This window comes from Poromitra crassiceps (assembly GCF_964638095.1).
Source record: "Poromitra crassiceps genome assembly, chromosome: 4".
Taxonomy (NCBI): domain Eukaryota; kingdom Metazoa; phylum Chordata; class Actinopteri; order Beryciformes; family Melamphaidae; genus Poromitra; species Poromitra crassiceps.
The window spans coordinates 70,082,529-70,226,707 of NC_139626.1; the positions used below are offsets into that span (position 1 = coordinate 70,082,529).

The window sequence follows — 144,179 nt, forward strand, 5'->3', positions numbered from 1 at the left end:
TGTGCCAAGGACCGGTAGATACATGGGAAAAAAAGTCGCGGTCCGGTTGTCAATTTTAATGGTTTTAGTTACATATATATTTACTCACCAGGTGGCGACAAAGGGTAAATAACAGGCTTTTGTGTTGTACTGTAATGTAGCCTATACAGTATTTATGGTTTTGTTTTAACTACAAACATAAATAAATGTCAACTTGAAACTATGTTTCAACTACCATACACAGCCTATAATATTATAGCCTATGTTTATAAAAAAAGAAAAGAAAATTGGACCGGCTCGAGGCCCGGCACCAAATACGTTGCGGCCCGGTACCAACACCACTGCACCTCTAGAGTATATTACGACCAGCAGGGGGCCCCCAACACCACTGCACCTCTAGAGTATATTACGACCAGCAGGGGGCCCCCCAACACCACTGCACCTCTAGAGTATATTACAACCAGCAGGGGCCCCCCAACACCACTGCACCTCTAGAGTATATTACGACCAGCAGGTGGACCAGTGGAAGATGCACCTGCTGAAAACGTTTACTGTGATACCTCCTGATCCAACACGGACTTGGAACATAAGCAGAGTCTCCTGGAGCATCGGAGCGTGACAGAGGGGAAGTTCTGCGATAACAGACCTCTTTTAACCTGGCGTGCGTCACTTGACCTGGGGCTGTTTTCATCCGTCATCATCTCCGTAGAGCCGGACAGGCCCCTGGTGAGGAAGGTCGTGCCGCTGCCGGTCGCAGGCCAGCCAGTAGAACCGAGACGGTTCTTTCTGTCTGTGGTCCTGTGTTTGGTTTGTAGTCTGATGTGGCTCCCAGCTGCTCCACGCCAGCAGGAGAGACACACAACCATGGATTCGGGGGGAAGGATAAGGGTCCCTTCCAGTAGCGGCTGGTGCCTTTTTGTCCAGGGAGGGCTATACCAAATATAGGCCTGGACAATGGGGTTGAAATCAATATGATAATCATAAGGATTATTCTCAATATCAATATCATATGTTTCACGTATGCAAAATCAGTGTTCATCTCATTGAAATGAATGGTGATGTCAAACAAACCTTACATTTTCAAATAATAGTCCTGCCATACCTCATTTGATCAGTTTTTAAGTAACATTTGCTTGTCATCATCAATTTAGACAGCAGAAATGTCACTATTAAAATAACTTCATATCATCACGATGATTCTACTGAAACAAACAATAATAGGCTATTGAATTATCATCCACTCCAGCCCTAAATCAAGCAAGTAGTAACAAACGTTGGCCTACTAGTAGCCTACCTTCTGAATCATATGGGCAACAGATTAGTAGGCATATCAATCACGGAGCAGATTACAGAAATAGACAGTAACCTGGTCAGCAGCCCTCTGATCTCTACATCAAACTTCCCTTTAGCATCCATATTTACTTGAAAAGCACATGACATAAACACTTTGGAAGAAGGACTTGCCACAACATGTGAATGAGTTACATTACATTACCCTATGAGGAAAGCACGTTCGTGCATGCAAATAGAGTCCGTCAAGAATGCATTGCCGTCGCTCTACCTGGCCCCACCTCCACCTGGTCGCTAGATACCAGCGCCCCGAATCCCTTTGTTTTGAGAGCGAACAGCGCATGTGCAATTTACACAGATCCTGGCTTAGCACTGGTGGAAGCCGGAAGTCCCCGGACGGTGTCCGTGGCAGAAAGTAGTTGACCTAAAACAGTACACATGTAGATCATTATGAATCTACATATTTATTGCAGATTATATAGGCTACTCACTATCTAATATTCACCTCGCTCATAAAAAAAAATATATATATATATATATACGTTTTATTTCCCCCTCCTTCATGTGCGTGAGGTGGGGCGGCGCCCTGGTGCCCTCTAGTGGCCCGCCGCCACTGGTCCCTTCTAGAAACCATGTGCAGCAGCAGAATTCCACTGAGGACACTATTCGGCCTGCTTTGAGGTGAGATGAGCAGGGCCGACCCATATGTAGGAAGTGCGGTGTTTGCTAGAGAATGACCACAACAGGATTTAAACTATTCAACCGAGTGAGCAGGTGACTGGTAGCCCTAGAAACGCACAGAGCAAGGTTACCAGAGAAGCTGTAGCTGGGTCTTGTCCAAAACCCCCAGTAATGTTCAAGGGTCAAATGTCATGTGAATTGTAATCAGTGGTGTATAAAGTACTTGAAAGCCATACTTGAGTAAAAGTAAAGATATCTTCCCAGAAAAAGACTTAGGTAAAAGTAAAAGTCACTCATTAGAATATTACTTGAGTAGAAGGCTTAAAGTAGCTGATATTTTCTGTACTTAAGTATCAAAAGTAATTTTCTGATATTAAATGTACTGAAAGTAAAAGTACAAGTAAATGCTGCTGAAAAAAATCAAGCAAAAGACATGCCTGGGCTTGAGTGGAAGTCTATTTCTTCTTCTTGAGTCTTATAGCGGTTGACAAACAACGTTATGTTGCATTACAGTGTGGATCGTGATTAACGTAACTTGCAAACTAGGAGCACTGATTTTCCAAACCTGATTGCTTGCGGGCTACCCAATTTCTTCTGATTTTACTTTGTAACTAAGATGCTTGGGGGAAATGTAGTGGAGTAAAAGTATCCATTTTATTTGGGAAATGTAGTGGAAAAGTGGTAAAAGTGAAAGTTGACAGAAATAAAAATACGCAAGTAAAGTACAGATACTCAGAAAAAATACTTAAGTACTGTACTTAAGTATTAATACTTCGTTACATTACACCACTGATTGTAATGGATAAAGACAGGCTCTGAAAGCTGTTTTCATGTGGCTGAGGCTGAGAGCAGCAAACAAGACCAGGATCCTATGTGGATCCTATGTGAAAAAATGGCTCAGTGGGGGACATTAGTTATAGGCTGGGGTCTGTTTTAAGGTAGTTGTATTGTTTTTGATTGATTGATTGATTGATTGATTTGGTGAAATGTCGACACATAACAGACAGATTCACCGAGGATAAAAACACAATAAAGCCTGGCTATTTCAAGCACTGGCTTGTTTCCATTGCGGTCCTCAACGTACAACATAGAGAACAAACTAGGGGGGGGAGGGAGTAGGGTTTGCAGGGAATGGGGGTTTAGCAGTGGGAGGGGGGGGGGGGAAGCTCGCTCACGCAAGACTGAAGGCTATGCATCCACTAGGGCTCCAATGTGTGTGACCGAGAGAAAGGGGGCGGGGGGGGGGGGGGGGGGGTCGTTATGTTTAACATAACATAAGTTTAATGTATGTTATGTGTTGCTAGTGAATTGTGTTGAACTTATGTTGTCTGAGTACATCTCCCTCCTCCCCTTTCCCCTTTACCAACAAGGACCATAATTGAAATAAGCGTAAGCTTTTTTATGTAATCCTTGACTGTTTTTTTATTACACCTTACTTTTGTAAAGTTTTTTATGAAAATGTGTCAAATAAATCAAATCAAATCAAAAAATCCTATGTGGATCCTATGTGGATGCTATGTGGATCCTTTGTGGGTCCTATGTGGATCCTATGTGGGTCCTATGTGGGCTATGCAATGGGAGGATTGGGAGGATGGGGACCTGGGTGAATTTCCACTATTGGGGATGAACATTATCCAATGCAGTTGGATCTGCCCCCACAGGTACCACACAACTTTGCTTCTGCTGCTTCTGCTTCTGCCCCAACCCGAGTGAAAAGGCTTCTGCTTCTGCCCCAACCCAAGTGAAAAGGCTTCTGCCCCAACCTGAGTGAAAAGGCCTTGGAAATAGGCTTTGAGGTTTGCATTAAGTGTCATTTGATACTTCCTCCTGGAGCCCTACGACCGGCCGACGGATACCCTGTTCATGTTCCAGGACAGAGCCAGATCATACCCTGTTCATGTTCCAGGACAGAGCCAGATCATACCCTGAGCGAGAATGCCCTCTAGTGTGCAAGACCATGATAGTGTGTTGGTGGAGTTCTTGGAGGAGCCTGGGCTTATCTCTGCCGTAAGGACACTGGCTACCACAACCCGTGTGTGGATACGACTCAAGCGCTACCAGTCTAGTGCCACCTGACCTTCTCTGCCTGCCCTTCTGACATGAGGGGAATGGAAGACCTTCTCTGCCTGCCCTTCTGACATGAGGGGAATGGAAGACCGTGTCCTCAAAGAAGTCGTCATGGCGCATTGTGGAAGTGGGAGTAGGACCGATGAACACTGATTGTGAGGAAGAGTTAGTGCAAAAGCTAAGCTTTCCAGGGCGATGGTTTGACTAACACCCAGCAGGAGAGATTTCTGATGTCACTGAATGTGGCGATTAATTTCCTCTCATCAACACTTGGTTAAACGGTTACATGTGATGAAATGGACAGTTACATGTTATGAAATGGACAGTTACATGTGATGAAATGGACAGTTACATGTGATGAAATGGACAGTTACATGTTATGAAATGGACAGTTACATGTAGGGGTGAAACGTCACGATATGTATCGTTGAGATGAAATCTCATATCGCAAAAAAAAAAAAAAAAAAAAAAAAATCTTCAAAAAATAGACTAAGAAACGTCTTTGTTTGTTGAAGTTCAATGTGTGGAAAGTAGTTCAGTTGAACAAGTCTCTGAAGAGACACATGAGAAGTTATACAGGAGAGAAACCATTCAATTGAGTTTCTGGCAAAACTGTTTACTTGACAGGAAAAACTGAAGATGCATAAAAAATAGATTAAGAAAAGTCTTGTTGTTTGAGTTTGAAGAAAAACTGAAGATGCATAATGAGAATTTATACTGCTGAGAAACCTTTTAGTTCAAAGTAAATCTAAGTGACGGTGTAACTCATTCTATTTCAAGATAAGCCTTATCTCCAATCTCATGTTTTTTCTAGTTGTTATTGTAATAACAATTTCCCACAACAGCATGTTTTGTATTTGTGCATTTCAAATAAAATACTACTTTTCCAGTCATATATTGTCATTATTCAAGTTTTAAAAAATATTGTTAAAATCGTATCGTATCGTATCGTTATCGTGAACCCAGTATCGTGATACGTATCGTATCGTGAACTGAGTGTATCGTGACACCCCTAGTTACATGTTATGAAATGAACAGTTACATGTGATGAAATGGACAGTTACATGTGATGAAATGGACAGTTACATGTGATGAAATGGACAGTTACATGTTATGAAATGGACAGTTACATGTTATGAAATGGACAGTTACATGTGATGAAATGAACAGTTACATGTGATGAAATGGACAGTTACATGTTATGAAATGGACAGTTACATGTGATGAAATGGACAGTTACATGTTATGAAATGGACAGTTACATGTGAAATGGACAGTTACATGTTATGAAATGGACAGTTACATGTGATGAAATGGACAGTTACATGTTATGAAATGGACAGTTACATGTGAAATGGACAGTTACATGTTATGAAATGGACAGTTACATGTGATGAAATGGACAGTTACATGTGATGAAATGGACAGAGTCTAGGCAGCGTGGAACAAACTATTTCATGTGTGAATACCGTAAGTGGATTCTTATCTTAACTGAATGCGTGAAGATTGTATAGTGGCACATCTGAAAGGCATGAGTGAGTAATGAGTGTGATGATGTAGATAAGTTGTGTTTTACTGTAACTTGCTCCCTCTAGAGGGCACAAGTGGGGAGCGGGTTTTGCTCGCTCCGAGTGGGGAGCGGGTGTTGGTGCCATTCGGCCGCTGCCGATTTTTTTTTCAACGTTTTTTGGACGTTTGGATGCTTTTTAGCCATATTTAACATTAGGATTATACTGTTGTGATGTCATTATTCAGTATCTTATCCTTTTCTCACTCACTTTCATGTCACCATCTGCTCTCCCTTTTGGTTATTTTACACTACAATGGACAGCAACACAGGCAGAAACACTGAACTTATTATAATATTATCTTATTATTATTATAAACCAAACATCAAAAATAACATCTCCACCCTCTTTGCTTTGCTCATAGTCTTCAACTAAACCATAAATATAGCAGTATAAAGCATATAAAAACAGCAGAGGGTGGTGGAGCCCCCTAAGCACCCCCACTTCCCGCATCCCTGGTTGGTGCAAACAACAACCCACCGCTATGAATGAATGAATGAAAGAATGAATGAATGCATTTTATTATGGATAATGCAGACAAACATCCAAGGGATAACATGAAAAGTGGTGTACACTAATTTCCATCATGGCCCCTGATCTTAAGAACATGACACACAGTAATACAGTAGCATCAGATCAAACAATACAAATCAGACAAAGGATAAAAGGAACTTGAGATTAAAAACAAACATACCATAAAACACCGGGGCACTCGACTCACATTTAGTTTGCTCATCAATAATTTTTTCAGAAGGTTTTTAAAACCATTCAGTGAATTTGCCAGCCTGATTTCGTTGGGGATTTTGTTCCACTCTTCCCTCCCAGAATAGAGGAACGTGCTTCTTCCTACTTTGCTCTTCAGATTAGGCAATTTCAGATCTGCTACACTGGCTCTTGTGTTCCGGCTATGGATGTCCAAGACATATTGGAAGTACTTGTTGAAATAGTCGGGGCAACGGTCATGTAATATTTTATAAACCATGACAAGTTTCAACTGTTGGACTCTGCTATCAACTGGGAGCCAATTCAACTCTTTGAAGTGGGATGGGCCAATGTCATCAAATCAACATCAAATCTGTTACCAAGGCTGCCTTCTTCCACCTCAAAAACATTTCCCGTCTTCGGCCGTCACTCTCAGACTCTGTGGCTGAGACCCTCATCCATTCATTCATCACCTCCCGGTTAGATTATTGCAATGGAGTCCTGTTCGGGGCACCCAGCAAAGCCCTGGACAGGCTTCAGTATGTGCAGAACTTGGCTGCTAGGGTTCTTACCCACACCAAGCCCTGGCAGCACATCACCCCCACCCTCATCCTGCCTCCACTGGCTCCCAGTCAAGTCCCGCATCTCCTTCAAACTCCTCCTCCTCACATACAAGTCCCTCCATGCCCTCGCCCCCCAATATTTGTCTGACCTCCTCCACCAGCACACTCCATCCCGGGCCCTAAGATCTGCTGATGTGGGTCTCCTCTCCATCCCCCGCACCAGGTTGCGGACCTTCGGCGACAGAGCCTTTAGTGTGGCGTCTCCAACCCTCTGGAACTCTCTCCCCTCCGAGATCCGCAACGCTCCAACACTGGCCGTTTTCAAAACAGCTCTCAAGACACATCTTTTCAGCCAGGCTTTTCCCCATTAGTTAGATATTTTTCCCTCTACCTATGGTCCTCCCCCCCTCCCTACTGCCCCTTTTCCCTACCCCCCCTTTCCTGACTTGTAAAGCGACCTTGGGTTTCTAGAAAGGCGCTATATAAATTTGATTTATTATTATTATTATTATTATTATTAATGTGCATTCTTGGACTGAGGCCAAGGATGACCCTCATGAGTTTGTTTTGGGCTTTTTGGAGTCTGTCTTTCAATGACCAAGGTCAGCTTGCTGACAGGTGGGAATCAGGTATACAAGGGGTGTAGATAAGCTGTGTTTTAGAGCTGACTGGGGAGAGAGCTGTGGCACCGGGAGACACCATACTGCTGTGCTGCTTGCGTCCCTGTTGAAGCTTTGTTTTTTTCTCGCTCTGGGATGACAAATGATTTTCTCGTGAGATGGATTCATTTTAACTACTTTATTAGTGTTTTCTAACTGAGCTACACTTTGTCACTGGTGTTTGTATTTTTCCTCTTGAGTGGCCAATAATGTGAGTGTTATGTGATGTGAAATGAAGACTGTGACTTAGTGGAACACAACACAAAAACAGATTGCCTTTTTTGATGATGCTTTTAATCAGAATGCTACAGAACAAAGGCCAGTCATTTATCATAATTTATTAAGACCACTAATGATTCAGGGGCGTTTCTACGGGTGGGCCCGGGTAGGCACAGGCCCACTGCAGAACCAGAGGAGAGGACTGTAGTTCAGAGGAGAGGAGTGTAGTTTGTTATAGCGTCAGCAGAACCAGAGGAGAGGACTGTAGTTTGTTATAGCGTCAGCAGAACCAGAGGAGAGGACTGTAGTTTGTTATAGCGTCAGCAGAACCAGAGGAGAGGACTGTAGTTTGTTATAGCGTCAGCAGAACCAGAGGAGAGGACTGTAGTTTGTTATAGCGTCAGCAGAACCAGAGGAGAGGACTGTAGTTTGTTATAGCGTCAGCAGAACCAGAGGAGAGGACTGTAGTTTGTTATAGCGTCATCAGAACCAGAGGAGAGGACTGTAGTTTGTTATAGCGTCAGCAGAACCAGAGGAGAGGACTGTAGTTTGTTATAGCGTCAGCAGAACCAGAGGAGAGGACTGTAGTTTGTTATAGCATCAGCAGAACCAGAGGAGAGGACTGTAGTTTGTTATAGCGTCAGCAGAACCAGAGGAGAGGACTGTAGTTTGTTATACCGTCAACAGAACCAGAGGAGAGGACTGTAGTTTGTTATAGCGTCAGCAGAACCAGAGGAGAGGACTGTAGTTTGTTATAGCGTCAGCAGAACCAGAGGAGAGGACTGTAGTTTGTTATAGCGTGGTGTTCCTCACAGTCAGTCGATCCACACACCATAGCTCCCGTTTGAAGTTTTTTTAAGGTATTTTTTGATCCAGCACCGAGCCTAGTGTGCTCTTTGGATGGGCTTGTCTTTTTAAACTATGTTCTTCACAGTCAGACCACAGCAGCTCACTGCTGACCACTGTTTCGTTGTCATGCAGAGTTCAACAGCAGGCTAGTCTGACTAGTGTCGCATTCACCGAATATTTTCCCTCTTTTACCGTTTTTTTTTTTACAATGACAGAAAACTCTGAAGGCTGCCAGGCATTTTAACACAGGCATAGATTATGACAGGATATTTACGACCCCGTCTGTCAACAAGAAAGTCGGACGCCATCTCCGAGTCTGACAGAATCAAAGCAGGCATGCATGCAATCCCACAACTGCTGCTGAACCAGCTCGGTGACTCAACGTGCAGAGAGCCACTTAAAGTCGAGCTGAACTCATAAATGACTTTTCTTTTCTTTTAGTTCAAATACCTGGGTATGCAGTGCACCTATTTAATAATGTATGCAAACAAAATCACAAAAGTCTAATTTCTTTAGTTTTTCACACTTTTTCACATCAAAAGTTCATTTTTCAAGATTTCATTGATAACAGTAATGTACAGTTTGCTGACGTCACCTAGTACTATCAAATTTCTACCCCATTTCAACCAATCATATCACGACATGCAGCTGTCAATCAAATCTTCATTTCAGGATAATTTTCTCTTCCAAATGAAGTAGAAAATGGTGCCTAGTGCCTGTCATCTGGCAGAATTCCTATCCCATAAACTAACTACTAACTTGGCCAATTGTTAGAAACATGAACAAAAAACAAAAACTATAATCTCTAAGAATGCAAAGAAATGTAACTGGCTCGTTAAAACGCGTATTCCAGGGATATCGTATTTACAGAAATAGCGTAAAAGGCGCGCGCTTGAGAGCGTTTGAGAGCGTGGTTGTCAGGGGTCTGCCCTCAGAGATTCCAGGCGGGCGGGCAGCACCCATTCATCGGATTGTCCGCTCCCTCCGCACGAAGCAGCTGGCTGCCTGGTACTCGGCGGATCCCACTCGCGTAGCACGACAACACGCTGAATCCCACTCGATTTGGGGGTGGAACACTCCATGATTGACCAATGCCAAAGCCAGTCGACAGAATTGTCAAATCAAATCATCGACATGATACTATGACCCGCCTCTCAATTTGTCATCTCAGACAAATTATGTTTTCAGTCTGAAACGGACTGCGACGCACGTGACGATACGGGTTCAGTTCGACTTTAACATATATATTCCAATACTGCAAACTGACAACTGATGACATCTCCTATAGAGACACTGCGGAGCACGTCATCATTCAGAAACCACGCCCAAAACGGGGGGAAACATAAACTCCCCCCCAATCCTGGCGTTCTCCTATGCATGGTCGCGTGTTGCACACAAAGATCATATACTGTATACGGAAGATGAACACTCCAACTTACTTCACCGACAGCTAGATCCACATTTTTCTTCTCGCCAATTCTCAATGGCTTCCTTGTTTTGCTCGGGAGTACAAAAAAACTTTAATAGACCTTATTCGATTGACGTCACTCACATACGGGCACGCCCACCACCGCCATGTTCTCGACATAACGCTGCAGCTCTTAACACGTTCACTGCCGTGGACGAGTTAACTCGTCAAAAAAACAACAACGGTTGACAGCCGTGGACGAGTTAACTCGTCAACGGTGGGACGTTGATCAAAGCCCCATACATCTCCTATAAAAATATGGGAGCCACCGAACGTGTACAAGTTACAACCCATTCCACCGACCCACTAAGTGGCGACAGTGCTCTCCAGACTAGAGAAAGACGAGCGAAAACAGCAGGAAAAAGCGTGAGGAAACCATTCTCATGAGGAAACCATTCCCATTCACCGTTGTGCGCTGGGAGCTGGCGCACAACGGTGGGGGATTCCAAAAATAGACTCTGGGTGCAACACACTTTGAAACACGCAGCAGAAAGCCCAGAATCGCACGCAGCTTCATCCCAGCTCACAACCGAAAAACCAGAAACGAACGAGCCCGATCCAGACTCGCCCGACGAGCGGCCGCCAGGCAGCACAGACAGGCAGCAGAGACTCGCCTGTGACACACGCTGCACAGCCACCAGAGACACACCCACGGAGGGAGGAGTTTGCGTGGTGCTGTGGGGGTGCTGTTATATTGGAGGAAATTACTGTTCAGAACTATTGTTTAGATGTCTGATGTCTCACTGATGCCAAAAATAAATGGTTAAAGTGACTGTTCTGCCTGTTCTATCGAATTTCACAAAAAGGCATTTATCTCAGCTTTCCTTTTCAGACGCTGAAACCATGCTGTATTCAACTGCTAATGCCTACATAACTACTAACTCTACAAACTAACTCTTTTAGACAGAGAAAGCACACATTCTATTAGTTCTTTTGAGATATTTTGTGTTCACAAAGTCCTAGCAGAAAATAATCCTTGGCTCTTGAAAGATGAGCCAGAATCCTCAAAAAAAACCTTGGCAGAAGCTACCTACTGTATTGGAAAAACTGTTGGCAGTGAATGTGTTAAGTGACAATCCTATGTGAGAGCAGCGTTTATAGGAAGCTAGCCGCCGTTAGCGTTACCTGTATCGTTCCAATTGTGTTTGGATGGTGACCTGCGTTAGGCATGGCTGTAGTAATGACAATAATAAAGTCCCCGTGGTTTGTTTCTATCTCTACCGTCCACAGACGTGAAGCGAGCGAGACTGAGGATACGTCAGCAGCACAGGAGAGGTGTGTGGATAGTTGGGAGAGACAGGTGAAACTTTCTGACAGCTCCTCACAGCAAAGTCTGTTCACCTCGTTTTTTATTTTGTTTATTTATTACAGGCATTAACGGCAGCATACAAACAACAACTCTGGGGTTTTTAATGCCGTCATCACTATCGCTATTTTGTAATGGAACAGAAACGACAATAAGGCCGTTACTATAGTTGTCAGCTGCAGGACGGTATGTCAACAATATGGCGCTGTCCGGGGTTATCGAATAAGGTCTATTGGCGATTGTTTACATTTGTTGTCTGCGCAGCCCACCACACAACAGCTTTTAGCTGTGTTTAATTCAAGGGAAATGACTGGTGTATGGGAGTGAATGGAGAGCTTTCCCCCGTGATGGGCGTGGCCTATTTCATGCAGTGTCTCCATAGAGCTCAACAGTGAGCACCCACTTTTTCTCAACTCCCGTTCCGGAAGAGAATTCCCAGTCCATTTTCTCTATCCACCTTATTTTTGAATGCCCCACTGTAAAAAATAATTGTGCGTACAAGGTCTGGTTTAACGTGACTTATTGTTGCAGCTTGCCATCTAAATGGTATTCTACTTGATTTGAAAAGATGGCCACCTACACTCAGTCTCTTGTAGCCTACCCTGGCTGAATTGAACATAACTTGGTCAATAAGTATGTAACATACAAAATAAAACAACCCGTAATATCTTAATTTTATGTAGAATGCAGAGGACATGTAACTGTTTAGTTAAACTTGCATTCCAGGAATATTGTGCTCTAACGATGACGTTAGTGGCTCGTGTCTGTTTCGTCCTAAAACCCACATAGGTTGCGCCAGGCGTAACCTATGTGCGATTCGAAATAACGCATCCGAGATAGAAAACGTTATGAATATAGCCACGTTATAAACAACAAACTAACGCTAACATAACTAACTAGCGGCTAATATTAGCCACAGCAGGCGATTACCCATGAATGCACTGCGCTCTTAAAGGGATATTTATCGACGAGATTTTTGCCAAGCTGGACCTGATTAGTGATTTGCTCCGTTCGCCCAGACGGGTGTCAAGCTGTCAGCAACAAGGCTGGGAGGATCACACCGGAAGAAGCACCCATCAGGCAGATCAGGCAAAAATGGCCGCCAAAAATAAGGTGGATAGACATTTCCAAAAATCTAGTTTTATTGGTGGAACCAAGCCAACCAGCGGCGCACTGAATCATGAGTGACCATAAAATATTTCACTTGGAGCAAAAACAACAAATAAAGAGCTTGGGGATCTAAAATTTGCGCTTTTTATAGTTTGTTTTTGCTCCAAGTGAAACGTTTTATGGTCACTCATGATTCAGTGGGCCACTGGTTGCCTTGGTTCCAGGCTTAAAACTTGTTAGATAAGGATATATTTCAAAATGTCTATCGAGAAAATGAATCGGAGAATTCTCTTCCGGACCGGGAGAAGCCACAGAACATCATGTGACTGTTGAGCTCTATAGCTGCCATGCTGACACAGCACTGACAGAAAACCAGCCAGCCAACAAGTCAGCCAGCAAGCTAACCTCACTACAGCAGCAGCTAGCTGAGGGGAGCTCACCTGCCTGAACACGGTGCTTGGCTGGCTCACAGTCTGGGGAGATTAGCTGCTAGCTTCATAATGCTAAGCTTTTTTGTAAGCAGGGGGGTGGGGTGGTTACAGGTAGATCTTGTGCTGTTGGAAAAATGTAAAAGTACATCTGAAGTATAAAAGCCTTGAGCACCCCGGCACTAATACTATTGGTACAGACATGGATTATATAGTTTACTTTGGTAGCATTTTAGGTGTATTTTGTTGATATGAAATCCAAAGCCTAGTCAGGATCACCTGTTTGTCTTTATAGGGCAGTGCTGCGTGTGTGGCACAATAACAGCCGGTCCTGCCATCCTCTCGTATGGAGACACACATGATCACACCAAACTCCATTCAGAAATGTGTCTGTTTAATGCAGCCGTGCTTCATGGAAAGACATACCACCAAAATACATGATGAGGACTTTTCTGCATTGCACCCACTATTCAATTCTGCATAATGTCCAACACACCAAGTAGCCTGCCATATAGTACAATGAACAAAGTATGAGTTTCAGACATGGTCTGCCTGTTATTCCCAGGCTTCTTCCAACAAAATACACAGTGGTGAGTGGCAGCCAGCAATTCAAGTTGAGATTTAATTAGGAAACTTTATCCACAAAGGGAAATTACATTACTAAACTGTACAATTAAACCAACTTTATAGGCTATAGGCCTACTAGCCTACACAAGTACCATAAACTACACTACAACTAAATGTAAACGTGCATTGCCACTCAGAGCCCAATGCACTTTTTAGCCTACTACTGGCGGGTTACATGAATGCCGAATTGAAACTATGTTTTGGGGAAACTTACTGTACTGAGTCATTGTTTACGAGATATATAATGTTACAGGAAGCACTGACACATTCAAATTACATATTTTTTAAGGTACTTTTGTGTCACCTTCCCTCTGAGAAAATGTTATTGGTGATGGTGATGCCTCATAGACAGATTTGCTATCCTATCTGACATTTATGATTTATAACGGGAATTGGCTATTATAGCCACATACTAGCGAATGGCTGCAAACTGCCAGCGTTTTGTGTTCACCATGATGATCGCGTTTCACAAATAATGACAATAGCACAGGACAATGAAGAATGAGCTGGAAGTGGCTATAGCTGCTAGCTAATAACAGAGACACCCACACACACACACACACACACAGACAGCTGGGCGGCTAACGTCCTTGTTCCTGTTCAGATGGTTAAATAAATCCGTGTCCTTCCAAAATCCAAACACACAAGCAACGTTATGACGTCATGACACTGTGGCTCTCGCCTCCCAGCGGGACGGAACGTAAAGCATAACGAATAGGCTGTGAGAAGATGCGAGTGCGACAGTGTCATTTCATGAACGTGATCATCTAACGTTCCGCGATGCTCTCAGGTGCGACTCACGTTAACCGTCTGACCGTTGGTGACCGTTGACCGGACACAGGTGTGCTCACCTTCTCTCCAGATGCTGTTGGTGTGATTCCGCTGCTTCAGCCTGCTCTCCTCCGCCGCCATCTTCACCTGCTCATAGCGGACTGAGCTGACGTCACACACAGAGCCCACAGAGGGTGGCGGCGTCCGCGGGGTCCTAAACACCATCGGATAGTCACGTGACGTCATCTTGGGTTCCGGAAGAAAATTTCACCATTCATTTTTCTTTTTCTCCATCACTTTCAGAAAAATCCTCATCTGTTATTTATTTGTATTTAACCAGATAAAACAATTGAGATATAAAATCTTTTTTTTTCTGTTTTTTACAATTGTGACCTGGCCAGAAGGCAGGAATATCTAATTTTAAATTAACATTAGGATTAGACGGTTGTGATGTCAGTATTCAGTCTTAACAGTCATATATTTGCTCCTTTTCTCACTCACTCCTATGTCACCACCTGCTCTCCCTGCAGGGTTTGAGATTCAACTTTTTTTTTAATCACCAGCCAATATGGCTGCTAGATTTTAAAGTTACGAGCCAATTAATTTCAACTAGCCAAAATGTTTTTCTTGAAATAAACCAGAATATGAGTGCCACTGGGTTAATATAAGCATACGTATCAGTACAAATAAGTTAGAGCATAATGAATCTATAAATTACAGCAGGGCTATTCAACTAAATTGTTCAGGGGGCCACATTGTCAGAAACCTAAGGGACCGGGGGCCGGACCATTCTCCGAGCCAGTACACTTGACACAATGTGCGCCACCACATTTTCGCAGCCGTGATGGAACTATTATTAAGTAGGGGGTGCTGTAAGGAGTGGAATGAAACATAAAAGTGGTTATTTGCATAAAAACACACTTTGATTATGAAATGATTGTATCTTTATTTAAATATGTGCTTTGATTTTTTTTTTTTATTAACTCAATTTGTAACTTGAGTTACTTGACAAGTAGCCTAACTGGTATAATATTACCGAAATAAAAGTAATAAGTTATATTACTGAGTTACTGCTAAAAGTAATATATTACATGTAATATGTTACTTTTGCAATGGGTTACCCCCAAAACTGATTATAATAAGCAGACTTGAACTTGAACTGGTGAAGGAGCAGTTGTGACTCGGTGGATCTAATCGCTCCAAGCATCAGACTGAGACAGAGAGAGATACTTGTTTCTGAGTCCTGTGACCTTTCTGTTGAAAATGGATTGAGATCAGCTGATTTGCTCCTGTCTCACTGCAAAGAGCCTGCGTCTGTCTCTGCTGTGCTGTCTGTCTGTCTCTACTCAGTCCAGTGAGACTCTGCTGTTCTGTCTGTCTCTATTCATTCCAGTGAGACTGTCTCTGTCTGAATCTGATTGCTATAGACAGTCTTTCATTTAGCTGTATTTATTTGCATATATTAAAATAAAAAACAGATGAAAGGAAACAAGTGAATAAGAAAAGATCGTGCCGTAGAGACAGGAAATTATATTAGGCTTATAGGACGAATCAGTGTGACGTCACAACAACAAATCCACCAGAAATGCGGAAGCCCGCAGCATTTAACTAGTATGAGTTGTGCCAAACAAAGTTAATATCTCAAAAATTATACATGACATCCAGTGGTGTAGTCTACGTGATACGCAGGTATACGGCGTATACACACTGCCAAATGACTCAGATTTGCGTATGCGCACTGGGAAATGCGCTATGATAGGTATCGTTTTCACTTTCCATTCATAAAATTCACCCTGTGTCGTTCACACACAGCACCCAAGCCTTGCCTACGCCTTGCCTACGCCTTGCCTTTACCCACACTTTTAAATAGGCGTCCTTTTTAGTCAATGAGACTGTGTACACAGTTCGCCTCAACATGAACCTTGCGTGTACCCACGCCTCGCCTGAGCTGCGCCGATTTTATCGTTTAGGCGTGAGTTCTATTTTCAAGCCAACTAGGCGCGTGAATCTGCCAAGCCATGAAGGAAAAACGCAACAATATCCGTGGGAAATGGCAGTCAACTGAATTTCAAAATAAAATGGTGTTACAGCGTTGAGCAGAGAGAGAGAGAGAGAGAGAGATTGACGGGTGGCTATCACATGGGGCTTTCTCCCCGTCGGTAAACAAATCTTCAGGAGAGAGAATAGCGACCGAAGAAGCAAGATGAAGATGATAGCTGAAGCTATTCTGTAAATTTGGGGAGGAACAACAACAACAAAAAATGGGTCGAATCTCCGCCAACTTCGGGTTAACCCTACCCTCCCCCCACGGTCAGAGTCAGAGTCAGTATACCCTCTGAAAAAAGGCAGACTACACCACTGATGACATCGCTTATATTTTGACATTCTGAGTGAGAGCAGAAGTAGCTCAGGAATTTGATGTATAATATAATACATGTCATGTTAAACTTGTGTGAACTGCAGGGTGTGAATTACACGGAGGCCATCAGGTCATGGCCTATGTTGCCCCTCCCTCTGCCCGTGATGCCCTGAGATCCCTAAGGTCACCTTGGCAGTGCCCTGCTACCAGCCTGTCAGGCAGTTGCTTTAAAAGCATCAGTGGTCTCAGTTTAATGTAGCTGCTCTCTCTATGCAAAGGATGTGTCATTAGCTCATTTTAACACACATTTCAGAAAAATCGCTCTTCATGATGTCAATAGAGCAATGGCCTTTGTGCCCTGGCATGTGGCCTTGTGCCCTAAAATGTTTTAATGCCGAAGGCCAGATGGCCTTGCCCCTAAAATGACGAAATCCCCACCCTGGTGAACTGTCGCCACTGTACACCGCACAGCCGGGGCTAGAGTGAGCACTCAAAGCTGGCTCTATAGGGTCCCATTGCAGTTTCCCGCGGAAACGCGGTTTGTTTACCAAAATGCTGCTCGGCTGACCTCGTATTCTGGGTCTACCAAACTAAACCATATACAGTTGACATGTCACTTCAGCAGCAGAGGATAAAGTCCTCAAGTCCTTTACGCAAATAAATGCATCACCAGCATCATAGAAAAATACTCAAGCAAAAGTTCTCCAAAAGATAGGATTCAGTTAAAGTAGAGAAGCAACAGCAGTAAAATGTGCTATGAAAAGTATTTTTTCAGTGGCCAGAAGTCAGGGCCGGCCCTATCCATCTGGGGGCCATAAACAGGATATAGATTAGGGGCCCCCTCCCAGGGGCGGGGGTTTGGGGGCATCCGCGCTGGAAGTACTTTTAAGTAGGGGGTGCTGTAAGGAGGGGACTCTCGGTGCTGCCCGCTAGGACATTTTTTGGACTTTTAGCCATATTTAGAGGAATATTTAAAACAAACAAACGTGACGATGATGACGCTCGTTTGTAGCCATATCAGTGTCAAGCAAGCGTGTAGAACCCAGCAGCCATAGGGGTTGCCAGGGCAGTTAAACCAGGGGTTCCCAACCTTTTTGGTGCCAAGGACCGGTAGATACATGCAGGACCGGTTGTCAATTTTAATGGTTTTAGTTACATATATATTTACTCAGCAGGTGGCGACAAAGGGTAAATAACAGCCTTTTGTGTTGTACTGTATGTAGCCTACAGTATTTATGTTTTTGTTTAAACTACAAACATAAATAAACGTCATCCAATGTTTTAACTACCACACACAGCCTATAATATTATAGCCTATGTTTATTAAAAAATATATATATATATTTGAGGGGGCCCCTGGCAACTCCCGGGGCTCTAGGCAGCAGCTTAGTTCGCATATAGGGCGGGCCGGCCCTGCCAGAAGGATTTTGGTAACACTTTACAATGAGGGTACATTAATTAAGAATGATACTTTATTGATGTGTCTAGTAATCATTTCCTAATGGTGTTCATGTTAACTATATAGGTATTGTGGTTAGGTTGAGGTATGAAGTCACTGAGGTTAAGGTTACAGCAGTCATTACTGTTTTTTCCCCAAACATTCAAACACATTTCGTGAAACTGTGACTCAATTTCTCAAAACTCTACACACAAAACTGAGAAGAGTCAACAAATGTGTCAAAACTCCACAAATCTCTTACAAAATGACACACCCACAGTATTCAAAACCATCTTATTGTTCTCCCTTCTCAAAATGGATTCTTTCCACCAAGACAATACACACAAGCATGTAGAAATTGCTACATGCTTGGCCAATAAAGCTGATTCTTTTCTTTTATATATTTTATTTTCATTTTTTTATAGAACAATATACAAGACAAACAGGTTCAGACAGAGGAAATGAAAAAACAAAACAAAAAAACAAACATACATGTGCTACCAGCCGCACAGTGTCCATATGTTTACAATAGATGAAATAAATGAAATACCAGCCGCCATCCGTCGCCCCTAGCTTAAGTCACTTATCATTCTTGACCTCATCAAAGTTCATCAAAGGGCAAAAACAGGTCCCAGATCGTAGAAAACCTCTTAAGTGAGTTGGTTCTCAGGGACCTGAGTCTCTCCATCTGTACAACAGAGATCATGTCCATCAGCCACACCTGAAAAGAAGGTGAAGAGGAGGACTTCCATTCCTTTAAAATTAGTTTTTTGGCGACAGTTGTCCCCAGTGTCAGAGACTGTTGCACAGCTATAGGGAAGTTCAGTGAGGACTCCGAGCAGCCGAAGATGGCGAGTTCTGCCTCCGGCTGTAGGGTTATTTTGTAGGCTTTAGAGTACCAGTCAAATATTTTAGCCTAGAATCCTGTTAATGAAGGGCAGGAGAAGGCATGAGATAGTGTGCCCTCTGACACCTGACACCTGTCACACAGTGGAGAGACAGAAGGGAAGATCCTGTGCAATTTATGCTTGGAGTAGTGAAGACGGTGAGTGACTTTAAATTGGATCAGCTGGTGCCTGCTATTAACCAATAAAGCTGATTCTGATTCAGCTATCGCTTATGTCTTATAGAGCATCAGTTACACACTGCTGTGATCAATTTAAAACACTACTGTGAGAATGCGAGCGGTACCAGATGGAAGCAAGGCAGAGGCAGAGTTCAAATCATCCTTAGTTGATTTATTTTCTTTGATGCACCAGGTGTTTTTACAGAATTTGATAAGTGAAAACTCAAAAATACAAAAATGTTCTGAGACATAAAAATAAAGAAAATAGATAATTATTCTAACTGGACAAAACAGAACTAAACTCTAAACAAACACATAGGCTAAAGCCCAAATGTGGGCCCTATGCTAGGCAGCCAGCAGTCCTGGTCCCATTCCCTGCCTGAAGCAGGGCAGAGTGAGCTCGATCTCCAAGATGCTGGCCCCTTATATACACCCAGACTCTCCTATGTGGAGACAAACATAATTAGTTATCAATTAACCACACCAAACATCAAGAGTTCCATTCAACACAACTATTATTAACATTGACTTTCCCTCTTGTCAACATAATACTTTGTAACTCTATGAGTAGTTAAATACATTAGAAATTCAATCTATACTTTAACCAATTTAAACCCCCCTCTACTCAACCACACTTGGCATGTCCCACTGCTCCCCCGTCTACAATTGGGCTGGACTGCTCTGCCTCGGTAACGCCCACTGAGTCCAGACCCGGACACTGCCTAGTCTCTTAAAACAGACTGTCTTATCTACATCCGGCAGATGCAGCTATATACAGTCTGTACTTCGTGGGGGAGAATCATGCACCAAACGGAAGAGGAAGTTGAAAGGCGGGACTTCCGCTCATTCGTCCAATCAGAATTTAACATTAGCTAACTAGCTGTATACTGCTGTAGCTATCGTTAGCTAACGCTGATTAGTAAGACGAACGATAAGCTCAGTAACGTTAGCAACTTACCTCATCACTTTCGTTTAACTCTGGAATAAGTGCACGTCTTGCACGAGGTTCCTCCAAGCCGCGGATACATCGTTTACGTCGTCGGCGTAGCTTCCATGGTAATTCTAAAGCACTGCTAGCATTAGCAACCTGCATCGGTTTAAGTTTCCGGGGGGAACATTTTTTTCGTGGACACGCGTGTCGTGATTGGTCAGATTCCGTCGAACTTCCTTCCGGTCTGAAGGTTTTTTTCACTACTTCCTTGTGCATGTTCTGGGGGTCTAACGTACAGACGGTATGGCGAGAGCATTTGAAAATTGCGGAAGCCAACTCGTCTGTTCTAAGAGACTAGACACTGCCAAGTGCAGGAGAGAAGAGTTGAGAAACACACGGGGTAAGAATGTTTGTGCAACATTTTCCAATAAATCTGCTACGTCATAAACTGTCTCTGCTTCATTATTTAACTGTCGTATGTATTATACAATGTGTGTAAATTGCAGGATGATTATCTGGATAATGCCCACGGATATATTACTATCATCAACGCAGGAAGACCTGGCAGCATGGCTGAAACGCTGCAGTGAAACAGAAGACAGACTTCAATGAAAAGTCGCACACATCCAAACAGTTCAATTTAACCCCAGCGCCCAGGTGTAACCTATATACAAGGAAATGTTATTATCATGCATGTAATGTTACTGTCTGGCCATGTATATTAACATAGGGCATGGGGCTTCCCCGTGACAACTACCATCAAAATAGTGTCCATGTATGTTTTGGCCTCATGGCTTCAATAGTGTATTTGTTATAATTTTTGTTAAATTGTATATTTATATTTAAATTGTATATGTATTTATTTGTTTTATTTATTTATTGGGGGGGGGTAGCATTTACTATGCAACACAAATGTTAGCTATTTTAGCTCAATTTAGTACAATGAGAAACACAAAGAAAATGTTTAGACTGTCTTTCTGGGGATGTATAAATCAGTGCACAGATACAAAAAGGAAATAATTATTTGTAACTGCAATACAAAATGTTCATCTGACTGTATACGTCACCTGAGGCCTCTTTATACTCTGACACATGACTGAAGTGTTTTTCCAGGTGAGTTTGACCAGTTCGTAATCAGGGTGTTGCATTTTGAAGGCCAGTGTGTTTTCCAGCTGACCATTGTGTTTTGAGTTTTGCAAAGGTGATTTATGTTTGACGGAGAACAATGGAATTGTGCTCAGAGTTGAGCAGTTTTGAGTCATGTTGAGCTTCACGTTTTTGGAATTGTGTGCATATAGTTCCATTCTTTGTGTTTGGGAAAAAACATAATTCATTTAGCAACAGCCCCACGAGGCAGTGTTTTGCAGATTGAACACAGCCCAGGGTTTTTCCTGGCTCAGACTTGGCCTTTGGGGGTTGACTAGCACACAGTCACACAGTAAGCATGAGCAGACTGATCGCTTATGTGTATATTGTGTGTATATTTGACTTTTGGTTTAGTGCACTTCGACGTTCCAAAAATCTAGGAACCCCAGACATTCACATTTCAGTACATCGGTAATATCATCAATGATGTCACATGTAACAGTATGCCGACTGTTTCCCTCAGAATTCTAACTTTAATCTGATAATTCTGACATTAAAATCAAAACGCTGATTCTTTTCTCAGATTTCTGATTTTAATACGATAATTCTGACTTTAATTATCCTGAACACAAATATACCAGTCATAGACCCTTTCACAGCAGCCATTTTGTGTCTCAAGGCAGGGTATGGTTAAAAAGGTAGAGCACAAACACAGCCCGGGACTTGAGACACAAAATGGCTGCTGTGAAAACGGTCTATATCAGACATTATGGAGCAATGTGTTTTCACAGCACCTCAAGTTTCAGACATGTCATTTCAATGTACAAATGTGAGACTTCAAATGTGAAGTTCTCTAAATTGATAGTAACAAAAAAAAGTTTGATCTTGAGTTGGTGTGTAGTCAGAGCTGTCCTGAAGGGGACTTGGACTTGAGTCGCACTTAAGTCACACACACAGTGACTTGAGACTCATCCTCAATGACTTGAGACTTGACTTGGACTTGAGGTTTGGGACTTGTGAACAATCTTAATGTTAAATGCTGATACTGTATGCTAATAGATAAAGGAGTGATGATAACAGTACATGCTTTGAATTCCTTAGTTTGAGCTATGCAGTGTTCTAAGCAGACTGGATGGCATGCAGCAGATGATAGAACGCTCATTCATAAGAGACTTGAATTGGACTTCTGATGAAAGACTTGAGACTTGACTTGGACTTAATTACCCCTCAAAGACTTGACTTGCAAAAAATGACTTGTGAGCATCTCTGTCCTGAACTCAAATATATGAGTCATTGTCAGAACATAATGGAGCAACACGTCTGACATGCTCACCAAATGAGAGACAACATACGACAAAGCCTGTATGTAGCCTGTTGCACACCGTTTCGAGGAAACAGAACATTCAACCCGGAAACCGGAGCACACCTTTTTGCAGGGGGGGTACGGTGGTGCAGTGGTAAGCGCTGTCGCCTCACAGCTCGCTGTGGGCGCTGGAGTTGTGGCCTGCCCCCTGGAGGAAAGGACAAGCCTGGATGGGTCAAATGCAGAAAACATATTTCCACATGGCCGCATGCATGTGTATAGTCTGTTCGTGTGACAATAAAGACGGGCTGCCGTCTGAAATCGTGTTTTTTTTTTTTTTGTAGATTGAACACACCCCAGGGTTTTTCCTGCCTCAGAATTGGCCTTTGGGGGTTGACTACGCACAGACACAGTAAAGCATGAGCAGACTGATGGCTTACTGTTGTGCGTATTTATATCATCAATGATGTCACATGTAACAGTACAGACTTTCCCCCTCACAATTCTGACTTTAACCTGAGAATTCTGACATTAAAATCAAATGTTGATTTCCCCCCTCAGATTTCTGACTTATCTGAGAATTCTGACTTTAACTATCCGGAACACAAATATACTGTACCAGACCCTTTTCACAGCAGCCATTTTGTGTCTCAAGGCAGGGTATGGTTAAAAAGGTAGAGCGCAAACAGACCCTGCATTGAGATACAAAATGGCTGATGTGAAAAGAGTCTATTGTCAGAAATGATGGCGCAATGTGTTTTCACAGCACCTCAAGTTTCAGACATCAGTCATTTCAATGTACAAATGTGAGACGTTAAATGTGAAGTTCTCTAAATTGATAGTTAAAAATGACTGGTTTTGAGTTAGTGTGCAGTTTGATTTGTCCTGATCTCAAATATATCATTAATTTTCAGACCTTATGAAACAATGTTTTTTTTTTTTACTTTACTGCACCCCAATTTTTTAGGAAGGAAACCATTTGAAGCTACACATGTGGGACGTAAACATGCTTGATTTGGACTTAGTATGCAGTCAGGGTTATCCTGAACTCAAATATATCAGGCCTGCCTTTGGGGCTAAAACCTCTGGGGGCAGCAAACATTCCTCTATGCAGGAAAAACCCTGCTGCCAGGTGTCAAGTCAAAAATAAAAAATAGAGACAAAGTCATCTTTTATACAACATTTATTGATGATGCTTTCAGAGACGGATCAGTGCAACATGCCCGTGTGAGTGAATGTCTCCTCCGCTACAATAGTGCCCCGCAAGAATAAGTTCTAAAATCACGAAATGCATTAGCTCATCTAAGTCAATGGGATTTTTGAATAGGTTTTTGGTTCGATGTCTGAAATAAGCTCTGAAATAAGTCTCAAAAGACAAGACTTCTGATCAAGTCAAACTATTGTGTTGTAACGGTTTATAAGTGAAATCAATAGCCTACCTCTATCCAAAATATCGCATGTTACCTTGAAAGGAAAATCTGTACTCTGCACTGCAGTCTGAAGCAAGCTTGTCTGCGTTCTTCTTCTACTTGTTAAATTTGAGCCGCCGAGGCAAATAAGACCTCTAAAGTGTGTTGCTGCCCTCCACTGGTGGGACATAAAGTACACTGATATTGTAAACTAAAGCCTTTCTCTACTAAACTGGTATGACCTCCAGTCTGATCACCATGAAGCAAACAGCCAATCAATAGAAACACAAATCCTGTCTGCCTGCTACTATTTTCCGCGCAACTGCAACACACTTAGGCTACGTCATAAATGTTGTTTATCACCCGTAGGGGGCAGCAGTAGCGCCAAAGAACTTTTATGGAAAGAACTGACAGCTCCATATTGCCCCATTGCAACATCAGCGCCCAGCAGCCTCCGCCATTTTTTATTTTTGGAAGCGTGACAGCGCCAAAAGAACCTCGCACAGGCTCGCAGTGGTCAGCTGCGGTAGCGCGGGCCCCTATAATCAGCCTCTCTAAACAGTAACTCAATGGGAGAACACTCTAAATTTCGTGGATTCACATCTTTTCTGGGCGTACTGCAAATCTTGATTGAAGTGGTGTAGTGCAGGGATGTAAAACAACAACCATATTGTGGAAACTAAGCAAATTTTTTCGTTTTCTTTGTTTAGTTTTTTCAAGATAAATAGCTAATGCGGCTGTCGTCCACTCCGTCAGAAGTGTGTTGCCGTGGTTTTAACCTCGGGTCCTTTGCATTTACTATTTATCTTGAAAAAACTAAAAGAAAAAAACGAAAAATTTTGCTTAGTTTCCACAATATGGTTGTTGTTTTACATCCCTGCACTACACCACTTCAATCAAGATTTCCAGAAAAGATGTTAATTTCACGAAATTTAGAGTGTTCTCCCGTTGAGTTACTGTTTAGAGAGGCTGATTATAGGGGCCCGCGCTACCGCAGCTGACCACTGCGAGGCGCATTCTGTTTCCAAAAATGGCCGGAGTGTCCTCTCTTTCCTTCCATGCTCTTTGGTAGCGCTGTAACTGCAAACGGCTTCAAATCTCACGAAGGAGAAGAAGAGGCACCAGGAAGCAAAGAAGGAGAAGGAGAAGAAGAAGAAGAAGAAGGAGAAGAAGAAGAAGAAGAAGAAGAAGAAGAAGAAGAAGAAGCAGCAACAGGAATTGTCATCACGTGATTTCCGCTGGATCGAGACTAATAATGCACGCCTAAAAGAGGAGAGAGATCAGAGTGAGAGGAGGGTTTTGACAGTGTTGTGTCAGTGAAGTGAGCCGAGCTGGTGATGTCGCAGAGCTCTGCAGACTGGCCTCTGTTAGGTCCGCTGGCCTGGATCCACTACGTCAATAAGAAGGTGGAGGTGAAGGCGCGAGAGGAGCAGCTGCATCGCGGCTGGCTGCTCACCGTGGACCCGGTGTCCGCCAGGTAAACTGACTCCATCATAGGCCTACTGTAAACATAGGCTAGTGGCTACTGTCCTCTAGTAAGAGAGTGGCGTCAGCGGAGGACCAAAATGCGAGACTCATTAGCCAATGAACAGCCAGGAATGGGTCTCGCGCTACTTTTGCATGCTAAAATAAAGCTGATAATGTACAATTTGATTCAAGGGGGAAAAAACCCTTTCAGAGTACAACACAAACTGTCTATTTTGCTGCAACTGGACAGTGCTGCTTATTTTACTCAAGTTCCACGTTCTACTTCCTGGAAAAAAACTGGTCCATTGGACTGATTTGGAGAACTCTTCTATTATACGGCTCTGGTGGCTACTACAGTCAGTCAACAGTGGTTGGTTGTGGTTCCCACACGTTTTCACCTCGAGGAGCCCTAAACGTACACACATTATTAGACCCTCATCTGAGATTGTGTCCCTGGGTAAAGTAAGGGGGCCAGATTTCTGAAAGTAAAATCGGGGACATTTCCAGTTCTGCAGTGACAGTCAATATCTCGTTAAAATATCCAATCTAGGACAATGCTGCTTTTATGTATTTTGATCATGATACTGTAATAAAATGGTGCAGGCCAACTGATATCTCTCCAAAATACCGCATTTTAGACACTGAGACCTTGACGCGCACCATGGGGGAAAAAATCATGCTGTGATCTGATATCAAAAACTTCTGACATTTGGAGATTGCAGATTGCACTAAATGAATAACATCTGTAGCATGACATGGTTGGGACCAATGGATGCCTTAGGTCTTCTACTTTCATATGATATATATCTTCACTATAGCTTTAAAAATGAACCTGCTAGCCTCTGAACAACAGTCATGTCGGCCAGCCTGGGGCAGGTCACCAAAATCTGGGATGTCTGGTCACCTTCCAGCGTCCCCATCTGATAAAGACTTTTGCTTTTAGATGTTTCATTTAGGGCTGCTCGATTATGGCAAAAATCATAATCACGATTATTTTGATTGATATTGAGATCACGATTATTTAACACGATTACTCATTGACATTGAGAACATCATGAATTTATTGAACATTGACACTGGCTTTTCTTTTTAACATTGGATGTCTTTGGATTTTAGATATAATTGAAAATAAACAAATACTATTAATCTACATTCAATATGTTGGTAAACATCTGAACTAGTAGTCCTTAAACCTCACACTAGCCAAAATAGTGTAGCAGAAAATGACGTGTACACAGTAGGCCTATCTGTGATCAATCAGTGAAAACGGTATTTATTTACCGTTGTTTAATTAAGTGGAATGAATACAGTCGGGACTCGGGACATGTTACCGACAGCAAATTAGTGTTCCTATTTCATCAAAACTAACCAAATGAGAACGCTATTGAGTAACGTTCGTTTAAATTACATTAAATTACTCATTTGGCAGATGCTTTTATCCAAAGTGACTTACGTTTAGGTTCATAATAGGCTATTGTTAATGTTTATCTGTGAGCTCGTTAGCTGTTGAATATGCGTTCGCATTGTAAAGAGTGTCCTGAATCGATGACTGTGTTGCGGTGGCAGGAGTAACTAGATGGGGCTTTGTCTTTTTGTTCATTTCTTGGTCATAGACCACTTTGTGAGTGGATTTCAAGTGATTAAACAAAGAGGGAGAGGTCGTGTTGCGGAGTGCTGCCACGACCCCGCATATCTAGTGTTTGTTCCAAGTCTGTGGCTGTGATCGACCAGCGGCTCTCTTTCTGTGACTTCTGTCATCTTATTCTTGTGCTACCAAGGAAATAAGCAGGGAGGAGAAACGTGCAGTGGCTCTTCACATGACAGGCATTCACAACTCGAGCTGAAACGAAACGGTGTGCTTTGGGCTTTGGGGGAGGGGCCGAGCAAAGGAAGGGGTGCGCTTGATTTACAACACAAGACAGAACGAGAGTGACAAGAGCCGCAAAATCGTTTGATGTCGATTATCTTGTTTTCATAATCGTGGACAGGCCAAATCGTAATCATGATTAAAATTCGATTAATCGCCCAGCCCTAGTTTCATTACAGAAAGTGTATGAAACCCTGGGTTATTGGTCACAGAATACAAAATGTCCTTTTATGGATTTAAAATGCATGTAGGCCTTCCTCAGTGACAACACTGAGGAAGGCCTTCCTCAGTGACAACACTGAGGAAGGCCTGCATGCCGAAACGTTTGTTGTTGCTGTGCTGCTACCCTACCTAGACTAAGGTATAACACGTTCACTGCCAATGACGAGTTGAGTCGTCAAAAAAAATCCAACGGTTGACTGCCAATGACGAGTTGAGTCGTCAAAAAAAAAAAAAAAAAATTTTGACGGTGGGACGTGGATCAACGCCCCCCACGTCCCCTATAAAATTATTGGAGCCACCGACCGTGTACAACCCATTCCACCGACCCACTAAGTGGCGACAGTGCCCTCCAAAGCAGAGCCAAAACTGCAGGGGAACGCGCGATGAAACCATTCTCATACTGTAGAATGGATTGGCGAAAACGCTTTCGCTTTCGCGCTGATTGCTGGCGGTGAGGGATTGCAAATTTGCATAATAGATTACGGGTGGAACACACTTTGAAACACGCAGCATAAATAAGACCAGAATCGCAAAAGCTTCATCAAAGCTCTCAACCGAAACCGCAAGAAACGAGCGAGCCCATCCAGACTTCCTCAAAGAGCGGCCGCCAGCAGACAGGAGCAGCAGCAAAGCAGTGAGACTGGTGACGCGAGGTTACAGCAGCAGCAGAAACGAGCTTGTGACATGCCCGCTGCAGCCAAGAAGACACACACGGAGGGAGGAGTTTGAAGGAGAGGGGTGTTTCCTGCTGTTATGGAGGAAATTAGGTACTGTTCAAAACTATTGTTTAGATGTCTGACGTCTTACTGATGCCAAAAATGAATGGTTAAAGTGACTGTTCTATCGAATTTCACAAAAAGCCATTTATCTCAGAATAAATTTTCAGACGCTGAAACCATGCTCTATTCAACTGCTAATGCTTACATAACTACTAACTCTACAAACTAACTCTTTTAGACAGAGAAAGGCAAGCACACATTCTATTAGTTCTTTTGAGATATTGTGTGTTCACAAAATCCTAACAGAAAATAATCCTCAGCTCTTGAAAGATGAGCCAGAATCCTCAAAAAAAAACCTTGGCAGAAGCTAACCACAGTATTGAAAAACGGCTGGCAGTGAATGTGTTAAGTGTGCTCGCTGTTCACTTTTTCCATTTTTCTATTGGTCACGGAACCCATGGGCCATGACCAAAATAATCATACACTCTAGCATTTAGAGGCCATTTACACCTGGCGTTAACATGCGTTTTGGGTGATTAGATTGCAATCCGATTGGAATCTGATCACCCAAAACGGGTGTCCTCTCAACCTGCATACAGTTGCTCTATGCGGATTGAGAGGACACATTGCATTTACACTTGTGTTCAATGTGGTCCCTGACCACCTTGGGAGGTGGTTTGGCCGATCAGATCGCAATCCGTCCTCAATGTGTCTTGGGGGTGTTTACACCTGTACTTAGTTTCAAGTTGTCACGCAGTATCCGATTGCAATCTGATCACAGAAATGCATGTTAAAGTGCCATGTGTAAATGGCCTCTTAGGTCGCTTTCACATATAAGCTGGTGGACTTGGTGCGATTCGGGGGGTGAAGTTGCAACATTGTTGCGATTTTCATTTGGTCCAGTTCACTTTCTGAACAATGTCACATCGTCGAAACAGTCACTCGTCTATTGGACAGAATAGAGAAGGGAAATCTCTCCTCTTCAGCAGGCTTCTTGCCTGGCTGAGGCTGAGGGCTGACTGATTACTGACTGAATAACACAAGTGAATCTGCAAAACACAAACCATGGAGCAACACCTGCGATATTGGGATTTCTGGTTTTACTTTGGTTAGGGTTGTGCGATATACCCGAAATACCCATCGTGATTGTTTCACAGTCAAACATCGTGATTGACGACGGCATCGTCATTTATGCCATCCGCCGCTGCAATGCACGTTAAAAGCAGGACAGCTGAGCTCTTCATGAGACCGATAGGCAGGCTACTAGCTACTGCACAGAGCCAGGCCACTCAAGCAGTAGCAGCAGCTACTGCTGTAACAGCTAGCAGTAGCTGCTGCTGCTGCTGCTGCTGCTGTATTTCTCTCTCAACTCTCTCCAGTCTCCTCAACTCTCTCTCATTAGGTTCAAAAGCCCACGCAAATCTAACGTTATATCCACCAGTAATTCTGTCAGTTTTCTGCCAGCTAGTTAAATTCAACACACACACACACACCCATTGTTGGTCAGGATCTGTAACGTTAACGTTAGCCTATTTGTTTTGCGTCGTTCAATATTGCTAGTGCTGTATCAACTTCAACTTTCACTTTGGAAACAGGCAAGTTAAATTCACAGTTGAATCCAAAGGTAGAAGGGAGATACGCACATCCCAGCCTAGTAGGGCAGGTGCAGAACTTACAGTGATAAATGCAAAGAAAATTGTAAAAAGTTTGCACACTGCAAAGGGCTCCAATTAGTTTTTTATTGCAACACCGTGTGGTAACGTTTCGGGCAGCACCCTGCCCTTCTTCAGACGAAGAAGGTCTGAGGGAGGCCTGGCTCACCCCAACATAAAGGGCGTTACAGTAATCGAGTCTGCTTGAGATAAAAGCATGTATACGTTTTTCAAGGTCATAAAAGGTTAAAAAAGGCTTGACCTTAGATAAAAGCCTCAGCTAATATAAATAGATGATTAGATATTGCATGCACTGGCCTATCTGCAAATGAAACGGTTTACTGCATATTCAAACCAGTGTATCATATTAGAAAGACACAACTAATTATCTTCTTAATTAAAATTGGAAAAGTGGGTGGCAGTGTGTGTGTGGCGGCAGGGTGGGTCATGATTGTGATGTCATCAGTGATGTCACTCGAGCAACTGATTGCTAAACTATGATGTCACTCAGGCAGTTGTGATGTCATCAGTGATGTCACTCGAGCAACTCTGATGTAGTATGAGCCGATGGCGCACATTTGCATGATGGCACCAAGGTGGGTGGGCGGTGTCTGTCTGTCAGTCATGATTTTGGGACCCCGTGGAGCCGGCGATTTCCATAACTGCAGCCATGGCACATCATCTCCAGGGATACTGGTATGATGTCAGATAGCTAGGGCTAACATGGTCATAGTTCCAAAACTTGAGGTTAAAATGTAGAAATGCTGCCTGTAAATCAAAAGCCCTCACAGAAGGGAGAAATTAGCTGTGCTGAAAAACAGCTAAAACTGAAATGAAAGAACTGTAATGTGTTAGAGGGTACACAAAGGAGAATACTGTCACAGGGCACAGGACTAATGGCTCATTTCCACCGCAGGTAGTAGCGCGATCCCGCTCCGCTCGACTCGATAAATTGTCTCATCCCACCGGTTTAAACTGTCCCAGCCCGGGTTGTATTGGGGTCGAGTCGTGCTACTTTTCGTACCTGCTTCGTCGAGGTTCTATTCTGTGAACCCGGGTTCATACGGTGACGTGAAAACATTGTAGACGACTGATTGGTCAGGCAGAATCGTGTTTACTCTGTCTACTGACTGTCAATGCGCTGTATACCAGTTTAGTGGGCTTACCTTCTCTTCTGTTGTGTTATTTCCATCAGTCTTTGTGTTGCTGCCTTCGCCTCTGGTGAAATAAAGTCGTGGCAGTGGTTTCAATTGTTTTCAGAGTGAAAAAAGTCTGCTGCTCAGCAAGCTCCTGTAGTTAGTTGAGCTGCAGCGCTCCACTAGGCCGCAGCGGGTGTTTGGTGAAGCCGCGGTCTTGCCTGGTGAGAGGCCGCGGGGTACAGGGCAGGCTTCACTCTGTTGCGCCTCTTCCGTCCGCGCGCATGCCTGAGTTTGACTAACTACAAAGTGATATCCATTCTCCTGGCCGATTGTCACATTCGCCCATGTACACTGTAGGTCATTTAGAGGCACCAGTATTTCATAAACAGTTTAAAAGTTCTGTGGATGGATTTAATTGTAACGTTATGTTATAGCCTACTTCGGCTATAAGCGAAGGACAGATATGCGGGGGCGGGGGTGGGTGGGGACAGATGATCCGCGGTGGAAGCAAAACGTCCATCGAGCCGAAACGACTAGAGCCGAGTGGGGACGAGCTGTGCAGGGCTGTTAAATGTGGTGGAATTGAGCCATAAGAGATGATTTACCATCTAAGGAAACCAGAAAATTTCACATTTGAGAAGCTGGAATCAGAGAATTAGGACATGGCTCAAAATGATGAATAGATGATCAAAATAGGCAATGAATGTCATATTTGGCAATGAATTGATGGATTGACTAATTGTTGCAACTCTTTATCAGTTTTTATAAAATTTATTTTTATGTATTTTCAAAATACAAAATACGTATTTGTATCTCAAATACATTTTTCAGACCAGTATTTTGTATTTGTATTGTGATACAAGTATTTGTATCAAAATACTTTATGATGTATTATCGCCCATCTCTGTTAGCATTGTAGCTACCTGCTGAACATGCTGAATGCTGAATATCACACAGAGCGAAACACAGATGACACAAACACATTAAACGTTAACATTACATAATTAAGACATCAAATTGTGTTAAAACGTCAACAAACGTGTTTATAATAATTCTGTGATTTCCATTAACGATACAAGTCGCCATTTTGATGTGGCCGTGACGTCAAACTTGGACAAAGCGGAGCTCTGGATGATACCAGAATTTGCAAGCTGTAATTCCGGCCTGAACCAATTTCTTCCTGCGGTCCGAGTTGTCTTGAACGGGGTATTATTACATAATAAGGTCCGTGAACCAATCAGGCTGAAGTGCCTCTACCCTGCAAATTAAAAAAAATGCATCAGAAAGAATGTAAGTAGTGCAGCACTGTGGGGGGAGGGGAGCAAGCAAACACGCCTCCACAGTTTTTCATGATTTTGAAACCTCAAATTGGGCTGGGTGGTTGATGAATGCATTTTTCTGTGGTGTGACAAACTCAAAACATTTATTTTTGGTTGAAATCCTTGCTAACTTGTCTCCCTGTCTCTGGGCAGCTTGGTGCTGGTGAGTTTCGGCGAGGCGGGCGGAGCCTCTGTTGCCGTGGTGATGGGTCACGCCGTGCAGGCGGTGGAGGTGCTGCAAGAGGCGGACCGGCCCACCACAGAGCGGCTCCAGGCCGTGCTGCAGCCAGCCCAAAGCCCGGCCCGGATTCCCCCGGAGGAGGCTGCCCGCCGCAAGGAGAGCACGCGCCGCTGGTTGGAGAGGAACCGCGTGCCCGTGGAGCAGGTAGGGCTGGTAATCACCAAAGTCCCCCCCCCATACCATTACCATATTATCACGATACTTAAAGGAACACAGTGACATCACTGGTCCACACTAACTCAAATTAATAACTCATTAACTCAAATCAACTCTCAATAACTGTCAAACTAGATGAATGACTTCAAAACCGTTTACAGTTTGAGAGTTGATTTGAGTTAATGAGTTATTAATTTGATTTAGTGTGGACCAGTGATGTCACTGGTCCACACTTTAACACTCAATAACTGTCAAATTAAATGACAGACTTCAAAACCGTTTACAGTTTTCTGATATACTACTGATGTTCTAATGATACAAAGCTGGTTGAAAATGGGCAGAGTGTTCCTTTAAGTCACAATATTGCGATAAATTAAAAAAATGTCAACTGCAAATGATGTGCCAAAAGGAAACAACTTTCTCAGCATCTATTTTATCAAGTTTCCAGTCTGTTCATTTCACTTCAATCACTTTTATTGCAGCAAAGCAGACAGACTAGACTGACCAACACTTTCATAAAAACCTGTCATAAATGTTACATGCACCTGACAAGTTATATCATCAAATATCACCATACTTGGGCATTCGTGCGATACGATATATTGCTACACAATATTGCACCCCCCAAGAGATGGGAAGTAAGTAACTAAGTACAAATACTTTGTTGCTGTACTAGGATTTTCAGTTATCTGTACTTTACTGAGTATTTATTTTTCTGACATCATTTTTACTTTTACTCCCTACATTTTAACGCAACACCATCAGTACTTTCGACTCCGTGCTTTTTCAAAACATTCTAGCTACTTTAGTTTTAATGTACGAAAGACAAAAACCCTGTAAGGATGTGTGTCTATCTCCTCTCGTGCTCTCCCAGCTTTCACACATTGTGTCAGAGATGGACTTGGACTTGAGTCACACACAGACACACAGTGACTTCAAGATTCAATAGTTTATTGCCATACAGAACAGAACAAACACAGAACAAACCATGATAAATAATGACAATCATTAATCAATATTTTTGTTATAGTTACCTTTTGTCCAGCCCCTGTACGTTTTTTGGATGTGCGCATAATTGTCTTTTCAAAATGACAATTGCACATCCTGTCATCCACAGAGCAATATAACTACATTTCTGTAAAAGTGCAAGTCCGGCTGGTTATTCCGAATGAGTAGAGTAGTTCATGCCTGTCATACTTGAACAGGCAGAAAGAGTTGTCCACTAGACACAAAAAGACGAGACAAACACAAGCACAGAGCAACACCGTGTCGCTGTAGGACGGCGCCATCTTTTTTTTTCTTTCTTTTTTTTTTCACCAGCGTAAAAATAATGTGTGTACTTTTTTCCATCTCTGCCCACCCCACCCCTAGGAGCAGGAGGGCGCGGCGCTGAGCGTGGCCGGGGGGGTGCTGACGGTGGAGCCCCCGTACGGAGCGGAGGACTGCCGCAGCTCCAACCAGATCATCCTGGCACGGGTCCAGAAGCTCCTGGAGGAAAACCCGGAGCGCCACGGACCGGGAGACGCCTGGCAGACCGGACACTTTCTTTAGGACTGCAGCTGAAGGCTGGTCACCATGGAGACCAGACCAGCAGCTGATGACCAAAACGGACCAGAAAATAACGCGCAAAAAAAGACATAAAACCTGGAAAAAGATACCTGCGCCAACCTTTCTACAAAGTTTCATGTTGTTACATGAATCCATTTGGAAGTTAAGTGCCTTTTTTGTGATTGGCCACGCCCATTGCCGCGCCCGCTTTTGGCCAGTAGGCGTGGCCAGTTACTCACTTCTAAGTTGGCCCATGACCTGCTTTTCTACAAGTTTTGTGCAAATCTGTTCATACGTTTTTGAGATATCCTGCTGACGAACCGACAAACGAGGTGGAAGCATGACTTCCTGATCAGCTCTGGTTGGTGGAGGTGAATTACCCCGAAAACGACCAACACTGAAGGGGGGGGGGGGGGGGGGTTTGACAGACTGAAAACTTTCTTGAGGACTCCACATGAAGGCTGATTACCATTAGGGGTGGGAATCACCAGATGGTTCACGATACGATATTATCACGATATTTAAGTGACGATGCGATAGTATTGCGGTATGCTAGTATTGTGATATTGCGATTTATTACCTTTTTTCCATTGCAAATGATGTCCCCAAAGGAAAAAACTTTGTCAACACATGTTTTATCTAATGAGATAAATTGTCCAGTCTGTTCATCTCTTGAATCATTTTTATTGCAGCAAAATTGGGTTGTCAAGCGGACACCGACCATAAATGTTGCGTGCGCTTGAGAATTCATATAATAAAATATCGTGATATTTGGCATTCCTGCGATACGATATATTGCGATACTATGCTGTATCTATTTTCCCTCCCAGACTAGTTACCATGGAGACCAGACCGGATTCAGTATCTCCCAGTATGAGACTGGACAGTTGCTTTGTTCCTGTGGATTATAAAATTCACCAGTTTGTATTTGGAAACCGCTCACATGTGAAAGTGTCTCTGATTGGAGGAACAGGGAGCAGAAAAACTGTCCTGCTCTGACCATTAACAACAGTGCAGCAGCAGGATGACTGACAGCTAGTTCCTGTAGCTTTTGCGTTATGGACCCCACTTTCTTGACAAGACCCGCCCTACTCTGCCTCTGATTGGCTTGCCCTGATATTCTTACCCTAACCCGAACCATTCTCGCTCCTCATAGAAACGCTGCGTGAAATAGGCCACGCCCATCACGGGGAAAAGCGCTCCATTCACTTCCACACACCAGCATCATTTTCCTTGAATTAAACATAGCTAAAAGCTGTTGTGTGGTGGGGCTGCGCAGACAACAAATGTAAAAAAAAAAAAAAAAAATTTTTTTTTTTTGTACTGTTGAGCAAAACAAGTAAGCCATTGAGAATTGGCGAGAAGAAAAATGTGGATCTATCTGTCAAGGAAGTAAGTTGGAGTGTTCATCTTCCGTATATACGATCTTTGTGTGCAACACACGACCATGCACGCGACATAGGAGAACGCTAGGATTGGCCGGGGGGGGGTTGTTTTCCCCCGTTTTGGGCATGGTTTCTGAATGATGACAAGCTCCGCAGTGTCTCTGTGCCTAAACCTTGTAGTGCTTGCCTGCTCTGTGGGGTGGGGGCGGGTCTTGCTGGGAGAAGTAGTGGGATCCATAATAAGACGTAGCTTTAGGGTCCTGACGGAGTTGAGATGTTTTCAGATGTTAGCGTGGTTTGAAGTTTCTGAGCCATTTGTTTTTCTGCAGCACTTTGTCTAATAAACAGCAGTGAGTGAAGCTGGTCCTGCTCCTTGCTTCTGACATTTCAAAGGAGACCTGAAGCATGAAGAGACCTGAACTATGCTTACAGGCCTGAAGCTGCCTGCTCTTCTCTCACCGCCAGGGAGAGTGGAGACTAGAGCAGCTGTGTTGCTAGGCAACATTGTTGATTGTTTGCTTCATGTTTATGGAGATATTATGTTGATACTTTTTGTGGTTTTTATGCTTGATCAGTTCGAGATAAATAAAGATCAAATCAAAATCTAATAGAGAGCCAAAGTGGAACGTCACTTCCTGCTTCAGCACTGTACCAGAGATTTTTATCCGCCATTTATTTTCCCATAGACATTTCGTAAAACGCTTCTAAAAATAGTTTTACTTCGTCAAGCCAAACTGTTCAGCGATATTTAGAATCGGGAGAGACCATAGAACATTTCACCCAGACCAAAACTTTAAAAAACTACACCGAGAAAATATTTTCTTTAAATCTGCATTTTTTTTTAAACATTTTGGTCTGAGTGAAATGTTATGTGGTCCTGTTTCTAAATATATCTGAACCGTTTGGTTTAAACAAGTAAAACTATTTTATAAGCATTTTACAAAATGTCTATGGGAAAATAAATGGCGGATGAAAATTAAGTAAGTAAGTAGGGGGTCACTTTGCCTCTATTGGTCGTGCTCATGAAAGGTCAGCTGTGGTGCTGGCTAATTTGGCACCCCTCCCCATAACAAAACAAATGGCACAGTGGTAGCAGAACGGTTTTTACCACAGATCATGTGGAGTGGAGGGGGGGGGGTCCTTTATGGTTGAGGAGCTTTTCGTGATTCATTTTGGGTATGTTACTTTATACCCCCCCCCCCCCTTTTTTTTCCTAGGCCAGTGCTTAACAGGCATTACTTTGAGCTGCATTCTGTGTGTGAAAAGTGCTATAACTAAAGTTAATTCATGCGACACGTGAGAATGTTTACTGTGGAAGTTTTATATTGTCTAGAATATCAGCAAACTGATTCCTAAGAAGCTGCAGCAGCTGAACGCTGTGAACTGTGACCGACTCAAATCATTTCCCCAGTCTGATCTCCAAACACAATGCCTTACATTTCACTTCATTTTGAAGTTCCCTGGCAATAATGTAAATTAAAGACAGACTGTCGACAGTAGGCTAGCCTGATGCTTAACAAAATGAACACTGAGAACAAAGAACAGATTAAAAACCTGTTACCAATAAAGAGATCTGTAACAGTAAGAAAGTTCACAAACATAACAAAGGCTATCTTTAGTGTCAGTCGGAACTACATAAAAGCGAGGAAACTAGATGAAAAAACTAAACACTGACCCGAAAGTCTCCAAACCAACTGAGCCGCAAGTAAAGCTCTTCTGCCATCTAGTGGAGAAAATGCTACTCCTTGCCTGTTTCCTCAGTCCACTGAACACGGTCTCACTGTTCACTTACGATTTTGAATTAAATGTTTGTCTTCAAAACTGGAATTCTAATAATGGCTCAGGAGCAGCCTAATAACGTTATGATTTACACTGAGGTCATTTGTTTCTGCCCAAAGCAACATTAAGATAATTTTATGTATTTATGATCAAGTAGCCTATAAGTGAAGGATCTGGGGAAAGCAGATGAATGACATCCATTAATATCATGAAAACATTGAAAAATGACCCGGGTTCAGACTTAATAACATCGATCTAACCATGTGACTTCCAAGATAGTCTGGCAAGCAAGACTATGGAACATGAAAACATCTCCATAGTTAAAGTATAAAGCAGGACTTGACACTTAAAGTAGAACCAGTAACTTCAGACAAGACTCTATTCTGAGCAGAGAGAGGAGAACAGTCGTTGGCAGGGTGAGTGTTATTACATTATTATTTTACAGTAGAAGTCTCTGAGTTAGTTGTCTACTGACCATCTAACGTTACTTCATTCAACTGGAAGAAGACTGTTTTTCCAAAGAATAAGATAATTATCTAATTTTGAGATGATGATCTGATCAAAGAGAAGGCCAGCATGACAGTTAAAAAAATGATTTTAATGATATATATATACTGTATATTGTATGCATATATATATATATATATGCTGTATATATATATATACTGTATATATTATGCATATATATATCAGTTTCTTTCTCGCTCTGTCTCACACTCACGACGGGTAGAAAACACTACATTTTGCAGTTAGTTATTCACAATGGCTAAGACATTTCTGGGGGTGAAGAGTGGGAGAGCATGCGTGTGATTGGGAGGAAGGGGAATGGGTAGATGTATCGTGGGTAGATGTATGGGGGGGGGGGGTGAATGGGGAGCAACACATTTTAAATGTTCTGTGGTGTTTTATGGCAGTTGGCATCCTTTATGTTGCATTACCGCCTCCGTCTTGATTTATCCAGCCACTGTTTCCCTACATTCTCCTCATCACTTCCCCAAATTATTTTAAAAGTTGATATGCAGAATCTCAGTAAAGGATGGGTGGGCGGTGTCTGTCTATCAGTCACAATTTGTGTCACAAAAGTGACGGAAGTAATGCCACTTGAGCAGTTATGATGTCATCAGTGAGGTCACTTGAGCAATTGTGATCTCATCAGTGATGTAGGGTAAAAGTTGGCACGGCACACAGTGTGATGTCACTCAGATAGCTAAGTGGGTGTGCCTCATTAATATCAGTGATGTCACTCAAGCAATTGCAATGTCATTAATTTAGTGATGTCACGTGAGCAATTGTGATGTCATTAATTTAGTGATGTCACGTGAGCAATTGTGACATCATCAGTGATGTACGACAAAAGTTGGCGTGGTGCACAATTGCTCAACTGTGATGTCAATCAGACGTGATGGTTCAGTGGGTGGGCCTCAAGAGTTCCACCATAGGAATCTTGCACGTGCAAGATTTCTAGTTATTAATAATAATAATACTATTACTACTATATTACTATTATTAATAACAATATAATAACAACAACAACCACAACAATAATAATAATAAATAGCCTACTCAGAATAACTGTAAATAGATCAAATTCAGAGTTGGTGCACAATCTGCACATAGATAGGTAGGCTACTACTACTCACACAACGCCAGTCTAAACAGATGTGTCTTTAGCTGCCTTGCATTTATAGATTGAACAATAATCCCAGGTTATTACAAAGAATGTAGGCTACTACTGTCCCATATGCACATGCTATTTAAATAGTCACAGTGGGGTCTGTGCCGTCTAATTTGTGCCAGTTTAGGGGTCATTGACATGAAAAAGCTTGAGAGCCAAGATAAGTGGTGTTTCATATCACATGCACTTTCTTGTTTTCAGCAGTTTTCAGATAGGCTATATTTCTTATTTTATAGGCTTATTATAGTTTAATTGTAACCTCGTTTAGGTTTGCCTTGACATTTATTGTAGTTTTTTTTACGTATTCTTTTATTTTTTGTTTCTGCAGGCGGAGGGATCTGCGGCCACAGGAGTCGCACTGTAGTCTCGCTTGCCATACTCTCCCTGTCGCCCCATGGTGCGTAAAAAGTCTTCCGCCGCACTAATTAGGCCCACGTCACGGCTTCATTTTGCGCAAAATCTCAAGCAAACAAAACACACACAAAAAAAAAACATAAAACACGGAAGAGACACGGGCCAGTGTTTTCCATCGCGTTAACAGCGTAACAGATCGCCAGAACCTGGCGAAAGGACACCCAGAGAGAGCAGGCAGTGTACAGCTAGACAAGGAACCTATAAAAAAAAAGGAAGAGACGTCACAGCGTTTGCATTTTGTCCCACTTTGAACCACCATATCTGTCATTTCACCTTTGATTGAAAAATGCTTCCACCAGATTAATTAATTAGCTAATAAAGCTCTATTTTGGACCAAACAGGGACTTGAGTTGAGCTATATGCAGCTGCGCTGGATATGAAGCCATGATGATCTGTTTGGAGACCAAATAATTAAACAAATGCGCACATTTGCATTAAAAAAAAACATCAGTCAACATCACCTAATGTGTTTTCTTTAATCTGGTGGAAGCATTTCTCAATGAAAGGTGAAACGACGCAGATATGATGGATTAAACAGTGGGACTTTCTTCAAAACACGCTGTGACGTGAGTGATGTCTCTTCCTTCTTAATAGATTCCTCGCAGCTAGCTACAGCAGCGACAGCGAGCTGCAGGCAGGCAGGCAGGCAGGCAGAGAAAGCAGCTGCTGACATTGTTTAGCGTGGAGCAGCAGCAGAGTAGGCAGACACCAGGCCGCCGTGGACACACCGCACAAGATGCCGGGCATGATGGACCGAGGCTCGGAGTACCTGGGGGGGAAAGGCCGCTCCAACGGCACCAAGAGCCCGTCCACCGCGGGCTCCAACCCGGGTCACTTCTCTGACGACAGCGGCAGCGACGACGACCACGGTAACGGTATAGCCTCGAACACTCTGTCCCACTCTGTAACGTTACATCACATCAACACATGATATGACACAGCTAACCTCTGCACAATAACCTGCGTGTGTTTTCAGATGTGGGCATGCGGGTCGGCTCCGACTATCAGGCCAATATCCCCGAGTTCGAGCCCGGTGAGAATGAGATGTACTGCTGACTGACTGACTGACTGACTGACTGGCTGACTGGTGGTAGCCTCGGTCACTGCCTGGCCTCCGGACCGTGGCTACTGCTGCCTGGCTGTCAGGACTCGGTATTTATTCACCGTGTTTACAGAAGCAAATTGCTGTGCTTGATTATAACGTTAACTAGCCTATTGAGTAAATACATAGGCGAAGAAGCAATTCCTGACATCAAACTGTCTGGGTAACGTTAGGTTTAGGGTTTGTGAACCGAGGCTATACCCACAACTTCTCAGTCACAAGTTATAACATGCAATGCATTTCAAATTACATAAAGGTTAATGGTTACATAAATACATTAATTACATAACTACATAAGGTTAATGGAGCTTCTTCATTTTTATTATCTCTGAATTTACTTTCCCTTTCCACTCAACACATGTTGTTTTATTTTTGCATGTCCAGACTGAGGCACTATTGCACTGGCCTGACTGTCAGGAGGACTCCCAATGTTGTGTTTATCCAGCCTGTTTACAGAAGCAAAGACATGCTTGTAACGAGTGTTTAAAATACATCAGTGGAGGAGAAGTCGTTAAGGTGGAGGGTTAGTGCAGGGGCTCTGAACCGAGGCTACCCACACGTTCTCAGTCACAAGATATAACATGCATCCATTTCAAATTGAGTTAGCGTATTTATTTTATTATCCCATATGAATTTAGCATATTTTTTTCATTTTCACTCAAACATATAATTATTATAATTATATAATTCAATTATACCCCCCCCCCCCCTTCTTCTTATTCTTCTTTTTTAATCAAGGACCCCACATTTAGCATACATTAGTACCATGCTGAAATTTTCTCTCTTGGACCCAAATCTGAGAAGAACTTTTATTGTTAAATATGATTTTTAATGCATTGTAGGTAGAGAGATAACAGATCAAAATAGTCATGCCTCTGCTTCTTCTGCAAACATGATCCATTCAGTTCAATGTGATGGACATTAATTTCTTGATTATTTAACATGATTTTGGTATACATGATATAGTATAATACTGATATGGAGGGAGAGAAAATCTTTATTATTAACGTGATATTGATTTCAACCATATCTCCCAGCCCTATTACTTGATATTAGAAACAATAATGACAGGATAATAACATCAGTAACATTATTAGTATTAGGCTATTAATAATACAATCATAGAATAATCATCATCTTCCTCAAAACTTTTCCAGCTCATAACAACTATAATTAGGAGAATAAGCAGGATAATGTTTATAATTCTGTGTTCAGGGTCGACTAAATACACAGAGAAAGACAGCGGGGGGATGCTGGTCTGGTCTCCGTATCACGCAATCGCTGATCCCAAACGTAAGTCTGTCTGTATGTGGTCCTCTGTCAGGTCCTCATATAAGTCTGTCTGTCTGTGGTCCTCTGTCAGGTCCTCATATCAGCCTGTCCGTTTGTCTGTGGTCCTCTGTCAGGTCCTCATATCAGTCTGTCTGTGTCTGTGGTCCTCTGTCATGTCCTCATATCAGCCTGTCTTTCTGTGTCTGTGGTCCTCTGTCAGGTCCTCATATCAGCCTGTCGGTCTGTGGTCCTCTGTCAGGTCCTTATATCAGCCTGTCGGTCTGTGGTCCTCTGTCAGGTCCTCATATCAGCCTGTCGGTCTGTGGTCCTCTGCCAGGTCCTCATATCAGCCTGTCTGTAAGGCTGGTCTGAGACAAGTACTGTAGCAGAGAAATGTACTTTCCCCACTGGACAAGTTAAAAGTCCAGTGTTTCCCACACAGACGTGACTTTGGTATATTAACCCAGGTATATTTGGACGCCCATTTGAGCATGTTGTTATTCTGCTTAGTGCTTTGTGAAACACGACGCCAAATATATCAGAAGAACTGAGCGAATTGTGAAAAGTCTATTTGAGAAGTTAATTTACATTTTAAATGACGGACGACAAGGCAAATAAAGTTGTTTCCTACTGTCGGAGAAAAACCTCGTTTGCAAACAAAATGAAAAAACTAAATGATTGTAAAATGACATAAGTGACTTTTGTGCCTGGACAAGTGAAAGGTAATTTCCTGTCTGAAGGACAAGTGCCTCAAACAGTGAATGTGGAGACCTCACCTGAGTCCTCATCAGACTGAAGCTAAATGTTTCTCTTTCCTCCTCAGTGGACGAATACATCGCCATCGCCAAGGAGAAGCACGGATATAACGTGGAGCAGGTACTGATCAGTGGGCAAGGCACGAGGTTTTCCCATGAGGACCAGGAAGTAACCCTGAAAGCTGTAATTCCCCGAATGGCCACTTGAGGCAGGGCTCAGAAGTAGATGTCTTCACGGGTCTACTCGGAACCGGGACCCGACCCGAGATCCGTATGGGGCCGGGTCCATATTTATTATGGTCAATTAGGGTCCGGGTCTGATTCTATCACCACGGGTCCCGGGTCTGTTTATCCTTATGTGTAATACCCGAGTGGATCTGAGGAGACCTGTGATCAGCACTGATCACCAGAGAAACGCATGAAAACACAAGCGTGCGCCGCACGTGAGACTTGTTGACAAACTGCAAGTAAATCCATAGAGAAAATAACTAGCAGAGTTCCCTCTGCAACGAAAATTACTTCCTCGTTTACCTGAGGCGCATGTGTGCGCATGCGAACATGTGCCCCTAAGGCAAACGAGGAAGTGATTTTCGTTGCAGAGGGCACCCTCTTGCTACTTCTTCACGCTATGGATTTACTTCGAAAATGACCGTTCCCCATAACTTTGGATTATTATTTCATCGCGTGTTGAGAACACGAGTCACAACATGTACATGTGAGTGTTTCTAGCGCTGTTGGAATGTGTCTTTTGGGCGACTGAACGGCGGTAGCGGCAGTAATGGAGACATATGGACAGTTTTCAACATTTTTATCATAACATGTGTGTGTGTGTGTGTGTGTGTGCAGGCGCTCGGCATGTTGTTCTGGCACAAACACAACATTGAGAAGTCTCTGGCCGACCTGCCGAACTTCACGCCGTTCCCGGACGAGTGGACGGTGGAGGACAAGGTGCTGTTTGAACAGGCCTTCAGCTTCCACGGCAAGAGCTTCCACCGCATCCAGCAGATGGTGAGCACCAAGTTTGTTTCAGCTTCACACGGTTCAGACATCCAGCAGATGGTGAGCACCAAGTTTATTTCAGCTTCACACGGTTCAGACAAGGTGCTTAGAGGGATAGTTGTGTGATGATTTTCTTCTTTTTAACACATTCACTGCCAGCCGTTTTTTTTTTACTGTAGGTAGCTTCTGCCAAGGTTTTTTTTTGAGGATTCTGTACAACATTGATGTTCTTTGAAAACGTACATTGATCATTTGCGCCAAAGATCGTATACTGATAAGAACCGAAGGCTTATACCTTGTTCCACTGCAACATCATGGCTGTAGCACTGTTGTAAAAATGCTAAGAGCCTCGCTCCTGCCTTCAATATACAATCTTTGTCTCCCTTCCAGGCGGTAGACCGGAAACAGTATGGCTGCCTCTACCTCCGCAAAATGTTCGTCCAGAACAGAAGCCACAATATTGTTATAAATATCAACAACAACCAGCCAACAGATCTCAAAGCTGCCGCGCTTTGGAAAGAGCGTGACTCAAACTGCTTGACAGTTATGTCAAACTGGTCATTCAGAGGCATTTTGTCACCACATAACTAACGTAGCTCACAGAGCTAACAGCTAGCTAATGCCAGAGGCTAACACCAGCTATCTAAATGTAACTCCATACTGTAATGTATTATCTGAATATCATACGTCAGTCGTTAGACAACCATAATATCTGATGTCATCACCAGATGCCATATTCATTTCAGAATTTTTGGGGAGCAACATTTTTTGTGGACCAACCAACAAAGTGACTTATAGAGCTGGATCATGACTGGTCACAGCTAAAAACAACTAGATACAAGTAAAGCAGTAAAGGATGATGGAAGATGTGAATTATGATTCTATGAATTCTATGAATTATGATTCATTATTATTTGAGCTTGCTGTATTTCAGGCTGCAGCAGAGAGGCTGAAAGCAGAGTGTAACAGGTTTCTTCTGTCTGGCTCTCAGTTACCGGACAAGTCCATCTCCAGCCTGGTGAAGTATTATTACTCCTGGAAGAAGACACGCTCCAGAACCAGCCTGATGGACCGCCAGGCCCGCAAGCTGGCCAGCAGGAGCACCCAGGACGACAGGTGGGCTCCGAGGTAGAGCCGCACCCATTACACCATTCATCCATTAGTCTATTAGTCCATCCACTGAAAATCAATCAGCAACTTCTTATGCCTCTTATACCTCTGCCGGCGATAACCAGGCAGCTGTTGTAGTGTTTCTGACTTGGATTGTGGTTGTTTTGATTCATCAAAACATTCAAAATACTTACTACTACAGTCAACCTAGGGACATCATCTAGCAGCGCCCTAGTTGGTGAAAAGCTAAAATGCCGTTCATCTTTCTAGCAAATCTAGGTAAATTTCAGACTTGAAAGCAGTGTCCTGTCTGTTCTGAGGTGAAATGCAAATTAACTAGAGTCATATGATCAAATCTTCCATGTCCTCTTTAAATGTGAATATTTTCTGGTTTCTTTAGTCTTCTATGACCGTAAACTGATCATTACATTGCATCATTTAGCAGATGCTTTTATCCAAAGTGACTTACAACAGCACATTTTGTCAACAGTAGTGCAACACAGTCTGCATCAGCTAAGACCTTTTAAAAGGAATAAGTAGCATTTTGTTAATAGTTGAAGATTATTTTCTTCTTCTTTTCTTTTTTTTGATTGTCTTTGGGTTGTGGACTGTTGGTCAGGACAAAAAAAGACATTTGAGGACGTCATCTTGGGCTTTGGGGAAAAAGTGAGCGACACTTTTCACCATTTTGTGACGTTTTATAAACCAAACGACTAATTGATCAGTGGAGAAAATAATCCACAGACTAATCGATAATGAAAATAATGATTAGCTGCAGTCCTATTCTGAGGGGAACAGCGGTTCCTCTGGGATTTCACACGTGTGGAGTGGAGATCCAGTCTTGAGCTCATCAGTCTGGATCTCATCGCTGTGGGATCAAAACCTTGGCTCATTTTATTTGGATGGTCTCTCCTTCAGAGAGTCTACAGAGTATTTTTGTAACATTTCAACAGTTCACATTTAACAATTCAACTGTTTTGTTTGTCTGTAGATGTTGAGCCAATCGTCTATTATGTGACAATTCACGAACACACCTACATATTACACTAGGTGACTATTATGTATGTACATGCAGCTCTGACATTGAACACAGGGGGGAGCAGAAGAGCATCTAGCTAAGCTCCAGGTGATGAGAATCCGGTGTGTGTAACGGGAAGCAAACAGAATAGGCCTTTTTCACAGCCTGCCATTTTGTGTCTAAAAGGCAGGGTAAACACAGGTGCAACCAAATAATTAATTAGAGCCCCAGCACTGGAGCACCTAGTTAGTTAGTTAGTTATACTTTATTTGTCCCCAGGGGGAAATTTGTCATGGGCAGGTACACCGTTGCTTCGTATAAAACAATTACACAATAATCAACAATCAATAATCAACAATCATCAATAATCTACAATAATAATAATACAATAACAATAATCTAAATACACCTAAATCGAGTGCAAGTTGGAAACCTGAATTAATGTTTGATTGCACCTGTGTTGCTGCCTGCCTTTTAGACACAAAATGGCTGCTGTGAAAAAGGCCCATATCGTCGCTGTCGTTCCAGGACCTCGAATCTCCAAAACAGCAACTTTTCAGGAAGTAAAAAAACCTGTTTGCTCTTAACTCATTGAGTGCCAGCCACTTTTGGAGAACGGACCCTCCCAGTGCCAGAGTTTCAGAGCGTTTTCAGTGATTTCTCGAGGCCCACAGAATATTGTGTGATATTACTATGTAAACACCGAACACGCACAAAGAACGAGCTGACTCTATTGTATCATCAGCAAAAAAAAAGTTTATTGATACCATTTTCCGTTCTTTAGTTATGAGCCGGAGAAGATAGGTTGTTTTGAGCAAAAACATGCGTTTCAAATTAGAAGCTGAGTTATTCCGCCTTTTGTGAAATTAAGCATTTCAAGCACATTCACTGACTCTGAAGATAATATTTTCTGATGTAGTGACGTGGTATAGTTGTGTGGTGCCCTGCGTGCCCCACCCCCCTCTCCCCCCCCTCAGCTGCAAACTCCTCCCCACACTAACACACAGCCTAACACGCACCCACTCTATTTTCGGAGTGCTCCGTTTTTGTGCGCCGGCTCCCAGCGCGACACGGAAAAGCCACACCGGACTACTGAGAATGGTTTGGCCCTTCGGTGTCGGGTGCTGCTTTTCTGGCGGCTAATCGTGTGGAGAAACTATGCAGACAGACAGACAGAGGCAGAGGGGCTCAGTTGTGGGCGCGGATTGACTGCTGTTCGCAGCAAACGTCAGCTCCAGACAGAGCAATCTATATGGCTCTGGCTGCAGCATGAGCGGTTTCTCTTTCATCACGGGGATTTTTCCTGCTGTTTTCCGGACCTTTCTCTAATCTGGAGAGCACTGTCGCCACCTAATGGGTCCGTAAAATAGGTTATACACCTTCAATAGCTACAATATTTGTACAGGAGATGCCTGAGGCTTTGATCCACGTCCCACCGTCAAAAAACGCAATTGACGAACATACTCGTCCTTGGCACTCTACGTTAGTATCTGAATTGACGAACATACTCGTCCTTGGCACTCAATGAGTTAAAATACTGAACCAAACGTCGTCAAAGTTGGCACATGTCTTAATTGTAGTTAGTTTCCTGCTGAATGTCTCATTACTTTATTAATATCTTACCTGGATAAGCTCAAATGATGTTGTTTATATTATCAGTCCGACTTGGAAGCACTTTCTCCCGGCCAGTCAAGCGGGAGAGAGTTGCATGCTCATGCACGAGCCCCAAGCTCCGGGCCGCGGGGTGCGCGCAGCAGCAGCAGCAGTGCTCCTCAGCCTCTCATGGCCGAGGCGGGGGCTTTGCCATGGGGATGAGAACAGTCTGACATAACGTAGCGTTAACGTTACTTTATTCTCGTCAGAAAACACTCCGATTTGCAGCCTAGGAATAACTGGAAAACATTTGATTGATCTATTCACGTCAGAGGAAGCCAGGATAAGTCAAAACGATATGAGAAATACACAGCACGTCCGCCGTGTGACTTTTCCGGGTTTATTGTCCTGCGTGGGGGGGTACAGATGGGGGTAGGGGACGAATTTCGAGGTTTGACTGACAGATTGAGGGCGAATGGCGTTACGAGATTTACTCACAAGCTCGTTTTAATGCTTTTCCATTGGTTGCATTTGTTAAAAACCACCCAGAGACGTGAAGGGTGACCAATGGCACTGATTTATGACAAAAAGTAAAAAGGTGAAAAAAGGGACATTCGAGGTCCTGGAACGACAGCGACAAGTGGAGCTGGGACTGGTTTCCACAGACAAGAGAAATAATTGAGAGGTGGGTCCGCTTACCGCAAGTTGTTGTTGATTAGCGGTTATCAGATCCCTCAGTCTGACAGTCTGGCTGTGAGTTGTATCTAGCATTAGATCGTTTAATTAATTGGCGCGGCAACGTTATGCGCAAGCGGGCATTGTGTATTTTTAGCAACTCGTTAACAAACGCTGATGTCATGATAGTTTGTTGAATGTAAATGCGATTCACTTTGTGCCATTAAGGCTATATTGATAGGCTAGTCAATGCTCAACTATTGTCTTCCACGCATGAAGTGGAGCTGTCTCATCCGTTTTGACAAGAATGACGTTCTGTTGCAGCAGTGAGCAATAAACTCTGATCTGCAAAGCTAGCGTTAGATGTTCAATTAATTAGTGTTAACGTTGTATGCAAGCGGGCAGTTATCGCCCATTATGTATTTTTAGCAACTCGTTAACAAACGCTGATGTCATGATAGTTTGTTGAATATAAATGGGATTCACTTTGTGCCATTATTGATAGGCTAGTCAATGCTCAACTATTGTCTTCCATGCATGAAGTGGAGCCATCTCATCAGTTTGGACAAGAATAGCGTTCTGTTGCATCAGTGAATATTAAACACTCATTTGCAACTCTCCGTTTTGCACTGAAAACTATTGCACTGATTTATTTGTTTTACATTTATTTCCTTTGTAGTACTCCAATATTTTTTTGTAGGGACAGCAATAAGTTTAGACAACTTAAAGTTATGTTAAATACAGTAGTTTTTTTTTCTGCTGTAAAACTTGAAAAAAACTAAAGATTTGTATCATAATTCTCAATGTGTAATGCAGTTTTATTTTTGTTAAAATGGATTTTTCTAAAAATTGGTATCGAAAAAGGTATCGTTCAGGAACCGGTATCGAAATCAAAGTATCGAAACGGTATCGATATCGAAAAACTTTGAACGATACCCAGCCCTAGCTATATTCCCAAACCTTGCCTTGTTTTTAGCTTGATGACAATGGCCCTCATCAGCCCAACAGGAAATAGTTTTCTCAACCATAAAAGTAACAAGTAACTAGGGCTGTCACTTTTTCCCAAAATAAAGTTCGAACGAACTTTAATTGCCCGCAAAATGTTCGAATATATTCGAAGTTTTTTGGTTAATTAAAAAAAATAAGAAAATTGCTGGCCAGGCCACCGGGCATCGGCCCGACGTGTTAGCTTGGACGCTCACAGTCACAACACTGCCTCACAAACTTGGCTGCATCCAACTCGAGACAACTTTTCAGACCCTGGAGACAATCTTTCTCAGAAGAGACTAGCGCTACAAATCTGGAGACTTTTTCTGACATGGGATTAACATTACTGGTAAATGGTAAATGGCCTGCATTTATATAGCGCTTTTATCCAAAGCGCTTTACAATCAGTAGGTACATTCACCCATTCAAACACCGATGGCGGCAGGTTACCACGCAGGGTGCTGGCACACCAACGGGAGCAATTTGGGGTTCAGTGTCTTGCCCAAGGACACTTCGACATGCAGACTGGAGGAGCCGGGAATCGAACCACCGACCTCTTTTATCCAAAGTGATTAGTGGACGACCCACTCTACCTCCTGAGCTACAGCCGCAGCAAGCAGCAGTTGGTTAATTTTGGTTAATTAAAAAAAAAATCGAACAGGTCAATTATACATTCGAACATGCCCTCCTCCCCCACATTCGAAGTTAAATTCGAATTTCGAATAAAAAGTGACAGCCCTACAAGTAACCCTTCCTGTAGGACATCGATTCTCATAAAAACTTGTGAAATAAGCACAAGCGCCTCGCTCGGTGCGCCTCATGCCTGGCAGCTTCATGCGTCACGCTTGGAAAATAGGACTGAATCCTGAAAGGTCATTTGAGCGCGGCCTGAGCGTGCCTAGAGCATGGCACGCGCGCAGCTGGTGTGTACGGCTTCGCCTGTTAACAAGGACGCCTAAAAGGGGGGGCACGGTGGCGCAGTGGTAAGCGCTGTCGCCTCACAGCTAGAAGGTCCTGGGTTCGATTCCCACCTGGAACGCTGTGAGCGCTGAAGGAGAGCGTGCCCGGGGTCGTCAAAAGGGCCTTTCTGTGTGGAGTTTGCATGTTCTCCCCGTACCTCCCGGGGGTTTCCTTCATATAGGAACCCCTCACCAAAACATGCAATATCCTGGTCGCTGAAGTGGTGCCTCCTCTGGTCGTTAGGAGCGCCTGTTCGGAGGGAGGGGAACTCGTTGGAATAGCGTGAACCTCCCACGTGCTATGTCCTACCGGTGAAGCTTCCCCTGTCAGGTGAAAAGAAGCGGCTGGCTAACTGACCATGTCTCGGAGGAAGCATGGAGCCAGTTTCAGCTCCCCCCACATCGGCAGAGTGTGGAGCAGCAACCAGGATACATAAATTAAAATTAGCACTAATGGGGGATAAAAATGGGATAAAAAATCTGGGGGGGGGCCTAAAAGAAACTTGTGGGTTCAGCGTAGGTTGAGCGTTGCTTCGGCCTGTGGTGTGAATGTGCCGTAATGGCTCAGTTTAGGAAACTAAAACAACTTGGTCCAGGTCAGTGAAAGGCTTTGGTTGGTTAAAAAAACTTTTGCTAAAATTCAAACTGAACTCACAACAGCCTCACTCACTCACTCACTCACTCACTCACTCACTCTCTCTCTCTCTGTCTCTCTCTCTCTCACACACACATACACAGTCTATACCAGGGATACTCAAACTTGCTTTGCCCAGGGGCCACTTTCATGAAATGATAGGAGGCCAGGGGCCAGTTAACTCATTGAGTGCCAGCCACAGTGCCAGAGTTTCAGAGCGTTTTCAGTGATTTCTCGAGGCCCACAGAATATTGTGTGATATTACTATGTAAACACCGAACACGCACAAAGAACGATGAGACTCAAGATTCAAGATTCAAGATTTTTATTGTCACTCCATGGTACAAGTATCACGTGTGAAATTCTTGTGCTGTGGACTCCGTTTACAACATAGTGCAAATAGTACAAATATAACAAATATAACAGGGCATATGGGTGCAAAAACAACAAGAGACACAACAAGCATAAGGCAGTATAGTGATAAGACAAGTCAGAGACAGTGGCATATTCACTGTACATAGGTGCACGTGTCGGGTGCATACTTTAGACGTGCTTAAACATTTTAAATTCTGCGTATTTGACATACAGGTGCAAATAACATATTCCTTATTAAACATACAATTAAACTCGGCATTTTAAATTCGGCGTATTTGACATACAGGTGCAAATAGCATATTCCTTATTAAACATACAATTAAACGTTAGACATACGTAGTGGTAGCAGCTACAGTACGGTACAGTGCGGCTACTACACTATTTGTGTATGTTAAGGAGTCTCGTGGCCTGCGGGAAGAAACTGTTCCTCAAGCGATTTGTGCGTGCTTTCGGAACCCTGTATCTTCTCCCTGAGGGTAGCAGGGAGAACAGGCTGTTGTGGGGATGGTTTGTGTCTTTGATGATCTTCAGGGACCTCCTGAGGCACCGCTGTTTATACAGTTCATGCAGATCTGGCAACTCACATTCTGTTACGTGCTGTGCCGCGCGTCTCACTCTCCGTAGCGCCCTGCGGTCCATGGTGGTACAGTTCCCGTACCAGGTGGTGAAGCCGCCAGTCAGCAGGCTTTCAATGGTGCCTCTGTAGAAGTCCCTGAGGATTTCTTTCCTTAGCCCGAATTTCTTCAGGCGCTTGAGTCCGTGTATTCGCTGTTGGGCCTTTTTGACGACAGTGGCGGTGTGGCCGGCCCATGTCAGGTCCTGGTGGATATTGACTCCCAGGTACTTGAAGCTGTCCACCCTTTCCACCACTGTGCCGTTGATGGTGATTGGGGGGTGTGCGCCCCCCCCCCTCCTGTAGTCTACAATGATCTCCTTGGTCTTGGAGACGTTCAGAGAGAGGTGGTTGTCCTGGCACCATTGTTCCAGGGCCCCCACCTCCTCTCTGTAGGCCGTCTCGTCGCTCCCCGAGATCAGCCCCACGACTGCTGTGTCGTCTGCAAACTTCACGATGGTGTTAGAGGTTTGAGTCGCCACGCAGTCGTGGGTGTAGAGGTCATACCAGAAGGGGCTGGAGACGCACCCCTGGGGCGCTCCTATGCTGATGGTCAGTGGGGAGGAGGTGAGGTTGCCCACCCTCACCACCTGGCGGCGGTCTGTCAGGAAATCCAGGATCCAGTCGCACATTGCTGTGTTAAGTCCCAGGTCCTTGAGTCCTTGGTCCCATACCAGCCTGGAGGGTACTATGGTGTTGAATGCTGAGCTGTAGTCCACGAACAGCATTCTTACGTAAGTGTCCTTCCCCTCCAGGTGGGACAGGGCGGTGTGGAGCACGTGTGCTACTGCATCCGCTGTGCTCCTGTTGGGCCGGTATGCGAATTGTAGCGGGTCGTGGTCCGGGGGGAGTGTGGGGCGGATCTTTGATATGACCAGCTTTTCAAAGCACTTGCTGGCTATTGGTGTGAGGGCTATTGGGCGCCAGTCGTTGAGGCTGGTCGCTTTCTGCTGCTTGGGAATGGGGATGATTGTCGCTGCTTTGAAGCAGGAGGGAACTCGTCGGAGGGAGAGAGACTGGTTGAAAATGTCTGTGTATACGCCTGCCAGCTGGTGGGCGCAGGCCTTGAGGACCCGCCCGGGGATGCCGTCCGGGCCGGCCGCCTTGCGAGGGTTGATACGCAGGAACGACCGGCGCACCTCCTCCTCAGTGATGGTGAGAGGGCGGTCTGGGTCTGTGGGGGGGGGGAGGTGGGGGGGGTTGGTGGTTAGGTGGGGATGGGAGGGGGTGCTGAGGGGTGGGGGGGAGGGGGGGGGGAGGGGAGGTGGGGGGGAGAGGGGTGGTGGGGGGGCGGAGGGGGGGAGTGGTGGTGGTGGTGGGGGGGTGGGAGAGGAGGGGAGGGGTGGTGGGGGGAGAGAGGAGGGGAGGGGTGGTGGGGGGAGAGAGGTGGCAGGGGGGGGAGGAGAGGAGGTGGCAGGGGGGGGAGGAGAGGAGGGGGGGAGGGTTGGGAGGAGAGGAGGGAGGGGGGGGGTGGTGGGGGGGAGGAGAGGAGGAGAGGGGTGGGAGAGGAGGGGGGGAGGAGGGGAGGCGCTCTGGCAGAGGGGTCGAACCTGGCGTAGAACGCGTTGAGTTCGTCTGGCAGGGTGGGTGACTCGTTGTTTTGCTGTTTTGCCCCTTTGAAGTCAGTGGCAGCGTGGAGTCCTCTCCACAGGTGTTTGGGGTTGTTTGAGTCCAGTTTTGCTTCCAGCTGTCTGCCATATTCTCTCCGTGCTCTTTTTAAAGTGCTTCGGAGGGCATATCTTGTCTGTTTGTATTCCTCTGGTGTTCCGGAGTTGAAGGCGGTGGTCCTGGCGTGGAGGGCTGCCCGGACGTCACTATTGATCCAGGGCTTCTGGTTTGGCATTATTTTGATTATTTTTTGGGGGATTATGTCCTCTGTGCATTTTTGAATGAAGCCTGTTACTGTGTCTGCATACTCGTCCAGGTCTCCTGCAGCCTTGAACTCTTCCCATGCTGTTTGGTCGAAGCAGTCTCTCAGAATGTCCTCTGATTGGTCTGACCAGCAGTGGGTGGTTCGGAAGGCCGGGGGGTGTCGCTTGAGCTGTTGTTGATACCTGGGAACGAGCAGGATGGAGGCGTGGTCCGATCTGCCAAAGGGGGGGCGGGGGGTCGCCTTGTAGCAGTGTTTGATGTTCGTGTAACACTGGTCTAGTGTGCGTTCTCCCCTTGTGTGGAAGTTGATGTGCTGATGGAGTGAAGGCATGCGCTTCCTCAGGTTGACTCTGTTGAAGTCGCCTGCCAGTATCATTGCTGTTTCCGGTTGTTTCAGCTCCTGTGCGCTGATCGCGCGGTGGAGTTCTTTGGCTGCGTTTATCGCGCTGGCCTGGGGGGGAATATATACTGCAGCAAGAGTGACTGACGTGAATTCACGAGGACTATAATGCGGGACACATTGGAGCATAATGTATTCCAGGTCCGCTGTGCAGTGCGTTTCGATGTTAGTGGTATTCGTGCACCAGTTATTGTTTACCATCAGACAGACGCCGCCTCCTCTCGCTTTCCCGGTGCGCTCTTGGTCTCTATCCGCTCTGTGTATACTGAAGCCTGGGATAGCGATGGCCTGATCCGTAGTGTCGGCTGAAAGCCAGGTCTCAGTCAAACATATAACGTTGCATCTCGCTATGTCCTTTTGAAACTGTGCCCGTGCTCTCAGTTCACATAACTTATTTTCCAGTGATTGGACATTAGCCAGCAGAATGCTGGGCAGTGGTGGCTTATGCGCTCTCCTTCTCTGTCGTGCAAGAAGACCCCCTCTATTTCCTCTCTTTTGCCGTTTAAGTTCAGGGTATTCAGAGAGGTCGGGAGCCGTCCAGTTTTGTTTGGGGTGTTTTTGCGCATTTCTGATGTCTAGCAGCGCTCCCCTGTTGTACCTACGTACGGTGGTACTGCTGGTGCCGTCGTTGTTGTTGAAGCTGCTGTTGTCGTTGTTGTCGTTGTCCTCCATTGCTGGTGGTCCCTTTGGGGGGGGGGGGGGGGGGCGCAGTGGGAACAATAGCGCGATCGCCCGGCGGTAATCCACGCTGTAATCCAAGCTGTTGTTGTTTTCCCTTTGCTAAAAAAGTGCACTTACGCTACTATGTACACTGTATAAAAGACACTGATATATACACTAGATATTTACAAAGCGAATAGAAGTAACGAAATTATAAACAAAACGAAATTACTCTAAAAAAATACCTATTTCTCTACGAAGTTCACGGAGCTCCACAGCCGGTCGCCTCTCTCTCTAGGCGACTCTCTTCTATCATCTGCAAAAAAAAGTTTATTGATCCCATTTTCCGTTCTTTAGTTATGAGCCGGAGAAGATAGGTTGTTTTGAGCAAAAAGACACTTTTCAAATTAGAAGCTGAGTTATTCCGCCTTTTGTGAAATGCAGCATTTCAAGCACATTCACTGAGTCTGAAGATAATATTTTCTGATGTAGTGACGTGGTGTAGTTGTGTGGTGCCTGCGTGCCCCACCCCCCTCTCCCCCCCTCAGCTGCAAACTCCTCCCCACACTAACACACAGCCTAACACGCACCCAGTCTATTTTCGGAGCGCTCCGTTTTTTTTCGCCGGCTCCCAGCGCGACAAGGAAATGCCAAACCGGACTGCAGGGAAAGGTTTGGCCCTTCGGCGTCAGGTGCTTTCTGGCGGCTAATCGTGTGAAGAAACTATGCAGACAGACAGACAGAGGCAGAGGGGCTCAGTTGTGTGCGCGGATTGACTGCTGTCCGCAGCCAACATCAGCTGCTGCAGCATGAGCGGTTTCTCTTTGATCACGGGCGTTTTTCCTGCTGTTTTCGGACCTTCCTCTAATCTGGAGAGCACTGTCGCCACCTAATGGGTCGGTAAAATAGGTTATACACATTCAACATGCCCCAAAATTTTACAGGAGATATATTAGGCTTTGATCCACGTCCCACCGTCAAAAAACGCAATTGACGACAATCGTCGTCATTGGCACTCTACGTCACTAAAGCAATTGACGACGATTGTCGTCATTGGCACTCAATGAGTTAATAAACAAACAATATAAATTTTTCTGTAGTGGATTGTAGGTTTTTGGGGTGTCAGCTGGAGTTTAGTCTGACAATGTTGTGCACACCGAATAGTGAGTTAAGTTAAGTTAGTTAGGTTAAGTACATACATACTGTAAGTACCTGGGTAAATGGTAAATGGTAAATGGTCTGCATTTATATAGCACTTTTATCCAAAGCGCTTTACAATCAGTAGGTAGTCTACATTCACCCATTCATACACCGATGGCGGCAGGCTGCCACGCAGGGTGTCTACACACCATCGGGAGCAATTTGGGGTTAAGTGTCTTGCCCAAGGACACAACGACAGCAGCTGGGAGGGAGCGGGGATCGAAGCGCCAAGTTCGAGCAGACAGCGGTATTTGACAATTTAGCTGGAGCTCAGTCAAACTTGATTTCATGCTAGTTTTTATTGTGAATTAGATTCTAATTCAAAATGAAAACTAACATGAAATTATTAGAAAATGGTCGGGGGGGGCCACTCTGCACCCTGTCACGGGCCGCATTTGGCCCCCGGGCCGCAAGTTGAGTATCACTGGTCTGTACTCAACAGCCTGTGACTGCTTCACTGAGACTCTGTCTGTTCATAGTCATGTCTCCTTCAGAGAACGCTTTCATTCTGGAAAACAACTCACATGCCACTGAACACGCAACACAAATCAACTCGTTCATTTCTCGTATTTGTGTGACATCAGGTTGAATGACCAAAATAGGAGATGGATTCAGCGTACAGTAAAAATCATATCGCAATTATATAAACAGATGGGTAAATGGCCTGCATTTTATAGCGCTTTTATCCAAAGCGCTTTACAATTCACCTATTCACTAGGGATGGGCATTTCTAGCAAAAACACTATTCGAAATTCGCTGGCCAAAGTCGACTTTTAATCGAAATTCGAAAATAAAATAAAAAATGTGAGTGGTGATCGAAATGTTGCATTGTCTCCCCTGATTCTAAGTATAGTCGAATCGCTTGGTTTGAGCAAGTAAAACAATTTTTATAAGCATTTTAAGCAAGGTTTATGGAAAAATGAATGGCGGATGAAATCCCATGAAGAGGGAGAGGTTGCTTATAAAAATTGTTTTACTTGCGCAAACCAAGCGATTCGACTATACTTAGAATCAGGGGAGACAATGCAACATTTCACTGACAAAAAAAAATTTAATTTAATTTTTTTTTTTTTTCAATACACGAATTTCGACTTTCAATAATAAAAGTCGACCTTGATAATAACAACGATTATTCGAAAATTCGAAATTCGATGCCCATCCCTACTATTCACATGCACATTCGTACACCGATGGGGGCCTCTACCATGCGGGGTGCTGGCACAGCCATCGGGAGCGATTTGGGCTTCAGTATCTTGCCTAAGGACACTTCGACATGCGGATTGGAGGAGGCGGGGATCGAACCACCGACCTCTTTTATCCAAAGAGATTAGTGGATGACCCATTCCACCTCTTGAGCTATAGCCACCGATATTGCGAGTAAGGATGGTCCGATTCGATACTCAGTATCGGTATCGGCTGGATCGGATCGATATCTGCAGAGAAAAAGAAGTCCAATCCGATCCATTAGCCTGCCCTAAACGATCACGTTGTCACTTTGAGCAACGTGCTGTCGCGGTGAAGAACGCAGCACTGCAGCATGTGAACAGTTAGTGAGACCTGCTGCATGCTGTGTTGTCATGTCAGCTGTGTTGATCCAGCCAGAGAAACAGCAGAGTGTTTTTAAGCGTTGGAAACCTCAACACCGCAGATCGCCTGATACAAGGTCGCTGCATCACACAAACAACCCGACAGCAGCATCGGTGAGAGCCACAAAACACACTGCGAGCATAAACACACCACAGTATCACGATCAATACGTGACCGTTCCCATCTAGAAGTGAAGTCAAATCTACACACTTTCTGCATAGCAAAGCGGCAGATTAACGCTAGGCAAAATAAATCCTATGAATGAACACTCACACCAACTTGCCTCAGCAGCGATCATAAAGTCCTCTCCTCCTGCCCATGTTTTAGCCCTTATAATTAATCTGCATCTTCCTTAACGCCAAATAAAACTAGATTATTAGACCATGTGTCCCTGTTTACAAACACCATGATGCCTACATTCCCCTCCCCCCTTGTTTCATGCAACACTAAAGTAGGGGAGACCAGGGACAGTTGTAACAGGCATGTGTGTGTGTGTGTGTGTGTGTGTGCGTGCGTGCGTGTGAGAGAGAGAGAGAGAGAGAGAGAGAGAAGGCTTAAAAAGAAGCAGCATTAGTGCATTACTGAGTCTATGTTCTGGGCTATATAGCATATTTCATAATTTAGGGAATAAATATTGTTCCACAGATTGAACATGATGTTTAGATGGTTTAGATCAGGGGTGTCAGACTCATATTAGGTAGAGGGCCGGATTTGTTCAACTGAGACCTCATGGGGGCCGGATTTTTATTTTTTACTAAAATCAATTTGACTCATTTATCCATTTACTTCACAAAAGAAATACTGCTCTTTCCATTTTTCTTGAAACTGCCTGCATTCCTTGTCAACCTTTCTCTTTTTCGACAGCATCTTGTTGATTCCTTTGTTTTTTGGTAGGTAGCTGAATGCGCGATTCAATTCCAGCGTGGCATCATGGCGGCTTTGTTTACACCTGATGACCTACTGACATACTTCCTTGTAGTGCAGGTTAATTAACTTATGAATGAACTCTTAGCTTGCTTATTAGCCACACGTAGTTCATGATAATGGGGTGCGAATTTAATAATAATAATAATTAAAAAAAAAATAATAATAATAATAATATTCCAAAACATCTCGGATGAAACCTACCCGCGGGCCGGATCCGGCCCACGGGCCGTATCTCTGACATCCCTGGTTTAGATGGATTCACCTTATGTCTCGTCCCTGGCACCGCAATGGTGGAATGAGTTCCCCCCTATGGTCAGGACAGCCGCTTCACTGCCAATCTTTTGGCAAAAACTTAAAACGCACCTTTTCAGGCTCCACCTGGCCCCTTCTTGAACTAACATCTCTCTCTCTCTCTCTCTCTCTCTCTCTCAAAAAAAAGTAAAAACTTTACCACTATTTCTTCAGAAGTTGTAGTTGTCATAGACTGTTTAGATGATTGCTCTATTGCTGACAAAAATGTGTTATTGTAAGTCGCTTTGGATAAAAGCATCTGCCAAATGACGTAATGTAATGTATTGTTGCCACGCCCACTTTTTCTCTTCCGTGTAAGACACAATTGTATTTGTTCTTCCGCTTCAGCGTTAGCCGGCCGGTAAACATCGATAAACTGTAAACTATGAATGAAGATTGGCAACATTCAGAAGTTACACTGTGGCCAACTTCAGTTACATGTTCATAGCGTTATTGCTGCGAGGAGCCGATGGCTGTACCCGGTCGGCATTTAACCTTAGTTACAAAAGCACGTCGACAGTGTTTTCTCACTGCCAGTAGCCTAACTACAGTAGGGTTTGACAGATACTAGCTAGTCCGACCGGTCACACAGCCAGCGCTCTCAGTCCTCGCTGCTCGTTCAAAATGTCCAAATAGGCGTTATTCTGATAAACTGGTCACATATTTGGAATGTTATTTCTTACTTTATAACAGTTTTTTTTTCTTCTTCAAAACAGCTTTTTGTCTAAAAAGTCAAAAAATGATAAAAGTGGGAGTAATCTACTTCCGGGTCTAAAACAGAAAGACGATTACAAAATGACGTTATGCTGAAGCGTCCTTATATGGGCAAATAATAAGGTGAATAATAAGCGAGGAAAAAAGATTGGATCGGATTGGTATCGGTATGGGCAGATACTCAAGGTTGGGGTATCGGTATCGGATCGGGTATGAAAAAGTGGTATTGTGTCATCTCTAAATATGAGTCACGATTTTTAGTGGGATTGGTAATTTTTGCATTTAATTTTCACTGGGAAAAAAGATGGTGTGATTTCTACTGGGGTCATGTTCCCTTACGTCTGGAGAATATGATCTGTCTCTGTATCAACACAATGCTTCATTTAATGTTATGTTGTGTGACACATTTGACCTCGAATAAATTGCAGCAGCCCCTGCGATTTGGATATTGCACGTGACCATATTGTAATTTTGATCATATTTTCATTAATTGCGCAGCCCGGCTAGTATGAATGAATATTTAGTGGCTGTTATTAGTTTTGGTGTTTTCTGCGGTGTCGTGTGACAACTGATGACTGAATACCGGTTTGTTGTTGTTGCCGTACTAGCGACGAGGAGATGGAGGAGGCCAATCCGATCGAAGCCAATGACAGCGACTACGACCCCAACAAGGAAGCCAAGAAAGAGGTACAGGACACGCCCACACTGCTGTTAGCATGACGTAGGGCCAGACGATAAGTCAGTATTACCATTTATCGTCTTTCAGTGGGATTAGATCGTGATGATTTTGGAATTATATTTGTGATGATATGGTGATTTGGGGATTGTATTGTGATGTTATGGTGATTTTGGGATATCAAGAGGCACAAACTGCTGTCTGACCTGATGAGAACAAGTACATTTTATTTAAAAACCTTGGCACGAGGTATGTTAGAAATTTGACATCACACTTAACATTACCAATCGGTTCAATATGATGAACATTCATTTGATTATTTAGCGTGATTTCGCTTATGTGAGCCATAACGTCATACAGTATATATCGATATCGGGGGGGGGGGGCATCCTTATCATTATCATGATTAGGGCTGGGTGATAATTCAATATTATCGTTGATTGTCTTTCAATGGAATCATATCGTGATGATATGGTGATCAGTTTCATGTGTCATATGGTGTGGTGCGGCACCGGTGTGTGTTACTCAAACTATTTCCCCCGAGATTGGCAGGTCTGCATATGTGAGTAGTCAGTTTGTTCGGCCATACTAACCACCCGTAATGCTAGCAGAGACCGGAAAAGGTATCTTGTTATCCTACTTCACACAAGAGTTGTCGGGAACCTACAGTAACCTATAGAGCAGTGTTTCTCAAACTTTTTCAGACGAAGGATCACTTAACCAATAAAAAGAAACTCGGGGACCACCTAACTCCCAAAACATCCCCAAAAACAATAGGCCTACTACTTCAACTGTAAATTACAAATTACAGGCTAATTAAATGACAAATAGCATTAAGGCTGTAAAATTAATCACGTTTGGCTTCCCACAATTATGAAAACAAGATAACCGATATATATATATGTATATATATTTATACTGTATATACATATATACATATATATATAATTTATTTTAGTTAGTCCATTGACTTTTTTTTTTACATTTATTTTTCTTTTTCAGTTCAAAGAAAGTTTTTTCAACTTCAATAAATGCACAAGTAAAATAGGCTATCTGTTGCCATCTTAAAGTAGCATTCCGTTTTTGTGTTCAAATAAGTGTTAAATGGCTCTATATTCTGACAGCAATCACTGAAATAGTGTGTTTGGTCAGTAACTTGGAACTCCCAGCCCCCACTGTAGGCCTACTCTGTCTCTCTCCTGTAGCCCTGCAGGCAGAGTGGATGTATCTACGCAAGCGTAAGTCGTAGAGACTCAAGGGTGGCGGCATTGGATTCGGGGTGAAAAAATACATACAGTATAGTGCATATAGTCATTGTGATCGATTCGGACCTTCCATTTCCCATAAAATTTCTCTGATTGATAGTGGGAGGTGTAAAAAAAGGAAAAAAATATAAACCTACTCGCGGACCACTAGGGGGCGCCCGCAGACCACTGTTTGAGAAACACTGCTATAGTGAGTCTATTATGTTAGCTCCGCCCACCCTGTGTCTCCACAGACACCAAGTTCATAAATGCTGCAATACTGAAAACGCAAAGGCTTCCATCGGCTCAGTCACCATTGTAGTAACTTGCTATCAGATAGATAGCGACTTAACCAATATTTACATCTTTTAGATGATCACTTTTAAGTGATGCTAGCGTATAAAAGCTGTGCTGTAATACTAAATACCGGTATATAGGCTATGAAAAATCCCAAAGGAAGGTCAAAGGAGGCATCAATGCAGCTGTTGAATTATCTCCTGAGTCTGAACTCTGAACACAGTGTAGAATGTCTGCATCATCACATTTGAACATGTTCAAATAAATGACAATGCTCCTTTTCTTAAAAAGATATAACATGATATAACTCATGAGTCATGACACATGAGTTTTTGCAATGTGCAACTGTCAGAAAAAGGTTAGACATCATCGATAACAAGAAGTGATAACTTTGGAGGCATCATCGATAAAAGGAAGTGATAACTTTGGAGGCAAGGAAAGTGTATCTGTACAGCACATTTCATCCACAGAGACAATGCAAAGTGCCTTACATAAAATGGATAAAAAGGAAAGAGCAGAGAGAGTTACAAGGTAAAATATAAGATCCAAAATTTCACAGTGCAAAATTATTAGCATTTTTTGTGCGTGAGTGAATTCATATGCCTAATCGAATCTTATAGCAACTACGAGCAACATTTCCGCTTGTTATGAAACGGTCTAGATTTAATAGTGATGCCTCACATCTTAACTATAACAAAAGATGAGACCAAAGCCGAGTGAATCGGCGAGTGCTCTCGTGGTTTATACAGTCCGTTCTTCTTGTTTAGGGTCTGTTGCTAGGCAGAGCAAAACGGTTTACGGCAGCTGCCGTAAACCTTTCGTTTCACTTCCTTCCTTCACTTTCCGTCCCGGAGAGAGACTCTATAACCAACAAGAGAGCACCCGCCGATTCACTTGGCTTTGGTCTCATCTGCTGTTATAGGTAGGATGTGAGGCATCACTATTACATTTAGACTGTTTCATAAGAAGCGAAAATGTTGCTCGTAGTTGCTTTAAATTTCACACTATTGTGAATGAATTTTGTAAGTGCGGTTTTACCGGTTTATATTAAATCTCTCTCTCTTTTTCCTCAATCTACTTTGACCCAATCTAAGTCACAGAATACTTTCTCTTGGTTATCTTACCCAGTTCAAACCTCACTGCTGCAGGCATGTACAATTCTGAGTAACTGGGCAGTTTGGAACCGGTTCTAAACGGTTCTGGTTCTCGATTCCCCATCCCTCTGTGTCAGCAGCCCCAGGCAGAGGCTCCGGCGCCGGGCTGTAAGGTGGCTCTGGGCCGGCGGGAGCACCAGACGCTGCAGCACCGGCACCACCAGCGCTCGCGGTGCCGCCCGCCCAGAGGCATGTACCTGACCCAGGACGACGTGCTCGCCGTGTCCCTCAGCGCAGGCGCCGCCAACACGCTACTCAGACAGCTGGACATGGAGCTGGTCTCCCTCAAGAGACAGGTAGGAGCACGGGTCCTGTCCTCAAAAAAGGCTTCACCTTTAGTGTAAACAACAATTTAAAAATGTCATCACAAAGTGACAGGAATATCATTTGGATGGAGAGCTTGTGAAACTGTCAAGTGTCTCATTAGTGATTACTAAATCAGAATAACATGCAGCTGATATCACCATTCATGTTCCTGACAGCAGAATAACATGGATTATTTTTTCAAATATTTTTCAATTCCCCAAAGATGCTGACAGTATGAGTACAACAGAAAACAAGATAACAACGGGCAGCAGGCAACAGATATAAATAACATTAACAAGATAACAACAAGGTAACACTTAACGCCTCAATCAAGGATATATGGAAACAGAGGGGAGGGAGGGAGGGAGTGAGTGGGGTCAGGGGCCAGACAGAAGAGAGGGAAGTGGAAAAAGTGGAGGGGGCGAGGTTGGAGGAGGTGGTTAGGGCGGGGTAGGGGAGGTTGGAGGAGGTGGTTAGGGTAGGGGAGGTTGGAGGAGGTGGTTAGGGTGGGGTAGAGGAGGTTGGAGGAGGTGGTTAGGGCGGGGTAGGCGAGGTTGGAGGAGGTGGTAGGGCGGGGTAGGGGAGGTTGGAGGAGGTAGTCTCGACGCCAGACCCATGAGAGTTCTTATGCTGATACACTACATTACTGCATGCTGCAGAGCTCTCTCTGAGTCTGGGACACTTTACCTCAGAGGGCTGGTTATGGGAGGGAACCATTCACTTGGCCAGTCATATGCCAGTGATGGCTTCAGTCCTCTCCAATCAGTAAGGATTTTGCGATCAGACAACACGGGAGGCGCAGCCCATTTGCGCTCTCATCGGTGCTACGACCTGTCACTCATTCAATTTCAACCCGCCTCCAAAACCAGCAGTGGCTGTTAACTGGCACAGACTCACTTATGTAGTATGCGGAGCGCAGCGATTCAATGTAATATTTGAGTCTGGGGAGAGACTATGGAGGAGGTGGTTAGGGCGGGGTAGGCGAGGTTGGAGGAGGTGGTTAGGGCGGGGTAGGCGAGGTTGGAGGAGGTGGTTATGGCGGGGTAGGCGAGGTTGGAGGAGGTGGTTAGGGCGGGGTAGGGGAGGTTGTCAGCTTGGGAGATTCAGGTACGTTTTGAGTCGGGATTTAAAAGTGGGGAGTGAAGGAGAGACTCTGACAGGCTGGGGGAGGGAGTTTCAAAGTCGGGGTGCAGCTCTTGAGAATGCTCGATCTCCAAAGCTCTTGAGTTTGGATGGTGGAACGGTGAGGGGAACAGTGGATGAGGATCGGAGGGTTCGGTTAGGGCGATGGGGGAGAAGGAGGTCAGTCAGATAAGGGGGTCCAGGCCTATGGATGGCTTTGAAGGTGAGGAGGAGTAGTTTGAAGTTCATGTGTTCTTTGATGGGGCACCAGTGGAGAGAGTGGAGGACAGGAGTGATGTGATCCCAGGTCCGGGTGTTTGTGAGCAGGCGGGCGGCTGAGTTCTGAACCATCTGGAGTCTATGGAGGGAGCGGGAGGTGATGCCGGTGAGGAGGGAGTTGCAATAGTCCAGACGGGAGGAGATGAAGGCGTGGATGAGGGATTCAGCAGCAGGGGGAGAGACAGTGTCTGATTTTGGCGATATAGGTTGAGGCGATGTCTCATAAACGCTGGGTTAGCTGGCTCAGCCTGGCTGGGGCGTGGTCAGGGTGGGATAAATCCCCCGTTCTAACCATTCAGCAAAGTTAGAATTTAGCTCATAGCCCAGCCCAGGCAGACACGATCAGGGATTCAACCACCGCAGTAAACGCACATCTGAGCAGACGTCTTGTGTTCTGCTCTAGAACCCCCAAACCTGTAGTTAGAGCCGCAGCACCTTATTTTGGTGAGTCAGCCCATTGAGATATATGGGCAGTTTTACCACACTCGCGCGCCAGCCGTATAACATTTTGTGGGCGTTACCACACATGCCGACTGTCTCTATTGCGGAGGTGAAAGTATGAAGTCTTAATGATGGAGCTGACATGGGGATCAAATGAGAGGGTGGGTCCAGGATGAAGCCAAGGTTGCGAGCCAGGGACGGTTGTGTCGTCAATGGGGAGTGAGCTGGGTCCAGTTTTGTTGAGTGTAGATTTGGTGCGATGAGAAGAAGTTCAGTGTTGTCACTGTTGAGTTTGAGGAAGTTGTGAGTCAGCCAGGTTTTTATTGCAGATATGCAGGTTTCGATGTGGGTGAGGGGTGGGTTCTGAGTGGATTTTGTGCTGATGTAGATCTGGGTCTCATCGGCGTAGCAGTGGAAGTCCAGGTTGAATTTGCGGATGATGTGACCGTAGGGGAGTATGTAAGAGATGAAGAGCAGGGGGCCAAGGACTGAGCCTTGGGGGACCCCCTGCATGACAGAGGAGGTGGTGGAGGTGTGACCAGAGAGGGAGATGAACTGTTGTCTGTCAGTGAGGTAGGAGGTGAGCCAGTCCAGTGCGGTGCAGCCTTTGGAGGAGGATGGAATGACACTGTATCAAAGGCTGTGCTGAGGTCTAGTAGTATCAGGATGTTGAGGGCACCTGAGTCTGCAGAGATGAGAAGATCGTTGATGACTTTGACCAGGGCACTTTCGGTGCTGTGAAAGGAACAGAAGCTGGACTAAAAGGGTTCGTAGAGGTTATTGGATTGGAGATGGGAGTGGAGTTGGGTGGCGACAATGTGTTCGAGGGTTTTGGAAAGGAAAGGTAGGTTGGAGATGGGGCTGTAGTTGGAGAGGTTGGCTGGGTCAAGAGTGGGCTTTTTAAGAATAGGGGTGACGGCGGTGATTTTGTAGACAGAGGGAATGTGACCTTGGGATAGTGACTGATTGAAGAGGGTGGTGAGGTGGGGGATGATGACAGGGAGGCAGGTCTCGGTCAGAGTGGTGGGGAGGGGGTCAAGGGAGCAGGTGGTTGTCTTAGAGGCAATGATGATGTCAGTAAGGAGGGAGGAGTCAGCGGGGGAGAAAGCAGTGAGGGAACATGGGGGGTGTAGTCAGGCGTAGGGGTGGGCATCACCAGATGTCCACGATACGATACTAAAACGATACTTGAGTCACGATACGATAGTATTGCGATATCGCCGATATTGCGATATATTGAATATTGTGATATTTCGATATATTGTCTAACTCCTTTTCCTACCTTTTCCTTGACCTCACCGGAAGTAAAACATGCAGTGTTTTTTTGTTTTGTTTTGTTTTGTTTTTGCCCAAAATGTAGGCTACATTATTAAGCTTCTCTGGACTCAATACGCCACTGCAGGCGCGGACTGCAACATCGGGCGCTTCGGGCAGATGCCCGGTGGTCTGGCCTGGCATGGCCTGCAATTTTTTTTTTTTTTTTATATTGATACTTGCGTCCAAATATCGATACAATATCGTCAGGCAAAATATCGCGATACTATGGTGTATCGAGTTTTTTCCCCCACCCCTAGTCAGGCGGGGGAAAGGTGATAGTGGGGGGGGCGGGGGTGGAGGAGTTGGTGATGGAGGCAGTCAGTGAACTGTTGATTTGGGAGAATTTGTTATTGAAGGAGTGGAGAAAGGAGTTGCAGAGATCAGGGGAGGAGAGTGTGTTATTGTCCAGGGGTGGAGTAGTTTCTTGACAGTAGAGAAGAGGGTGCGGGGTTTCTGTTGGTGCTGTTGATGAGGGTGGAGAAGTGGGCAGATTTGGCAGCTTGGAGTGCATCACGGTAGGTTTGTAGGCTTCTGGACGGTGATTTTTTTAATTATTTTTTTAAAGTCTTTCCAGTTGATGGCCAGTCTGCTTCATAGTGGAGTTCAGGAGTGTACCAGGGGGAGGAGGAGGTGAATGAGACTGTGGTGGTTTTCAAGGGGGCCAGGGAGTCAAGGGAGTCAGAGAGAATGGAGTTGAGCGTGATGGCGTAGTCGTCAGCAGAGGAGGGGGCGGAGTCAGGGGGGAGGGCAGAGGATATGGACTGAGAGAGAGTGAGTGGGTCGACAGATTTAATGTTACGGAAGGAGATGGGGCAGGGGGGCAGTGAAGAGGATGCAGTGGTGGTCAGAGAGTGGAAATGAGAGAGGTGAAGGTTGGATGGGTAGGGAGGCAGAGCAGCCTAAATCAAGTTCAAGATTCAAGATTTTTTTTTATTTTTTTTATTATTGTCACTCCATGGTACAAGTATCACGTGTGAAATTCTTGTGCTGTGGACTCCGTTTACAACATAGTACAAATGTAGGGCATATGAGTGCAAAAACAACAAGAGACACAACAAGCAATAAGGCAGTATAGTGATAAGACAGAAGTCAGAGACAGTGGCATATTCACTGCACATAGGTGCACATGTCCTGTGCATACTTTAGCCGTGCTTAAACATTTTAAATTCGGCGTATTTGACATATATGTGCAAATAGCATATTCCTTATTAAACATACAATTAAACTCGGCGTTTTAAATTCGGCGTATTTGACATACGGGTGCAAATAGCATATTCCTTATTAAACATACAGTTAAACATTAGACATACGTAATGGTAGCAGCTACAGTACGGTACAGTACGGCTACTACACTATTTGTGTATGTTAAGGAGTCTCGTGGCCTGCGGGAAGAAACTGTTCCTCAAGCGATTTGTGCGTGCTTTTGGAACCCTGTATCTTCTCCCTGAGGGTAGCAGGGAGAACAGGCTGTTGTGGGGATGGTTTGTGTCTTTGATGATCTTCAGGGACCTCCTGAGGCACCGCTGTTTATACAGTTCATGCAGATCTGGCAACTCACATCCTGTTACGTGCTGGGCCGCGCGTCTCACTCTCCGTATCGCCCTGCGGTCCATGGTGGTACAGTTCCCGTACCAGGTGGTGAAGCAGCCAGTCAGCAGGCTTTCAATGGTGCCTCTGTAGAAGTCCGTAAGGATTTCTGGCCTTAGCCCAAATTTCTTCAGGCGCCTGAGTCCATGTATTCGTTGTTGGGCCTTTTTGACAACAGTGGCGGTGTGGCCGGCCCAAGTCAGGTCCTGGTGGATGTTGACTCCCAGGTACTTGAAGCTGTCCACCCTTTCCACCACTGTGCCGTTGATGGTGATTGGGGGGTGTGTGCTCCCCCCCCTCCTGTAGTCTACAATGATCTCCTTGGTCTTGGAGACGTTCAGAGAGAGGTGGTTGTCCTGGCACCATTGTTCCAGGGCCCCCACCTCCTCTCTGTAGGCCGTCTCGTCGGCCCCCGAGATCAGCCCCACGACCGCTGTGTCGTCTGCGAACTTCACGATGGTGTTCGAAGTTTGAGTCGCCACGCAGTGGTGGGTGTAGAGGTCGTACCAGAAGGGGCTGGAGACGCACCCCTGGGGCGCTCCTATGCTGATGGTCAGTGGTGAGGAGGTGAGGTTGCCCACCCTCACCACCTGGCGGCGGTCTGTCAGGAAATCCAGGATCCAGTCGCACATTGCTGTGTTTAGTCCCAGATCCTTGAGCTTGCGTACCAGCCTGGAGGGTACTATGGTGTTGAATGCTGAGCTGTAGTCCATGAACAGCATTCTTACATAGGTGTCCTTCCCCTCCAGGTGGGACAGGGCGGTGTGGAGCACGTGTGCTACTGCATCCGCTGTGCTCCTGTTGGGACGGTATGCAAATTGTAGCGGGTCGTGGTCCGGGGGGAGTGTGGGGCGGATCTTTGATATGACCAGCTTCTCAAAGCACTTGCTGGCTATTGGCGTGAGGGCTATTGGGCGCCAGTCATTGAGGCTGGTCACTTTTTGCTGCTTGGGAATGGGGATGATTGTCGCTGCTTTGAAGCAGGAGGGAACTTGTCGGAGGGAGAGAGACTGGTTGAAAATGTCTGTGAATACGCCTGCCAGCTGGTGGGCGCAGGCCTTGAGCACCCGCCCGGGGATGCCGTCCGGGCCGGCCGCCTTGCGTGGGTTGATACGCAGGAACGACCGGCACACTTCATCCTCAGTGATGGTGAGGGGGCGGTCTGGGTCTGTGGGGGGGGGGTTGGTGGTTAGGTGGGAATGGGGGGTGGGGGTGCTGGGAGGAGGGGGGGAGGGGAGGTGGTCGGGGGGGGGAGAGGAGGAGGGGTGGTGGGGGGGCGGAGAGGGGGAGGGGTGATGTGGTGAAGTATGTGGCCTTTAACATGGGTGGGGAAGTTGATGTGCTTGGTGAGGTGAAAACAGTCAAAGAGAGAGAGGAAGTCAGATGTGAGGTTGGTCGGCATGAATGTTAAAGTCGACGTGAACCGGAACGGAATGCACTAGCGTGAGCCTCGGACACTGAAAACGAATTGAGAGGCGAACCATATACGTGTCGATGATTTGATTTGACAATTCTGAGGACTGGCTTTGGCATTGGCCAATCCTGGCGTGTTCCACCCCCAAATCGAGTGGGATTCAGCCTGTTGTCATGCTACGCGAGTGGGATCCGCAGAGTACCAGGGAGCCAGCTGCTTCGTGCGGAGCGAGCGGACAATCCGATGCATAGGTGCTGCCCGCCCGCCTGGAATCTCCGAGGGGCAACCCCTGACTACCACGCTCTCATGCGCGCGCCATTCACGCTATTTCTGTAAATACGATATTCCTGGAATGCGCGTTTTAACGAGCCAGTTACATTTCTTTGCATTCTTGGAGATTATAGTTTTTGTTTTTTGTTCATGTTTCATGCAATTGGCCAAGTTAGTAGTTAGTTTATGGGATAGGAATTCTGCCAGATGACAGGCACTAGGCGCCATTTTCTACTTCATTTGGAAGAGAAAATTATCCTGAAATGAAGATTTGATTGACAGCTGCATGTCGTGATATGATTGGTTGAAATGGGGTAGAAATTTGATAGTACTAGGTGACGTCAGCAAACTGTAGATTACTGTTATCAATGAAATCTGAAAAATGAACTTTTGATGTGAAAAAGTGTGAAAAACGAAAGAAATTATATTTTTGTCTTTTTTTTTTGCATACATTATTAAATAGGTGCACTGCATACCCAGGTATTTGAACTAAAAGAAAAGAAGTAGGAGGTGGGTGGAAAGAGAGGAAGCGATGGTGAGGAGTTCAGAAAGTTCAGACAGAAAAGAGGGGTGTGACTGGCTTGGGGGGGCGGTAGAGGAGAAGAGCAGTTATGGAATTGGTGAAAAGGCAAGGTATTCAAAGGATGACATGGGAGGGAGATTGAGGTCCAGTTCAGTGGATAACGGCAAGACCCCGCCTTGCCCAGAGAGGCGGGGTTTAGCAATGTAACTGTAATTAGGGGGGGGGGGGGGGGGGGGTGGCCTGGTTGAGTGAGTAGTAGTCCGAGGCTTGTTGCCAGGTTTCAGTGAGGAGGAGCAGATCAATGTTATTGTCCAGGATGAGTTCAGATATGACAGGTGATTTGTTGGAGAGAGAGCTGGTGTTCAGCAGTGCAAGGGAGATGGATGGAGGAGCAGGTGGGAGAGAGCGGAGGTTATTGAGATTAGCAGTGCGGTACGTGATGTTGACGGGGGAGCGGGAGTTAGTCCAGAATGAGGGAATGTTTGTGCCTTCAGGGTCAGGGTTAGAGTGTAGAGTCCGGTTGCGATTGTGTCGGGGGCCTCGGTGGATATAGCGGCGTCGGCGGAGAATATTGGCTTTGCTGGCAGCAGTGGCAGCAGGAGCGGTGAGGCGATAGTTGTTGTTGAGTGAGTGAAGGTCCGTAGCAGTCTAGATGATTCGGGGGAGGGTTAGTGGAAGTTGGGGGGTAGATGGAAAAAATGAGAGTCCAGACAGAGGAAAAAGTTAAGAGTAGCGGGAGGGTGAGTCCGAGTTGGAGATGAGACATGAGTACAGATGAGAGTAATCCAGGGAGCATGTTGACAGTGGCTAGTAGCTGATAGGTGATGAGTTGTGTGGAAGTGGTGATGGACCGGAGCGGCGGTGTGTTGTTGTTGCTGTTATTGTTGTGATTGTTGCAGCTAGCCCGAGACAGAGCCCGCGCGGCAGGGCAGCCTAACCCTGCCAAGGCGTGCCATGCCAACAACCTAAACCAGCAGCAGTGAGAGAGAACTGGAAAGAACTGTCACTCACCTGCGGAGATGGCAACCCACGGACTGGCGAGGGAGTGGTGACTACCTCCCAGGACGTGGGTTGGGTCGCACGGCATGGCTAGGCTAACGTTGTTTGGAGGCGGCACACAGCGGGTCAGTCATGGAGGGGCACAACAGTCAGAGAGCCAGGAGTGCGTAGTCCAACATGTAGAGCAGAGATTGAATCAGGTAAATCCAGAAAGGTAAATCCAGCGGAGATAGTAATCCAGTGATGGGAAGGCAGGCTGAGCAGCGAAGAAATGCGGATGGTGACGTGTCAAGCCGGCGGAGTGGAAGCAGTGATGATCGTTAAGGTTAGGCGGAGATTAAACAAGTAGACTAGGACTAAGACGGGCAGACAAAACAAAATACACGTGAAAAGCAAGTAAGGTTAAATGCACGGGTAAAAGCGGCAGTCAAAACACAGACGCCAGCGGTTCTCTAACCCGGAAGAGACAGCTACGCTACGGCAAACGCAACAGGACAAAACATGCAAGATGGATCATCAAATTTTGTAGTGTGATATATTGAATTTGGATATATTGTTCTGTCCCTAGCGTGATGCATCTGCTCTCACCTGGGGTCAGTTTTGGAACGTCAACACCAAAATAGCTGTTTCCCCCCGCAGTGAGGAGGGGGGGAGTGATCATACCTATTTTTAATCAGATTATTCTTGTTCTTGTCAACAGATAAAGGAATGAACAAGAGTATAATATTAGAACCGGTATCGATTCTACATGACATTACGTAATTTAGCAGACGCTTTTTTACAATATGTACAATAGTAGATTTTGTCAACAGTAGTGAAATCAACTGTGCATCACAGTCTGTAAACTTTAAAGGAATTACCGTAAATTCCGGACTATAAGACGCACCGGTGTATAAGCCGCGGGACCAAAATTGACTATTTTTTTCTTCTATAAGCCGCACCGGACTATAAGCCGCGGGTGTTTTGATGTTTAATTACCATATGAAAGGGTTCGTGCACAGAGAGGAATGTCGGGAAAGAGATCGCTGTTTGGGGAAGCTCCCATTTATTAACATTTCAACAAAACAAAACAAAAGTCAGGTCACTAATCCCCAGACAAAATCACACAACAATAGGCTACCGTATATGTGCAGCAAACCTGTAACCAGAGAAGTCAAGTCACTAATCCTCGTCTTCCTCTTCTTCCTGCGTACTGAAACCACCAAAGTCCTCATCTTCAGTGTCGGAAACGAACAGGTTCAGGGTGGCTTCGTCAACCACTCTCCTCTCTCCTTCAGGTGCCATGGCACGAGTCCGATACCTCACGAGTCCGACACCTCACGAGTCCGAAAAAAGAGGCTAACTTCCCCCAGACCCTAACCCAAAACCTAACCTCTCCCACCCCCACGCCTAAACCTAACATCCCCCAGACCCTAACCCAAAACCTAACCTCTCCCACCCCCACGCCTAAACCTAACCTCCCCCAGACCCTAACCCAAAACCATGAGGTGTCGGACTCGTGAGGTATCGGACTCGTGAGGTATCGGACTAGGGGGCAGTCCCCGTGGCGTCATCCTCTTCATCCCGCAGCAGTCCAGCGTTTTGGAACCCGTTGGTAATTGTGGATGTTTTCACACTCCTATAATATTCCGTGATCTTCCTTTGTGTGAATTCGCCGAAGTTTGTGATTTTCTCCTGATAGTCGGGAGGGAGTTGTTCAGTAGTTCTCCCCCGGACGGACAGTCCCTTTTGCCCAGGTTACGCGCGGCTGCTCTGTTTGATCGGCGGCTGCTCTCTTTTAATGCGAGATTGACTGCTTTCAACTTGAAAGCTGCCTCGTGTGAATTTCTGCGTACCTTCCCCATGGTAAGTGAGAGTGTTGCTTCTACTGCTCGTCTTGTTGTGAATATTCCTTGATCTTCCTTTGTGTGAATTCGCCGAAGTTTGTGATTTTCTCCTGGTAGTCGGGGGAGGGAGTTGTTGCCCGAGTGGCCGTTTGCTTACCGTAATTACCATATGTAAGTGGTCACGCACAGAGGGGATTGTCGGGAAGAGATGGCTGTTTGAGGAAGCTCCCATTTACCGTATTACAACATTTCAACAAAACAACATAACACAACACCACCGTTGTTTATTTTTACAGTGCACACAGTGTCCGCGGTGTGGTGAAAAGAGGGCAAGAGAGGAAATTAAAACAGAAGTGGATTTATAGTTAGAAAGAGTGCTAAAAAAGAGAGATTTTTTTTTTTTTTTTTTTTTTTTTCTGAAAAAATCCATAGATAAGACGCACCGTTATATAAGCCGCAGGGGCCAAAAAACGGGAAAAAAGCCGCGGCTTATAGTCCGGAATTTACGGTAGGTGCATTTGTTGAGAGTTGTTTCTCTTTTTGTTTGTATTGATATTTTTGGTATTGGTATTAAATTGGTATTGAAACGTTGCCAGTGGTTTTGACCATGTTCTTTTTTAGCTGTGACAATGTGTTTTTGTATCCGTGACAATGTGTTTCGTAGTTTTTGACCATGTTTTTGTAGTTTTGACCATGTGTTTTTGTAGTTTTTGACCATGTGTTTTTGTAGTTTTGACCATGTGTTTTTGTAGTTTTTGACCATGTGTTTTTGTAGTTTTGACCATGTGTTTTTGTAGTTTTTGACCATATGTTTTTGTAGTTTTGACCATGTGTTTTTGTAGTTTTTGACCATGTGTTTTTGTAGTTTTTGACCATGTGTTTTTGTAGTTTTGACCATGTGTTTTTGTAGTTTTGACCATGTGTTTTTGTAGTTTTTGACCATGTGTTTTTGTAGTTTTGACCATGTGTTTTTGACCATGTTTTTCAGGTCCAGAACGCCAAGCAGATGAACAGTGGCCTGAAACACATGATGGAGTCGGGGATCGAGGAGTTCAAGCTGCCTGAGGTGCGTCGCTGACTCACCACACGGGGTCCGGTCAATCCTCGCTTGAACCGGAAGGTTGTCCCAAACCTCAGATTTGTGCTCCGAGGAGCGAGGAGGGATCCCTGAGTCGCTATGAGCGAATTTCCTTTCATTTAGTTTATTGCTTTATTTGACAGCGACAATATGCTAGTTAACCAAAAAGGCACATTTTCTTGTGTAGTCCCCGCGGACCAGTGTTGGGGGTGACGCGTTACAAAGTAACGGAAGGCAACGTGCTAACAAAACACAAAGCTAGCAGAGTCGCTGAGTCGACCTATAGCAGCAGGTAATGTGAAAAGCAGATATAAACTGTTTGCGTGTGCCTTAAAGCAGGGAAGATTGCAGTCCGCTGTCCAGGTGTTATGCCGAGTTTTGCACAACGGCCAGGCAGCAGCAAAACTCATCCCCACCTCACAGGAACATATTGTAATGATTTATACAGAAACATAACTGTTTAAAAATGATATAATTGTTTGACGTGACCTCCCTGTTTTTAAGTTAAAACAGCCCCAAAATATGGTGGCGATGCATGGGTGGTGCCGGGAACCATAACTCGTCACAACAACGGGCGCAAACGCAGATTAGAGGCGTGCCAAATCATTTATGCACGGCGCAAACGGGATTTGGGCCAGAATTATTCACAGGTGTGGCCTGGCAATGCCTGGGCGTTAGATCAATCAAACCAGATTCCCATCTTGCTGTCCATCTAATACAGTTTGCGTGAGGCATGCTGTAATTCTTCCCATGCGTAATTTGGATAGGTGTAGGCCTATTGACTGTATATATTATCCCTATCTCATAACGACACCATCACATCATATACCTGTTAAAAACATCTGAGTTTTGATGCAATTCGGGTTATTTTGTTGACTGGGGTGGGACAATAGAAACGTGTTTGCAGCGGGTAAACGGCGGAGACAAAAGAAAAGATTTGAGGATTTACAGTGGACTCAATTAAAACTCGACTCGTGCCGAGGCTTGTGCCAGATCGGCTGTGATGCCAACGACCCTCCAGGTTCTAGCAGATGAAGGTAAATAGCCTATTGCAAGTAGGCTACAATGTACAAGTTTTCTCAATTAATTTACCATAACCCCTCCTTGCTATGTGATAAAAGTTTCTCAGTGAATTATAGTTGATTGCCTCACCGAATAATCTGCTGGTTACCCAATTTTAGCAGCAGAATTAAATGTACTGGGGTGGCACGTCCGTGCGTAATGACGTTTCTGCACTGGTGTGCTCCAGCGCAGCGAGGTATTTAGCGCGTAAGAGGTCCTTTTCAAAGCTCTTAGCGCAAAGTAATTGCGCGCTGCTGACGATAGGATAAGGCCATCTATCCCCACATTTTAGTGCTGAAACGCCTGCTTTGGCATGTGGCACACCTATGCCCAGTACAATTATAACAGGCATGCGCTTGTGCCCACCCCCAATTTGCAATGCTAAATTAGCACTTTTGGGAAGATAGGACCCCATGACATTAGGTCAAACACGCCTTTGTGCCCTAATGACACATTCACACTCGCAAACTATGACAAATGACTCAATAACAATGTCAGTTATTACAGACACTTACAGTCACAATGTCAGTTATTACAGACACAGTCACAATGTCAGTTACAATAACAATGTCAGTTATTACAGACACTTACAGTCACAATGTCAGTTATTACAGACACAGTCACAATGTCAGTTACAATAACAATGTCAGTTATTACAGACACTTACAGTAACAATTAGGGGTGCACCGATCGATCGGCACGCAATCTGTATTGGCCGATTTTGACCTCAAATATGTGATCTGCTGCTGCAGATATTTCTTTATTGTCGCCGATCGCATAGCCGATCATGCTGCACGTGAGAAACATGAGGCAGCCCATTTTCATGTCTTCAATGTCCATCGTTTAACTTTAATATTGTGCTCTAAAGTTTATATCATTGTGTTGCAAAGCACACGCTTTGCTTTCGTCAGCCGTACTTTCCTTACTATAAGGCGCAGCAGCTAAATTGAATGATTGTTACAAGCCGCACTGGACTAAGCCGCAGGTGTTTTAATGTTTAAAACTGGTCAGGAGGAGGCGTAGCGCCTGCCTGTAACAGAGATCTCCGTGTCTTATCAGCGGAGACCGTTTTGAGTCCGATGAACAAATCAATCAAAAACACTTCACTACGTCCAACATAGGCTACAAGATTCGTTTCATTCCATTGAATTTGGCAGCACGGACGAAACATGGGTGGAACGAAACATGCAAATTACATGTTTTGCATCCTCATCGTCGTAACACAGCCAGTTCTCCATCTTTTGAAGCATGATGTTAGATTACAACGAGCTAGTTGTGTGGCTTAGCCTTCCAAAATGTTGCCGTTAAGTTTTTAGAATGTAATACATAGAATTGGGAACGTTACATTCAATTTCATTCAGACTGTGTTTCTGGCTCAATCGCCGACTTTTTTCCCCCGGAGCGAGGGAGGGTGAGAGGAGGGAGGGTGTTTTACAGTAGTGGCTGATAGAGCGTAGTGGCACAGTGCTCCAATCAGGTCGCGAGGCACATTTTTTGCAACATCATCCAATCAGGGTCTCGCTCTCGTAATGTCTGTCTTACTCTCGTTCTGTCTCTCGTACCAAAATCCATAGATTTAGGAGGTCCCCTAGTGGCCGTTAGCTGTAAAAATTCATAGATAAGCCGCACCGTTATATAAGCCGCATTTTATATGTAAAATGGAAACTGTTCTATAATAGACTGCTTATAAACAAAATAAATAAAAATATATATATATATATATATATATATATATATATATATATATATATATATATATATATATATATATATATCGGTGATCGGTGATCGGTCGATGATCGGTTGGGCAGATATTTCTCATAGGTGATCGGCAATCGGTGATCGGTGGCAAAAAACGTGATCGGTGCACCCCTAGTAACAATGTCAGTTACAATAACAATGTCAGTTATTACAGACACAGTCACAATGTCAGTTACAATAACAATGTCAGTTATTACAGACACACAGTCACAATGTCAGTTACAATAACAATGTCAATACTGTACAAGTAAATGTGTCTAAATGGAGTCATGAAGGTGTGGGTGGGGGCGTAATGGTAAGGACAGACGCTGGCAGCAGGTCAGCTGTCCACATCGCCGTAAACAGAATCGGACATCGCTTCACGTGACGCCTCAGAGGCAGCTTCTCTAGCCTACTTAACCCTCTGCGGGACCGTCTGGCCTGCATCCCGGGGCGGGCGTTTTCAGAAATGACAAAGTCCAGGGGCCAATCAGGGACCTGCCTCATAATTGACATCGTAACCGGCCAATCGCTGGCAAAATAGATGATAGATAGCTGATCCCGAAGCAACGAGCAGTAACGTTAACGTTCGCTGAGTTTACACTGCTGTAAGTGCCATTATAGCAGAAATAGATCCAATAACAACAATTAAACAAGAACAGGAGTATGCACCAGCGGAGTTTCTCGGCGGAAATCTTTTTTCCGCTGTTGTTCAGACTGGATTTGGATTTGACTGTATCCAACGTTGATTGGCTGAAGGACTGGATTTGTCTACGCTGATTGGCTGAAGGAGTTGTCTGTCAAGGCAACCCACTGAAATGGTGGGCCCTTTGCTGTGTGTTATTTAGAACGTTTCTGTGTCTGTCGCCGTCGTTACAGTCAGAAAATTTTAGCTTATTGAAATTTTAAACCTGAACCCTGATCTTTGATCTTCTAGTGCAACCAGAAGGTCAACGCCCGCTGGACCACCGACGAGCAGCTTCTGGCCGTTCAAGGTAAAATTCGCACTAACAGGTCTCCTTGGCATCAAGAAACCCCAGGGTTACACTCTTGATGGACGCCTGTAGGCTGAAACATTAGCGTTAAAGTTTGTTGGCATGGCCAGCATAAATTGGTAGGAGATAGGAACTAACACACTGATTACAGTAAAGGCTCCATACACAGTGAGGAAAATTGTACAAAGACATAAAAACGAGCTTGTAAAAATATTATTATAATTTATTTATTTTTGCTTTATTTTTCTCGCTATTGAGCACTTTGTTTGTATCTTTCCTCTGTATGACTTCCATCATTTAATCAGTGTGTGAATTCCCATATCTCGTACCTGCTTTGCTCTTCTTGGAACGTACTCACATGAGCTACAAGAACACTCATGAGGACTTGTTAGAGATAGGGATGCACAATATATCGGCAATCATATCGGTATCGGCCGATGTTTGTCATTTTTTAATATATCGTATCGGTCCGATGAACAAAATAACAGCAATGTTAATATCGTATCGGCCAGAACTTTCTTATTGAGAGGAAACACTGTGCTGCAGCCTGTCTGTCTCCTCTCCCCTCCTCTAGGCGTCAGGAAGTACGGCAAAGACTTCCAGGCCATTGCCGACGTGATCGGCAACAAGACGTTAGGCCAGGTGAAAAACTTCTTCGTCAACTACCGCCGGAGGTTCAACCTGGAGGAGGTGCTGCAGGAGTGGGAGGCGGAGCAGGGAACCCGAGCTCCCAACGGAGACAGCGCCACCTCTGGAGAGGAGGGCAAGAACAGCTCCACCACGCCCTCAGGCAAGAGCACAGACGAAGAGGATGAAGAGGTGGGGAGAGCGATTTGATACAATTCGATGCTTCAAACTGCACAGTACACTACCACTCAGAAGTTTGGACACATGCATTTTTCTTTCTTTCTTTCTTTCCTTCTTTCTTTCTTTCTTTCTTTTACTATTTTTCACATTTTAGAATAAAAGTAATAACTCAAAACTATGAAATAACACAAATGGAATTATGCAGCGACCAAAACAGTGTTAAACAAATACAAACGCTCTTATATGTTTGATTCTTTGCCTTGATGGAGAGGCAAAGGCTTGACTATGGGGTGACCCTGAATAGTCGATTATTCCTTCTAAGGAGCCTGTGGTTATGAAACAGGGACCAGTCTATTCTAGTTATGGGGGTGCCAGATGTCTGATTTGACATAGAATTGCTTGGTTTCTCCCAATAAATTCTGATGTATAGCCCATTTTGCTATATACATATATATATATATCAGCCTATTAATACCAAAGTCCCAATTAAACAGCGTTAACTCGGGTGTGGCTACATATTTTGACAAATAAATGCCGGTCTCAATTTAGAAGACTTCAGCGTTCATCCTTTCTAAGGTAGGCTACAGGTGTTTTGATAGTGTCTCTCTGGTTTCCACCTGTCCTCTGGAAAAGTGTTGTTAGGCATGGAGAGAGGAAGAGACAGCGCAGTGCTGTCTGCACTGGGCAGTGGGGGCCCGGCCCCTGCATTTCGGGTTGTGGCCTGGTGATAGAAGTGTGTTTGGCACAAGCAATTGGCGATAGGGTTTTGCAGATTGCAGGGAAATTTGAATGACAGAAATCAGTTTAGAATTGTGAATTGCAGAGGAGTTTGAATGACGGAGGTCTGTTCAGTACGCAGTCGGGTTTTCGCTGCTGCGCTCTCTGTGTATGAAAGAAAGATTATTCCAATGCCAATTCAAGAACATACATACATACATACATACATACATACATGATTCCATATTGTGTTATTAATATGGACGCCAAAGCGACAAATTGAGTCAAACCTGATTTTGATATTTCCATTTCTGTTTTACAAGGCAAACTGGATGTGAACAATGCAGGCCTGAACTGAAGTAACCTTAGCCCCGCCCTCTCTTCTCGTCTCTCCTGCAGGGTCAAGTGACCTCGTCGGGGGCGTCTCCGGCGGCGTCCTCCTCGTCGTCCTCCTCGGCACCGCCCCCCGTGACGTCCGGCCCCTCCTCCCTGCACCAGCCCCCCCCTCTGCTCCGCCCCTCGCTCCCGGCCACGCCTTCGCTCCACCGCCAGCCCCCGCCCCTCCAGCAGCAGGCTCGCTTCCTGCAGCCGCGCCCTGCGCTGCACCAGCCACCCCCCCTCATCCGGCCCTCCAACCCCCCCCAGCCCCCCCGCCTCAATCCCCGGCCCCCCGCCCCCCTCACCGCCAACAGCCCGGGGGGGTCAGGTCCAGGCTCCGCCCAGCAGCCCTCCGGCCTGGCCGTCCACCAATCGGAAACGGCCTCCTCTTCCGCCCTCCACTAATAATGAACCCTCGAGACTTGTGTTTCTGTTGATGAGATGAGGGAGAAATGTTCTTAGTGGAATCCAGAGCCATTGAGATAGTAAGAGTTGCCTCATCTCCATTCATTCAATTCATTAAATTTTACTTTTACCTCACGATAGTTCTCGGAAGTTAGATTCTAGATTAAAGCCGCCCTCCAGTGTATTTTGTCATTTTTACACAATTTCATGTGTTGCTGAGTCCTGCCCTGGCCTGTTGATTAGCCACACTGTTCGCCAGTATTTTTTTTATTTTTACAAATAACCTAATTTTGTACTCAAAGTTTAAAAAAAAATAAGCTGTTGCTAAAAAACAGGTGATGACGTCAGACACAATAAACGTCTACGTCATGTCATGACTGATATAATTAATAAATAATGCTGTCTGATATAAATAGCCAGGCTGGCCAACCCATTAGCTAGCTGTTAGCTTCGTTCATTAGCGAAGTGTTCGTCAGGCTCAAAACGCCGATAATAACTGTTAACCAGTTTGAGTCACGCTCTTTGTTGCTGGATGTTGATATTTGTAACAATATTGTGGCTTCAGGATGAACATTTTGGCGGAGGAAGAGGCCGCCATATTGTTCCGGTCTACCGCCTGGAAGGGAGACAAAGATCGTATATTGAAGGCAGGAGCAAGGCTCTTCTCCTTTTTTGACAACAGTGCTGCAGCCATGATGTTGCAGTGGAACAAGGTTTATACCTTCGGTTCTTATCAATATATGATCTTTGGCGCAAATCAGATATATTTGTACATAATCTGATGAAATTATAGATCACCAATGGTTATACAAAACTGACTGGAGGAGGCCTTTAAGCAGCGCTGTTAGGCTGCAGCAGAATGAACCGTTTATGATGTACTTTGAAAGAGTAAAACATTTAAAGAATCAAATTGTATATTATCAGCATGCATTCAAATGGCCCACCAACGTACATCCTGGAACTAGCTAGACTGGAGGTCGTTGCTACGTGAGTCACATTACGATCAAGCATTTGGGACTTTAGTTGGCGTGACTCTCTCTTCAAAGCTCTGGTGGAATCTATCTGTAATGCTGCATTCAGGTCCTGTAGGAATAGACTTTGTTGGTTCCTGATCAGCTTTTTCTCACTTAAACACACATTAACTTAGTGATGGAACATTTGACTTCATGTTTTGCAGCAAACTAAACAAATGTATAAATTTGCCTACCAATCAAAAATTCAGTCAGTGGTTTTGTCCTGCCTTGCCAGTTTAAAGGCTGTGATCACAAGACACAAGGTGGTTTGAGGTATTTTCTAAGGGCTGAAAGTGAAGCGAACAGTATTTCTGTATTTCTTGCTTCTATCTTTCCCATAGGACATAAATGCAGCATAACTGATGGTCGATTGGCACCTGGTTTCCAAATCACATTATTTTTCAGATGAGTTATGGCGTTACTAAAAGTCACGAGTGTAACAGAGACCGGTTGCATGATGCGTGCGGACTGGTAACCGGGAGTTACGAGGCCAGTGCCACCATGTTGGAGAAGAAACAAGAAAAAATATTATAAATGTATGGCTTTTTCCTCTGTGACCAAAGAATAATAGAGGATAATCCATTTTCTGTGCGGTGTGGCACGTGGTATTCTATAGCATTATCTTCTCTTCCGTTTTACAACATGAGTTGTCCTGCCTCTCTAACCAACCGAACCTTTTCACTCACCAAGCTGATTGCATACTCAGCAGACAGAACATGTGGCGTCTTGCAGGGTTCAATCCTGGGCCCCATCTAATTCTCCATTCATATGCCATCCATTCAAATGACTCATAGCTGTACCTGCCATTAAGAGCAGAAATCTAGTCACACAAACTGCCTTGTAGATATAAAATGCTGGATGTAGCATAATTTTCTACAACTAAATCCAAATCAGAAACGATGTCTTTCGGCACACCCGACTACTGGATTGATTCAGAATCCATCTGCCAATGTAAAGCAAGAATCTTGAAACTGTTATCTTTAAATTGCTTCTTAAAACTAATTTTTATAGTTGTGATTTTTGTTAATTGTGTTCAAACCTCTGCTTTATGGTTGTTTCTTCCCTTGCTTATGTCTTAATGTTTCATTGCTTTTTGATGTACAGTACTTTGTGTTTTGCAAAATTCTGTATAAATAAAAACTATTATAAATTATTTTAAGTCAGAAACCATACCACCGCACAGAAATGACATATTTGTAAAAGAGGACCGTTTATCAGTTGAGATCAAACGTTTTGTTGTAGCTCTTCCAACATGGCGGCGCGTCCTCGGTGACCCACGGTAACCTCTCCAAACCCTCTGACAGATGTAGCTCTATCGGATGGAGAGGAGCTGAAGGGGTCGGTGTTGTGCACAGTAGCTTAGATGGGAGTTATTCCTATGTTCGCATCGCAGGGTCCTATGTTCCTTATCAAATGGTTGGAGTCGTGGAATCACCAAAAGTCATAGCTTCCTTAGGTGAAAACTAGTATAGACGGTTTTAACTTGACAACATAAACATTCTAAATGGACCCTAGCTTACTTCCTGTTGCAGTGACAGGAAATAAGATAGGTTTCAAATGAAGCAATAAGTTGTAATATCACTAAACCAGACCCTCACACAATTCCGTGAAAACAGTCTATGCTTCTGATTGAAGACATAAGTATCTAATTTAATCCAGTTTGTTTTTGCCTCCAAGTTAATTTTTAAGGGACACTACAAATAACATGGCTATCCATTGGTGGCGTTGTGTTTATATAGCTGTTTTGAAGCCTTGTTCCGCAAAAGAGACAATATTTATGAAGTATTTTAACTTGAAACGGGTAGAATTTGACCCGAACACAATAGGAGGGTTAATGTGTGTTAACAGAATACTGAACTGGGGAACCTAAGACCCTGGGAACATAGGTACTTGGGAAGATAGGACCTTTGTAACATAGGACCCTGGGAACATAGATGCACTCCCGCTTAGATGTTACCGTTACAGTTTGGTTTGGTATCGACTCGAATCATTTGAAACGTGCTAATCTGTCAGATCGGCCTCATTAACCAGACTGTGGTCTGATCGCTAAGAGAATACTCTTAAGTTCACCACAAAGTATGTTGGTTTGATGCTTTTCCTAAACACTACGGATTCATTCTGTCAGATGAGAAATCTTCCCTCCAGGCCTTTAAAAGTTCCATGTTCTCCATCGTGTCAAGACTGTCTCCACCCTACATATTCCATTTGTGCGGGGACTGACCCCCATGAGATGGGAGACTCCGACCAATTTGGGATTTGAGAGGGCTCGACAAGTTTTTTGAGACCCCTACAATGCAAGATGTTGACTGTGCCGAGGTTTGACAGGCCGTCCGTTCAAGGCGACTGGTTTGCCACGATTGACCGAGAGGGTGGCTATTTTCAGATCCCAATATGGGAGGGACACAGACGTTACCTCACGTTTGCCTTCGACGGTAGAACATTCGAGTTCTGTGTCCTCCCATTCAGCATATCTCTAGCTAAGCGGAGAGGCCATGCACGCACACACCTTGCTTATATAGCAAGATGTGTGTCTTAAGGAGTAATCCAGGTCAGTCCTGCCCTCATTGGGGGTCAGTCCTGCCCTCGTTGGGGGTCAGTCCCCGTACATATGGAATATGTAGGGTGGAGAGATAGTCTCTCACCTCGGACAACCTGGGTTACAACGCAAGCAACCAGTTGGATTGATTTTGTCAAAGTTGGTGTCCCTTCCTTTGGTTTCCTTCTGGACTTGAACCTTCACATGTGGACGTGTCGTCTTGTCTTCTCTGTTATTTATTCTTCTACTGGGTGCTACAGTTTGGACTTGGTGTATAAATATTGTGGAAGTGCTCTTAATGCCTTTAGGACAAACGCGTGTGACAGCGCATCATGGAATTCAATGTAACTGGAAGAGTCACACTGTAGATAGAACCCGTTGATTTTCAGTAGAACATGTAAAGTGTCGATGTGAGATGAGATGAAGCTGCTGAGTCATCACTAATGTGTCAGCTGTTGTTGTCAAAAACATTGTTACTGTCTGACTGTTTTAAAACATTGTTCCTGTCTGACTGTTTTCCTTCTTCAGTGGAAGAGATGGCAGATTACAGTTTTACAGTAAATCGTCTGTCAAGCCTCTTTTTGTCTCTTTCCCAAACAGAAAAAACACCAATGAATATTCAATGTCTTTTATTATTATTATTATTATTATTAATATTAATATTATTATTATTTTATGGTTTTCTTGTCAGGGTGGAAAAGGTTTTTGCATAGAGGATAATGAAATTAATCAGATATTCAAGAGCGCCATCATCTGGATTATCATAGTAACAGATACTATTCATAAGATTAAAAGAGTAGACAGAGTTAGCAACTTCAACAAAGTGAGATTCTAGAGCTGTCCAAAATGTTCTGTAGCCTATATTTTACAATCAAAAAATCTGTGAGAAATTGTTTGGCCTTTAGCCTACAGTATTATGTTTGCAGAAGTTACAAGAAATAGGCTATGTAATGTTTGTAAACTGGAAAAAGATCAGTATCAGGGTATATCTTAGGTAACATGATGAAATGTTCTTCCTTAGCCATGTGTGAAACACAGTAGGCCTAATAAGGGTTGATTTGTGTGAGCAGCAGCAGGCTCACCACTTCCTGGAGGGACTTTCCTCTGCTGCTGTATTTCTGCCTGCCTGTCTTCGCATGACTGCGCATGATCGATAGCCTACATACCGGATCATCTGTCTGTGTGACAGACTGTGTGCTGTCAGAGGATCATCTGTCTGTGTGACAGACTGTGTGCTGTCAGAGGGGAACCGACGGTTTCAATCTGGAAAAGGTAAGACAATTTCACTGTGTGTTACATCTCAATTAACATGATTTATCTGTGTGCAAACCCAAAGTAAAGTGTCAAATGATGTGGTAACATTGTTATTATTATTGTTGTTAAAATTATTACAAACTAGGCCGCTGCATGGCCTCGCCCGTAGCACCTGCCCTATTGGGGCGTGCGTGTGTGTGTTGCTCACTAAATGTTATTGCATCAGTGGTGTCACAATGCCTCCTTGTGTGTGTGTGTGCCCCATTATGATATCACTGATGACATCATCAGTGTGTGTGTGTGCCCCCTATGACATCACTGATCAGTCTTGTCACAATGCCTCCTTGTGTGTGTGTGTGTGTGTGTGCGCGCGCGCCCTTATGACATCACTGATGACATCACATCATTAGCTAATTAGCCTAATTAAAAAATCCAGCTCCGTCAGGTCATCCGCACGGATGCACTTTACACACCGTGAAGGTTTCAGCCTGATCGCACGTAAAACGGCATAGCTGTGGCCGAACACAGAACTTGAGACAAACATGCCCACATACTAAATTGTATATAGATATTAGTAGTAGTAGTAATAGGCTAGTAGTAGTATTATAATAGCCTAGTAGTAGGCTAGTTGTAGTAGTAGGCTACTAGTAGAAGTAGGCCTAGTAGTAGTAGTAGTAGTAGCAGCGGCCTATAGTAGTAGCCGAGTAATAGCAGCCTAGTAGTAGTAGTAGTAGTAGTAGTAGCAGCCTAGTAGTAGTAGTAGTAGTAGCCTAGTAGTAGTAGCAGCAACCTATAGTAGTAGTAGCTGAGTAATAGCAGCCTAGTAGTGGTAGTAGTAGCTGAGTAATAGTAGTAGAAGTAGCAGCCTAGTAGTAGTAGCAGCAGCCTATAGTAGTAGCAGATGCCTATAGTAGTAGTAGCGGGTAATAATAGCAGCCTAGTAGTAGTAGTACTAGCCTAGTAATAGTAGTAGTAGTAAGAGTAATACACATGGGCTAAGGAGCAAGTGCTCCTAGTAGCAGTAGTAGTAGTAGTAGTAGCCTGTTGTATTATTGATTGATTTGATTTTCAAAGTAGGGAGCTGATCAGGCCAGTTCCTGAGTTTTGGTGACAGAAGCAACAGAGGGGATTCCCTGTCTGACAGGAAGCAGCTCAGTACTTTAAAGGCAGTGCAGGGGCACGGTGATGCAGTGGTAGTGTTCTTGCCTCGCACTCTAGCCTCACAGCAAGAAGGTCCTGGGTTCGCTGTTGGCACTGGGGGTATGTCTCCCCATGCCTTCGGTGCCTGGTGCGCAGGTGGTCGTCGAAAGGGCCTTTCTGTGTGGAGTTTGCATGTTCTCCCCGTGCTCCCCTGGGGTTTCCTCCATATAACATCAATATGGACTCCCACTAAAAACATGCAGAAGTTCATCGTCTGACCAGTGGCGGTTGGAAGTAGTTGGTCCCCGGGCGCTTCACTGCAGCTACCCACCGCTCCTGGCATGACCATTGAGGAGGACGAGCCAGGATGGGTCAAATGCGGACGACAAAATTCATGGTCCCTCCAATTGCATGTGTGTGTGTGTGTGTCTGTGTGTGTGTGTGTGTGTGTGTGTGTGTGTGTGTGTGTGTGTGTGTGTGTGTGTGTGTGTGTGTGTGTGTGTGTGTGTGTACTGGCTGCCATGCACGTGTGTGTGTGCATGCATGGTGTGTCATCTGTGACGAAATAAAGACCGGGTTTGTCCATCCAGTTCATTCAGTCATTATCTCTGCCAGGCGAAGCTGGCAGGAGATTATATTTTTGGTAGTGTCACGTGTGTGTGTGTGTGTGTGTGTGTGTGTGTGTGTGTGTGTGTGTGTGTGTGTGTGTGTGTGTGTGTGTGTGTGTGTGTGTGTGTGTGTGTGCGTGCGTGCGTGCGTGCGTGTGTGTGTGTGTAGCTATATACACTTCAGTGGAATCGATGTGGACAACACTCGCTGGTGCCGGGCCGGCTGCTTGAAACACACGCGATCTGTTAAAACCATGGTTAAAACACTGAAACGAAGTGAAAGTAAAAAGTGCAGTTTCACACCCTACAGCCTGCACACGAGTTAAGAGTTAAGAGAGGGAACGGTATATAGCGTCATAAGTGAAAGTAAAAGGAGAAAGGATCAAAGGATCAACATGTGCTTTTTTCCAGCATGCATTAAAAACCCACGCTGCCGATTAATCTGCACGTCGGGTTATAATGCACACCTCTGTTGTGTAGTAAAAAAGACGATGCAGAAAGCCTTGTAAATTAATTGCAGGCTAAGGATCATTTATAACAGGTGAGGAACACTTAATTTACTAAAGGTCTATAGATGACTAACGCATTTGTGATATGTTAACATAGCACTTATTAACCATCTACAAATGTATATTCATGTTTTGTAAGTGATTAGTTAATCATTAACTAAAGGCTTAGGTTATAGCCTAAATGACTTAGGACTGAACCTTATTATAAAGTGTTACCAATGTGCCTATTTGGAGCGTTATTGCACCCCCCTTGCCGACAATCTAGCATGATGCAGCTGGGGCAGAACATACAACTGCGGGGGCTAAAGCTTCTGGCTTAAGCTTGTGGCATACTCTTCGCGCCCAGCCAAGCGCATAGGGCGCGTGGCGATTATGACGTCATCGCACGGGGCATGTCGGGGGGCGAGGCCTGAGCGCCCCGCGGCACGTCCATGGAGATTTTTCTATCAGCGCGTCGGGTTTTGCTGCCTGTGCCTGTGAGATCTCCGTGGTAGGCTATCAGTGGATATCTGCTGTGATTGAGTCCTCACCGTCCTCATCGCCGTAAAGTCGCCTTTGAAGCATGATGTTCGATTATAACAAACTAGTTGTGTGGCTTAGCCTTCCCAAATGTTGAGGGTCGTTTTTTAGAATTTAATACATAGAATTGGGAACGTTACATTCAATTTCATTCAGACTGCCTGCACTAATCGCCGCCATTTTCCCCTGGAGCTTCCACAGGAGGAGGGGGGTGGGAGGAACGAGCTGCGCACTGAGTATGTTCTGTTTTGGCCCGTGCAGAGTGCGCGCGCCCTCCTCGGAGCCCCGCCTCCAGTGCATGCATGAAGAGTATGCCAGAAGTTATACTCTTCGCACACGCGCTGGAGGTGGGGCTCCACGGAGGGCGCACGCACTCTGCGCGGGCCAAAACAGAACATAGTGAGTGCGCAGCTTGCTAGGAGCTCTGCTCGAACCCAGGCCTGGTCTGACGGGGCCTGTTTATATAATTGGGGTAATATTTGGTGTGATAACTAGAATGTTATGACATTGTAAACCTATGTATTCAGAAAACTGAACAGACAACAGTGTTATAGTTTAGAATTAGATAAACAGCCAACTTACTAAGAAAAATTCGGGCTCGGGCCCATAAATGCAGCCAATGGGACGAGACGGGACGGGCCCAGACAGAACGGGCTTGGGTCGGGTCGGGCTTGTGTTTTTGGGCCCGATCTAAGCTCTATAGATCCTAGATTTCGCTTCCAAGTAAATTTCTTATATATATATATATATATATATATATATATATATATATATATATATATATATATATATATATATATATATATATATAATATATATATACACACATACACACACACATACATACACACACACACACACACACACACACACATAGACACACACACACACACACACACACACACACACACACACACACACACACACACACACACACACACACACACACATATATATATAATCCACTGTATGATGTGTTGGGTCTCACCTCCTGCACTAGGCTCATGGCCACAGCAGCTATGAAGGTGGGAGGGTCCTCCTGGGAGGCGGAGCTGGTCTCCATCCAGCACTCGTTGAAGTTTGTGTTGAAGCTGAAGGAGGAGTTCATGTGTCCGATCTGCAGAGGAGTCGTGCTCAACCCCCAGCAGAACTCTTGTGGACACATCTACTGCCTCCACTGTCTGCAGGGCCTGCTGTAGGAGCCAGTCCACCTTAAGACACGGCCCACCTTATTAAGACACACTCACACTAATGCAGTCCACCTTAAAACCTCCCGATTTGGAAATTGTCACCCCATTCACTCAGGCATGTCATCAGCCCCATTCCTATTGGCCAGTAGGGACCTACAGGCCTAGCTGGGGAAGGCTTGTTATCAAACAACTTTATATTTAGGCAAATAAAACAACTTGGATAAGTTTAGGTTTAGGGTTAGAGTTAGTGTTAGTGTTAGGATTAAATAACAAAAAACATTAAAATATGATTTACAGGTGAAATGCAGTGTTGGGGGTAACTCATTACAAAAGTAATATATTACATGTAATATATTATTTTTTAGCAGTAACTCAGTAATATAACTTATTACCAATAGGATTTCAGTAATATTATACCAGTTACTTTGTCAAGAAACACAAGTTACAAATAGAGTATTTTTTTTTAAATTAAAGCACATATTTAAATAAAGATACAATAATTTGCTAATCAGATTGTGTGTTTTTATGCAAATAACCACTATAGATGACAATAACAAAGGAAAAGGATAACATTTAGAATTTTGGACGGTTTACACTGACTTCAAGACGGTTGAAATTATTTTCCGGGATGGTTCTGGGGTAGCAATGTCATTCTGCTACTGCAGCTATTTTGGTGAAAGTAATACAAAAGGAGTGTAATAAGTAACAAGTTACTCTGATGCATGTTAAAGTAGTGACAGTTGACAGAATGTAAATGGAACATTGATGGAGCTGCTCTCTGTCTCAGGGAGGAGGTGTCTCCGTCCAGCTTGCTCTGTCCCGTCGATGGAGCGCTGATCACACCGGCCGAGGTCAGACACCCAGAGAGATGCACACACACACGCACACATCTTTAAAACTCAATAGCGATACTGTAAATCATACAGAAATGTACTGTGTAGAGTCTACACAGACAGTAATATTGTAAAGTAACTTATTACTTTCAAATGAAAGTAAGTAGTTATTATGGAGTATATTACATTTTGACAGTAACTTGCCCAACACTGGTGAAATGTAGAAACATGGCTGATCACAAATTATAAGGAAGTAGGGCCCTCCTGGCCGATATGAATGGGGTGATAAGACGCTGATAACGGCGATTGAATGGGGTGACAATTTCCAAATCGGGTGTTAAAACACACTTGCACTAATGCAGCCCACCTTAAGACAAAGTCCACCTTAAGGTGGACTCTTAGCCATTCCACCTTAGAACCCACACATACCATGTCCACCTTAAAGCACATCTAAATCTAGAGTTAAGGTCTATTGACATTGAGAACGATAACTATAAAGATAACTAAAAGATTTAAATCATTAAGTAAATAGAACATATACTGCAACTCTAACTATAAAACATTCAAAATGACAACTATAACGATATTATGTGTTCCATCTCAGATACTGTAAATAGTTATAGTTATCGTTATAGTTATGGTTCTAAGTGTGAATGGGCCTTTAGACTGATGAGGACTCTTACATGGGACAGACAGCACTGTGGAGAGCAGGGGGTGGTTTAGACTAATGAGGACTCTTACATGGGACAGACAGCACTGTGGAGAGCAGGGGGTGGTTTAGACTGATGAGGACTCTTACATGGGACAGACAGCACTGTGGACAGCAGGGGGTGGTTTAGACTGATGAGGACTCTTACATGGGACAGACAGCACTGTGGAGAGCAGGGAGCTGGTTTAGACTGATGAGGACTCTTACATGGGACAGACAGCACTGTGGAGAGCAGGGAGCTGGTTTAGACTGATGATGACTCTTACATGGGACAGACAGCACCGTGGAGAGCAGGGGGGTGGTTTAGACTGATGATGACTCTTACATGGGACAGACAGCACTGTGGAGAGCAGGGGGGTGGTTTAGACTGATGATGACTCTTACATGGGACAGACAGCACTGTGGAGAGCAGGGGGGTGGTTTAGACTGATGATGACTCTTACATGGGACAGACAGCACTGTGGAGAGCAGGGGGGTGGTTTAGACTGATGATGACTCTTACATGGGACAGACAGCACTGTGGAGAGCAGGGGGGTGGTTTAGACTGATGATGACTCTTACATGGGACAGACAGCACTGTGGAGAGCAGGGGGCTGGTTTAGACTGATGATGACTCTTACATGGGACAGACAGCACTGTGGAGAGCAGGGGGCTGGTTTAGACTGATAAGGACTCTTACATGGGACAGACAGCACTGTGGAGAGCAGGGGGTGGTTTAGACTTATGAGGACTCTTACATGGGACAGACAGCACTGTGGACAGCAGGGGGGTGGTTTAGACTGATGAGGACTCTTACATGGGACAGACAGCACTGTGGAGAGCAGGGGGGGCGGGTTCTGATGCATGTTAAAGTAGTGACAGTTGACAGAATGTAAATGGAACATTGATGGAGCTGCTCTCTGTCTCAGGGAGGAGGTGTCTCCGTCCAGCTTGCTCTGTCCCGTCGATGGAGCGCTGATCACACCGGCCGAGGTCAGACACCCAGAGAGATGCACACACACACGCACACATCTTTAAAACTCAATAGCGATACTGTAAATCATACAGAAATGTACTGTACCTAGGAAGTTTAATATACTGTATTATTATATTACACTTTTATATTATATTAAATGTTATTATATTATAATATATTTTTATATTATTATATATACACACACACACACACACACACACACACACACACACCAATTTCTGCATACACACACCCCTCCGACATCCATATCAACACATACAATTTTAGTTGCATACATTTGCTATATTGGTGTGCACGATGTGCAGTGCACCTGATTAGCTACACTATGACATTTGATTCAAGAAGTGACAGTTAACTAATAGTTAGTTCCTCAGTCGTTCCATAGTAACTACTCTAAATGTTGTGCACCTTATTGTGAAGTGTTACTGTGAAAACGGACTTCACTGAGAGTATTGATTGTTTCCCTGCAGGTTTTCCAGGACAATTGTTGCAAGCGAGAAATATCCAGTTTAGAAGTGCACTGCAGCAACTATCCAGCCTGCGCCTCTGTCGTGACACTACACTGTCTACAGGTAGACCTAGCCACGCCCACACCCACAGCTTTTACACTGTCTACAGGTAGACCTAGCCACGCCCACAGCTTTTACATTGTCTACAGGTAGACCTGGCCACGCCCACAGCTTTTACACTGTCTACAGGTAGACCCGGCCACACCCACAGCCTTTACACTGTCTACAGGTAGACCTGGCCATAACCACAGCTTTTACCCTGTTTACAGGTAGACCTGGCCACGCCCACACCCACAGCTTTTACACTGTTTACAGGTAGACCTGGCCACGCCCACACCCACAGCTTTTACACTGTCTACAGGTAGACCTGGCCACGCCCACACCCACAGCTTTTACACTGTCTACAGGTAGACCTAGCCACACCCACAGCTTTTACACTGTCTACAGGTAGACCTAGCCACGCCCACACCCACAGCTTTTACACTGTCTACAGGTAGACCCGGCCACGCCCACAGCTTTTACACTGTCTACAGGTAGACCTGGCCACGCCCACAGCTTTTACACTGTCTACAGGTAGACCTGGCCACGCCCACACCCACAGCTTTTACACTGTCTACAGGTAGACCCGGCCACGCCCACAGCTTTTACACTGTCTACAGGTAGACCTGGCCACGCCCACGCCCACAGCTTTTACACTGTCTACAGGTAGACCTGGCCACGCCCACACCCACAGCTTTTACACTGTCTACAGGTAGACCTGGCCACGCCCACAGCTTTTACACTGTCTACAGGTAGACCTGGCCACGCCCACACCCACAGCTTTTACACTGTCTACAGGTAGACCTGGCCACGCCCACAGCTTTTACACTGTCTACAGGTAGACCTGGCCACACCCACAGCTTTTACACTGTCTACAGGTAGACCTGGCCACGCCCACAGCTTTTACACTGTCTACAGGTAGACCTGGCCATGCTCACACCCACAGCTTTTACACTGTCTACAGGTAGACCCAGCTATGCCCACACCCACAGCTTTTACACTGTCTACAGGTAGACCCGGCTACGCCCACACCCACAGCTTTTACACTGTCTACAGGTAGACCTGGCCACGCCCACACCCACAGCTTTTACACTGTCTACAGGTAGACCTGGCCACCGCCACACCCACAGCTTTTACACTGTTTACAGGTAGACCTGGCCACACCCACAGCTTTTACACCGTGTACAGGTAGACCTGGCCACGCCCACACCCACAGCTTTTACACTGTCTACAGGTAGACCTGGCCAGGCCCACACCCACAGCTTTTACACTGTTTACAGGTAGACCTGGCCACACCCACAGCTTTACACTGTCTACAGGTAGACCTGGCCATGCCCACACCCACAGCTTTTACACTGTCTACAGGTAGACCTGGCCACACCCACAGCTTTTACACTGTTTACAGGTAGACCTGGCCACGCCCACACCCAGAGCTTTTACACTGTCTACAGGTAGACCCGGCCACGCCCACACCCACAGCTTTTACACTGTCTACAGGTAGACCCGGCCACACCCACAGCTTTTACACTGTCTACAGGTAGACCTGGCCACGCCAACACCCACAGCTTTTACACTGTCTACAGGTAGACCTGGCCACGCCCACACCCACAGCTTTTACACTGTCTACAGGTAGACCTGGCCACGCCCACACCCACAGCTTTTACACTGTCTACAGGTAGACCTGGCCACCGCCACGCCCACAGCTTTAACACTGTCTACAGGTAGACCAGGCCACACCCACAGCTTTTACACTGTGTACAGGTAGACCTGGCCACGGCCACACCCACAGCTTTTACACTGTCTACAGGTAGACCTGGCCACGCCCACACCCACAGCTTTTACATTGTCTACAGGTAGACCTGGCTACGCCCACACCCACAGCTTTTACACTGTTTACAGGTAGACCTGGCCACGCCCACACCCACAGCTTTTACACTGTCTACAGGTAGACCCGGCCACGCCCACAGCTTTTACACTGTCTACAGGTAGACCTGGTCACGCCCACAGCTTTTACACTGTCTACAGGTAGACCTGGCTACGCCCACACCCACAGCTTTTACACTGTTTACAGGTAGACCTGGCCACGCCCACACCCACAGCTTTTACACTGTCTACAGGTAGACCTGGCCACACCCACAGCTTTTACACTGTCTACAGGTAGACCTGGCCACGCCCACACCCACAGCTTTTACACTGTCTACAGGTAGACCTGGCCACGCCCACACCCACAGCTTTTACACTGTGTACAGGTAGACCTGGCCACACCCACACCCACAGCTCTTACACTGTCTACAGGTAGACCTGGCCACGCCCACAGCCACAGCTTTTACAAGTCAAGTCAAGTCAAGTCAAATTTATTTATATAGCACTTTTCATACACAAAGGCAATTCAAGGTGCTTTACAAAAAAATAATTGAAAAAACAAGCAGCAAAGCAATGCATATATTAAAAAAAACACAGAATATATACTCAAATTAACAAGCATGAAACATTATTTCTGTTTTAAATAAGTTACAAGGCATTCTTCAGTATTATTATTACATGTACAGTCCATTTGTTGGAAATGTACAGGAAAAATAAATAAAAATAAAAATTACAGGCCGAATACAGGTTTATTCTGCCGGGCTGGAGAGAGGCAGTAGTTTAGTAGCAGTTAAAGGCAAGAGTAAACATAAAGGTCTTTAGCTTGGATTTAAAAATAGGCAGAGTAGGGGCAGATCTAATGTGTTCAGGGAGTTTGTTCCAGTTATGAGAGGCATAGTGGGAGAACACGGCTTCACCATGTTTTGATTTGGTCCTCGGGACAATTAGTAGACCAGTGCCTGAGGATCTCAGGGATCTGGATGGTTCATAGTGTAGAAGCATTTCAGAGATGTAGTGTGGGCCTGACCCGTTGAGAGATTTGTAAACTATTAGCAGAATTTTAAAGTCTATTCTAAGATTTACTGGCAGCCAATGCAGGGATTTGAGAACTGGTGTAATGTGTTCAGCTTTCTTGGTTCTTGTTAGAACTCTAGCAGCCGCATTCTGAATGAGCTGTAGTTGTTTAATAGCTTTTTTGGGAAGACCATTGAAAAGACTGTTGCAGTAGTCTAGCCTGCTAGAAATGACACTGTCTACAGGTAGACCTGGCCACGCCCACAGCTTTTACACTGTCTACAGGTAGACCTGGCCACGCCCACAGCTTTTACACTGTTTACAGGTAGACCTGGCCACGCCCACACCCACAGCTTTTACACATGTCTACAGGTAGACCTGGCCACGCCCACACCCACAGCTTTTACACATGTCTACAGGTAGACCCGGGTACGCCCACACCCACAGCTAAACCCACAGCTACCCTCCCGCTAAACCAGAGTGAGAGTAAGAGCAGCCAGACTCTCTCCTGCACGAGTACAGCGGGAAACATAGATAGTCTGGCAAGCGAGATTAACCTTACACAGAACAGGTGTGGAACACAGCAGAAATGATCTGATATTACTGAGCAAGTCAACATACCACAAATCCCCAAATCACCGATTTCCATGTTTTTACTTCTGAAAGATTCGATGACCTTGTATAGGTGACCACTGGTCTCATGAAAGCCTTTCAGGAGCCACTGCAGATATTCAAATATTATTATTATATTATTATATTTCCTCAACATTAGTAACAAGTTCCTCTTTCCATCGTATATGGTTTCTTCTCCAGGAGCATCTGAGGTCATGCCAGTATGAGCAGGTGCAGTGCTCTAACCCAGGCTGCAGGGTGCTGCTGCAGAGAAGACACCTGCAGGACCACCTGAGCACCTCCTGTCCGCACCGCCTCCTGCCCTGCCCACACTGCACACAGCCTTACCAGCTGAGCTGCATCGAGGTAAGACCACCAAGCCAGTGTGGCAGAGGGGGGCGCTAAGGAGTCATCTCAAACCAGTCCCTACCCACTACCACTTCACTACCAAGTGTCACTCCAAGTCAAGTTACGTTCCTCACATCTCTGGAGTTGGCCTCAGATGATCCACTGAGCCACTCTACCAGAACAATAGGAAGCAGTCATCAGCGCAGATGTTTTGCCATATGAAATGTTATGAGGCAACGATGTCACTATAAACACAGACGATCCAAAACCATGAGAATGACATGTGAGATGTTTCTGTTTGCATAAAGGCATTCATGGGTTTGCTGCAAGTCAAGCGACCTTAAGGACAAAGTGATGTTCTCAACACATTTACTGATTTTGTTTGAGGTTGTAAAGTCAGCGCAAGGAAAACAAAGGTGCACGTGTGAATGATCGAAAATACTCGACAAAGTAGACAGGTGGAACTAAACATTTGTCTGGTGTTTACTCCAGTCCCATCTCACAGGGGCGCTCCCTGCTAGCCGACATTCTTGAGTCTATTGTTGGGTTTAACAGTCCACTTATATTACATGTGGTTTGGGACGGCTCTTATTATGGCGAACCCTCCACGTGAACGCACAAACGGCGGGGGGATTGTGTGTGTGTGTGTGTGTGTGTGTGTGCACAGACGGGGAGTGGATAGGTTAGGAGCTGATTTGGGATTGGGCCACATCATTAGACTGAACTAGGCAACTTTGCACAGTGCGTGTGCGTGTGCGCGTGTGATCTGTGTGTGCATGATTCAAGATTCAAGATTTTTATTGTCACTCCATTGTACGAGTACACATGTGTGACATTCTTCCATGCTGTGGGCTCCGTTACAGACAAGGAGGCAGTAGGTAAATAGTGCAAAATCACAGCAAACAACAACTAAGGCACAAAAACACAGCAAGCAACAAGTAGGCAATAAGGCAATAGTTAAATAGGGTGTGTGAAGGGCAGCTAAGGCAACAGTTAAATAGGAGAGGTAATAAAGTAGAAGTGACAAGGTATTAAATAGAATAAGATGAAAGTGTTCACACCAGTGCATGCATTGGTGCATTGTGACAATAAAGACAGGGGGAGGTAGAATTTAGATCGACCTCACGATCTCGCGTAGCCAGTAGCCACGTACACCTCCATCTCAAGCTCATGGAGATCTGGAGGACAGGCAGAGCAGTTGGTTAGAAAAGGGCGGATACGCATTCACGCTTCAAACCAATCAAATTGTGCTGCAGCGGAACCAGGCGGCAAGCTCGGGCTTGGACGGATGAAGCCGATCAGAAGTGACACTAAAAGCTGTAGTTCCTCTAATGGTCACTTGAGGCTGGCTCCAATAGGGCGTAGTTCCCCTTTCACCCCCATGTTAAAATGCCCGACTTTATGTAACCAAATGACTGTGAGTCCTCGTGAGTCCCGAGTGGTAGCGAGTAGGTTGGACAAACTCACTCCGCCAGTTTAAATGCACATTAATCAGCTCCACCAAGGGAGCTAGCTCTCTTGGTGCAGTGGTTAGCGTGTGCGCTTTGGGAGCGGGACGTCGGCGGATCAAATCCCGCTCCTGGGCAAGTCTCTTAATATGTGGTGCTGCAAGTGCTGTCAACACAATGCAGGTTACAACAGGATTAAACATGTTTACAGCCTGGTTCAAAACATGGTTTTGGTCTCTATAATTGAGCTAATTTCACCTTTTATGACAACTGGAGGGTGAATTAATTCTTTATACTCACCTGTATAAAGTAAGAGATAGAAGAGAGAAAAGACTATGTTCTGGGTGTGATTGACTGATCGCTTAATGGAAGCGACACAGCACATTATGGAAGCATTGAGCAGGAGCATGGCCATTTACACCAGAAGCTCTCTGTTTTCCTCAACTTGTACTGACTTCATGCCTGGCTGCTCGCGTCCAAAATAGACCAGAGGCGGAAACTGTCTCTGCAGGATGTGAGACGGATCGCGCCGCGGCCGGTGTGATCGGTCTAAACTGTTAACGAGGACGGAATAACAGGCGGACCTGCGGCTCTGTGGGTGGAACCTGATGCTGGTGCTCGCCTGGGTATTGTCAATACTTTTACCACAGCCTGTTGTTAAACACGCAGAGTCTTCCAGCTAACAAGCAAAAAGGCTTCATGATTTTTCCATCATGAAGCCTTTTTCCATTATCATTCCATTATGATTTTGCATGCAAAGTGCAAACTTCTGGTCGAATTGAAGTAAGTCTTCACTAAAACGTTTCTCTTATTTTTGTTGTTCGTGTAGCAGCTACATTGGCAAAGGAAACGTGTTTCTACCTGGGCAGAAAAACTAACCAGACATGCTAAAATCTGGCTCCACAAAGTCTCGTTATCCAACATTTTCTGACAATAATTTATCTAGCAGGTCGACAGGTCGTTAAGCTGATCAGGTCGTTAAGATCTCTGTTTGTGATTTTGAAGGCACTGAGTGGTAATGTTGTTCTCTGTAGGATCATGAGCAGTCCTGTCCAGAGGTGGAGGTGGACTGCCCCAACAGATGCTCCCAGAAGGTTCCAAGATGCATGGTGAGTCTTTAGCTCATATTCCATCAGCAAAATGAAGGGATCAGTAACAGCACAGGGTCATATGTTACCAGGACTTACTTTATAATGCACTATATTTCTTTTAGAAGGGAAAATTAAAGACATGTTTACCGTGTTATTCACATCATCCTGACTAAATGAATAATCCACTAATATTCCCATTTACATGCAGCCGTAGCTGGCCCTCCCCGACACGTGAGGGAGGGGGGGAGAGAGAGATGCAGTTAGGCAGAGTTTTTCTGTTGAGAATAAACAGAGCAGCGCTATTCTTACCAGCATCCCTTGGTCCATTTCAGGCGCTTGCTGCTGGAAAGTTTGGCGTTGCGATATCTGCACATCCAAGTCTTTCATAAAAAGCCTACGTTTTATTACCTCGCAGGCTCACAAGCATTTTGGACGTCCGCACCACTCTCTCTTTAAATAGCTCTCTCTTTAAATCGATGTTTCTCATCTCCTCCTGATCAGAAATGTCGGCTTTTCTTCAGTGTTCTAATAAGTACTACTTATAATAAAGATGAGCTTTTACATGATCAGGATTTCTGTCATAGTTGTGCCAACATCTGAACTGAGAGATAAACCCACGTGGACTGGCACTGTAGCACGGCCTGGGTAACTTGAGTGTGACCTAGGCCCTTGTTTACACAGGACGCCGAACGTAAGTAGAACTGAAGCTTGAAGCAGGCACAAGCTGAACGTACGCCTAACCGTTCACACAAGAAGCCTTCTCTTTTCCTACTCTCGCGCCTTGAACCCGCCCACAACTCCCATTGACTTCATGCCTGGCTTCACGCCTCACGCTTGGAAAATAGGCGTGAATCCTGAATGATCGCTTGAGCAAGGCGTGAGCATGGCTTCGGCGAAGGCTTCAGCGTGACATGTGCGCGGGTGGTGTGAACAGCTTCGCCTGTTAACAAGGACGCCTAAATGAAACTTGTGTGTTCAGCGTAGGTTGAGCTTAGGTTGAGCGTTGCTTCAGCATCCTGTGTGAGCGGCGGCTAAATAACATCCTGGAAAAGCTACCACTGCTTTAGCTGAAACAAAGGACCTAATCAATGATGGTTGCTGTACATTAGAGCGTAGCTTAGTGAAGCTATGAGTATCTAAAACACCTTATAACAAAACAATATACTATATATTTATAATACTTATATCTAAAACAACATTACCACATGTTCCAGGTAGTTTGACTACATCCTGATCGGCTACACCCTGATAAATATTCTACACGTGTCTTGCAAAACCATTGGCTGTGGTGCAGCTTGCAATTCTGGTTGGAGCAAGCTTAATCTTGTGTCCATCAGCACACATGGGGAAGGCAAAGGGAGGAGCCATACTGCTCAGCTGTACGTGAAAACCAATCTGGGCACCCAGAGTCTCTCAATCTAATGATTAATATGACTCTGGGACAGACGTTCACGCCAATATAGGAACAACAATGACGGAAGCGGAAGTCTCTGCGCGGAAACCCCAAAATATCAGCTGCCTGTCCGAGAGTCTCATTAGTTGTCTGACTGATTCAAGATTGAAGATTGAAGATTTCTATTGTCACTCCGTAGTACAAGTACGCACGTGTGAAATTCTTATGCTGTAGGCTCTGTTACAGACAAGGTGCAGTAGGTAAATAGGTGCAAAATCACAGCAAACACAATCACAACAACAACAACTATATATATATATATATATATATATATATATACATATATACATATATAACAGCAATATAGCAATATAGTTACAGCAGCAATAGTTGACTAGGGCAGACAATGTAAACAGTGTATATGTAAGGCAGGTGTGGCAAACACTAAAATACGAAAGGTAATAAATAAGTAATAAGGTATTCAAAATAGAATAAGATGGAATAGATATAAAAGTGTCCAGATGTGCAAACGGTGCAAATGTCAATAATCCAGGTTTATTGAGGGTTTATTTATTGAGGAGTCTCGTGGCCTGCAGAAAGAAACTATCCCACAAACGGTTTGTGCGTGCTTTCGGGACCCTGTATCTTCTCCCTGAGGGCAACAGGGAGAACAGGCCATTGTGATAGACTCTGGGTGCAAAGATTGTGTAAAAGGCTAGACAACCTTTACCATCATGTTGACCACACAGGTAATGTGAAACCTGGGCAGGGGAGCTGGTATCTCTGGTGGGGCATCCAGGTAATACATTACATGGGAAACACTGGTGTGCCACCCTGGGTCCTGGTAGGCTACTGTTCCCACCCTGGGTACTGGTACTGGGTCCAGCTGTAAAAGACAGATCCCAGTCCTGGTTGCCGTGCTTTCAGGGAGACTTGTTCATGTTCACAGCTGCTGAATAATCCATCCAAGATGACAGGAAGATGTGAATTCTGCTTTAGGGTGAATTTCCTCCTTGGCTGAACATCACAGAATGTAACATCTCCATTTCCCCCCAGCTGACAGACCACACCGGCGTGTGTCCTGAGGTGCAGATAGACTGTTTTTATAAGAAGTATGGCTGCTCTGTACAGGTGAGTGCAACAGCATCTATGATTGGCTCGTAGAACTTTCTGTACTGTAGATAATAACACATTATTAGTTGTTAGAAAATCCCTGTTTTACTTTGTTTCGAACTTCGGATTCTCACACTCTGCCAAGCTGCTCCCCAGCGGCGAACCTACTGGATAAATGTCCATTTTCTCAAAATTTACCCCTATAAAATCATCCATTGCGACCGAAGGCGTCATGGCTATTGGCCATAGCACAGCCACCCGCTCCGCCCCCGTGACCGCCACGTCACGTCCGTGGTATGAACCAAGACCGTCACTCCTAGCTTTTCCAGCAATCTGCTCAGACGTTCCTTCTCTTGACCCATTTGCTAGCAACGGTTAGCTCTTAGCCAGTAGCGGTTCCCTTTCCCCTTGAGTTCCACAAACCACATGGGAGCGGCGGACGAGACTGTGGGAGGTTTTTCATCTACCTGGTTCTCTTTGCCAGGAACGCGGGACCTGCTGCAAAAGCTAAGAGACCTCTTTTATCCAAAGCGATTAGTGGACGACCCGCTCTACCTGCTCTACCTCCTGAGCTACAGCCGCCCTGGATGCTGTTGTTAGCTAGTAGCTAACTTAGCGAGCGTGCCCGCTATAACCTAGCTTCCCTTGCAGGGTGAATTGTTACGCTAGCCTCACTGTAACTGTTGCTGTGCACCGTTAGCTGTAGGTTAGCGAACTATTCGCTGGGTTGCTAACTGTTGCTTGTCACCGTTAGCCGGCTCGATCGGGATTTTTCTTTTCTTTCTTTTTCTTTGTCTTCGGACCAGCCATGGACAAGAACACACCGTTCCGTCAGTGCAGCCAGTGCCGTGCTGAGATGGCTTCAGATGACCCGCACGATCTATGCATGTTCTGTCTGGGGCCGGAGCACGCCGAGAGCGCACATTGGCGGACCCACGCTTCTGTAGGAAGTGTGCCGCACTCCTCATGATGACACGCTTCCACCGGGCCGCTGTCGTCCGTGAGGAGTTCCCTCTCAGTGGCGTGTCTGCTGCGGGCCGACCCTTCGCTCGCGTCGAAGAGCGTGCTACTTCCCTCCCTGCGGGGGACTGTGCCACTGTCGTCCGCACACAGTACCCTGGAGCTCTCAAGAGGCCTTTGCCTTCAGAGCAGTGTTGGGCAAGTTACTTTCAAAATGTAATATACTACATATTATTAGTTACTTTTAATGTAACTGAATTTGTAATAAGGGGGCGAGCCCGTCGCAGTCTGTGCTCAACGCCCGACTCAGGTTTGGAGCTCTCAGGAAGCCGTTGACCCGCCATGCCCCGTGACTATAACAGCCCAGGTCATTCGGCGTGCGAGCATCGCTCCGCTTACTCTTTTCCCCCCACTTTCTCCCCCGCCCCGACATTGGGTCGCGCCCCGACGATCTCCCCGCCGATTGCCTATGGCCCTGGTACGGGTACCGCGCCATCGTGCTATGCAAGACCGTTGTTATCCAGCAGGATTCCTGCTTGGAAGCAGCTCTGCGCCCCCACCACGTGGTTGCTTCGCACCCTGCGGAGGGGCTATGCACTGCAGTTCGCGGGGCCCCCACCCGCCTTCGATCCCCGTATCCAACACGGACAAGGGCTCCGTGGACTCTTTGGGAGGAGGTCTCCACCCTCCTGGTCAAGGGGGTGATACACCTCATACCAGAGGTGGAGAAGCGTGCAGGGTTTTACAACAGGCCCAAGAAGGACGGCTCCATGCGGCCCATACTGGACCTTCGGCTTCTGAACAAGACACTGAGGAAGTTGCCCATCCACATGCTTACCCTGCCCCGCCTCTTCAATGCCTTGCGGCCGGGGGACCACTTCACCTCAGTAGACCTGAAGGATCCTTTCTTTCATGTGTCCGTGGTGGAGAGGCACAGGAAATACCTCAGGTTTTCCTTCCAGGGGGTGCCTTACGAGTTCTGCATCCTTCCCTTCGGCATGTCCTTGAGCCCGCGGACCTTCACCGCCTGTGTGAACACAGCGCTGGCTCCCCTCCATGCGAAGGGGATACACGTCTACGTTTGCCTCGTCGACGCGCTCATAGCGACGGACTCGAGGGACCTCTTCATGCATACCAGGGTGGTGACGGACCACCTACAGGTTTCTGATAAACTGGCAGAAGAGCTGCCACCTTCCTGGGGCTGGAGTTGAGCTCGTTGGCCATGAAGGCGCGGCTCTCGGTGGAGAGGCGGGAGCGTTAGCCAAAGCACTGCACAGCGTCGGTGCATCAGTGCGTCGTACTGCAGGGGCACATGGCCGCGGCGATTGCCGTGCTCCCGCTGGGGCGTCTGCACATGCGTCCATTCCAGATCTGGTTCCTCAGTCACCACCTGGACGTGGGCAGGGACCGTCATCGCAGAGTGCCCTTGACGCGTCTGGCCCGACGGGCGCTGCTTGTTTGGACGGACCCCCGCTGGCTCTTCACGGGCTTGCGACTGGGGCCCGTTCGGCTCAGGCGTGTCATTCGCCCTGACACCTTGCTATGGGGATGGGGCGCGGTGTGCAATGGCCTCTCGGCAAATGGTCAGTGGAAAGCCCAAGAGCTTCGCCACATAAACATACTAGAGCTGGAAGCTGTTCGCCGGGCTCTACTCCACTTCCGGCATCAGATACGTGGTTGCCACATTCTGATTCGCTCGGACAACATGGCCACGATCGCCTCCTTGAACAAGCAGGGTGGTGTACGGTCGAGGGCCTTGAACCAAGTGGTGGCAGAGATACGCCTTTGGGCGCACTCCCGCCTGCTCTCCTTGTCAGCGGCACACTTACCCAGCCGACTGAACTTTGGAGTGGACTTGTTCTCGCGGGGCAACCCAGCAGACAGAGTGGCAGTTACATCCCCAAGTGGTGGAACAGATTTGGACCAGATTCGGCCGCGCCCGCATCGATCTCTTTGCATCGCGGGTTGCAACGCACTGCCTGGTTAGAAACTGAAAATCTCCATAAACCACGCCCACCCCTGTAGAAACGTACGTTACCATTTTACAATTTTGGAGCCGAAATTGTAACATAGCAACGTTGGTCCAAAAACGTTGCTATTTTACAATTGTTTTGGAGATCGGGTTGCTCTGGCGCACGTGTGGCCCAGGGAGAGGCTTTACGTGCATTCCCTTGATCCAGACCGTCCTGGACAGGGTGAGGGAGCAGGGCCTGCGACTTACCCTGGTGGCTCCGCATTGGCCACAGCAGATCTGTTTCGCGGACCTCATCCTGCTGTCGGAAGGGCCGCTGCCGTGTTGGGAGGACCTCGAAGGGCGAAATACTACACCCTGCCCCTTCCAGATGGAAGCTGGAGGCCTGATCCCTGAACGGGAGCACCTACTAGCTCAAGGTCTACCCACGAATGTGATACATACCATACAGAGTGCTAGGGCTACCTCCACGCGCTCTCAGTACGCTTACAAGTGATGCACTTTCTCGCACTGGTGCGCGGAACGGGACGAGGACCCAGTGTGTTGTGGTGTTCAGCCCATCCTCTGTTTCCTGCAGAGGCTGTTCGATGTGGGCCAGTCCCCTCAGTCCCTCAAGGTGTATGTGGCTGCCATATCTGCCTGTCACATGGAGATCGAAGGGATATCGGTGGGGAGCCTCTGTTTGGTCTCCCGATTCATGAAGGGAGTGCGTAGGCTGCGACCACAGGTGCGGGATGTCTTCCCTAAGTGGGACTTGGGGGGTTACGCTTTGGCCCAACCCCGCGTACCAGCCTAAGAATATCAATGCTAGCTTCAGGTCTATGGTTGTAGACCTGGCGGCTTTCTGTCCCCCTCCTTTCAGCTCAGAGGAGGAGCGGCGGTTGAACACGCTATGCCCAGTGCAGGCGGTCCTGGCCTACGTGGGCAGGACATGCACGGTGTGTACCTGCCACCAGTTGTTAGGTTCTATAGCCTGGATGTGGCACTCATTATGCCTTCAGGTTGCCATGGGCTACGGCCATGTGCTACGTTGCCAGCCTTAGGGTCTCAGGGTCGCACGTGGTGCTTCCTTGCAGCAAGGTTGGTTGGATATTGGCATAGTGTGAGAATCCCATGTTCGAAACGAAGTAAATCGTAAGGGTTGTCCTACAACCCAGGTTTTACGAGTGAGAACGAGGATTCTCACACATCTAGCCTTGCTGCTTTCTTCGGAACAGCAGATTGCTGGACACTTGTGAGTGACGGTCTTGGCTCATAGCACGGACGTGACATAGCGGTCACGGAGGCGGAGCAGGTGGCTGTGCTATGGCCAATGGCCAAGACGCCTTCAGGCGCAATGGATAGGGGTCAATTTTTAGAAAATGGACATTTAGCCAGTAGGTTCGCTGCTGGGGAGCAGCTTGGCATAGTGTGAGAATCCTCGTTCTCACTCGTAAAAACCTGGGTTGTAGGACAACCCTTACGTTTGTTGCTTTGAAGATGAATGATAATTATATCAAAGACAACATATTGTGTTGAGCAGGATAAGAGAGCCAAAGTAAAGCTCCATGAAGACGCCACTGTCAGCCAGCACATGCTTCTTGTTCTGAGGAGAAATATCAAGCTGGAAAAACAGGTATTTCACATCGATTGGCTTTGTTTCCTTCTGATTCCCAACACATTTCATGAATGTGAATTGGAGTCTCATCTGCATAAATACATACGTATACCTGATGTATTGGTCAGCTGAGTACTTTTAATTAAAAATTAAGAATTTACAATGACCTAAGAAGCCAAGAGGATATTGTTTGAGAACAAAGGGCCCGTTCTCTCCCATTAGATGGAGGCCCTCCAGGAGGAGGTGCTGCTGAGGCAACAGGAGATCCAGGAAGAGAGTTTCCTGGTGGGTGGTCTGGAGAGGGAGGTCAGACCACTGCTTCAACAAAGCAGCAGACATGAACACATTGTTTCTACAGCTCAGGTTGATGCACCTTTTAATTTATTTGCCTCCCACACTCCATGTTGTCTTTGCTTTGACTGTATCATCCACAGCCATTATCTTTACTTCTTGATGATTCGACATTGCTCAGTCTTTCCCTTCACCTCTGCAGAAACCAACCACATGTCTACAGGACACGCAATAGCTAGCCTACAATGTTGTAGTGTCCCCAAGCCAGAATCAGCATTACTCTGTTCATACATCACTCTGCTCACACATCACTCTGTCCACACATTATAAGAATTGTACAAGAATTTGTCTTGGTGACATTTGTCTATACACCAAAGATTGGTTGGAGTGGTAGACTACCTGTGTGTTTTTGTGTTTGCATGATCAGAGGTCTCTGATCAGACAGAAGGACCTCCTCTTCAGGGTCCAGCCTGAGGTCCAGGAGGTGTCACAGGGATTTGGACCTGGTCTGGAGGACTTGGACCACCTGAGAAGCTCCCTGGACACTGTGATCCAGCAAGTTTCAGCAGCCGAAGCCCTCAGTGACCACCTGGGTATTTTCCTCTGCTTTTAACACACAGTTGAAACAAAACATCTGCTAAACGACGTAATGTCATGTCATTACTCTGCTTTCTTATGGACAACATGAGCAGTGGATGCTAGTGGATACTGATGGAGTGCAGTGAGGCAGCATATTATTTGGGCTTGTTGGCTGGCTAGCTTGTGCCTTTTGTAATGTGTGAGAACTTTAGAGAAGACCAGTAGAACATTTCCAGTTGAATGCTGCGTCACTCAACCAAAGTCAAATGCCATTGGTTTGGTTTTCTTTCAGGAGCTTTGGAAGATAATTTCAAGCGTCAATCAGGTCTCCTGGATCTTCATAACAAGCAACTCGATTGTAACAAGGAGCACCTCCAGGAACTGGAGGCCACCTCCTATGATGGCAAACTCATATGGAAAATCCAGGACTTCTGGAAAAGGAGAGAAGCTGAGGCCAGAGGTCAGCAGCCTTGTCTGACCAGCGTGCCATTTCACACTGGACGTTGTGGCTACAAAATGGCAGCCAAGGTCTACCTGAATGGGGATGGGGAGGGAAGAGAGAGTCACCTGTCCCTTTACATGGTTCTGATGCCGGGAGACTTCGACCCACTGCTGCCTTGGCCCTTCATGCAGACTGTATCTCTGTCTGTTCTGGACCAAAGCGGAGCCGCCAACCACCACACCTTCAGCTTCAGACCCGACCGCAAATCCAACAGCTTCCAACAGCCCACCACAGAGTCCATCAGCAACGTTGCCTCTGGATTCTCCTGCTTCCTTCCCCTTTCCGAGCTAGAAACCCCCCAAAATGCTATCTATGTCAAAGATGACACACTCTTTGTTCAAGTGAAAGTGGATATGGCAGGTTTAGGGGACCTCTAGGAGGTTTGTCTTTCCTCTGCTTCACTATCAGTGGATTAAGATGGAGGAAGGGTCTGGACGAGTGGAGATATTTTAATATCTTTCTGTAGCAGCCACTGTGACACTGTACTGTACTACTGGACAGTCCCTTTAATGTCAGAATTATGTTTAAAGAGTTTACTGTCAGCATTTTGAGGAAAAAAATGAGAATTCTGACAGAATTCTTAAATTTAAGTCAGAATTCTGAATAAAAAGGCAGCATACTGTTACATGTGACATCACTGATGATGTCACTGATATGATGTTCGAATTTGAATGTCTGGGGTCTCTATAGGTTGTTGAAACATCAGAATTATGTTTAAAGAGTTTACTGTCAGCATTTTGAGGAAAAAAATGATAATTCTGACAGAATTCTTAAATTTAAGTCAGAATTCTGAATAAAAAGGCAGCATACTGTTACATGTGACATCACTGATGATGTCACTGATATGATGTTCGAATTTGAATGTCTGGGCTCCCTATAGGTTGTTGTGATGTCAAAGTGAGGTCAAAAGCCAAAAAAGTTTGGGAACCCCTGCTCTAAGGTGTTTAAGGCCGAGCACAATAACTTCAGTTTTATCTGAGTTTTATCTGATATTTTAAAATTAAATATTCTTATAAATATGGATAAAAGTCCAAAAAACATCAAATTTTCTTCTGCCCTAGCGGGCAGCGTCAAGATTCCATTCCTTACAGCATCCCCTATTTAATAATAGTTCCAGCACGGCTACAAAAATGTGGTGGCGGGTTGTGTCAAGTGTACATTATTATAATGGCTCGGGGTCCTGCCCCCGGCCCCTTAGGTTTCTGACAATGTGGCCCCCTGAACAATTTAGTTGAATAGCGCTGGCATACACCAATATGCTTGATCAGACAAAGGCTGTCAACGGATTATGAAAAATCTGTTAAACACACCTAGCTTTCTGCTGAATCATCAGTTTTATTCAGTGCATGGCCCAATCTCAATGTCCATTCACACACTTCGAGGGGATTTCCAGCTATTTACTAAAGTGCATGTAAACACAGAAAGCTGATTGCCAGTTACCTGATTATTCTCAGTTATCTGGTTATTGTGTAAATGCACTCACTGATAGATATAATTGGGTATCATCTGCATAACAATGGAAATAGCACCCGGAAGTTTGGCAATCACAGAAAATTGTCCCACATTGACTTTCAGATACTCTCTTGATTGTCTAAACTTTATTGCTGTCTGCACTGTGCCATCCCATGTTGCAAACTCCACACATCTGACATCTGAAACAGACCATAACAAATATTTGTGAATAGTGTCCAAACTGTGCTTAGGTCCACACCAATCTGGAATCTGAAGACAATCTGCTGTTAGGTTAGGGTTTACCAGATATTGACTCCTGGCTTGGCCAGGCTCAGGGCAGAATATGTCTAGATGTCTCTCTGTATGTTGTAACCTGTGTTGTGTGTAGATATAGGAAGTAGTATAATGACTGTGATGATAAAGACATGTGTGTTGATAAAGGAGTATGACTGTGATGATAGATGTAAGCGGGTAGCTTTGATGAGGGCAAGGCATCAGGAACAGAGGACAACCAGAGGGTTGAGCTTTCACCAATTTATTTCGAAGGCAACAAAATGGCGAAAACGGCTTTGAAGTCTTACATGAACACAAACAAACATGAACACTTTAAATAGAAAATAAACAAAAATGTCTTAACGGACTTGAAAGCTTGATCTAGCAATCATACAGCTTCCCAAGACTATACCATTTTACAGCCAAGGGTGGCATGAAGTTTCACCTCCGCACAGGTAAACTTTTAGACACACATCAAAACTATAACAGGTGCATCTAAAATATACAATCCCATATAAGTAGTTCTGAACATCATTATTCTTAAATAACCATGATAACAAAAGTTAGAAACCCTTCTGAAAACATAAACCCCCCTCCACACAATGGTAGCAGCAAATTCCCTGGACTCCCCATAAATATGGCCGACACCCACACAGACTCTTTTGTCTGTATAGTCTGAGAGAAGGTAAGTATGATCTGTAAATGAGTTTTGTGGTGCATTTACCTGTATCTACGGTAATAAACATTCATTTATGGACCAGTATTCTATGTGTCTGTGTTTGTAACTTGAAAGTGGTTAACTCTGTGGTGCAGTAGGTGGTGGAATGGACAACACAATACCAACAAACATTTGGTGTTAGCCTAGCTATAGGCCTCTGCAAATGTTTGGTGTGGTCAAGTCTGCTAGTTGAACTAAACATAGAATCTAACAAAGGAAATGTATTTGAGTGGGCACTGTTTACACTGAGGGTCAATAAGAAAAGTTTCAAATATGAATATACAGAACCATACAAATTTAATATGAATAAGAATTTAATGAATAGGAAGAAAACACTGCGATGTCCATAAGGAGTCACATCGTCACAATAGACGTGTGTAGATAAAGGATGTATGACTGTGATGATAGACATGTTGATATAGGATGTGTATAGTGTTTAGGCTAAGATCTGAACTGGGGTGTTATAGTGTCCAGGCTAAATTCAGACTAGAGTAGAATAGGACAGGGCAGACTAGGCTGTAGATTAGCTAGATTCCCTGTGTTCTAGTTAGTTCCGGTTAATGGCTAGAGTAGTCAGATTGTCTGAACTGCTGCTCATTTGGCCTGGCCGCTCTGCTGGTAGTTCCAGAGTGCCGCTACTACCTGGGGCTATTTATAATCTTGAAATTAGATAAATATCTGCTAGGCTAGCTAGGCAGGCTAAGATAACTACACAACAAACTGGATGCGAGTCAACTATGACCTGCCCCGGATGTACTTCTTCTTCTGTCCCGCCGTATTACCAAACAGAAGAAGAAACTAACTACTTCCGGGGCAGGTCATAGTTGACTTGCATAGTTTGTTGTGTAGCTTAGCCTGCCTAGCCTGATTTCAGATTTTTCAGCTAAAATACATTATTTAGCACACTGCTGTCTCCCCTCTCCCTCTGCTCTGAGGCACTGCAGGCAGGGCACTCGATTCTTCTCGCATTCAGTCAATCCTTCGTCCCAGACATGGCCACGGTCAAATCAAACTCCTCCAAATGCTATGGCCCGCCTTTCTTTCACTCGGAAATACGTCACGATAAGGAAGTCACATACTGTGCAGATGGCATTTCAGCTCGACTTTAAAGTGATCGCATTATCTGCAAAAGAAACAGTACTACTACTCTAAGCTTCCAGAGGACCTCACCTCTAAAAAGGTACAGGTTGGACAAACCCTGTCTTTATTTGTCACAATGCACCAATGCATGCACAGGTGATTGTATGTATGAACGACACACACAGATCATGATCTCTGATACACACCCCCGCAGACAGAGATTCCTTTCTTCAAAGTGAGAGATGATGATCCTGTGCATTTAGCACTTGCTCCTGCACTGAGGCTCGTCGGCCAACAGAGGATGCCACCACACAGTATTGTCAATCACAACAGACTGTCTTTCACCAAGAGGAAATACCTCTGTTAGAAATACGGGAGAGATTGGCCATGAATGAAGATGATAACCGAGTCAGTTTTATTTGTTTACTTGTTAACCACACAATTATATGGGTCTTAAGTGATGATTGAAAACTTTTGTATGAGTGTATATGTTTTTTTTTTATAAAAAATAAGTTGCATAATATTCCTTTAAAGTTGATTGACATCTGTTAAGTTGAGGGTCAGACCTGACCTCTGACCCCTGCCTTATCGTGAACCACTAATCCCTTAAAATAACCTTACATTTTCATTAGGTTACATTAATGCACCACTTAATCCATGTAAAATCCACTTAAAATGAGTTAAGGGAGTTATTAATGGAGGAGACCCCACCAAAACCTCCTTAAACTCAAAACAAACACTTCAATGTTTGACTGATAATTTAATGACAAATTCAGGGAGACATACACTTTCCATAACTCATTAACAACCTGTAAACCTGCACAAAATACACGACACATCTTTGTTACTATACATACCATATAAACCCAGGAAACTAACCTTACTTGATTAACTTACTTAATGTTTATGTAAGGGGTTTGGTTTTGTACTGATACATGGCGTCATGTGCTCATGTCTCTCACCTGTCACAGGTTTGCCACCAGCAGATGGTTGCAGCAGGAGGCAAGAGCCACCACACCAAGCCCCCTGCGGGGTATAGAGCCAGCACAGGACAGAATGAGAGAGAGAAAGAGAGAAGAGAGGGAGAGACAGAGATGGGGGATGCAAGGAGAGAGACAGAGTCAGAAACAGGGAGAGAGATAAAAAGACAAGGGAGAGAGACATAGGCAGATGCAAGGAGAGAGCGAGAGGTACACACAGAGAGAGGGAGAGAGACAGAGAGAGGAAGAGGTAGCCTACACAGAGAGAGGGGGCAGAGGTAAAGAGAGAGATATACGGAGAGAGAGGAGAGAGAGCGACTCACAGAGAGGGAGAGGGAGAGAGAGAGCTGGTCAGAGAGCAGGGGTGTGCAGGCAGCAGCAGCAGATGATGTGAGGCAGCGGAGGAAGCAGCCAGTGTGTCTGTGTCTCGCGCTGCGGAGGGGGGACAGGATGGCGGGAGGACGGCGGGGGCTCGTGGCCCCTCAGAACACCTTCCTGGAGAACATTGTGCGGCGCTCCAATGGTAGGCTCGCTCCGTTCACACCTCTGAACACAGATATCTGACCCTGTTTAGACCTCATCTTAACACAGATACCTGTGTTACAGTATGGAATGTCTGCTTCCTAACCCTGTTTTTCACCTCATTTTAACACAGATATATGTTAGAATGTCTGGTTCTTAACCCTGTTCTTAACCTCATCTTAACACATCTGTGTTAGAACATCTGGTTCTTAACCCGGTTCTTAACCTCATCTTAACACATCTGTGTTAGAACATCTGGTTCTTAACCCGGTTTACACCTCATCTTAACACACATTTTTGCTGTTAGAATGTGTGCTTCTTAACCCTGTTTACATCTCTTCTTAACACAAATATCTGCGTTAGAATGATTGCTTCTTAACCCTGTTTGCACCTCATTTTAATACAGATACCTGTGTTAGAATGCCTGCTTCTTAACCCTGTTCACACCTCATCTTAACAAAGATATCTGTGTTAGAATGTGCTTCTTAACCCTGTTCACACCTCATCTTAACACATATCTGTGTTAGAATGTCTGTTTCTTAACCCTGTTCACACCTCATCTTAGCACAGACCTGTTAGAATGTCTGTTTCTTAACCCTGTTCACACCTCATCTTAGCACAGATACCTGTTAGAATGTCTGGTTCTTAACCCTGTTCACACCTCATCTTAACACAGATACCTGTGTTGGAATGTCTTAACCCTGATCATACCTCATCTTAACGGATATCTGACCCTGTTTACACCTCATATTAACAGATATAGTAGTGTTAGAACGTCTGATTCTTAATCTTACCCCTATTCACACATCATCTTAACAGATATCTGTGTTAGACTGTATTCTTCGTAACCCGCCTCATTTTAATACAGACACCTGTATTAGAATGCCTGTTTCTTAACCCTGTTTAGACCTCATCTTCTTGACACATATACTGTATCTGGTGTTAGGATGTCTTGGTCTTAACCCTGTTCACACCTAATCTTAACACAGATATCTGTTAGAATGTCTGCTTCTTAACCCTGTTTACACCTTATTTTAACTCATTCCCTCCGTGTTTTTACATCTTATGAGACAAAACATTGACGTGATATCACGTCAATCCGTGTTTTCACCAGCATGTGACAGATGTCAAGTTTCAAGTCAAGTTTATTTATATAGCCCTAATTCACAAGCATGTCTCAGAGGGCTTCGCGCTTCGCGCTCTTGGCCACCTTATGAAGTACTAATGTATTCCTAAAAGTAAGCCAGAGTTAAGGCCGTTTCACACAGAAATGGTCCGGGACTGGCTGCGCAATTCGGTGCAAAATTGCGTGCAGATTTTCCGCATTGCAACCTATGCACACAGGTCCGGAGCGAATTATTCACATTCCCATGTTCAATTTCCGTCAATGAAAAAACAGTGAGAAGAGAAAATGGAGTCAGCAGCGGACCCCAAATTTGATGCTAAACTGCTAGTTAGCGGTTAGTTGGCAGAGATGGGCACTTGAGACTTGGACTCGAGTCAACTCGAGTCCCTGTTTTGATGAATTGCGACTTCACTTGACAAAAACATAAATTACTTGAGACTTACTTGGACTTGGAAGTTAAAGACTCGAGACTTAACTTGACTTGAGAGGTGATGACTTGGATGACTTGTTTGTGTTCGTCAGTTTAAATAACTAGGCATCTCGCCGCTCCCCCTGCAGCTCGCCAAGCTGGCCCTGCAGCTCGCATTCGCAGCTCGGCCGTTGCGCAGCCTTGCCCGCAGCTTGGCTGCTGTGTGGCCAATGAGACGTCAGATTTATGACATCACTGATGTCAACAGTGGGATTTATGACATCACTGATGATGTCACAGTGGGATTTGTGACATCACTGGGAATTATGACATGACACAGTATGACATGTCATCAGTGACGTCATCACTGAACTATAGCCTTTCATCAGTGACTGTGAGTAATTCACTGATGTCATTTATGACATCACTGATGATGTCATCAGTGGGACATGGGACAGACAGAGAAACAGACAAACAGAGCCCTAGCTCCCACTTATATATTGATTATGATGATGATGATGATGATGATAGATAACGTTGTCAAGTGTCTCTGTCCGGTATGCATCATGCAAGTGCATGGCGAGTGCAAGCTGGAGCGGCAAAACAATCCCTTGAGAGGAGCATGACTGACAGCCAGTCATCCAATCATGACAATGCCATAAGGAGGAGCATGACTGAGTCATCCAATGACAAATTCAGTCTGCTGAATGGGGGGGTACTCGGGTTCTCTCTGTCTCCCCCCCCCTCTCTCACACACACACACACACGCTACCGTAGCCTATCAAAATCCAGACATCTTGTCTCGAGGAAGAGAACGTTAGATCGTTTAATTGCCAACAGCAACAATGCCCACAAACTGAAACATTATGTCACTCAAGCATTATGGAAATTAAAACAGCAGACTTACCGTTTATCTGCATTGAATAACGTCATGTTAGTGTCCTCACAATGTATGGTGACGTCATGTTAGTGTCCTCACAATGTATGGTGGACAAGTTTGTTTTCAACAGGTTGAAATGTTTCCAGTATGGAGCAGCTTTCCCTACTGCAGTGGAGACTGTTTAACTCCCCCCTCAAACTTTGGTTTCATGTCCATCAATCTTTTTTCTGTCTCATGACACGGACACACGCGGCTTGTTTTCTTGTTCTTTACGCTGACATCACGCTGACTGAGACATGTCATCATGATGTGGATTGTGGAGTGGCAGACTAAAACGTCACGGTGAAGGTGTGTGTGTGTGTGTGGGGACGGTGTGTGTGTGTGTGTGTGTGTGTGTGTGTGTGTGTGGGGACGGTGTGTGTGTGTGTGTGCGTGTGCATGTGCGTGTGTGCGTGTGTGTGTGTGTGTGTGTGTGTGTGTGCGTGTGCGTGTCTCTGCTCCTCCTCCTCTTTGTCTCACTCTGCTGTGTAAAATTAAGCGAGTAATGCAACTTTATTTTATTTTATTATTGTTCCCATGGTTGGAAGCGTGGCCATTATGGCGTGGCTATGTTAAAATACTTGCAAAATTCCGAACCAAAACGATATGACTATCTTGCTTTAATGTCGATACAAAGGATCACTGGGTCAGGATATCGAAACACGCATTTCAAAAACTCTATATTTGCAAAGATCGCCGCTGTGTTTCTCCTCTTCCAGGGCTGCACTGAAGCCACAAACAGGCAACCTGCCACGGCTCAGTGCAGATATTCTCAGATATTAATGTTTGTAACTTTTGGCTGATGAATAGTGATTTTGTTTCAGCCCTTGGTTTGAAGTGTGGGTCCTCCGTTGCAGCCCGTGTGTGTGTTTGTGTGTGTGTGTGTGTGTGTGTGTGTGTGTGTGTGTGTGTGTGTGTGTGTGTGTGTGTGTGTGTGTGTGTGTGTGTGTGTGTGTAGGTGCGCTCGTTGTCATTCAGCCCGCGCCCCAAGTGGGTGGTTTAAAAACCCCAGAGCAGAATGCACTACTGGCATCAGCTCAGCCTCTCGGTTGAAATGTGAATAAGTGTGGAAGTCACATCTGACCTGAGAGCTGAGGGCTGTCAGAGCTCGTAATGTTTAGAGACTGAGGAAACATCAGAGATCTGCAGGACAGAGTGAGCACGTACAGTAAGGGATAATCCACTAGGTGTGCATTAAACAATTCTGCTCTGGCTGGACGGTGGAGCCTCTGTGCTAAATGACTGTATTTGTGTGATTTGGAGTTTAAGTAGCCCTAAATAACAGAGCATCTAAGCCTCAACGTGAGACTCAGCCTGCTGACTCTCAGATTAGGACGCTGTATTTTCACTGTGTTCCTACTTTTTCATACATGTAGCAAATCACAATAAAACAGTACTTGCCTCAAACACAAGGTTGTTGTCCATCGAGTCGGTCTATTCGTGTTCTTAAATATTGCGTTATTTGCGTAGTTTGTGGAGTGCGCAGGAACGAGGAGACAGATCTCAACTCCAGCTACACACATGACATGCTAAGCATTATTATAACCCGGCTAACCTTATTATCCAAACAACCCGGAAACCCGTGTACTCTTAACTCCCTCGAAACCCGCTGACTCCCGTCTCTTAAAGGGCCGGCTGGCAATCGAATGGCGAATGTCTTATGTCTCTGCTGTGGTACCACCACAACTTTCCAATTCCGAGCCGTTTTTTTCCATGCCAGAGTCTGTCTCAGCCTGTCTTTTTCATTGAAAATGTCCGTTGTTGTTCTTCCGCTTCCCAGCAGGGAAACAGCGCCCTCTGTGCTGTGGCTATGGGTGGAAACCATGGATGTATTAAAAGAACTGGATAGGGGACGAGCCACGCCCACCCATGCATTCGGACGGAGGCTGCTCACTGGCGCATGAAGCCATCATGGGGGCTTTTTCTTCCTGGTTTTACTTCCTGACCATGCGGCCCAAGGCGAAGTGCGCATGTGTGCCATGACGTATTCCATGACGTCTCCCACCCCTCCCACCCATGGATGTATTAAAAGAAGAAAATACACCCGTATACGGCTCTTTGTAGCTTCTGAAGAAAGAATGCCCCATAAAAAATTATTTGATAATTAAGAGTCGTTTTATACTTTGAGTGACACCCGGAAAAAATTCCCCTGGGTTTAACAGCTGCCGGGGTCCCCATGCAAGTGGATGGGAATTTTTCTTTCTGGGCTGCATGGCGTCACGTGACTTGCAATACAGAGCTTCGCCACCATGTACAAATGGCTTCACAGCCCAGCGCTATTCCTGGGGGTTTAGTGGAAACCCGTAATTACACATCCAGAAGAACAGGAACGGCAGGCGGAGAAAAACGGGAGAAAAACGACTCAGGAGAAAAACGACTCAGAATTGAACACTACGCAATATTTAAGAAGAACATGAATAGCCCGAGTTGACGGACAACAACCTTGTGTTTTTAAGGCAAGTAGTGTTTATATTGTGATGTATGAAAAAGCAGCCCTTATCCAATTTTTTTATTTTTATCTCATTTAACCTTTACAGGGAGTTAGGCCCTTGAGAGCAAGCTCACATTTAGATGCCCTGTTACAGTGCAATTAGACATAAGGGCTCTATCTTCCCACCGGCAGTAATTTTGCGTTAGGGCCCGTTTTGCGCTGGATTAGCGCTGCGCAAAGCCCTAATTGTGGGCGTGTCGGCCCGCTGCGCTTCACGTCATCTTGGCGCACATCTCCGTATAGGCGTGTTTATGCCCAAAAGCATTGTGGAGGTGTGGTCATGCCCATAAAACCACAGCGTCACGTCAGCAGCTTCCTCCTTCACTGAGAGGGACTAGAGTGAGAGAGAGAGAGAGAGACAGAGAAAAAATAGCCTAGATGGGGAGAGGGAGAGAGAGAGAGATGTGAGGCTGTCATGCATAGAAATCAAATAACGTGCTCATGCACACCTGTGAATCACCTGTGTATTATTGCCATTTCACACTCTGAAAAAGGGCTGCTGCCCAAACGTCTGCGTATGCTTATCGCTTTTCGGGCTCTCTTCTATCTCCGCTGGGGTAATATACTGCATGCATAATTACGCAGCGTACTGAGAGCCGCGATGATGCTGCTCTATTTGAAGAAGTTGAATTTCGTTCCACCAGCACACATTTAATTAATCAGCTATTTTCTATTCGTTTCTATTAATATATATACATCGAATCCCACAAATTTAATTTGTCATTTTCCCCTTGGCGCACATAAAGACACATGCTTCCGTCACTGTCTGCTTGATGGCGAGAGGGACTTCAGCTGCCATCCGCGCTGGTCTTACATGCAATAGACCCTTCTCACGGGGGCCATTTTGTGTCGAGAAGCCAGGGTAAACACAGGTGCAAGCAAAACACTAATGAGGGTTTCCAAATTCCAATCATGGAAGTTGGAAACCCTCATTAGTGTTTTGCTTGCACCTGTGTTTACCCTGGCTTCTCGACACAAAATGGCCCCCGTGAGAAGGGTCTATTGCAGGGAAAGAGGTTACTGTACTGTACTGGCCGGACACAGGTGTTGTGCGAAAAAATGATGCGTTTTGAATTGGATTAGGGGAACGAGGGGCTGGCGGGGCAGGAGTCTGTGTGCGCCAGGTGCTGGAGGGGGGTCTTCCCCGAGAAGGTGGGAGCTGGACGGGTATGCAGGCTTGGTGGTGGGGTGGGTGTGGGTCGGTGCCCTGGGTGTTTTGGGCCGGCCAGGGTGGGGAGAAACAGCTTGGCAGAACACCGTCACAACTTTCTCAAAAGCAATCTATTGTTACCTCACACCACAAACCTGTATGGTCGGGAATTATGTAGCCTAATAAAACCATGACAAACGAATTCTCATTTTTAAATCAAGGTGTGTTTTTTCTGCAATGTAGGCTATAGTTGAAAATCAACATGACATTCCGAGGAGAGAAGAGTGTGTGAGTTTCCTGCACTGCACGGAGATGTGGTGACTGTCTGTGCTCAGGCGTACGTCTGCGTTTGCGCTAAGACCAGCTATTTCCTGGCGTTAAAATTGAGAGCACCCACGGCCCCTTTTTCTATCACATTGCGCTGGAACGCCTATTTTGGAACGGGCAACTCCTAAACCTCTCTTTGCGCTCGGCACATACCGACGGTATCTTCCCCACATCGCTAAATGACACTTGCGCGAGACACATGATAGGCTAGAGAGGCCCACCGACATGCCTGGGCCACGCCTACACCTGTCTCATCACAGCGCAAAACTGGACGGTGGAGGCAGACGATAGCTTAGACGCTGGAAAGATAGCAATAAGAGGCGCGCAAACGCCGCGCAAAGGCAGCGCAAACGATAGCGCCATACAATGATAGGGCCCTTAGAAAGAATTACAAAAATGACAGTACAAATAGATAACAAGAGGATAAAAAAACATAAAGAACAAGAGCAATGTAATGTATCTTCAAGAAGTACTCGACTCGAACGACTCCATAGAGACTAATGGAGCCCGCAGTGAAAAAATGGCATCCTAATCTGAGACTGAGGGTGCTTTCTCACTGGGGAGCCGGCACCGTTTCCGAGCACACCTGTCCCAAAACTGACCCCAGGTCCGGTTCGTTTGATGCAACAGTGAACCGTGACAGGGTCCATTTGAAAAGGTGGTCTGGGAAAACAAGTGTTCCCAGTGAGAAAGCACCGCGTGCCTCGTTGAGGCTACCGAGTGGCCAAAGCCAGCAGTCGCAGTGAGGTCATAAATTATGAACTGCTGTAAGGTGTTGGGAGTGTGTTGTAAATCAGTGTCCGCAGGCTGCTACCTGTCACACACTGATGTACTCTGATGAAAATGTCTTGTCCAGTGTGTGAATCACCACACAGATACATACACATGCATGTGTGCGCACACACGCACGCACACACACACACACGCACACACACACACACACACACACACACACACACACACACACACACACACACACACACACACACACACACACATAGATAAACCCTTCCTGTGGTGATTGGTGTGTAGCTGTCTATTTGCTTTAGTGCGTTGTCGTTACGTTGTGTTCAGCCTGAATATTAAACCAACACAGTGTGTGCACTAAATATTAAATATTGATGTTATTATGAGCCCTGCTTCCAACAGTAACAGCTGCATTTCTACATTGCTCTGTATGGAGGCTGTGCTGTAGATATACCGTATTCCTCTCATTAAAAGCTGTAACAGTAAAGTCTAGAAGAGCCACCCTATTAAATTATCTTATTCACATTCAAGTTAGCAGAGAGCTAAACGGAAGTATGCGGGGGGTCCACCCGCAATGCCGACGTTAGGTTTAGGCGTGCGGGGTGGGAGAGGTTAGGTTTAGAGTTAGGGTCTGGGGGAGGTTAGGTTTAGGTGTGGGGGGTGGGAGAGGTTAGGTTTAGGGTCTGGGGGAGGTTAGGTTTAGGTGTGGGGGGTGGGAGAGGTTAGGGTTAGGGTCTGGGGGAGGTTAGGTTTAGGTGTGGGGTGTGGGAGAGGTTAGGGTCTGGGGGAGGTTAGGTTTAGACGTGGGGGTGGGTTAGGGTTAGGGTTAGGTTTAAGCGTGGGGACTGGGAGAGCTTAGCTCCAGCCGGTCCACCGACACGCTGCACGCCGCCTCGCTCAGCTGGTTCTGCTTGTGGGCTATCGGCATTGCGGCCTGTCGGCACTGCGGCCTGTCGGCACATAGACGGGCCACTGCTGCGGAGCGTGCTGTCATCATCTACCGTAATTAAAACAATGAGGCGTCATACTAAAATATGAGCAAATCTACTTATGAAACAGTGCAACCCACTCTGATTACGCATGCATGGCGTGGTATATCAATACCCCCAAGTACATCAAGACTCAATTGCAGACATCTCGAAATGAGTTGTGTTGAATGTATCCTCTCGTACCCATGTTGGCCGCCCCCAATTCACAGAACTAAAATGGATGTCAATTGAGAGCAGGGTCAGGAATTTTTTGAAGGTGGGTCTTATACCCACAGAATAGTGTTTGGCTGCGTCCCCAACTACTTAAAAAAACGTATTTTAAACACGTCAGTAATACTCATGGTAGCCTAGTGATAGTCATGGTAGCCTACTCGACTAGAGCTAGTGAGACAAACTCTGTCCCCTGTAGGGTCAGGACTGCTTCAGGGAAAAACGCCTTTCTGTACTCAGCAGCTACAGAATGGAATCTGTTGTCACCTCGTTTTAAAGAAACTGCCACTGCCAACCGTTTTAAAAGAGCATTGAAGGGATGGCTGCTGAAATGGTGACAGCCAGTTCATTATTTAGGCCTAATGTCTTTATTGTTGTCTTTGTTGTTTGTTTTTGTTGTTGTCTTCATTGTTTGTAAGTTACTGTTCATGGTGTACAGTATGTATTGTTGTTTTTAATGTCTTAAATGGCTTGTGCTCGACCATTGACTGTTTTCTTTTTTTCTTTAACGAGGACCACAATGGAAACAAGTCTGGGACTTTGTGTAATTTCTCGACAATTTTAATAGTATGGTATGGTAGTATGGTATATATATAAATAAATTAAGGCCTGCTACGCTCTGCAGCTGACGTAAATAAAGGCTCCAACCAAAACTAGAGGAAATACAGTAGCTAAATAGATCTATCCTCTACCATCTATATTCTATCTATCTATTGATCTACCAGGTAGATCCATAGATGTCCCTGGGTGAAACTTGAGCTATATTGTCCTGTCATGTAATCCATCATATTGTCTAACCTATTGATTTCTGTGGTCAGATACCAATTTTGTGCTAGGAAACGCTCAGATCGTCGACTGGCCCATCGTCTACAGCAACGATGGCTTCTGTAAACTATCTGGTTACCACCGAGCCGAGGTCATGCAGAGGAGCAGCACCTGCAGGTACAACCTTTTTTCTTTTCTTTGCACATAGTAAAATCAAGAACAAATGAAAGGAAACAAATGGATAAAAAGATTGTGCAGGTCGAGAGACCAGAACCCCTAATGGGCTAATACAAGGCCCCTAAGAAATTAAACCAATATTATTAGTATTACAAACGTATTTTTGAATCCAATCAGATGATCACCTGGTTAGACTGCAGAGTATAGCTTTATATTATGTTCTCACTGTTTGATGATAGCCTGTTTTAGACTGTGGAGTGTAGCTTTATGTTCTTCCTGCAGCTTCATGTACGGCGAGCTGACAGACAAGGAGGCCAGCGAGAAGGTCTGCCAGACCTTTGAGAACTACGAGATGAACTCATTTGAGATTCTGATGTACAAGAAAAACCGTGAGTGCATTTTATTGGCAGTACTCTGTTGATTCGTAATCACTACCTCTGACTTAAAGCCCCAACATGCAATTTCATGGTGAGCAGCAGCAATAGCAGCGGCCTCTGCTCCCACAAGTGGTAATTAGGCGGCTACAGCTGCTAATCAATATCAACTCTTTATTGACAGACACATAAGGTCCAATAAGAAGACACACAAGCAAAAAACACTACATTTAAAACAAAAAAAATAAAACAATCAGAACACTAGAGTAAGGCACTATACCAGTGTTTCCAAATGCACGATTGGTATTTCACACTACTGAAACTGGGTTGAGTCAGCAGCATGATAATCAAATTATGAGATACATTCAAACGACAAATAAACTTAAACGTCAGATTTCTCAGAAGAGCATGAAAAGTGCACACTCCTAACTACTAGTATGCTACTTTCTTGTTTGTACGTTCAGATATCCACCATATTTTACCTTATTATTTTACCTTATTAAAAGCGCCCAATTAGTTTTGTCTAGTCTCGCTGGCCAGCCTCCTCTCCCTTCCGTCCGAGGAGGAGTCTGGCGCCGCAGGTCTCCATAACTGGGATAATCCCTCCCCTGCTCTACAGCTGCTCTCCCATTGGAGTGACTGTTTCGGTGGCAGCCGGATATCCGCTCCCGGCTTATTACAAGCTCTGTCATTGGCTCCGACCATGTCAATCAGAGCGGATTCCGCTCCCTCCTCCCTGTGTGTCGCTGTAAATAGTGCCCTGCCGCCTCAGTGAAAACAACAACACTAACTAGCTAGCAAGCTAACAGCAGAAACCTACACGCTAGCTCGTTGCTACACGCTGAAAACGGCAAATTGGATTGTTGGAAACTATTTTCCAAGGGCACTGCCGCTAAGCGCCGTCGCAATCCCACTATGGAGACCTGCGGCGCCAGACTCCTCGGACGGAAGGGAGAGAAAGCTGGCCAGCAAGACTAGTTTGTCAGAGGAAAGCTTTTAATATGCAGCAGGAAATAGAGTTACATCCAGGTTACTTCAATGCTCTGGGATGGAGCCTCAAAGTTACATGCTGCAGGAAAACAGGCTCCATTGTCTCTGGAATTCAGTGTTGGTTAAAAATGTCCAGATATGGGTTGTTTTCAGGTGATGTCACGTCAAGGGGCGAGTCCATTGGCTTGTTTGCAAATCACGTGAACATGCTGTGCGGCAACCTGCAGCAGGTGACATAGGAAAGCACTAGATCACATGATCATGCTGGGGGGCAACCTGCAGCAGGTGACATAGGAAAGCAAGTTGCTGGAAAAATGTCTTGTCTTCATTGTATATGGATCATATCGTATATGTTTTGCAATCTTTTGGCGATACCTGTCGTGAGGAGCGGCATCCAACCTCGTGCATACTCGCTTTCGTCCTTTCTCTAGAGTAGCTCTGGGAGAGCTGCCCCCCAGCGACGTCATCAGCGTCGTTCGAATCACGTGGTTGCAAATAAGCTATTCTGGCCTTAAAGGAGACCTAATTTTCATCCCACCCTCCCATCTGTGGAAATGCTAATGTTTCGCCCACACCTAAAGATTTTCAAAAAAATCTTCAGAGTCCACACACCTCATGACAGAGATAACCGATTTTTTTTATTTCAATCTTGGAATGCACACACAATTGCTACCGTTCAGACGCAACCCCACACACTTGACGATTACGCTGAAGATTGTCACCTCGGAGGATTGGGATCTTGCAGAAACTCGCGTGAGTAAGCGTGACTTCAGAGCAAAACAAAAAATAGAAAATACTGGCGCACCACACACTACAGGATATAATTAAGATTATCCTGGAGCAACAGACAGAAACAAACAAACAAACTGCCTTGACGCACGTACTCCAAACCTGTTTTTCGATTTTGGAGCTGGAGATGAGGTTCCAGCATGACCAAAGCGCTCCCTCCCCCCTCTCTCTCTCTCTCTTCCTCTCTGTCCACTTTCATCCCCGCCTGTCTCTCGCATATGCTCTTTTTATTCATTGGTCATTGTGATATAAATGTATTTCTTCCCCATCAGCTTGCTCTCATTGGCTCTCTGCTCAAGATTCCATCACTTTTCGAGTTGTAAATATGAAACATGATTGATATGCCCGATTTATTCACAATCGGGAAGAGCCCGACAAGTCAACAGCAGTCTTTGAACCCCACACACACACTACACACACACACACACACACACACACACACACACACACACACACACACACACACACACACACTACACACACACACACTACAGGATCATTTGGGCAGATTATCGGTCCCGACGAGGCTCAAATTGGGAGCACCCCTGAGATAGTCGGGACGGGGGAATCTTGGCCACAATCTGGCAAATTCTTGTCAGGTCTGGGGGAGACATAACCGATGATGATCAGTATATGAAGAGACACATCCTGGAGCTGCTCTATTGACAGTGAATGAGATTCTGATTCTATGGACAGAGTTACTGTACCCAAGATTATTATAATGTCTGCAGCACAATGAAACAGCCCAAAGCTCAAATAAACTTCAATTCACTTCAAATTCACTGTCAATGGCCATGTTGAAGTTTTTATTCCCCTTGATTACACCACAGATTACTTGTGGTCATCTGTTGGGAGGAAGTTGTTGTGTGCGAGGGACTAGCTGCACCCTCCTGGCCTGCATACCCAAACCTCAATTACGTCCCAAAGGTTGGCTGTTATGGTTAACAAAGTAAAACAACTCGGTTATAGTTAGGGTTTGGTCATGGTTATTAAGAAAAAAAGCTTTTGTGATTTTTTTGTATGTGGCGGGGAGAGGCTAAATATCTATATCTGTATCTATTCTATCCTGTAGTTGTGTTCTTCCGACCGGAGGAACAGCAAACTGAATTCAGTCCTTTTTGGTTCCGCTGCAGGAATGCCGGTGTGGTTTTTCATGAAAATCGCTCCAATCAGGAATGAGCAGGACAAAGTGGTCTTGTTCCTGTGCACCTTCAGTGACATCACCGCCTTCAAGCAGCCAATTGATGACGACTCTTCAAAAGGTGGGCAGGGCACTTATAGCTCACGGAACCCCAGTGCATACAGTAACTGCAGTATACAATGCCTCCTGGTGAAACAGCGTTATCCCACCACTACTACAGGCTTTGTTCACACATACAGTATACTGTATTATCGCTCTGAAATGAGAATACCTGAGTGTTGGGTCCATGAACTGATAGATGTGACAGCTAAACAGGAGGTCATACAGGTAGATGTAGAGGATGGCTCATATTTGTTATGTCTGAAACAAAAACAAAGCTTTATGTTGAGTTTTTGATGGGTTATGAAAGTATAGAGTGAACCTGCTGCAGCTGGATTCACGCAAGATCATGAGATCACGATCACACCATTTGACCCATTTTAAAAGTCAAAATTTGCAAACATGCTTGAATATTCCTGAAATATATATGGTCAATAATGAACCTGGGAAGTTAAGGATTGCCTACAACATTTTGTTTTGCAGACTTGACATCATTGTGTAGACCAGGGGTGGGCAATTATTTTTCATGGGGGGCCACATGAGAAACCCAGATTGTTGCCGGGGGCCGAACAAATATTGTCATGCCGTAACCCATGGATGGGTAACTTTGATGATAGAGAGGGCCACAAAAAATGTCCTCGCTACCAGGTTTTGCTGAGGGCCAAATGGCGCCAGCGTGAAAAATTTGGTGCATTTGAAGCCACGTTTAGAGGAATAACTCATTTTAAATTAACAGTTGTGATGTCATTATTCAGTCTTAACCACCAATATTTCATCCTTTTCTCACTCACTCCTATGTGACCACCTGCTCTCAGGGCTTGAAATTAACTTTTTTGACCACCTGCCAATATGGCTGCTAGATTTTAAAGTTACCAGCCAATTAGAATTTCCACTAGCCAAAATGTTTTTCTTGAAATAAATCAGAATATGAGTGGGTTAATTTAAGCATAAGTATCAGTAAGTGGCCCGGGATGATCAAAGCCTGTGTTGAGGGTCACACGAACAAAAATGCAGTCTTGAAGCTAAATAAATCCAAAACCAATTAGTTAATTATTTAAATTTCTAATTCAATGTAGCATTTTAGTCATAAAGATTATTGAAAGATATTCCATATTCCAGACTGAAATGCTATAACAGAAGTGGAGTATTGGCCAGAATGACATGAACATTTGGACACTTATTCAGCGGGTATCTTGCATGTTGCGTTCAGGTGCACTGTGTAAAGATTTTTTTTTTTTTTTTTTTTTTTTTTTCAATTCCAACGCGGGCCACACAGGTGGCGCCCGCGGGCCGCATCCGGCCCGCGGGCCGTAGTTTGCCCATGTATGGTGTAGACCCTAGTTCCTCATTGCGCGGCGCGCGAGACGCTGGCGGCTCTCGAAGCTTTAGTTGGCGGCTCTAAGAAATTGAACATTTTTTTTTAATTTTTTTTTTAGATTCGCCCCCCCGCCCCCCCTGCTCTCCCCAAAATTTCAATAAACCTTTATGGCATATTATTACAATACAACAATACTGGTGTTGGCAGTAATAGAAGGTGCCAAATCATTCAAAACAATAAGCATTTTGCTTTTAGGAGTATTGTGCCAGCGTGCAGCGCGGTTCCAAAACGTGTCAACGTGTGTCGTTGCCTGGGAAACGCACATCCCATAATACAACTGTTCGCATCGCATCCCATAATAGTATGATGATACTTGGGATGCCATTGCGAACATAGATGTGAACAGGTTAACTAAAACTTTAGCGTCGCCAGCGACGGCCCCCACCGACGGCCCCCACCGTTGCGGTCGGGGTACGTTTCGAAATCCCTCCAGGCCTGAAAGATTTTCTAGGTGAAACTGGTATATATATGTGTGTGTGTGTGTGTGTGTGTGTGTGTGTGTGTGTGTGTGTGTGTGTGTGTGCGTGTGTGTGTGTGTGTGTGTGTGTGTGTGTGTGTGTGTGTGGAAAACAATAAAACACAAAAAAATGGTAGGCAGATGTGCTTGGTTGGGGTGGCTTTTGGTGTTTTGCGGTAAAAGTGGCTCTCCTATTGACTTTGTCCTGCCAGTGCGGCTCTCATCGAAGAAATAGTGAGGATCACTGACACTGTAGACAGTTCTCATTTGCTTTCCATTGATACAAACAACTTAAAAATCACGAACTAATTTAGTGATCTTTCTAGCAAAATATAATATTCTGTAATGTGTCAGTCTTGCTTTTGACGCTGTTGTTCTGTCTCTGTCCCAGGTTGGGGGAAATTTGCCCGTCTGACTCGTGCATTGACCAGCAGCCGAGGGGTTCTACAGCAGCTAGCGCCAACGGTCCATAAGGGCGAGAATGTCCATAAAGGCGAGAACCTCCACAAGCAATCGCGCCTGGCAGAGGTAAAGTCCTCTCTGATTTATAAGAACCTTCACCTGGTCAAGCTAAACTCCTCCCTCCTTCCATGCAGAATAATCTTTAGTTAGTAGAGACAAGTCCTCTTTCCTTCAGTGGTTCTCAAGGTGGGGTCCGGGGACCACCAGCGGTCCTTGAGGGTATTCCAGGGGGTCCCCAGCAAATTGAAGAATTGTTAAAAGGTAACGAAACCCCAAACCTTTTTCTTTCCAGTTTTAAACCAATATATATATATATATATACAGTACATATATATGTATATGTATATGCATATGTATGTATATGTATATACATATATGTATATGGTTTTGAGAAGTGTTGCTGAATGATTCTGGTCAAAATCTCCACATTTGAGAGTAAACTGAAACCCACTTTTGCAGTTGGGTCTGCCAAGTGCTGATCTTGGGTTCCGCTTACATCACCAACAACCCCTTTACTCTCTTTTTCTATATGTATGTATATACATACATATGTATATACAGTAGACATATATATATATATATATATATATATATATATATATATATATATATATATACACAGTATATATATATATATATATATATATATATATATACAGTATATATATATATATATATATATATATATATATATATATATATATATATATATATATATATACATACATATATATATATATATATATATATATATATATAAATATTATATACAGTACACATACTGTATATGTATATAGAACCCCTTTCCCACCCAGAGTCGAGCGGGTCCGACTGGCTCCCTAGCTGAGTCCCAACTGTTGAGATGTTGATTTGCATTTTTTTAAATCCCAATTAGAGGCAGGTCTGCCAGAATTCCCCTTTAAACGTCATTATTTTGTCATCTTAGAACGAGTCTTTTTGATCATAGTTTATCTGTTTATCTCTACCTACAATACAAACAGTCATGGAATTGTTGACAAAATCATATTTAACAATAAAAAAATATTCTCAGATTTGTGTCCGAGAAACAAAATCTCATCAAATGGGGGTCCGTGGCTATAATTGTCGACTAAATTAGGTAGGGGTCCTTGAAATGAAAAGAGTTGAGAATCACTGTTCTAAAATCCTCCTTCCATAAGAACGCTCACATGGTGGAGGTAAAGTCCTATCTCCTGTAAGATCCTTCCCTGGTCGAGGTAAAGTACTCTGCCCTTACATATGAACCCTTTCTTATGGAAAGAGTTAGGAGTCCACTCTCTTTCCATAAGAATCTTTAGCTGGCGGGGGGTAGAGTCCTCCCTATTCCATAAGAATCTCCATCTGGTCGAGGTCAAATTATCTGTCCTCTCGTAAGAACCATCATCTGATTGAGGTAAACTCCTCTCTCCTTAATAAGAACCCTCACCCTCACCAATTATGAACAGTTGGTGGAGATGAAGACAATTCTCTTCCCCTAACATCTCTGGCCTGGTACAGCTGGAAAGCCAATCAACATTCAAGAATCTTGATTCTACTAGTCACTTACTGAGACGTCTGGACCCAAAACTCACCAGCTGAAGGTCCAACTGTGTTTGCTCATTCTGCTCCCTTGATACCTACTGTCTCCTGAAAAGGCTTCCATCTGTTAAACTATTCAATGGTGAAGTCCTGTCAACAAGAAGAGCATCTCGATATAGGAGATATGAATCTATAATACATGAGCTCTTACAACCCACTGTGGAGTTGATCAGAGTGTAGATACTGATCTATTATAAATGGCCACACTTTCTCCTCTGAAAACTGGAGTAGCCAGGTGAGGTGACCAGGGATGATTCAGTGGGTATGTTAGTTTCTCTATGGAGAGGAAGAGGAAGCATCTTGGTTTTGGTAGAGCTCCTCTAAATAGATCTGAAACAAGGCCGAGAGCATCAACAGCTTAAAGAGGACATAAAACATTTGATCATATGACTCTAGTTCATTTGCATTCCACTCTCAGACAAGACAGGATGCTGCTTTCAAGGCTGACATATAGATTTGCTAGATGATGTCACTAGGTTGAGTAGTGAGGATTCCGAACATTTTGATGAATCAAAACAACTACAATCCAAGTCAGAAACACAACTGCATATGCTGTGAGCCTGTTAGAATTCAAAATCCTTAATACTAACACTTAGCCTGTACTCCACTACTGTACTGTGTGTCAACCTAGTGAACATCATCTAGCAATGCCCTAGTTTGGCGAAAAGCTGATTTTTTTCTAAATCATTCTAGGCTAGCAAATCTAGGTAAGTTTCAGACCTGATAGCAGCGTCCTGTCTTGTCCGAGGTGAAATGCAAATTAACTAGATATGATTTAATGTTTCATGTCCTCTTTAAAGGTCAACGGACATCTTCTCTCACTTCCTGTTACTTTGCAGAGCAGAGTGTGTTCACATTGTACTTCCTGTGGTTTACTGAAGGTCTGCTTCCACACTGAGGCACCCGGCCTGGCCGAGCCACACTTGTTACTCATTTGGTTTGACCACTTTGCTGTGGTACTGCTGCCACAGTAAAGTAGCCAAACAAAATGAGTAACAACTGTAACAGCTCTGATATTAACAAGCGCAAACCTTTAAGCCCACGGCACCACTTCCGCTACGGCCCCCCTCCCTGCACCCCCCCCCCCCACCACACACACACACACAAACACACACACACACACACACACACACACACACACACACACACACACACACACACACACACACACACCTATCGCCCTAGCCACTAATCTTACCCACCCCTCGAATCCCAACTCTCTATCACTTTGCTATCCCCAGCTAAGGCCATTTCCCCACTAAACTCACTAAACGTCCCTCACTGAGTAAGTGAGTGAGTGAGTGTGACAGTCCTGACTTTTCCATCTTATGACCCCGGTGGGGCTCCTGGCCCAGCGCCATGGGAAAAACTAACTTTGTACCTGCTCTTTCCCGGGCACTTGTCTGTCGTCCATGGGTCACTGTGATGGGATCTAGGGATGGCGCTCAATCTGCTGTTGACTTTATTGAATCAGACTGGCAGCTAATGGCTAAATATAACTGTCATATAATAACTGTAATGTTGGGGTGTTGATGGGCTGCAGTCCATCCTCAGTCCCAGAGCGAACAGGATGATCAAATTTACTCTGCAAAATGAGATCTTCTAAATACAGTGCTGTGATATTAAGGCCTGTCTAAAAGCAGTTAGCTGTCTGCTTTTGTCATATCGTCTATTCCTGTGACACCTGACTCTCTCAGTGTGTTATATCATAGCCTATACTACAGTCTAGACAGTATCAGTGGCACTGCTGCTGCTTGTGCCTTTCAATGAAACATATCTACTGATGGTGAGGAAGAATTACATGACATATTCCAAGTAAAAAAGTCTGAGTACAAATAGAGATTGATTTATTTTTATTTTATTTATTTTAGATTTTTTTTTCTCCCGAACTGTGCTTGGCCTTCACCCTGCTGTCCGGGTCGTTGATCCACCCCCTCTGCCCAATCTGGGGAGATTTGCAGACTAGCACATGCTTCCTCCCATACATGTGCAGTCGCAAGCCACCTCCTCTCACTTGAAAATGAGCAGTTTCATCGGCAGGACGTAGCGCATGGGAGGATCACGCTGTTCCTATCCCCTTGAACAGGCACCCTGACCGACCAGAGGAGGCACTAGTGCAGTGACCAGGACACATACCCTTAATCCGGCTTCCCACCCGCAGACACGGGCAATTCTGCCTGTACAGATGCCCAACCAAGCCGGAGGTAACATGGGGGCTTGAACCTGTGACCCTTGTTTTGGTAGGCAGGGAATCTAGCACTGTACTTCCTGGACGCCATAAATAATAGAGAATTACGTAACAAAGAAAATTATCATCCATGGATTTTTCATGAAGCTATCAAAAGTGTATTACTGTAACAAGCAGATCCCATTCAGTAAAGTGTCAATTAACTCAGCAATTAACTCCAGCATGAAGGGCCACGGTGGAAACGAGCCTGCTCTGCTGTGTTATGGCTTCTCTTTTTCAATATACACTCTCGTGTTGTTTATTAACCCATTGATACCTGATGCAGCATTTGCGTGTATATCCCTCATTTGTGTGTGTATCCCTCTAAGACCTCTTAAAGGGATATGCACACAAATGCTGCATCAGGTATCAATGGGTTAAAGCAGAATGGTCCATATAATTATTGATGAAATAATGTGACAGGGACTGGTGTTTTGGTATACGCCAAGGTAATCTTTCTTTCTTTTTTACAGATGATAAAAGTGCAGATTGTTAGCTTCCAAATGATGATATCATACATTGAAATCCAAAAAATTGTTGAAGAAGATGGTTATTTGAATGTTGGTACTCAACATTCAGTGAAAATTGCCCTGAAAGTTGGTGAACAAGCTTGGTTTGCCCTGAACAAGCTTAGTGTGCTAACAAATGATAGGTATTTAGTTTTCCTCAAACTGTATTGAGCAATTTTAACATACAGAAAGTTAACTCCTTATTTTATGGGGGCATTAAAAGCCCCCCGTTATCAGAATTCCAAGGGCAGTTTTAGATTTTTTTATATACACATACTGCTGTGTGTGTGTGTGAGGGATATTTTTCTCTCTCTTCAAATATAGACTTAAAACAGTCAAACACAGCCAATGAGCTGCAGGTTGACATTGTTCTCTGTGGACCAGGTTCTCCAGCTGGGCTCCGACATCCTGCCTCAGTACAAGCAGGAGACCCCCAAGACTCCGCCCCACATTATCCTGCACTACTGCCTCTTCAAGACCACCTGGGACTGGGTCATCCTCATCCTCACCTTCTACACTGCCATCATGGTCCCCTACAACGTGTCCTTCAAGACCAAGCAGAACAACGTGACCTGGCTGGTGGTGGACAGTATTGTGGACGTGATCTTCCTGGTGGACATCGTGCTGAACTTCCACACCACCTTCGTGGGCCCAGCCGGCGAGGTCATCTCCGACCCCAAACTCATCCGCATGAACTACGTCAAGACCTGGTTCGTGATCGACTTGCTGTCCTGCCTGCCCTATGACGTCATCAACGCCTTCGAGAACGTCGATGAGGTTAGTGGTCTGGACTGATGCCTACCTACCTAGCTACCTACCTATGTTCTACCATCCTACCTACCTGCTGCCTACCTACAGTTGTTACTAATTTCGTTTGGGGACTTTGCGTCTGTACTACTGCACAGTTAATACCATTGCCGTGGCAGCAGTGAGGGGGGCTTTTGTAAAGAACAACAGACATCATCTTGATAACCCAGAAGTACAGTAGCCAAACAAAATTACTAACTGTAGCTACTAGTTGTCCAGACTGATACGTAGAGCGAAACAGAATGTGAGAGGATGGTTTTTACCAGGGTATGACCATGACCATGACCATGACCATGACCATGTCGTATAGGCAAATTGACTCCTCAGAGGGACTGCCCATCACGAAACAGCAGTATTACACAATTTAATTCTTCTGGGATTCTACCGTTTGTCATCTGAGTCATCATCTCATCATCATAGTGCGGTTTTATAGTCTGATGTGTTTTAGACGGAACCCTGAATTTAACTATTAGCATCACAGAGGGTGAATGGTTTGATATTGTACATTTAAATCAATTTATGGACTACTGCAGTTCATACAGCTACAGCTATAATAAACTCAGTCCGACCAATAAATTACAAGGTGAATTACAAGGTGACTAGTCTTTACCGTGTCATTTCACATCAAAATGTATAGGAATTTGGAGCCAAAACAGTGTCACTGTTCATTCCCATTGAAATTGTATCTGGACTAGAACAGGGGTCCCCAAGTACTTTTCACCAACGGCCACATTTTGCTGAGGGCCAAGGGCTGGGAGCTGAATCTTTCGGCGGTGCCCTGTAATTTGGGGCATTTGCAGATTTAGAGGAATAACTCATTTTAAATTAACAGTTGTGGTCATTATTCAGTCTTAACCACCAGTATTTGATCCTTTACTCACTCACTCCTATGTCACCACCTGCTCTCCCTGCAGGGCTTGAAATTGACCACCTGCCAATATGGCTGCTAGAAGTTACCAGCCAATTAGAAACCAGACTATGAGTGGGTTAATTTAAGCACAAGTATCAGTAAGTGGCCCGGAATTCTCAAAGCCTGTGTGTTCTCACACAAGAACAAAAATGCACTCTTGAAGCTACATAAATCCATTTCATTTCTTACAGATGAGATTACTTTTAGCCTTTTAGTCATCAAGAGTATTGAAAAATATTCCATATTCCAGACTGAAATGTAGAGTATTGGCCAAAATGACATGAACATTTGGACACTTATTCAGTGTTGAACAGTAATTTCTTACATTACATTCAGCCTGATTTCATCAAGATGATTGAAAAATATTCCAGGATCCAGACTGAAATGTTACAACAGAAGTTTACTATTAGAATGACTTAAACATGTATGGGGAGGGGCTCATAGCCAGGTCAATACGGAGAGCAGCACGTATCTTGCATGTTCAGGTGCACTGTAAAAAAAAAGAATGCAATTCCAGCCCGGGCAATTGTGATGTCACTGATGATGTCACAGTGTCTATGACATCATCAGGCAATGTGCGGACTCTACTTTTCTCTCACTACACTGTTGTGATCAGTGATGGTCACTCAAGCAATTGTGATGCCATCAGTGAGTGATGTCATCAGTGATGCGAAGTTGGGCAATTGTGCGCTGTGCATGCATAGAGCAGACGAGGCCATGCAGAAGCCGAGCTTTGGGCGAGCGCGCGCAGCACACGTAGCGTGTGAGGGGACGAGCTGCAGGGCGGGCGAGGCCCGGTAGCGGCCGAGCAGTCTTATAAATCTCCTTTGTTTGAACTGAATACAGATGTTCTTTAGCCAAAGCCTTTTGGTCATTTAGAAGCAAAACGCGCCTCCGTCCCTCTCATCTGCTGAGCAAACTCAGCTCAAGCCTTAATCTGTTTTCAGCCTGGAGACCCAGCTCACCCACACTCACTGATTAAATGCAGCAGTGTAGGAAATCAAAAAAATATTTTTGAGGGGCAATTTAATACAAGCAGGAATTCTCATCAGCTACGAGCAGATATGCGATGTCAGATGTCAGAGTGCGACATCATCCACCCAATTGTGAAGTCATCCACCCCATTGCAGGCTGCAGCTAAATCACTGTCATTCGTGCTGAGTTATGACATGATTAGTTAGTTGGTAACCTCACTAATGATGTAATTGATGTAGGACTTATGACATCATCAATGGCATCAAACCATCTCTGATGATGTCACCTCCCGTGGTGAGATCATCGGATACTTGTTGCTTAATGATGTCATTTTGTTGACAACGCCAGACCCATGAGAGTTCTTACGCTGATACACTACGTTACTGCATGCTGCAGAGCTTCTGGGTCTGGGACGCTTGCCCCCAGCCGGCTGGTTATGGGAGGGAACCGTTCACTTGGCCAGTGGTGGATTCAGCCTTCCCCAATCAGTAACGACTTTGCGATCAGACGTGTCTGATCGCTGAAATGGGCTGGGGCAGGCGCAGCCCATTTTTCGAACCGCTCTCTCATCGGTGCTACGACCTGTCACTCATTCAATTTCAACCGGCCTTCAAAAACCAGCAGTGGCTGTGAACTGGCACAGACTCACTTATGTAGTATGCGGAGCGCAGCGATTCAACGGGGAGAGACTACTTCTATTGTGACATCACCTCTATGCAAATTTCTGATTTTCGTGGACCACCATTTTTTGGTGGACCAACCAACGGAGGAGTGACTTATAGAGCTGGACCATGACTGGTCACAGCTAAAAATAGTAATTAGTGCATACATTTGCTAAAGCGTAATGTGAACAACTGTGAGTGTGTTCTTTGTCGTTGTCTTCTGGCAACCAGCTTGCAGGTGCTGAGGGTGTTTTAGAGATGGAAATTGAATTAATTGAATGAAAATAAAATGACCAAAATCTTGGGGGCAATTTTTGCCCCTTGATCCTGGTTTTTCGGGGCATTCTGAAATTCCTACACTGAAACGCAGTAAGTTGGAGTGTGTTAAGTTTAGCCTGTTGTTAGCCACGGTTTCACACACATATTGTCACTAATGGACATTTGACTGCTGTCATCCATTTTGTTCCTCTCTATATGTCTTAAAACAAGTGTGCTCTTTATAAATTCACAGAAATCACAGTGTGGTCACCAACCATTCCTCAGTAATATAGTAACGTTAGTATAGTAATATATCTAAGCCACAGCCAGCCATAGCCTGTTCAACTGAGGCATGACATTGAATAGGATGCAGCATGACTGTGGAATGTGGCCATTGTGGATATAATCAAGATGATGAAGAGAGGCCATTTGTTTCCATCCACGGAGTTGATAGCATGTAATGACTTCCTTTGGAGAAGGTCATGACTTGGCACGGAAGATTAGCTGAGATGTCAAAAATACCTAGAGTGTAATAATAGGAATCCCCTTTGAATAATTTCAAACGTCCAAACAGCGATGTTGGCACATCTGTCTCCTGTGTTATTAGGGGTAAACAATGGAAGGTGCTTGGCCAGCCAGAGGAGGGATCCTCTTTGAAAAGACTAATCCTGTTAGAATGAAGCAGGGAAAGACGATCGCTCTCTGCATCCTTAAGCCTCTTTAAGCCAGGGGCAACACATTCTTACTGACTCAAATACTGCTGTTTTGGTCAGGCCTCACTTTTTAATGCACTGGGTATCCATTTTTAAGACACTGGGTATCCATTTTTAACACACTGGGTATCCATTTTTAACACACTGGGTATCCTTTTTTAACGCACTGGGTATCCATTTTTAACATCCCTTTTTAACGCACTGGGTATCCCTTTTTCATAATTTTTTTATGCTGCAAGACCAATAACTTGTGTTACGGTTATGGTTCGGCAAATAAAACAAAATGGTTAAAGGGGGACTAAACCCCCAGAATTGTGCAGGGCCGTGCAGAGACCTTTAGAGGGGCAGGTGCTCAATGTTAAACAGGGGCACATGCAGACCTGCCAAACTTGCGAAAATATTTTTGAGTACCACAAGAGTGTAACATTTAGTTCAAATGCTTTTGCACTACTTATTCCACTCATTACTTATTGAGTTGCACTCATTATCCCCGCCATATCATCAATTTATTCAACATATAAATAGGCTATGAAGCAAACAATAGAATATTCTTGAGAATAATTCCTTTAAACTCTTCTACCCCACCCCAACCTACCAGACACGATTTTTTGTCTCTTTTAGGGGGGGACTGTCGAATTTAGGGTGAGATAGCTGCAACAGTATATGTCTAGAAGTGGCACACATCATCTGAAAGCTGGGAACCTGAAGGTTAATTTGAGGCGCAGCTCAGAACTGTGTGTCAAGGGTTTCTAGTCATACATCTAAATTGTGTTCTGATTAGGCGTCTATTCAAACGTTGAATGTTTAGAGTATGGGTTTATTAGAAAATTATCACCATCCCAAGTGAGGTCAAGTTACAACTACAATGAAATGGCTACTATGGGGACTAACATCATCACACATGAATACAATTTGGCTAATTGAACCCACAAGAGTCTCAGCTTTCCAGTCATACCAAATGTATGCGATTCAAAAATTGTTTGGGGACACAGTATGGGGAAATATTCAAATAGAATAGGTGAAAATAACACATTTATACTGCAGTATAAATGTGTTATTTATAATGTGTTAAATAATGTGTTATTTATACTATAATGCAAAAAACTGCATGTTTTTTTTTGTAAAAATATATATGAAATAAATAAAATAATAATGATAATGATAATAATAAAAATGCATGGGATTAGCATAATAGTCTGCTCAGCCATTTGGTAGAGCACATTTTGAGTCACTATTTGTTATTGAAAAATGTGGTGAACTTAACTCAACCTTATTGAGCCATCTCTACCACACACTTGAGACTTGGACTTGAGTCGCACTTAAGTCAGATACACAGTGACTTGAGACTTGACTTGAGACTCATCCTCAAAGACTTGAGAATTTTGGGACTTGTGAACAATCTTTATTTTTCTTTATTTTTTATTTCACCCCCCCCCCCCCCCCATTAACCTTAAGGAAATGTCTACTAATGTCATCTCTAGTCATTGCTGTATTCTAATAGATAAGGAGTGAGGATAATATACAGTACATGCTTCGTTTTAGCTATGCAGTGTTCTATGCAGACTGGATGGCATGCAGCAGATGATGGAACACTCATCCATAGGGACTTGAGACTTGACTTGGACTTCCCCCTCAAAGACTTGAGACTTGACTTGGACTTGTGACCAAAGACTTGAGACTTGACTTGGACTTGCAAAAAATGACTTGTGAGCATATCTGCCACTCGGTTGAGGTATGCTATGCTAAAAAAAATCCACTAGAGGTCATTCTGCTTTTTAACAGTAAGCCTTTTCATTCAGTCTGCTCCCAGGAAATTGAAAAAAAAAATCACTCCTCTGACATGTGGACTAATTTAGCTTGAATTTTCAAAGGTAAGCTTAGTTTTTCCGACACATTATATCATCTAACATGTTACTGAACATAATTATGTAACTTGATGGAACAAAAAAACATCTCATAAGGGTTAAATAATATTTTTAAATCTGCTCTGCCAAACGGTTGAGTTGTCAATTCATGGTAAAATTTTTCAATTTTCACAGTTGTATTTTATTGTCACACTCCCGTGGCATCGATTTCAGACATGCAAGTTCTATAGAAGTCTATTGGACTACCTGCACGTTGTGGGAGTTCTATAGAAGTCTATTGGACTACTTGTGGGAGTTCTATAGAACTCTATTGGACTACTCTGCATGTTGTCCAACTTGTATCCCCCTGACTTTACTCAACGCATGATGTAGAGTGCTGATAACGCTGTCAGAGCTGCTTCAGAACCAGCCGTTTAAATAAAATCAAAGCTGACAATTTAATGAGTTCCTGTTTAAAGGTAAGAAAAATCACATGTGAATCATTAATTAGCTTTAAATATTTCACAGTTGAATGCCAAAGAACAAACAAGCAAACAAAAAGTTAATTTACGCTTGGTCTTGGATTGATTTTCCTTCAAAGAGAGTGATTATTCACATTACTGTTCAGTCATCAGAGAGGCATTTTAATTTAAAAGATTTAAAATTATGTGAATAAACAATGCTGCTGGATAAGAAGCGAGAAGAGTGGGTGGAGGACAAGAGGAGAGGAGTGTGCTGGGACCTGACCAGAACAGTCTACTGGTTTCTACCAAGTGGCAACCGCTGGAACTGAAAAATGAAGCCACAGCAGAAATGCCAAAAACCGCAGTTTCTCAAATGGCCACTTGAGGTTGGCTCCAAAAGCGAGTCAATTCCCAAAGACCTCTATGTTAAAATGCCCAACTTCACAGCAGAAATAAACATGCGTTCAGCCTGGTAAAAAAAAGAAAAAAGGTTTTGGTCTCTATAGGTAATTTCATGACACTGCTGGTCTATACAGTCGATGGTCTGTACTGAGCAGCTGGTGACTCGGTGCCTTGCTCCTCAGCTGTTGAAGGTTTGCACTTGGCAGATTTCCCCAGCTGCTTCTCAAAAGAGAAGAGCCTGGTATCCATACTGGCTTCTCGGGTGTCAGTTCATTTATATATTTTGTATCTGTTTATTGTCATTTTTCACGTAGACACTTGACAGTAACAATTGGATTCATGACAAGACAACGTTAACCCACACCACCCCCCTCCCTCCACCCCCACTCACACACATGTGACCTCAGGATCATCATATAAAAAGGAAAGAAAAAGCAGGAAAAAATACATAAATTCAAATAAAATACATAAACATTCCAAATGAGACACGTTAGTAAAGGATCAACTGAATTCTGAAAATACGGTTACCACTACCCAACCCAAGTAAGAATACGAATACACTCTCATAACACCACTAATGCCAGAGTGGAAAAAGAAAAGGGGAAAAAAAACTCACCAACTCAGTTTACTCAGAAAGTCAACCCTCCCACCTCTATACACCTTTTAAACTGTCAGAGTAGGTCAGAAAAGGAGACCATGTTTTCCAGAACCTTTCCAATCTTCCTCTCAAAGTCAACTTGATCTTTTCCATTTTTAAATGAAACATGACATCATGAATCCACCTAATGTGGGAAGGAAGTTGTGAGAATGAGACGACGTGCCAGCAGGGTTGTAAAAGCAACTACATTATACATTTCTACTTCATTTTATTTTGGTGTATTAGCTACATAGCTAGATAACTCTTATCTTGTTTACTATGGCGCTCTGTTTTCAGAGCAGAATCGTTTTTTTGGAGCACAGAAAAGTTCCACATCCGCTGGATCTGCAACGGCCGTTTCCGCTTTTTTACCGGATGACCGGATGACCCCCCCCCCCCCCCCCCCGCCACACACACACACACACACACACACACACACACACACACAAAACCAACCTTTTATTTTACAGTGGTCGTGTCTCTCAGGGATGGCGCTGCCTGCTGCTAATGGAGGTGAGGTGCACTAATGGGTGTTTGCCTAGCGAGGAGAAGGTGTTGCTCAGATAGCGTTTTCAGACAGACGCGGTTCTGGTTCTGGCTCTGGCTCCGTTCTGGAGTCTCAGAACCTTGGTGCTTTCTGGCGAACCAGCCCGCGTTCACACCAGTTTAAGCGGAACCAAAGTGGGAGGACGTTATTCGGTAGTCCTCCTTCAGTTTTTTAAGTTTATTAATTATTTGGTCTGGCGTTCGAGTGAACCCAACCTTGACCATCTCTTCCGCTAGTTCGGCATACAACTTGCTCTTTCTTGTACTGCTTTCTAGCTTTTCTTGAGATTCGGTAGATGCCCAAATCGCCACTAAACATTTGGTTTCCTCAGCAGACCACTGCAAATTATTTTTCTCCATGTTGTCACTGCCTTCTTCTCCTTCCTGCTCGTCTTCACAGCCTAAAATAAGACACGCCCACAGATGATGTCACGGTTCCCAAGGAAAAAACAACTATTTTTTGGTTCCGCTGAGAACCAACTTTTCAGGTTCCGAACCAATTATTTTTTCGGTCTCAACGCGCCGGCCGGTTCAAATTTGGGTTCGGGAACCGGCATGGAGCCCTGCCGGTGTGAAAGCCCTAAGAGAGGAGTAGAGAGGAGTGGGTGGCCTGAGGAGAGGCTGAGCAGGAGGATAGTCTGCTGGGGAGGAGGCAGAGGTGCTGCAGCTGCCACTTAAGAGGCGCATTCATACATGTTTCATACGTTTCATACATGTAGGTCTTATAGCAGTCTTGAACGTAACGACAGTCTGGGGTTAAGTAGGTCAAAGTCACACTAGGGAGAAGGGGTGGTCATGGCAGACCCATAGCGTTCCAGACTTGTAACTTTCTCGTCAGGAGAGAGCTGGTTTAAATCATGACCCTAACCCCAACCAACTTACTTTTGCTACCTAAATAACGTTGTTTTACTTGCCTAAACCCAACCAAGTTGTTTTGCTTGCCTAAACTTATCTGGCGAATCGAGCCGTGGCTCCCACAAAACGGAACAGGCTGCCTATAAATAAGTATAAATAAATAAATAAATAAATATATACAAAATATATATATATATATGGTAGGTAAAGGCATGGTACTGTAGGATTGCCTTTTCCCCGGGAGGGCCTGGTGAGACGTAGGAGGAGCGCGGCCTGGAGTCACCCACACAGGGCCTTAGACCCTCCATGCACCGAAGGGTCTTACAATACTGCGGTGTAGCACTAACTCTATTGCAGCGGATTGGGCATGATCAACCCTTCGGCGGGCAACGTTGCAGACAGAGTAGGAAGGCTGATCCGTGAGCGGCTGCTTCTGGGACGCGGGTCGGGGACTTAATCGGCCTCAGCTGGGTCTGCTGGGCGAGGGTGTATGATGTTGAGAGATCCGAAACACCTTACAACCCCAGCTAACATCACTGATGACGCGTCCCAGCGCATGCTGTAGCATGTATTTTAAATCTAAATCTATATCTATATCTATCTATCTATCTATCTATCTATCTATCTATCTATCTATCTATCTATCTATCTATCTATCTATATATATATATAGAGATCTATATATATATATATATATATATATATATATATATAATGTGTGTATATAAGCACTTTGAATTGCATTCAATTTGTTTGAATAATAAATAAATTAAAGTCTGATTGATTGGTGTCTTCCTGTTCTCCGTGCTGTCGCTTGTCCCAGGGCATCAGCAGTCTGTTCAGCTCTCTGAAGGTGGTGCGTCTGCTGCGTCTGGGCCGTGTGGCGCGGAAGCTGGACCACTACATCGAGTACGGAGCGGCGGTGCTTGTGCTGCTGGTCTGCGTGTTCGGCCTGGCTGCACACTGGCTCGCCTGCATCTGGTACAGCATCGGAGACTACGAGGTATAGGGAGGCACATTTTCATTTGATTTGCTTTCATTTTATTCATTTTGCAGTGTTGTGCAAGCTCACACTTCACAAGAGCTAGCTCAAAGTTCAGCTCATGCAGATTAAAATTAACTAGTTCACGTTCATAGCTCATATTTTGAACTTTTAGCTATATTTGCAGTTCCAAAAAATGAGCAGCTCAGTTCATTTCAAGCTCACCTCTTGTTTACGCAGAGAAAAGGCACAGCACTGCAAACGTAACACACAATAGCGTTTAACACGCAATGGCTTTTTAAACACATCTTTATTTTAAAAGATGAATGTAAAATTCAGACATATTTGATGTTGCTCTAAAATCAAAAATATATAAAAATACAATACAGTGCATAGCTCTTTCAACACATAGCCTATTCACTCCCCCCCAATCCAGTTATTCACAGGCAGCTGTTTCTATACATTATAGATCCTATGGATCTATAATTCTTGTATTGTATCTTATATTGATTTGGTACCTATGGTACATAGCATGGTAATAGCTATTATATTATTATTCTATATTATAGCCTATCCATCTACAGTGGAATCCGCTTATAATGATGATTATACTATAATGATCTATATAGATTCCCCTCCCCCCGGATTTTTTATCCCATTTTTATCCCCCATTAGTGCTAATTTTAATGTATTTGTCCTGGTTGCTGCTCCACCCTCTGCCAATCTGGGGAGAGCCTGGCTCCATGCTTCCTCCGAGACATGGGCAGTAGCCAGCCGCTTCTTTTCACCTGACAGAAGCTTCACTGGTAGGACATAGCACATGGGAGGATCGCGCTATTCCAACGAGTTCCCTTCCCTCCGAACAGGCGCCCCGAACGACCAGAGGAGGCACCACTTCAGTGACCAGGATATTGCATGTTTTGGTGAGGGGTTCCTATATGAGGGAAATCCCCAGGGGGCACGGGGAGAACATGCAAACTCCACACAGAAAGGCCCTTTTGACGACCCCACCCGGGCGGTGGGCACTCGAGGACATGTGGACGGGCACGCACTCCTTCAGCGCTCACAGCGTCCCAGGTGGGAATCGAACCCAGGACCTTCGAGCTGTGAGGCGACAGCGCTTACCACTGCACCACCGTACCCCCCCTATATATATATATACCGTATATACACACACATGTTAAAAAATACATTCTACCGCATGCGCTGGGACGCGTCATCAGTGATGTTAACTGGGGTCATACAGCGTTTCGGGTCTGTCGAACATCATACACCCTTGCCCAGTAGACCCAGCCGAGGCCGACCCCGACTCGCATCCCAGAAGCAGCCGCTCACGGATCAGCCCTCCTACTCTGTCTGCAACGTTGCCCGCGGAAGGGCCGATCACGCCCAATCCGCTGCAATAGAGCCAGTGCTACACCGCAGCATTGCAAGACCCTTCGGTACATGGAGGCTCAGGCCCTGTGGGTTATACTCCCGGCCGCGTTCCTCCTTCGTCTCACCAGACCCTCCCGGGGCAAAGGCATCCAGAGGCAGAGAGGATGCCTTCAAGAAGGCCTGTGCGTTGCACGTCATTCGCCTGCGCCGAGCACCTCACTCTAGCCTGAAGGACCCCAGGCCGCGCCGATCTTCACACAGATTTTCAGGAGGCTAATCCGTAGGGTTTGTGGATTTCTCCCTCACGAGAGAGCCAGGCTGGGGTGCTAAACCCATCCCGTACCAGATGCCGTCTCTCCGACCGTCAACTGTCTCTCCAGCTTGTCACCAATCTATACCTGGTTGTCACCTAGTCTATTCCTAAGTCAGGGGAGCCAGAATTCTATGTTGAAAAATACATACTACTGCATGCGCTGGGACGCGTCATCAGTGATGTTATATATATATATATATATATATATATATACATACATATACATATATATATATATATATATATATATATATATATATATATATATATACATACATACACACACACACACACACACACACACACACACACACACACACACACACACACACACACACACACACATATGTGTGTTTATATAATTTATTTACAAAAATCTTAACGTCGATTAATCGATTGATGATGACTCATTAACGTCCCCACTACCAGGTGATTGACGAGGACAGCAACAGCGTGCGTATGGACAGCTGGCTGTACCTGCTGGGCGAGGCGGTGGGCACGCCGTACCACTTCAACACCACGGGCTCCGGGCGCTGGGAGGGCGGGCCCAGCAAGGACTCTGTATACATCACCTCGCTCTACTTCACCATGACCAGCCTCACCAGCATCGGCTTCGGCAACATCGCCCCCACCACCGACGGAGAGAAGATCTTCGCCGTGGCCATGATGATGATCGGATGTGAGTGACTGTCGTTTCCTCTCTCTCTGCACTGGTGCCTGTCACCGTGTCTGCTCCGCAGTAGGAGTCTGTCTCCATCTCTGCTCCATCTCTGCTCCTCAGTAGGAGTCTGTCTCCATCTCTGCTCCTCAGTAGGAGTCTGTCTCCATCTCTGCTCCTCAGTAGGAGTCTGTCTCCGTCTCTGCTCCTCAGTAGGAGTCTGTCTCCATCTCTGCTCCTCAGTAGGAGTCTGTCTCCGTCTCTGCTCCGCAGTAGGAGTCTGTCTCTGTCTCTGCTCCTCAGTAGGAGTCTGTCTCCGTCTCTGCTCCGCAGTAGGAGTCTGTCTCTCTGCTCCTCAGTAGGAGTCTGTCTCCGTCTCTGCTCCTCAGTAGGAGTCTGTCTCCATCTCTGCTCCTCAGTAGGAGTCTGTCTCCATCTCTGCTCCTCAGTAGGAGTCTCTGTCTCCGTCTCTGCTCAGGAGTCTGTCTCCATCTCTGCTCCTCAGTAGGAGTCTGTCTCCATCTCTGCTCCTCAGTAGGAGTCTCTGTCTCCGTCTCTGCTCAGGAGTCTGTCTCCGTCTCTGCTCCTCAGTAGGAGTCTCTGGCCTCTATCTTCCCAAAAGCGCTAATTTTGCGTTTGCGCTCGTTTAACGCCGTGCACAATGCAAATTGGGGGCGGACACAAGCGCATGCCTGTGATAATTGTACTGGGCATTGGCTGCCCCATGCCAAAGCAGGCGTTTCAGTGCTAAAATGTGGGATAGATGGCGTTACCCTATCGTCAGCAGCGCGCAATTACTTTGCGCTAAGAGCTTTGAAAAGGACCTCTTACGCGCAAATACGTCTCTGCGCTGGGCGCTCTGCACGGAGATTACGGCTGTTCTCCCAGCGCAGAGAGGTATTTGCGCGTAAGAGTGGAAAGTGGAATTCCTTTTGGATATGTCATTACGCACAGCCTTG

At 44.9% G+C, this 144,179-nt stretch overlaps 4 protein-coding genes across 4 annotated transcripts in view; all 4 read left to right on the plus strand.

Moving 5' to 3' along the window:
- The first annotated feature begins 25,012 nt into the window (after nt 1–25,012).
- gemin6 (gem (nuclear organelle) associated protein 6) lies at nt 25,013–35,914 on the plus strand. Its single transcript, XM_083635481.1, has 3 exons — nt 25,013–25,356; nt 32,418–32,649; nt 34,033–35,914. The coding sequence occupies exons 1-3, from the start codon at nt 25,217–25,219 to the stop codon at nt 34,210–34,212; spliced, it is 552 nt and encodes a 183-aa protein (XP_083491607.1). The 5' UTR covers nt 25,013–25,216; the 3' UTR covers nt 34,213–35,914.
- A 4,206-nt stretch (nt 35,915–40,120) lies between these two features.
- Nucleotides 40,121–83,870, plus strand: rcor3 (REST corepressor 3). Its single transcript, XM_083635186.1, has 12 exons — nt 40,121–40,331; nt 40,439–40,495; nt 41,780–41,857; nt 42,660–42,712; nt 43,438–43,599; nt 44,582–44,718; nt 59,814–59,892; nt 62,657–62,872; nt 73,649–73,726; nt 77,478–77,535; nt 78,110–78,354; nt 79,459–83,870. Exons 1-12 carry the CDS (start codon nt 40,199–40,201, stop codon nt 79,840–79,842), a joined length of 1,680 nt encoding a protein of 559 aa, XP_083491312.1. The 5' UTR covers nt 40,121–40,198; the 3' UTR covers nt 79,843–83,870.
- A 738-nt stretch (nt 83,871–84,608) lies between these two features.
- On the plus strand, nt 84,609–107,517 carry traf5 (Tnf receptor-associated factor 5). Its single transcript, XM_083634714.1, has 11 exons — nt 84,609–84,663; nt 88,422–88,616; nt 91,062–91,125; nt 91,600–91,701; nt 95,368–95,532; nt 97,997–98,071; nt 100,503–100,577; nt 105,014–105,106; nt 105,311–105,451; nt 105,807–105,972; nt 106,251–107,517. The coding sequence occupies exons 2-11, from the start codon at nt 88,426–88,428 to the stop codon at nt 106,835–106,837; spliced, it is 1,659 nt and encodes a 552-aa protein (XP_083490840.1). The 5' UTR covers nt 84,609–84,663; nt 88,422–88,425; the 3' UTR covers nt 106,838–107,517.
- A 3,862-nt stretch (nt 107,518–111,379) lies between these two features.
- kcnh1b (potassium voltage-gated channel, subfamily H (eag-related), member 1b) overlaps nt 111,380–144,179 on the plus strand; it is a gene marked incomplete at its 3' end in the record, with an annotated part of 135,200 nt that continues 102,400 nt past the window's right edge. The window contains exons 1-8 of the mRNA XM_083635184.1: nt 111,380–111,486; nt 120,672–120,795; nt 121,078–121,184; nt 124,082–124,210; nt 126,415–126,551; nt 131,202–131,594; nt 140,714–140,893; nt 142,992–143,241. Of these exons, the coding sequence (XP_083491310.1) occupies nt 111,414–111,486; nt 120,672–120,795; nt 121,078–121,184; nt 124,082–124,210; nt 126,415–126,551; nt 131,202–131,594; nt 140,714–140,893; nt 142,992–143,241 (1,393 nt within the window). The 5' untranslated portion in view covers nt 111,380–111,413. The remainder of the gene's footprint in view (nt 111,487–120,671; nt 120,796–121,077; nt 121,185–124,081; nt 124,211–126,414; nt 126,552–131,201; nt 131,595–140,713; nt 140,894–142,991; nt 143,242–144,179) is intronic.

Excerpts from the sequence above, each read along its gene's own strand:
- gemin6 (XM_083635481.1), top strand. The coding sequence starts at position 25,217 with ATGTCGCAGAGCTCTGCAGACTGGCCTCTGTTAGGTCCGCTGGCCTGG. Across the intron at positions 25,357-32,417 it reads GTGGACCCGGTGTCCGCCAG|CTTGGTGCTGGTGAGTTTCG; the intron begins GTAAACTGACTC and ends GTCTCTGGGCAG. Across the intron at positions 32,650-34,032 it reads ACCGCGTGCCCGTGGAGCAG|GAGCAGGAGGGCGCGGCGCT; the intron begins GTAGGGCTGGTA and ends CCCCACCCCTAG.
- rcor3 (XM_083635186.1), top strand. The coding sequence starts at position 40,199 with ATGCCGGGCATGATGGACCGAGGCTCGGAGTACCTGGGGGGGAAAGGC. Across the intron at positions 44,719-59,813 it reads GACGACAGGTGGGCTCCGAG|CGACGAGGAGATGGAGGAGG; the intron begins GTAGAGCCGCAC and ends TTGCCGTACTAG. Across the intron at positions 73,727-77,477 it reads AGGAGTTCAAGCTGCCTGAG|TGCAACCAGAAGGTCAACGC; the intron begins GTGCGTCGCTGA and ends TTGATCTTCTAG.
- traf5 (XM_083634714.1), top strand. The coding sequence starts at position 88,426 with ATGGCCACAGCAGCTATGAAGGTGGGAGGGTCCTCCTGGGAGGCGGAG. Across the intron at positions 91,702-95,367 it reads TGACACTACACTGTCTACAG|GAGCATCTGAGGTCATGCCA; the intron begins GTAGACCTAGCC and ends TTTCTTCTCCAG. Across the intron at positions 105,107-105,310 it reads ATATCAAGCTGGAAAAACAG|ATGGAGGCCCTCCAGGAGGA; the intron begins GTATTTCACATC and ends CTCTCCCATTAG.